Here is a 116575-nt window from a genome sequence, read left to right as displayed (position 1 = left end):
TTTATCGAAGCGGACTCTGTATTTTCACGTTTTCTCATCCTCATTTTGAGATGACGTATTGGGTTCCGGTAATATATTAGGAAAATCAGATGGAGCTCATAGACTGGGAAACATTTTAGCTGGGATTTAGAAAGATTTAAAGGAAATCGAGGGTTTTAGGATGTGCCGCAAAGTACCTTAGTAGAAACACGAGTGATTTGAGTAAATAAGCACCCTGAGTTCAAATCCCTGGGGTGAAAGTTTTCCTCGCTTGGCGACAACTCCTAAGGAAAGAAACAGACCCCGTAGGAGCCGTTTTGGAAGAAAAGTCAAAGCGTTTTCCACCCGCACATACATAGCTGTCTTTAAGCAGAAAAATAAGTTTCAAATCATTCGTACTGAACGTCCTCAGCATTTCCTTTTGGGAGCAGAGAGCAGGACATTGGGATTGGCAGGTGGAGCGGATCAGATTTTTCCAAGTTTCCACGCGAGTGTTGGGACCGGTTGGAAGAGCGTTCGCATCCGAACCCCGTTCAGTCCGATTCCGGCACCCTAATACTTTCAGGGACCAGCGATGTATCTTTCATAAATTCATGGGATTTAAGATGTTGGGAAATAGGTAGCTTTGAGATTACAAAACATAGTGCCTCCGTAGTCAAAGTCGTATGGGCCACAGCGGCGGAAAGCCAAAGTTTCTGTCGTTTTTCACGAGTAATAAAGTCGTGGTTTTGTTGTAATGTAAAGGTCAGTTCAAATAAAAGTTTTGAATAGCAATCGTGTGATATTTCTTGCAAAATGAGGTAAAGGAAACTATTGGGTTGTTCATTCAGTCAGTCGTACTTATTGAGCACCTACTGGGTGCAGGGCAATGTATTAAATGCTTGGGAGAGTACAATAATAATAATAATAATTGGCATTTGTTAAGCGCTTACTATGTGCAAAGCACTGTTCTGAATGCTGGGGAGGTAACAAGGTGATCAGGTTGTCCCACGGGGGGCTCGCAGTTTTAATCCCCATTATCCAGATGAGGTGACTGCGGCCCAGAGAAGTGAAGTGACTTGCCCAAAGTCACACAGCTGACAGTTGGAGGAGCCGGGATTTGAACCCATGACCTCTGACCCCAAAGCCCGGGCTCTTTCCTCTGAGCCACGCTGCTTCTACCTTATGTCCCTGACTTCCTACTACTAACCAGCCAGCACATTTCACTCTAATGCCAAGCTAGTGTCTATACCTCTAGCTCAGCTGAGTTTGAATCCAGTCATCAGAAGCAAGGACCAAGCTCGTAGTAATTTCTGACTGATAGGCAAAAAAGCATAAAATAAATGCATATCTATTTTAAAACGGAATGGTTTTATACTTTTTTGCATTTTTCCTTTTATATATAGGCACATAGAGCTATATACATAAAAGGAAAGATGCTACACTTTAACCTAAAGATGCCTTTTAAAATGAACCCAATTGCAGACATAATAATGGGGCATTTTTCAAGTTTTTGGAAGATGACTGACTTCTCTCAGACAAAGAAAACAATCAGAAAGTTCCTTATTTTGAAATGAAATCTTCAAGCGGTTTATCTTTCCTTTTAATAGCAATGTATTTTTTTTAACCAAGTCTTTAAACTAGCTCACATATCTCACTGCACACCCCTCACCCGCATTGTGTCTCTGGTCCGGAATACCCTTCCTCTTCATATCCAAAATATGCTCACTCTCCTCACCTGAAAAATCATTTTTAATGATATTTATTAAGCACTTATTATGTGCCACTCACTGTACTAATAAGCACTGTGGTAGAAACAAGTGAATCACGTAGAAACAACTGGGTAGAAACAACTGATCACCTTATAACCTCCCCAGCGCTTAGAACAATGCTTTGCACATAGTAAGCGCTTAATAAATGCCATCACTATTATTATTAAGAGGCAGAGCCGGGATTAAAATCATGGGACTTGTTAAGCGCTTACTATGTGTCAAGCGCTGTTCTAAGCACTGAGGTCAAAGCAAGGTAATCAGGTTGTCCCACGTGGGGCTCACAGTCTTCATCCCCATTTGGCGGATGAGGGAACTTAGGCCCAGAGAAGTTGAGTGACTTGCCCAAGGTCACACAGCTGACAAGAGAAGCAGCGTGGCTCAGTGGAAAGAGCCCGGGCTTTGGAGTCCGAGGTCGTGGGTTCAAATCCCGGCTCCACCAATTGTAAAACTGAGTGACTTTGGGCAAGTCAACTTCTTTGGGCCTCAGTTACCTCATCTGTCAAATGGGGATTAAGATTGTGAGCCCCCCGTGGGACAACCTGATCACTTTGTAACCTCCCCAGCGCTTAGAACAGTGCTTTGAACATAGTAAGCGCTTAATAAATGCCATTATTATTATTATTATTGTTAAGAGGCAGAGCCGGGATTAAAATCATGGCACTTGTTAAGCGCTTACTATGTGTCAAGCGCTGTTCTAAGCACTGAGGTCAAAGCAAGGTAATCAGGTTGTCCCACATGGGGCTCACAGTCTCCATCCCCATTTGACGGATGAGGGAACTGAGGCCCAGAGAAGTTGAGTGGCTTGCCCAAGGTCACACAGCTGACAAGAGAAGCAGCATGGCTCAGTGGAAAGAGCCCGGGCTTTGGAGTCAGAGGTCATGGGTTCAAATCCCGGCTCCGCCAACTGTAAAACTGGGTGACTTTGGGCAAGTCACTTAACTCCTCTGGGCCTCAGTCACCTCATCTGTAAAATGGGGATGAAAACTGTGAGCCCCCCGTGGGACAACCTGATCACCTTGTAACCTCCCCAGCACTTAGAACAATGCTTTGCACATAGTGAGCACTTAATAAATGCCGTCATTATTATTATTAAGAAGCAGAGCCGGGATTAAAATCATGGTACTTGTTAAGCGCTTACTATGTGTCAAGCGCTGTTCTAAGCACTGAGGTCAAAACAAGGTGTTGAGGTTGTCCCACATGGGGCTCACAGTCTTCATCCCCATTTGACGGATGGGGGAATTGAGGCCAAGAGAAGTTGAGTGGCTTGCCCAAGGTCACACAGCTGACAAGAGAAGCAGCGTGGCTCAGTGGAAAGGGCCCGGGATTTGGAGTCAGGGGTCATGGGTTCAAATCCCGGCTCCGCCAATTGTCAGCTGGGTGACTGTGGGCAAGTCACAGCTTCTTTGGGACTCAGTTACCTCATCTGTCAAATGGGGATGAAGACTGTGAGCCCCCCATGGGACAACCTGATCACCTTGTAACCTCCCCAGCGCTTAGAACAGTGCTTTGAACATAGTAAGTGCTTAATAAATGTCATTATTATTATTATTATTATTAAGAGGCAGAGCCGGGATTAAAATCATGGTACTTGTTAAGCGCTTACTATGTGTCAAGCGCTGTTCTAAGCACTGAGGTCAAAACAAGGTGTTGAGGTTGTCCCACATGGGGCTCACAGTCTTCATCCCCATTTGACGGATGGGGGAATTGAGGCCCAGAGAAGTTGAGTGGCTTGCCCAAGGTCACACAGCTGACAAGAGAAGCAGCGTGGCTCAGTGGAAAGGGCCCGGGATTTGGAGTCAGGGGTCATGGGTTCAAATCCCGGCTCCGCCAATTGTCAGCTGGGTGACTGTGGGCAAGTCACAGCTTCTTTGGGACTCAGTTACCTCATCTGTCAAATGGGGATGAAGACTGTGAGCCCCCCATGGGACAACCTGATCACCTTGTAACCTCCCCAGCGCTTAGAACAGTGCTTTGAACATAGTAAGTGCTTAATAAATGCCATTATTATTATTATTATTATTATTAAGAGGCAGAGCCGGGATTAAAATCATGGGACTTGTTAAGCGCTTACTATGTGTCAAGCACTGTTCTAAGCACTGAGGTCAAAACAAGGTAATCAGGTTGTCCCACGTGGGGCTCACAGTCTTCATCCCCATTTGACGGATGAGGGAACTTAGGCCCAGAGAAGTTGAGTGACTTGCCCAAGGTCACACAGCTGACAAGAGAAGCAGCGTGGCTCAGTGGAAAGAGCCCGGGCTTTGGAGTCAGAGGTCATGGATTCAAATCCAGGCTCCGCCAATTGTAAACTGGTTGACTTTGGGCAAGTCACTTCACTTCTCTGTGCCTCAGTTACCTCATCTGTAAAATGGGGATCAAGACTGTGAGCCCCCGTGGGACAACCTGATCACCTTGTATCCCCCCCAGCGCTTAGAACAGTGCTTTGCACATAGTAAGCGCTTAATAAATGCCATTATTATTATTGTTATTATTGAGGCAGAGCCGGGATTAGAACCCAGGACCTTCTGACTCCTAGATCCGGGCTTTTTCCACTAGGTCATGTGTAATCAGGTGCTCACACTTTTTCCCCTCCTCATCACTTCCCATCCTCCCACCCCCAAGCGCCGCTATCACTGCTTACAGTTATGTGGTGCAAAAAATATTGCGTTTCCTCCTCAGAAATTGGGGTGAGGCAATTACAGTGCTCTGCACATAGTAAGCGCTCAATAAATACGATTGATGGTGATGATGATGAAGTGAAGCTGATATTCATTCATTCATTCAATTGTATTTATTGAGCGCTTACTGTGAGCAAAGCATTGTACTAAGCACTTGGGAGGGGACAATACAGCCACCAACAGACACGAGCTCACAGTACGGAGTGAATTAGCACCATTTCACAACATATGAACACGGATATCTCATCACAATTGTGTTGTTTGCCAAGCACCAAACTTTGGTTTGGGTCATGATGGTGTTTTATTAAGCGCTTACTGTGTGCCAAGCGCCGTTCTAAGCGCTGGGGAGGTTACAAGGTGATCAGGTTGTCCCACGGGGGGCTCACACATTAATCCCCATTTTACAGATGAGGAAACTGAGGCCCAGAGAAGTGAAGCGACTTGCCCAAAGTCACCCAGCTGACAATTGGCGGAGCCGGGATTTGAACCCACGACCTCTGACTCCAAAGCCCGGGCTCTTTCCACTGAGCCACGCTGCTTCTCTGTTTGGGTAGATACAATGTAATCAGATGGGACACAGTCCCTGGCCCACATACTAATAATAATAATGGTATTTGTTAAATGCTTACTTAATAATGATAATAATAATAATTATGGTTTTTGTCACTTAAACTCTCTGTGCCTCAGTTACCTCATCTGTAAAATGGGGATTAGGACTGTGAAGCCCCATGTGGAACTACCTGATTACCTTGTATGCTCACGGTCTTCATCCCCATTTTACAGATGAGGGAACTGAGGCCCAGAGATGTTAAGCAGCCAAGGTCGCTCACAGTCTTCATCCCCATTTTACAGATGAGGGAACTGAGGCCCAGAGATGTCAAGCGGCCAAGATCGCACAGCAGACAAGTGGTGGAAACAGGATTAGAACCCACATCCTCTGACTCCCAATCCAGGCATTTTCCACTAAGCCACGCTGCTTCTTTATGGGGTTCATAGTCTCAGGGGAAGGGGAAAGTGGTATCGATCCCCATTTGACATAAAAGGGAGTTGAGGCTCAGAGAAGTGAAGGGGCTGGCCCAAGGTCACACAGCCCACAAGTGGCCGAGCCGGGATTAGAACCCAGGCCCCTAAATCCCAAGCCTGGGCTCTGTCCATTCGGCCAGGCTACTTCTCTACTTTAACCCATGGAACAAAAACAATCATTCATTCATTCAATTGTAATAATAATAATGATGGTATTTGTTAAGCGCTTACTATGTGCAAAGCGCTGTTCTAAGCGCTGGGGGGATACAAGGTGATGAGGTTGTCCCCCGTGGGGCTCCCAGGCTTCATCCCCATTTTCCAGATGAGGGAACTGAGGCCCAGAGAAGTGAAGTGACTTGCCCGAAGTCACCCAGCCGATAAGTGGCGGAGGTGGGATTTGAACCCACATCCTCTGACTCCCAACTCAGGCTTTTTCCGCTAAGCCACGCTGCTTCTCTATGGGGTTCATAGTCTAAGGGGAAGGGGAAAGCGGTATCAGATTCCCATTTGACATAAAAGGGAGTTGAGGCTCAGAGAAGTGAAGGGGCTGGCCCAAGGTCACACAGCCCACAAGTGGCCGAGCCGGGATTAGAACCCAGGCCCCTAAATCCCAGGCCTGGGCTCTGTCCATTCGGCCAGGCTACTTCTCTACTTTAACCCATGGAACAAAATCAATCATTCATTCATTCGTAATAATAATGACGGTATTTGTTAAGCGCTTACTATGTGCAAAGCACTGTTCTAAGCGCTGGGGGGATACAAGGTGATGAGGTTGTCCCCCGTGGGGCTCACAGGCTTCATCCCCATTTTCCAGATGAGGGAACTGAGGCCCAGGGAAGTGAAGTGACTTGCCCAAAGTCACCCAGCCGATAAGTGGCGGAGGCGGCATTAGAACCCATGACCTTTTAGACTGTGAGCCCACTATTGGGTAGGGACTGTCTCTAGGTGTTGCCAACAAGCGCTTAGTACAGTGCTCTGCACACAGTAAGCGCTCAATAAATACGATTGATGATGATGATGACCTCTGACTCCCAAGCCCGGGCTCTTTCCACTGAGCCACGCTGCTTCGCAATTGTACTTACTGAGCGCTTACTAGGTGCAAAGCACTGTACTAAGCACTTGGAAGGGTAGACTATAACAGCAGACAGACACATTCCTGCCCACAATGAGCTTACAGTCTAGAGGGGGAGACAGGCATTAATAGAAGTACAGAAATAAATGACAGATATATTCAGTTGTATATCAATCAATCAATCAATCGTATTTATTGAGCACTTACTGTGTGCACAGCACTGTACTAAGCGCTTGGGAAGTCCAAGTTGGCAACATATAGAGACAGTCCCGACCCAACAGCGGGCTCACAGTCTAAAAGTCCGGTCCAGTCCAGTGGTTAGAGCCTGGGCCCAAGAGTCAGAAGGTCATGAGTTCTAATCCCAGCTCTGCCACTTGTCTGCTCTGTGGCCTTGGGTAAGTCGCTTGACTTCTCTGGGCCTCAGTTCCCTCATCTGTAATCAATCAATCAATCAATCGTATTTATTGAGCGCTTACTATGTGGACTAAACGCTTGGGAAGCCCAAGTTGGCAACACCTAGAGACGGTCCTGACCCTACAGCGGGCTCACAGGCTAGAAGGGGGAGACGGATGACAAAACAAAGCATATTAACAAAATAAAATAAATAGAATAAATATCGATCAATCGATCGTATTTATTGAGCGCTTGCTGTGTGCAGAGCACTGGACTAAGCGCTTGGGAAGTCCAAGTCGGCAACACCTAGAGACGGTCCCGACCCGACAACGGGCTCACAGTCTAGAAGGGGGAGACGGATGACAAAACAAAGCATATTAACAAAATAAAATAAATAGAATAAATATCAATCAATCGATCGTATTTATTGAGCACTTGCTGTGTGCAGAGCACTGGACTAAGCGCTTGGGAAGTCCAAGTTGGCAACACCTAGAGACGGTCCCGACCCGACAGCGGGCTCACAGTCTAGAAGGGGGAGACGGGTGACAAAACAAAGCATATTAACAAAATAAAATAAATAGAATAAATGTCAATCAATCAATCAATCGTAAAATGGGGATGAAGACTGTGAGCCCCACGTGGGACAACCTGATCACCTTGTATCTCCCCCTGTGTTTAGAACAGTGCTCGGCACATAGTAAGCGCTTAACAAGTACCATCACCATCATTATTATTATTATTATTATCCGCCCCCGTGCTTCGAACAGTCCCTGGCACATAACACTTAGCAAATACCACTCTCATTATTATTATTATTATTATTAATAACCTCAAGCCTGCTATCCCTATCGCCATTATCATCATCATCGTCACTGTGACCATTTAATATCGATTGAGCTTCTCCGGGAGGAAGAGCACAGAACTTAAAGCTAGGCCAGAGTTCGGCTAAAATAACCCACTCCAGCGCCCACCCCTCACTTCATTCGTTCATTCATTCATTTAATCGTATTTATTGAGCGCTTACTGTGTGCAGAACACTATGCTAAGCGCTTGGAAAGTACAATTTGGCAACAGATAGAGACATTCCCTGCCCAACAATGGGCTCACAGCCCCCCTTTGCCACCCCACTGTTACATAATAATAATAATAATGGCATTTATTAAGCGCTTACTATGTGCAAAGCACTGTCTAGAAGGGGGAGACAGACGGCAAAACAGAACAAGTAGACAGGTGTCAATACCATCAGAATAAATAGAATTAGAGATGGTGTTAATAATAGCATTTATTAAGCGCTTACTATGTACAAAGTACTGTTCGAAGCACTGGGGGGGGGGGGGGTTACAAGGTGATCAGGTTGTCCCACGGGGGGGCTCACAGTCTTAATCCCCATTTTGCAGATGAGGGAACTGATGCCCAGAGAAGTGAAGTGACTTGCCCAAAATCACAGAGCTGACAAGTGGCGGAGCCAGGATTTGAACCCATGACCTCTGACTCCAAAGCCCGGGCTCTTTCCACTGAGCCACGCTGCTAGATTAGCTTGGATCTACCCCAGTGCTGAGGACAGTGTTTGACCCATAGTAAGCACTTAACAAATACCATTATTATTATTATTATTAGCCCGCTGTTGGGTAGGGACCGTCTCTGGTGCCGAATTGTACTTTCCAAGCGCTTAGTACAGTGCTATGCACACAGTAAGCGCTCAATAAATATGATTGAATGAATGATTGAATGTTCTAAGCGCTGGGGAGGTTACAAAGTGATCAGGTTGTCCCACGGGGGGGCTCACAGTCTTAATCCCCGTTTTACAGCTGAGGTAACTGAGGCCCAGAGAAGTTAAGTGACTTTCCCAAGGTCACACAGCTGACAATCGGCAGAGCCAGGATTTGAACCCCTGACCTCTGACTCCAAAGCCCGGGCTATTTCCACTGAGCCACGCTGTTACATGTGATGACTGAGCCCAGACTGAGCCCACCTTTTTCCTCTCCCCCTCTCCATCCCCCCACCCTACCTCCTTCCCCTCCCCACAGCACCTGTATATATTTTTGTACAGATTTATTACTCTATTTATTTTACTTGTACATATTTAGTATTCTATTTATTTTCTTAATGATGTGCATAGAGCTGTAATTCTATTTATTTTGACAGTTTTGACACCTGTCTTCATGTTTTGTTCTGTCGTCTGTCTCCCCCTTCTAGACTGTGAGCCCATCGTTGGGTAGGGACCATCTCTATATGTTGCCAACTTGTCCTTCCCAAGCGCTTAGTACAGTGCTCTGCACACAGTAAGCGCTCAATAAATGCGATTGAATGAGTGAATGTGGGGGTCAACTCTTCCATAGAACAAGAGTTCACTTTCAATCAGTCTCTCAGATTTATTGAGGGCTTCCTGTGTGCAGAGCACTGGATTAAGCGCTTGGGAGAGGACAATACTCATTCTTTCATTCATTTCTTCATTTAATCGTATTTATTAAGCGCTTAGTCCAGTGCTCTGCACAAAGTAAGCGCTTAATAAATACGATTGAATGAATGAATTGAGCGCTTTCTGTGTGTACTAAGCACTAGGAAAGTACCATTCGGCAACAGAGACAGTCCCTTCCTAACAATGGGCTCACAGGCTAGAAGGGGGAGACAGACAACAAAACAAAACAAGGAGACAGGCATCAATATCACACTTGGACAGTACCAGTCGGCAACAGATAGAGAAGACAATCCCTACCCAACAACAACAACAGTCTAGAAGGGGGAGACAGACAACAAAACAAAACAAGGAGACAGGCATCAGTGTCACATTTGGAAAGTACCAGTCGGCAACAGATAGAGAAGACAATCCCTACCCAACAACAACAACAGTCTAGAAGGGGGAGACAGACAACAAACAAAACAAGGAGACAGGCATCAATATCACACTCGGACAGTACCAGTTGGCAACAGATAGAGACAATCCCTACCCAACAACAACAGTCTAGAAGGGGGAGACAGACAACAAAACAAAACAAGTAGACAGGCATCAGTAGCACACTTGGACAGTACCAGTCGGCAACAGATAGAGACAATCCCTACCCAACAACAACAACAGTCTAGAAGGGGGAGACAGACAACAAAACAAAACAAGGAGACAGGCATCAATATCACACTTGGAAAGTACCATTCGGCAACAGATAGAGACAATCCCTACCCAACAACAACAACAGTCTAGAAGGGGGAGACAGACAACAAAACAAAACAAGTAGACAGGCATCAATATCACACTTGGAAAGTACCAGTCGGCAACAGATAGAGAAGACAATCCCTACCCAACAACAACAACAACAGTCTAGAAGGGGGAGACAGACAACAAAACAAAACAAGGAGACAGGCATCAGTGTCACACTTGGAAAGTACCAGTCGGCAACAGATAGAGAAGACAATCCCTACCCAACAACAACAACAGTCTAGAAGGGGGAGACAGACAACAAACAAAACAAGGAGACAGGCATCAATATCACACTCGGACAGTACCAGTTGGCAACAGATAGAGACAATCCCTACCCAACAACAACAGTATAGAAGGGGGAGACAGACAACAAAACAAAACAAGGAGACAGGCATCAATATCACACTCGGACAGTACCAGTCGGCAACAGATAGAGACAATCCCTACCCAACAACAACAGTCTAGAAGGGGGAGACAGACAACAAAACAAAACAAGGAGACAGGCATCAATATCACACTTGGAAAGTACCAGTCGGCAACAGATTCATTCATTCATTCATTCATTCATTCATTCATTCAATCGTATTTATTGAGCACTTACTGTGTGCAGAGCACTGTACTAAGCGCTTGGGAAGTACAAGTTGGCAACATCTAGAGACAGTCCCTACCCAACAGTGGGCTCACAGTCTAGAAGGGGGAGACAGAGAACAAAACAAAACATATTAACAAAATAAGATAAAATAAAATAAAGCAGAGACAATCCCTACCCAACAACAACAACAACGGTCTAGAAGGGGGAGACAGACAACAAAACAAAACAAGTAGACAGGCGTCAATATCATCAAAATAGATCAATAGAATTATAGCTCTATATACATCATGTATAGGTATATATATATATATACATATGTATAGATGTATGTTTGTACATATTTATTACTCTATTTATTTTACTTATACATAAGAAGCAGCGTGGCTCAGTGGAAAGAGCCTGGGCTTTGGAGTCAGAGGTCGTGGGTTCGAATCCCAGCTCTGCCACATGTCTGCTGTGTGACCTTGGGCAAGTCACTTAACTTCTCTGAGCCTCAGTTACCTCATCTGTAAAATGAGGATTAAGACTGTGAGCCCCACGGGGGACAACTTAATCGCATTGTATGCCCCCAGCGCTTAGAACGGTGCTTTGCACATAGTAAGTGCTTAACAAATGCCACCATTATCATTATTATTATTTATTTTATTTTGTTAATATGTTTGGTTTTGTTCTCTGTCTCCCCCTTCTAGACTGTGAGCCCGCTGTTGGGTAGGGACCGTCTCTATATGTTGCCAACCTGTACTTCCCAAGCACTTAGTCTAGTGCTCTGTACACAGTAAGCGCTCAATAAATACGATTGATTGATTGATTGATTGATTAAGGGCCCCCTTCCCCCTCAAAAAAGGGACTAAATCCCATCCCTTTGAACTTCCTAGGAGACGCTTTCTGGGGGACAGTGTTTTAAGGAACATCAAACCCGCAAAACCAGCTACTTCTTTTCCCCAGATGGCCAGGAACTTCAGGCTGGTGGCTAACTATCATTCATTCATTCTTTCATTCCTATTTACTGAGTGCTTACTGTGCGCAGAGCACTGTACTAAGCGGTTGGGAGAGGACAATGCCGCAATAAACTGACACATTCCCTTCCCACAGTGATCGTACAGTCCAGAGGCGGGGAAAAGCTGAGAGCCGGATTTCAACAAGGGGAATTAACTGAGGAAAACTGTAAGTTTGCCGTGGCTGTAGCACGTCTTCTGGAGGAGCAGCGTAGCATAGTGGCTAGAGCCCGGGCCGGGGATACATATATATGCATATATGTTTGTACATATTTATTACTCTATTTATTTATTTATTTATTTATTTTACTTGTACATAGCTATTCTGTTTATTTTATTTTGTTAGTATGTTTGGTTTTGTTCTCTGTCTCCCCCTTTTAGACTGTGAGCCCACTGTTGGGCAGGGACTGTCTCTAGATGTTGCCAATTTGTACTTCCCAAGCGCTTAGTACAGTGCTCTGCACATAGTAAGCGCTCAATAAATACGATTGATGATGATGATGATGATACAGTCTAGAGGCGGGGAAAAGCTGAGAGCCGGATTTCAACAAGGGGAATTAACTGAGGAAAACTGTGAGTTTGCCGTGGCTGTAGCATGTCTTCTGGAGGAGCAGCGTAGCATAGTGGCTACAGCCCGGGTCGGGGATACATATATATGTATATATGTTTGTACATATTTATTACTCTATTTATTTATTTATTTTACTTGTGCATAGCTACTCTATTTATTTTATTTTGTTAGTATGTTTGGTTTTGTTCCCTGCCTCCCCCTTTTAGACTGTGAGCCCACTGTTGGGCAGGGACTGTCTCTAGATGTTGCCAATTTGTACTTCCCGAGCGCTTAGTACAGTGCTCTGCACATAGTAAGCGCTCAATGAATACGATTGATGATGATGATGATGATACAGTCTAGAGGCGGGGAAAAGCTGAGAGCCGGATTTCAACAAGGGGAATTAACTGAGGAAAACTGTGAGTTTGCCGTGGCTGTAGCATGTCTTCTGGAGGAGCAGCGTAGCATAGTGGCTACAGCCCGGGTCGGGGATACATATATATGTATATATGTTTGTACATATTTATTACTCTATTTATTTATTTATTTTACTTGTGCATAGCTATTCTATTTATTTTATTTTGCTAGTATGTTTGGTTTTGTTCCCTGCCTCCCCCTTTTAGACTGTGAGCCCACTGTTGGGCAGGGACTGTCTCTAGATGTTGCCAATTTGTACTTCCCGAGCGCTTAGTACAGTGCTCTGCACATAGTAAGCGCTCAATGAATACGATTGATGATGATGATGATGATACAGTCTAGAGGCGGGGAAAAGCTGAGAGCCGGATTTCAACAAGGGGAATTAACTGAGGAAAACTGTGAGTTTGCCGTGGCTGTAGCATGTCTTCTGGAGGAGCAGCGTAGCATAGTGGCTAGAGCCCGGGCCGGGGATACATATATATGTATATATGTTTGTACATATTTATTACCCTATTTATTTATTTATTCATTTATTTTACTTGTGCATAGCTATTCTATTTATTTTATTTTGTTAGTATGTTTGGTTTTGTTCCCTGTCTCCCCCTTTTAGACTGTGAGCCCACTGTTGGGCAGGGACTGTCTCTATATGTTGCCAATTTGTACTTCCCGAGCGCTTAGTACAGTGCTCTGCACATAGTAAGCGCTTAATAAATACGATTGATGATGATGATGATGATACAGTCTAGAGGCGGGGAAAAGCTGAGAGCCGGATTTCAACAAGGGGAATTAACTGAGGAAAGCTGTGAGTTTGCCGTGGCTGCAGCATGTCTTCTGGAGGAGCAGCGTAGCATAGTGGCTAGAGCCCGGGCCGAGGATACGTATATATGTATATATGTTTGTACATATTTATCACTCTATTTATTTATTTATTTATTTATTTTACTTGTACATAGCTATTCTATTTATTTTATTTTGTTAGTATGTTTGGTTTTGTTCCCTGTCTCCCCCTTTTAGACTGTGAGCCCACTGTTGGGCAGGGACTGTCTCTAGATGTTGCCAATTTGTACTTCCCGAGCGCTTAGTACAGTGCTCTGCACATAGTAAGCGCTTAATAAATACGATTGATGATGATGATGATGATGATACAGTCTAGAGGCGGGGAAAAGCTGAGAGCCGGATTTCAACAAGGGGAATTAACTGAGGAAAACTGTGAGTTTGCCGTGGCTGTAGCATGTCTTCTGGAGGAGCAGCGTAGCATAGTGGCTAGAGCCCGGGCCGGGGATACATATATATGTTTGTACATATTTATTACTCTATTTATTTATTTATTTATTTATTTTACTTGTACATAGCTATTCTATTTATTTTATTTTGTTAGTATGTTTGGTTTTGTTCCCTGTCTCCCCCTTTTAGACTGTGAGCCCACTGTTGGGCAGGGACTGTCTCTAGATGTTGCCAATTTGTACTTCCCGAGCGCTTAGTACAGTGCTCTGCACATAGTAAGCGCTCAATAAATACGATTGATGATGATGATGATGATGATACAGTCTAGAGGCGGGGAAAAGCTGAGAGCCGGATTTCAACAAGGGGAATTAACTGAGGAAAACTGTGAGTTTGCCGTGGCTGTAGCATGTCTTCTGGAGGAGCAGCGTAGCATAGTGGCTAGAGCCCGGGCCGGGGATACATATATATGTTTGTACATATTTATTACTCTATTTATTTATTTATTTATTTATTTTACTTGTACATAGCTATTCTATTTATTTTATTTTGTTAGTATGTTTGGTTTTGTTCCCTGTCTCCCCCTTTTAGACTGTGAGCCCACTGTTGGGCAGGGACTGTCTCTAGATGTTGCCAATTTGTACTTCCCGAGCGCTTAGTACAGTGCTCTGCACATAGTAAGCGCTTAATAAATACGATTGATGATGATGATGATGATGATACAGTCTAGAGGCGGGGAAAAGCTGAGAGCCGGATTTCAACAAGGGGAATTAACTGAGGAAAACTGTGAGTTTGCCGTGGCTGTAGCATGTCTTCTGGAGGAGCAGCGTAGCATAGTGGCTAGAGCCCGGGCCGGGGATACATATATATGTTTGTACATATTTATTACTCTATTTATTTATTTATTTATTTATTTTACTTGTACATAGCTATTCTATTTATTTTATTTTGTTAGTATGTTTGGTTTTGTTCCCTGTCTCCCCCTTTTAGACTGTGAGCCCACTGTTGGGCAGGGACTGTCTCTAGATGTTGCCAATTTGTACTTCCCGAGCGCTTAGTACAGTGCTCTGCACATAGTAAGCGCTCAATAAATACGATTGATGATGATGATGATGATGATACAGTCTAGAGGCGGGGAAAAGCTGAGAGCCGGATTTCAACAAGGGGAATTAACTGAGGAAAACTGTGAGTTTGCCGTGGCTGTAGCATGTCTTCTGGAGGAGCAGCGTAGCATAGTGGCTAGAGCCCGGGCCGGGGATACATATATATGTTTGTACATATTTATTACTCTATTTATTTATTTATTTATTTATTTTACTTGTACATAGCTATTCTATTTATTTTATTTTGTTAGTATGTTTGGTTTTGTTCTCTGCCTCCCCCTTTTAGACTGTGAGCCCACTGTTGGGCGGGGACTGTCTCTATATGTTGTCAATTTGTACTTCCCGAGCGCTTAGTACAGTGCTCTGCACATAGTAAGCGCTCAATAAATACGATTGATGATGATGATGATGATACAGTCTAGAGGCGGGGAAAAGCTGAGAGCCGGATTTCAACAAGGGGAATTAACTGAGGAAAACTGTGAGTTTGCCGAGGCTGTAGCACGTCTTCTGGAGGAGCAGCGTAGCATAGTGGCTAGAGCCCGGGCCGGGGATACATATATATGTATATATGTTTGCACATATTTATTACCCTTTTTATTTATTTATTTATTTATTTATTTTACTTGTACATAGCTATTCTCTTTATTTTATTTTATTAGTATGTTTGGTTTTGTTCTCTGTCTCCCCCTTTCAGACTGTGAGCCCACTGTTGGGCAGGGACTGTCTCTAGATGTTGCCAATTTGTACTTCCCAAGCATTTAGTACAGTGCTCTGCACATAGTAAGCGCTCAGTAAATACGATTGATGATGATGATGATGATACAGTCTAGAGGTGGGGAAAAGCTGAGAGCCGGATTTCAACAAGGGGAATTAACTGAGGAAAACTGTGAGTTTGCCGTGGCTGTAGCATGTCTTCTGGAGGAGCAGCGTAGCATAATGGCTAGAGCCCGGGCCGGGGATACATATATATGTATATATGTTTGTACATATCTATTACTCTATTTATTTATTTATTTATTTATTTATTTTACTTGTACATAGCTATTCTATTTATTTTATTTTGTTAGTATGTTTGGTTTTGTTCTCTGTCTCCCCCTTTTAGACTGCGAGCCCACTGTTGGGTAGGGACTGTCTCTATATGTTGCCAATTTGTACTTCCCAAGCATTTAGTACAGTGCTCTGCACATAGTAAGCGCTCAATAAATACGATTGATGATGATGATGATGATGATGATTCAGAAGGTCAGGGGTTCTAATCCCGGCTCTGCCACTGGCCTGCTGGGTGACCTTGGGCCAGTCACTTCACTTCTCTGAGCCTCAGGTATCTCATCTGTAAAATGGGGATCGAGGCTGTGAGCTCCACGTGGGACAGGGGCTGCGTCCGGTCCGAGTTGCTTGTATCCACCCCATTGGAAGAGCTCAATAAATAATAATAATAGTAATTGTGATATTTACTATATGCAAGGCACTGTACTGAGCGCTGGGGTGGATATGGGCAAATCGGGTTGGACACAGTCCCTGTCCCACACAGGGCTCACGGTCATAATAATAATAATGTTGGCATTTGTTAAGCGCTTACTATGTGCCAAGCACTGTTCTAAGCGCTTGGGGGGATACAAAGTGATCAGGTTGTCCCACGTGGGGCTCACAGTCTTAATCCCCATTTTACAGATGAGGTAACTGAGGCTCAGAGAAGTTAAGTGACTTGCCCAAGGTCACACAGCAGACATGTGGCGGAGCCGGGATTCGAACCCATGACCTCTGACTCCAAAGCCCATGCTCTTTCCACTGAGCCACGCCGCTTCTCATTAATCCCCATTTACAGATTTTACAGATCCCCATTTTACAGTCACTAAGGCTGTGAGCCCGTTGTTGGGAAGGGACCGTCTCTATATGTTGCCAACTTGGACTTCCCAAGCGCTTAGTACAGTGCCTGGAAGAGAGTAAGTGCTTAACAAATACTATAAATTTTTTTTGACCCCTTCATTTCTCCTAACCGCCAAGCAATCAATCAGTCAACCGAAACAGCGTGACCTCATAGATCAGCGCTTAAAACAGTACTTTGCACATAGTAAGCGCTTAATAAATGCCATCATTTTATACAGCACGAGCCTGGAGGTCAGAAGGACCTGGGTTCTAATCCCGGCTCTGCCACTTGTCTGCCGTGTGACCTTTGGCAAGTCACTTCACTTCATTCATTCATTCATTCAATCATCTTTATCGAGCGCTTACTGTGTGCAGAGCACTGTACTAAGCGCTTGGGAAGTACAAGTCGGCAACAAAAAACGGGCTCACAGTCTCAGTGACTGTAAAATGGGGATCTGTAAAATCTGTAAATGGGGATTAAGACCCCATCCTTCCTTCCTCTCCCCCTCGTCCCCCTCTCCATCCCCCCATCTTACCTCCTTCCCTTCCCCACAGCACCTGTATAGATGTATATATGTTTGTACATATGTATTACTCTATTTATTTATTTTACTTGTACTTATCTATTCTATTTTATTTTGCTAGTATGTTTGGTTTTGTTCTCTGTCTCCCCCTTTCAGACTGTGAGCCCACTGTTGGGTAGGGACTGTCTCTCTATGTTGCCAATTTGTACTTCCCAAGCGCTTAGTACAGTGCCCTGCACATAGTAAGCACTCAATAATAGTACAGTGCCCTGCACATAGTAAGCACTCAATAAATACGATTGATGATGATTAAGACCGTGAGCCCTGTGTGGGATACGATTGATGATGGGACAGGGACTGTGTCCAACCCGATTTGCTCACATCCACCCCAGCGCTTAGTACAGTGCTTTGCATGTAGTAAATATCACAATTACTATTATTATTATTTATTGAGCTCTTCCAATGTGCAGAGCACTGTTCTAAGCACTTGGCAGAGTAGTTCCCTCCTCTGGAAAATGGGGATGAAGACTGTGAGCCCCACGTGGGACAACCTGATTACCTTGTATCTACCCCAGCACTTAGAACAGTGCTTGGCACATAGTAAGCGCTTAATAAATGCCAACATTATTATTCACATTCCCTGCCTATAAGAGTTTACAGTCTAGAAATGAGCTTACAGCCTAGACAGCTTGGAAGAAAAATGACAAATAGCTGCCTTTTCCATTGACTCAACGCAGATAAATAAGGGTTGTCTCTTCTAGAAATAAACTTAGAGTTGAGCTTACAGTCTAATCAGCTGGGAAGAAAAATGCCAAATAGCTGCCTATCCCATTGACTCGATGAAGATAAATCAGGGCTGTTTGGGGTTTTTTTAACGGTAAAATCAGCTATAAGTCACTGTGGTCATTTTTTTATGGTATTTGTGAAGCGCTTACTATGTGTCAAACACCGTTCCAAGGGCTGGGGTAATTACTTGAGCTAAAATCATGCCACCCAGGGGAAAGAGAGTCAAGATGCCGACCGTAAAGCCTCAAATAGAGGCCGCGGTGTTTTTCTTCATTCCTCTCTCATTTACGATGCCAGATGTAGTTCACCCCCAAAGCCAACTTCCTTTCTGGAAACGATTTTCGTCTCCAGACCCCGTGGAGAGCCTGTTTTCTCATTCCTTCACTCTGACGACCTCCTTTCTCGCTCTCTCTCCCTCTCTCTCCCTCTTTCCCCTCCTCCTGCTTGGCTTCTTTCTTCCTTGATGGTGGGAAACAGGGGAGGGGGGCGAGAGGGCCTGGGGAGAGGCAGGAGGAGAAATATCCGCTACCGTCCCCGAGCTGCTCGTAGAAGAACAGGTAATTACATCCGAGCTTCGGCCCGGCTTGCTTTCTTCTTCAGTTTTCCCCAACAACCTCCTCATCAAACAGCTGCCAGGGACAGACAAAAGCAGGCCTGGTGTCCCCTGGTAACTGACAGGATGGAGAGCGGAAAATCGACGTGGCCTGGAAAACTCTCCCAAACTTGTTACAGCTTTAGGGAATCGAGAGGAGATGAAGGGCCAGACCTCGACTTCCTACCTCCCACTTGAGCCTGGAGAGAAAATGTCTCAGGCTCCCAGTTTGGGACCCTGGAGTTTCCTCTCCGTGGACGTGCGGTGGGCAAGGAAGGACGGTGGGATGGTTAATTTTGCTTGCTTTCTCGTTGCAGCAGAGGCGGAGGCGATTCTCCCCTCTCCCCTTCCCTTGGATCTGATTCCTGTAAAACTCCGGCTATGGGTTGCGGTCTGAGGAAACTAGAAGACCTCGACGATAGCAGCCCCGGAAAAATCTTTTCTACTCTGAAGAGACCGCAAGTCGAAACAAAGACCGACTTCGCTTATGAATATGTATTGCTGGACTTCTCCCTGGAAGGTATTTGTTGTCTCCTATTGTATGTTGCAAAATGTTCCCGAGAGAGGAAAGGGCCCTGGTTTGGAAGGGTCGGTGTATGAATTTTGAAAGTGCCGTTCGATCCGGTGAATGCTTTTCTTCCCCCCGATACATTGCGTACTTTTTCCAGTTTCCTTTAAACAGAGCTCACTTGTAACGTGTGAAACTCAGAGGGGAACGGCTCTGAAAATTTTCCATGACTTACGGATCGGATAACTTCAGGAAATGATATGTGGAAAATCTTCATGCCCAGACCCCCAAAAATAGCCAGAGCTGACCGGGTAGCCTTGTTAAAGTTGAGGAAAACCGTTTGGAAAAATTTTCCCTGACTCGTGAGTCAAGGAACTTGAGGAAATGATACGTGGAAAATGTTCGTTTCCAAGGCACGAAATTTGCCAGAACTGTCCGTGACAGTCCAAAAGAAAAGGCTGTTAGAAACAGGAAAACGGAATGCAGTGTGTGTGCATGTGTGTGTGTGTGCCCAAGATGACTGCTATAATAATAATAATGATGGCATTTGTTAAGCGCTTACTAGGTGCCAAGCGCTGTTCTAAGCACTGGGGTAGATACAAGGTAATCAGGTTGTCCCACATGGGGCTCACAGTCTTCATCCCCATTTTACAGATGAGGCCACTGAGGCTGACTTGCCCAAGGTCACACAGCAGACAAGTGGCAGTGTCGGAATTAGAACCCACGGCCTCCAACTCCCAAGTCCATGCTCTTTCCACTAAGGCACACTACTTCTGCTATAGTCCAGTGCTCTGCACACAGTAAGCGCTCAATAAATATGATCGATTGATTGATTGTACTTCCCAAGCGCTTAGTGCAGTGCACTGCACACAGTAAGCGCTCAATAAATGCGATTGATTGATTGATTGATTGATTTACATCCCCCTCATCTTACCTCCTTCCCTTCCCCACAGCCCCTGTATATGTGTTTGTACAGATTTATTACTCTATTTATTTATTTTACTTGTACCTATCTATTCTATTTATTTTATTTCGTTAGTATGTTTGGTTCTGTTCTCCGTCTCCCCCTTCTAGACTGTGAGCCCACCGTTGGGTAGGGACCGTCTCTATATGTTGCCAACTTGGACTTCCCAAGCGCTTAGTCCAGTGCTCTGCACACAGTAAGCGCTCAATAAATATGGTTGATTGATTAATTGATTGATTGTAACCTCCCCAGCGCTTAGAACATTCATTCCTTCATTCAATCGGTAGCGTACTAAGCGCTGGGGCAGATACAAGATAATCAGGTTGGACCCAGTTCCCGTCCCACACGAGGCTCACGGTCTTCATCCCCAATTTCCCGATGAGGGGACTGAGGCCCAGAGAAGTGAAGAGATTTGCCCAAGGTCACACAACAGAAAAGTGGCGGGGGCGGAATTAGAACCCACATCCTCTGCCTCTTAGGTCCGGGCTCTAGCCAGTAGACCACACTGCCTCTTGTGCCTTTTAGACTGTGAGCCCACTGTTGGGTAGGGACCGTCTCTAGATGTTGCCAACTTGGACTTCCCAAGCGCTTAGTCCAGTGCTCTGCACACAGTAAGCGCTCGATAAATACGATTGATTGATTGTTGATTGATTGATTGATAACAACGTTAATGGGACGGAATTTGTTTTGTGCCCGCGTTCGCTGGTGTCTGAGTCACTTTTGTCGGTTTTAAAGTGACCTAAATCTTGCCATGTGTGTTGCGGGGGTGAGTGTTTGCATGTGTGCCCCTCTTGTACGTATTTATTACTCTGTTTATTTATTTATTTATTTATTTTACTTGTACATTTCTATCCTCCTTATTTTATTTTGTTAGTATGTTTGGTTCTGTTCTCTGTCTCCCCCTTTTAAACTGTGAGCCCACTGTTGGGTAGGGACTGTCTCTATGTGATGCCAATTTGTACTTCCCAAGCGCTTAGTCCAGTGCTCTGCACATAGTAAGCGCTCAATAAATACGATTGATTGATTGATTGATTGATTGTTGGCTGGGTTGCCCTGCCCCTAAACCAAAACTCCCTCTTCCAGAGAATGGAAAATACAAATAAACAATTCCAGATGGCAATCCTCTGAGGCTGTGGGGGCCTCACGTTTTTCCCGTTAACTCTTTCTGAGCGAGAGGTGAGACCTGAAAATACCACACCGGATCCAGCAGAACTTCCAGAAATCCAAAGTCAATCAATCAATCAATCAATCGTATTTATTGAGCGCTTACTATGTGCAGAGCACTGTACTAAGCGCTTGGGAAGTACAAATTGGCAACACATAGAGACAGTCCCTACCCAACAGTGGGCTCACAGTCTAAAAGTCCGCCACTGAAAATAAGATTCGCGGGTTGGGGCCTGTAGATTTTTCCGGTCGCTCCGTTTTCCCGTTCTCCTTCCCGTCGTCCGAGAGTTTTGCTTTTCCGTTCTAACTCCGCAGCCGATCGATGAGAAAAAACTGAACTAAATCAGAAAACTTACAAAATCCCGTTCTCCGCTCAGCTGTTTGTTGCTAAGGGAAACGATCTATCTCCGTGACGTGCTCTTTGTCAGAAACTAGGTTGTCTTTACAAAAGAGAGTGGGGTAGTGAAATGAATAATAATTAGGAGGACATTTATGCTATTATGTTTAATTACCGGCGCTTGAGTCCGTAATTCCTTTACCGCACCTCGCTTTATTTCGTTAGCGCTTAAAAAAGTTAAAAATGTATTCAAGATGGTGGTAATGGGAGCCACTATAAATTCATTCATTCGTGTGTTCAATCATATTGAGGCAGAGAGAAGCAGCAGGGAAGAGCGGAAAGAGCCCGGGCTTGGGAGTCAGAGGCCATGGGTTCAAATCCCGGCTCCGCCGCTTGTCAGCTGGGTGACTTTGGGCAAGTCACCTAACTCCTCTGTGCCTCAGTTACCTCATCTGTAAAATGGGGATGAAGACTGGGAGCCCCACGTGGGACAACCTCATCACCTTGTATCGTCCCCAGCGCTTCGAACAGTGCTTTGCATATAGTAAGCACTTAACAAATGCCACAATTATTATTGTTATCATTATTATTATTTTATATTATATTGATGGGAAGCAGCGTGGCTCAGTGGAAAGGGCACGGGCTTGGGAGTCAGAGGTCATGGGTTCTAATCCCAGCTCCGCCACACGTCTGTTGTGTGACCTTGGCAAGTCACTTAACTTCTCTGTGCCTCAGTTACCTCATCTGTAAAATGGGGATCATGACTATGAGTCCCACGTGGGACAACCTCATCGCCTTGTATCTTCCCCAGTGCTTCGAACAGTGCTTTGCATATAGTAAGCACTTAACAAATGCCATAATTATTATTATTATTATTTCATATTATATTGATGGGAAGCAGCGTGGCTCAGTGGAAAGAGCACGGGCTTGGGAGTCAGAGGTCATGGGTTCTAATCCCAGCTCCACCACACGTCTGCTGTGTGACCTTGGCAAGTCACTTAACTTCTCTGTGCCTCAGTTACCTCATCTGTAAAATGGGGATGATGACTGTGAGCCCCATGTGGGACAACCTCATCGCCTTGTATCGTCCCCAGCGCTTCGAACAGTGCTTTGCATATAGTAAGCACTTAACAAATGCCACAATTATTATTATTATTATTATTATTATTATTATTATTATTTTATATTATATTGATGGGAAGCAGCGTGGCTCAGTGGAAAGAGCACGGGCTTGGGAGTCAGAGGTCATGGGTTCTAATCCCAGCTCCGCCACACGTCTGCTGTGTGACCTTGGCAAGTCACTTAACTTCTCTGTGCCTCAGTGACCTCATCTGTAAAATGGGGATGATGACTATGAGTCCCACGTGGGACAACCTCATCGCCTTGTATCGTCCCCAGCGCTTCGAACAGTGCTTTGCATATAGTAAGCACTTAACAAATGCCATAATAATAATAATAATTATTATTATATATTATATTGATGGGAAACAGCGTAGCTCAGTGGAAAGAGCACGGGCTTGGGAGTCAGAGGTCATGGGTTCTAATCCCAGCTCCACCACACGTCTGCTGTGTGACCTTGGCAAGTCACTTAACTTCTCTGTGCCTCAGTTACCTCATCTGTAAAATGGGGGTGAAGACTGTGAGCCCCACGTGGGACAACCTCATCACCTTGTATCGTCCTCAGCGCTTCGAACAGTGCTTTGCATATAGTAAGCGCTTAACAAATGCCATAATTGTTATTATTATCATTATTATTATTATTTTATATTATATTGATGGGAAGCAGCGTGGCTCAGTGGAAAGAGCACGGGCTTGGGAGTCAGAGGTCATGGGTTCTAATCCCAGCTCCGCCACACGTCTGCTGTGTGACCTTGGCAAGTCACTTAACTTCTCTGTGCCTCAGTTACCTCATCTGTAAAATGGGAGTGAAGACTGTGAGCCCCACGTGGGACAACCTCATCACCTTGTATCGTCCCCAGCGCTTCGAACAGCGCTTTACATATAGTAAGCACTTAACAAATGCCATAATTATTATTATTATTATTATTATTTTATATTATATTGATGGGAAGCAGCGTGGCTCAGTGGAAAGATCACGGGCTTGGGAGTCAGAGGTCATGGGTTCTAATCCCAGCTCTGCCACATGTCTGCTGTGTGACCTTGGCAAGTCACTTAACTTCTCTGTGCCTCAGTTACCTCATCTGTAAAATGGGGATGATGACTGTGAGCCCCACGTGGGACAACCTCATCGCCTTGTATCGTCCCCAGTGCTTCGAACAGTGCTTTGCATATAGTAAGCGCTTAACAAATGCCATAATTATTATTATTATCATTATTACTATTATTTTATATTATATTAATGGGAAGCAGCGTGGCTCAGTGGAAAGATCACGGGCTTGGGAGTCAGAGGTCATGGGTTCTAATCCCAGCTCCGCCACGTCTGCTGTGTGACCTTGGCAAGTCACTTAACTTCTCTGTGCCTCAGTTGCCTCATCTGCAAAATGGGGAGGATGACTGTGAGCCCCATGTGGGGCAACCTCATCACCTTGTATCGTCCCCAGCACTTAGAACAGTGCTTTGCACATAGTAAGCGCTTAACAAATGCCATCATAATGATAAGCGATTGAGTCCTGTGTGCAAAGCACTGTACTAAGCGCTTGGGAAAGTACAGTGCAACAACAAACGGACACATTCCCTGCCCACAGCGAGCTCACAGTCTAGAGGGATTTGTAAGCATTATTTCTTTCATTCATTCTTTCAATCATCTTTATTGAGCACTTACTGTGTGCAGAGCACTGTACTAAGCGCTTGGGAAGTACAAGTCGGCAACTGTAGAGACGGTCCCTACCCAACAACGGGCTCACAGTCTAGAAGGGGGAGACGGACAACAAAACAAAACCTTGAAGATCAGGAAGCAACGTGACCTAGCAGATGGAGCCCGGGCCTGGGAGCCAGAGGACGTGGGTTCTAATCCCTGCTCTGCCACTTGTCTGCTGTGTGACCTTGGGCGAGTCAATTCACTTCTCTGGGCCTCAGTTCCCTCCACTGTAAAATGGGGATTAAGACTGTGAGCCCCTCATGGGACGGGGATTGGGGCCAACCCGATCAGTTTGAATCTACCCCAGTGCTTAGTGCAGTGCCTGGCACTTTGTAAGTGCTTAGCCCTCTCCTTCCTCTCCCCCTCGTCCCCCTCTCCATCCCCACCGTCTTACCTCCTTCCCTTCCCCACAGCACCTGCATAGATGTATATATGTTTGTACAGATTTATTACTCTATTTATTTATTTATTTTACTTGTACATATCTATTCTACTTATTTTATTTTGTTAATAGGTTTGGTTTTGTTCTCTGTCTCCCCCTTCTAGACTGTGAGCCCACTCTTGGGTAGGGACTGTCTCTAGATGTTGCCAACTTGTACTTCCCAAGCACTTAGTACAGTGCTCTGCACACAGTAAGCGCTCAATAAATATGATTGATTGATTGAACAGGGAATACATCTGCTAATTCTGTTGTACTCTCCCAAGTGCTTAATACAGTGCTCTGCACTTAGCAAGCACTCAATAAATATGTTATGTATGAGGCCTTCCCAGACTGAGCCCCCTTTTTCCTCTCCTCCCCCCCCATCCCTCCCTCCCCTTCCTCCTTCCCCTCCCCACAGCACTTGTCTATATTTGTACGGATTTATTACTCTATTTATTTTACTTGTACATAGTTACTATTCTATTTATTTTGTTAATGATGTGCATATATGTTGCCAACTTGTACTTCCCAAGCGCTTAGTACAGTGCTCTGCACACAGTAAGCGCTCAATAAATACGATTGATGATGATGATATAGCTATAATTCTAATTATTCTGATAGTGTTGATGCCCGTCTACTTGTTTCATTCTGTTGTCTTGTCTCCCCCTTCTAGACTGTTAGCCCGTTGTTGGGTAGGGACCGTCTCTATATGCTGCCGACTTGTACTTCCCAAGTGCTTAGTAAAGTGCTCTGCACACAGTAAGCACTCAATAAATACAATTGAATGAATGAGCGCTTAGTCCAGTGCTCAGCATACAGTAAGCACTCAATAAATACGATTGAATGATTGAATTTATATTTATGTCTATCTCCCCCACCGACTTCTAGACTGTAAGCTCATTATGGACAGGGAATGTGTCTATTGTAATATTGTACCATCCCAAGTGCTTAGTTCAGTAAGCACACAGTAAGCGCACAGTAAGCGCTCAATGAATACGATTGAATGAATGAAAGAACGAACAAATACCATAAAAAGACAATCATACTGATTGAACACTTACTGTGTGCAGAGCACTGTACTAAGCACTTGGAAGAGTCCAATACAACAGAGTCGGTAGATACGTTCCCTTCTCACAAGGAGATTACAGTCTAGAGGAAGATCATTTTTTTTCCAAAGCAGCTGTACCTCATAAGAGGAAGATATCTTTTCAGTTCGGTGTGAGAGCTGGAAGGATAAATACATAATAATAATAATAATAATAATAATAACAATAAGAAGAACAAGAATAGCGGTATTAGTAAGTGCTCACTTTGTACTAAGCACTAAGGTATACATATGTATATATATATATATATGTTGATACAGATTTATTACTCTATTTTACTTGTACATATTTACTATTCTATTTATTTTGTTAATGATGTGCATCTAGCTTTACTTTATTTATTTTACTTGTCCATATTTACTATTCTATTTATTTTGTTAATGATGTACATCTAGCTTTACTTTATTTATTTTACTTGTCCATATTTACTATTCTATTTATTTTGTTAATGCTGTGCATCTAGCTTTACTTCTATTTATTCTGATGACCTGACACCTGTCCACATGTTTTGTTTTGTTGTCTGTCTCCCCCTTCTAGACTGTGAGCCCATTGTTGGGTAGGGACCATTTCTATAGGTTGCCGACTTGTACTTCCCAAGCGCTTAGTACAGTGCTCTGCACACAGTAAGCGCTCAATAAATACGATTGATTGATTAGTACAGTGCTCTGCACACAGTAAGCGCTCAATAAATACGATTGATTGATTAGTCCGGTGCTCTGCACACAGTAAGCGCTCAATAAATACGATTGATTGATTAGTACAGTGCTCTGCACACAGTAAGCGCTCAATAAATACGATTGATTTATTAGTACAGTGCTCTGCACACAGTAAGCGCTCAATAAATACGATTGAATGAATGAATGAAACAAGCTAATTGGGTCCCATATGTGCCACGGTGTAAATCGAAAGGGAGAACAAGTATTGAATCCTCATTTTGCAGATGAGGGAACTGAGGCACAGAGAAGTGAAGTGTCTTGCCCAGGGTCACACAGCAGGTCCATGACAGAGTCTGAGTTAGAACCCAGGTCCTCTGAGTCCCGGGCCCAGGCTCTTTCCAGGAGGCCACACTGCTCCTCTGAGATAATAATAATAATAATAATGTTGGTATTTGTTAAGCACTTACTATGGGCCAAACACTGTTCTAAGCGCTGGGGTGGGATACAAGGTGATGAGGTTGTCCCACATGGGGCTCACAGTCTTCATCCCCATTTGCCAGATGAGGGAACTGAGGCTCAGAGAAGTGAAGTGACTCGTCCAAGGTCACACAGCAGACATGTGGCAGACATCTTGTAGACTGTGAGCCCACTGCTGGGTAGGGACTGTCTCTATATGTTGCCAACTTGTACTTCCCAAGCGCTTAGTACAGTGCTCTGCACACAGTAAGCGCTCAATAAACACGATTGATGATGATGATGTGGCGGAGCCGGGATTCGAACCCATGACCTCCGACTCCAAAGCCCGGGCTCTTTCCACTGAGCCACGCTGCTTCTCCCGCTGACTTTCCCATCGACCCTTAAGGGGTCGATGTGTAGCGGTCCTGCCTGCTGTTCCCAAAATTCCAACTGACGCTGGATTCTTTTCTTTTTTTCCCTGAGAATTCACCCGAGATTTCCAAGCTCAGTTCAGGGGCATGAATGGAAAAAACTTTGCCATGGCATCTGGAGAAGCAGCATGGCTCAGTGGAAAGCGCACGGGCTTGGGAGTCAGAGGTCGTGGGTTCAAATCCCGGCTCTGCCAATTGTCAGCTGTGTGACCTTGGGCAAGTCACGGCTTCTCTGTGCCTCAGTTACCTCATCTGTAAAGCGGGGATTAAGACTGTGAACCCCCCGTGGGACAACCTGATCACCTTGTGACCTCCTCAGCGCTTAGAACAGTGCTTTGCACATAGTAAGCACTTAACAAATGCCACCATTATTATTATTATTATTATCTGATGAGGTAAGCAGCATGACTTAGTGGCAAGAGCCCGAACTTGAAAGTCAAAGGTCGTGGGTTCTAATCCCAGCTCCTCCACTTATCAATCAATCAATCAGTGAGTGCTTACTGTGTACAAAGCACTGTACTAAGCGCTTGGGAAGTACAAGTTGGCAACATATAGAGACGGTCCCTACCCAACAGTGGGCTCAATCAATCAATCAATCAATCAATCAATCATATTTATTGAGCACTTACTGTGTGCAGAGCACTGTACTAAGCGCTTGGGAAGTACAAGTTGGGAACATATAGAGACAGTCCCTACCCAACAGTGGGCTCACAGTCCAAAAGCAGCTGTGTGAATGGGTGGGGGGGGGTGTCACTTACCTTCTCTGTGCCTCAGTTCCCTCATCTGGAAAATGGGGGTGAAGACGGTGAGCCCCACGTGGGACAACCTGATTGCCTTGTATCTACTCCAGCGCTTAGAACAGTGCTTGGTGCATAGTAAGCACTTAACAAATGTCATCATCATTATTGGTAGTAGCAGTAATAATAATAATAATAATAATAATAATAATAATAATAACCGTACCTCATTCTCGCCTGTCCCACCATCGACCCCCGGCCCCCATCCTCCCCCGGGCCCGGAATGCCCCCAATCCCTCTGCCCATCCACCAAGCTCGCTCTCTTCCTCCCTTCAAGGCCCTGCTGAGAGCTCACCTCCTCCAGGAGGCCTTCCCGCACTCAGCCCCTTCCTTCCTCTCCCCCTCCTCCCGCTCTCCATCCCCCCCACCTTACCTCCTTCCCTTCCCCACAGCACCTGTATAGATGTATATATGTTTGTACATATTTATTACTCTATTTATTTATTTATTTTACTTGTACATAGCTATTCTATTTATTTTATTTTGTTAGTATGTTTGGTTTTGTTCTCTGTCTCCCCCTTTTAGACTGTGAGCCCACTGTTGGGTAGGGACTGTCTCTAGATGTTGCCAATTTGTACTTCCCAAGTGCTTAGTCCAGTGCTCTGCACATAGTAAGCGCTCAATAAATACGATTGATGATGATGATGAGTAACACCCTCTCTCTGTTCACATTCTAGCTTCCTCGAATCCTGAGGTCACCCAGATCAGCTCGGTGACGGAGATAGCAGCCAAGGTGGAGGATTATTACGCCATGGGCTATGTGGTCAGCGCGGTTCACCCCGTGACGTTGTCTGCGGGGAAGGGGAGGCTTTCGCCGGCCGGCGGACGATACCGAGTGGTCCTCTCACGGCTGAAACCCAGGTAAACGAGCGGACTTCATGTCCGAGACAAGGCGGTCTTTGGGGCCTTGCTGATTTTCGCTTAACTTCCCCTCGATTTTTAAGATGGCTTTCATGGTACAGTGCTCTGCGCACAGGAAGCGCTCGATAAATACCGTTGATCGATTGGTTCTATTTATTTTATTTTGTTAGTATGTTTGGTTTTGTTCTCCGTCTCCCCCTTTTAGACTGTGAGCCCACTGTTGGGCAGGGACTGTCTCTAGATGTTGCCAACTTGGACTTCCCAAGCGCTTAGTACAGTGCTCTGCACACAGTAAGTGCTCAATAAATATGACTGATGATGATGATGATTGGTTGATGGGAACATAGTGGGCAAATCGACTTCTTCATAATATCAATTATCGAGGTGGTTGTTAAGCCCAGCTCTGTACTCAGCGCTGGGGTGGATACGAGACGATCAGGTTGGGATTAAGATACAAGAGCAGCAGCGTGGCTCAGTGGAAAGAGCATAGGTTCGGGAGTCAGAGGCCATGGGTTCTAATCTCGGCTCCGCCACTTGTCAGCGGTGTGACTTTGGGCAAGTCGCTTCACTTCTCTGTGCCTCAGTTACCTCATCTATAAAATGGGGATTAAGACTGTGAGCCCCATGTGGGACGACCTGATTACCTTGTATCCCCTCCAGCGCTTAGAACAGTGCTTGGCACCTAGTAAGCGCTTAACAAATGCCATCATTATTATTATTATTATTATAAGAGAAGCAGCGTGGCTCAGTGGAAAGAGCCAGGGCTTAGGAGTCAGAGGTCATGGGTTCTAATCCCAGTTCTGCCACGTGTCTGCTGTATTATTATTATTATAAGAGAAGCAGAGTGGCTCAGTGGAAAGAGCCCAGGCTTAGGAGTCAGAGGTCACGGATTCTAATCCCAGCTCTGCCACATGTCTGCTGTGTGACCTTGGGCAAGTCACTTAATTTCTCTGAGCCTCAGTGACCTCATCTGTAAAATGGGGATTAAGACTGTGAGCCCCACATGGGACAGACTGATCACCTTGTATCCCCTCAGTGCTTAGAACAGTGCTTGGCACACAGTAAGCGCTTAACAAATGCCATCGTTATTATTATTAAGATTATTATTATTATTAAGATTACTCTCTCAAGTGCTTCGGACAGTGTTCTGCACAGCGTAAACACTCTACACCTGCTGTCTCAAATTCCTCTCCTCCAGTCCTCTCCTTGATGGCCTCCAATCTGGCTTCCGTCCCCTTCACTCCACAGAAACCTCCCACTCAAAGGTCACCGACGATCTCCTTCTCGCCAAATCCAACGGCCTCTACTCCATCATCATCATCATCAATCGTATTTATTGAGTGCTTACTATGTGCAGAGCACTGTACTAAGCGCTTGGGAAGTACAAATTGGCAACATCTAGAGACAGTCCCTACCCAACAGTGGGCTCACAGTCTAAAAGGAGGGGACAGAGAACATCCTCATCCGCCTCTTTCTCTCGGCTGCCTTCTACACTGTGGGCCACCCCCTGCTCCTGGAAATGTTATCCAACCTTAGCTTCGCCGACTCTGTCCTCTCCTCATTCTCCTCTTATCTCTCTGGCCGCTCACTCTCAGTCTCCTTCGCGGCCTCCTCCTCTGCTTCTATTTATTTATTTATCTTACTTGCACATATCTATTTATTTTATTTTGTTAATATGTTTGGTTTTGTTCTCCGTCTCCCCCTTCTAGACTGTGAGCCCGCTGTTGGGTAGGGACTGTCTCTATGTGTTGCCGACTTGTACTTGCCAAGTGCTTAGCACAGTGCTCTGCAAACAGTAAGCGCTCAATAAATACGATTGATTGATTGATTCCCACCCCCTAACTGCGGGGATCACTCAGGGCTCAGTTCTGGGTCCCTTTCTCTTCTCCATCTACACCCACTCCTTTGGAGAACTCATTCGAAGAACTTCAAACTCGAATTTGAGTACTTCATTCAAATTCGAATGAAGTACAAATTCGAAGAATTTGAAGAACTTCCCCCTTTTAGACTGTGAGCCCACTGTTGGGTAGGGACTGTCTCTATATGTTGCCAATTTGTACTTCCCAAGCACTTAGTACAGTGCTCTGCACATAGTAAGCGCTCAATAAATGCGATTGATGATGATTCGCTCCTGTGGCTTCGACTCCCACCTCTATGCGGATGATCCCCAAATCTCCATCTCCCGCCCTGATCTCTCTCCCCCTCCGCAGTCTCGCATTTCCTCCTGCCTTCAAGACATCTCTACTTGGATGTCCTCCCAGCGCTTCAAGCTTAACGTGTCCAAAACAGAACTTCCATCTTCCCACCCAAACCCTGTCCTCCCCCTGACTTTCCCGTCACTGTAGACGGCACCGCCATCCTTCCCGTCTCACAAATCCATAAACTTAGCATTAATCTTTGACTCCCCTCTGTCATTCAATCCATATATTCAACCCGTCCCTAAATCCTGTCGGTCCCACCTTCACAGCATGGATAAAATCCGCTCTCTGCTCTCCCTCCAAACTGCTACCACGTTAATACACTCACTGATCCTCTCCCACCTGGATGACTGCATCAGCCTGGCTCGGTGGAAAGAGCACGGGCTTTGGAGTTGCCAACTTGTACTTCCCAAGCGCTTAGTACAGTGCTCTGCACACAGTAAGCGCTCAATAAATACGATTGATGATGATGATGATGAATCAGAGGTCGTGGGTTCAAATCCCGACTCCACCACTTGTCAGCTGTGTGACTTTGGGCAAGTCACTTAACTTCTCCGTGCCTCAGTTCCCTCATCTGTAAAATGGAGATTAAGACTGTGAGCCCCCAATGGGACAACCTCATCACCTTGTAACCTCCCCAGCGCTTAGAACAGTGCTTTGCACATAGTAAGTGCTTAATAAATGCTATTATTATTATCAGCCTCTTCGCTGACCTCCCTGCCTCCTGTCTCTCCTCACTCCGATCCATGCTTCACTCTGCTGGCCGGATCATTTTTCTACAAAGATGCTCCGAACGTGTTTCCGCACTCCTCAAGAAACTCCGATGGTTGCCCTCCCATCACCGCATCAAACAGAAGCTCCTCACCATTGTCTTTGAAGCCGTCCACCACCTTTTTGCCTCTTATCTCACCTCGCTTCTCTCCAAGTACAACTCATCCTGCACACTCCGCTCCTCTAATGCCAAACTTCTCACTGAGCCCCGATCTCGCCTGTCTCGCCGCCGACCCCCGTCTCACGTCCTGCCTCTGGCCTGGAATGCCCTCCCTCCTCAAATCCAACCGATGATGACTTCTGCCCTCTTCAAATCTTTACTGAGGGCCAATCCTCTCCTAGAAGCCTTCCCTGACTAAGCCCCCCTTCCTCTTCTCCCACTCATCATCATCATCATCATCAATCAATCAATCAATCAATCAATCGTATTCATTGAGCGCTTACTGTGTGCCGAGCACTGTACTAAGCGCTTGGGAAGTATAAGTTGGCAACATACACTCCCTGATGCATCCCCCTCACTTGCTCCCTTTCTTCATGTCTATATGTTTGTACATATTTATTACACTATTTATTTATTTTGCTTGTCCATATCTATTCTATTTATTTTATTTTGTGAGTATGTTTGGTTTTGTTCTCTGTCTTCCCCTTTTAGACTGTGAGCCCACTGTTGGGTAGGGACTGTCTCTACATGTTGCCAATTTGTACTTCCCAAGCGCTTAGTACAGTGCTCTGCACATAGTAAGCGCTCAATAAATACGATTGATGATGATGATGATTTATTACTCTATTTATTTTACTTGTACAGATGAACTATTCTATTTATTTTGTTAATATGATTTGTTTTGTTGTCTATCTCCCCCTCCTAGACTGTGATTGTATGGTTTTGTTCTCTGTCTCCCCCTTTTAGACTGTGAGCCCACTGTTGGGCAGGGACTGTCTCTAGATGTTGCCAATTTGGACTTCCCAAGCGCTTAGTACAGCCGGGATGGAGCCGGGATTTGGACCCAAGAGAGAAGTTCAGAAGGGTCGCGGGGTCGGGGGAAGGCCCCGGACTGCTGACAAAAACCATTTTTTTTCTGTTCCAGCCCCAAGCAGGGGGTCTTCCCGAGGGAGACGTACCCCCGGCTCGTGATCGAGGAGTGTCCCTTCATGCAGGAAGCGCCAACAAACCAAGTCATGGTTGGCCTCTTGGAGAAGGTACTGACCGTCGGGCACGCTGTCTTGGACTCTTTGGGGATTTTTTTGTTGTTGCTTTTGTTAAGCACTCACTAGGGGCCGGGCACTGTACTAAGCGCTGGGGTACACCCAAGAGAATCAGGTTGAACACAGTCCCACGTAGAGCTCACGGTCTTCATCCCCATTTTCCAGATGAGGGAACGGAGAGCCAGAAAAGTGCCGTGACCTACCCAGTGTCTCGCAGCTGACAAGCGGTGGAGCCAGGATTAGAACCCAGGTCCTCCTCTCGTCAATCAATCAGTCAATCAGTTGCATTTCTTGAGAGCTTACTGCGGGCAGAGCACTCTGCCAAACGCTCTGGAGAGTCCGATATAACAGAGTTGGTAGTCAATCAATCAATCGTATTTATTGAGCACTTCCTGTATCCAGAGCACTGTACTAAGTGCTTGGGAGAGGACAATAGACTGTGAGCCCACTGTTGGGTAGGGACTGTCTCTATATGTTGCCAATTTGTACTTCCCAAGCGCTTAGTACAGTGCTCTGCACATAGTAAGCGCTCAATAAATACAATTGATGATGATGATGACAATAGAACAATAAAAAGACACATTCCCTGCCCACAGAAAGCTTTAATCAATGATGATTATAGAGCACTTACTAAATGCAGAGCATTGGACTAAGTGCTTGGGAGAGGACAATAGAACAATAAAAAGACACATTCCCTGCCCACAGAGAGCTTCAATCAATGATGATTTATTGAGCACTTACTAAGTGCAGAGCATTGGACTAAGCGCTTGGGAGAGGACAATCCAAGGGAGTAAGATAATAATAATAATTATGGTATTTGTTCAATCGTATTTATTGAGCACTTACCGTGTGCAGAGCACTGTACTAAGCGCTTGGGAAGTACAAGTTGGCAACATATAGAGACGGTCCCTATCCGACAGCGGGCTCACAGTCTAGAAGGGGAAGACAGACAACAAAACAAAACATATTAACAAAATAAAATAAATAAATATGTACAAGTAAAATAAATAGAATAAATATGTACAAGTAAAATAAATAAATAGAGTAATAAATCTGTACGAACATATATACAGGTGCTGTGGGGAGGGGAAAGAGGTAAGGCGGGGGGATGGGGAAGGGGAGGAGGGGGAGAGGAAGGAGGGGGCTCAGTCTATTTGTTAGGTGCTTACTATGTGTCATGCACTGTTCTTTGCACTGGGGTGGATACAAGGTGATCAGGTTGTCCCACGTGGGGCTCAGAGTCTCCATCCCCATTTTCCAGATGAGGGAACTGAGGCACAGAGAAGTTAAATGACTTGCCCAAGGTCGCACAGCAGACAAGTGACTTGTTGTCACTTATGTTGCCAACTTGTACTGCCCAAGCGCTTAGTACAGTGCTCTGCACACAGTAAGCGCTCAATAAATACAATTGAATGAATGAATGAAAGTGACGGAGCCAGGATTAGAATCCACGACCTCAGACTCCCAAGCCCAGGCTCTTGCCACTAGGCCATTTCTGGGAGTAAAATCCCTAGCCCAAGCCCCCCTTTTCCTCTGCTCCTCCTCCACTCCCCATTGCCCCGATTTACTCCCTCTGCTCTACGCCCCTCCCCACCCCACAGCATTTGTTGATGTATGCACTTATCTATAATTCTGTTTATTTATATTAATGACGTGTATATATCTATAATTCTATTTTTTATGTTGATGCTATTGATGCCTGCTTACTTGTTTTGATGCTTGTCTCTCTCCTTCTAGACTGTGAGCCCGTTGTGGGCAGGGATTGTCTCTATTTGGTGCTGACCTGTACTTCCCAAGCGCTTAGTACAGTGCTGGCAACACAGTAAGCGCTCAATAAGTATGAATAAATGAATGAATGAATGAATGAATGAGTAGGTAGACACATTCCCTGCCCACAATGAGCATCCAGTCTGGAGTGACCTGGCCAAAATCACTGAGCTTGTTGTGGTCCTGGACTGTGTCTGTTTATTGTATCCTCACCCTGTATCCTCCCCAGCGCTTAGAACAGTGCTTTGCACATAGTAAGCGCTTAACAAATGTCAATTATTATTATTATTATTGTTCTATTGTACTCCCCCAAGCGCTTAGTACTGTGCTTTGCACACAGTAAGCGCTCAATAAATACCACTGGGTGAGTGAATGGCAGTGCTAGAAATCCTGAGGTTTCGAAGACACTGAGAGTCCTTAGCCCATCTGGAAAGGGCTGATTCCCCAGGGATGCTGGCACGTAGTGGAATCAATCAATCAATCAATCCGAATCTCCTCAAAAATCTCCAGTGGCTCCCAATCAACCTACGCATCAGGCAGAAACTCCTCACCCTGGGCTTCAAGGCTGTCCATCACCTCGCCCCCTCCTACCTCACCTCCCTTCTCTCCTTCTACTGCCCACCCTGCACCCTCCGCTCCTCCGCCACTAATCTCCTCCCCGTTAGGCCTCGCTCTCGCCTGTCCCGCCATCGACCCCCGGCCCCCGTCCTCCCCCGGGCCCGGAATGCCCCCAATCCCTCTGCCCATCCGCCAAGCTGGCTCTCTTCCTCCCTTCAAGGCCCTACTGAGAGCTCACCTCCTCCAGGAGGCCTTCCCACGCTCAGCCCCCTCCTTCCTCTCCCCCTCGTCCCCCTCTCCATCCACCCCGTCTTACCTCCTTCCCTTCCCCACAGCACCTGTATATATGGATATATGTTTGTACAGATTTATTACTCTATTTATTTATTTATTTTACTTGTACATATCTATGCATTTTATTTTGTTAATATGTTTTGTTTTGTTGTCTGTCTCCCCCTTCTAGACTGTGAGCCCACTGTTGGGTAGGGACTGTCTCTATATGTTGCCAACTTGTACTTCCCAAGCGCTTAGTACAGTGCTCTGCACACAGTAAGCGCTCAATAAATACAATTGATTGATTGATTGATTGATTGAAAAGCTGTAATAATCATGCAGTGTGGCTTAGTGGCTTAGTTTTCTAGACTGTGAGCCCACTGTTGGGTAGGGACTGTCTCTATATGTTGCCAACTTGGACTTCCCAAGCGCTTAGTACAGTGCTCTGCACACAGTAAGCACTCAATAAATACAACTGATGATGATGATGATCTACTGGATACTAAGCAGTATACTAAACGATTGAGGAAGTGTAAGCTCACCTCGAGACTGTAAGCTCATTGTGAGCAGGGAATGTGTCTATTTATTTTTGCACTGTACTCTCCCAAGCGCTTAGTACAGTGCTCTGCACACAATAAGCCCACCATACATCCGATCGAATGAGTGAAAAGAAGCATAAGAAACTGAAACGTGCTGAAGTAACAATTGCCACAAAGATAGAAATTTCCAACTCTGTGGTGTTTCCGGTGACAATGTCTGGATCCAAAAGCTGCACGGTGAAAAAACAGGATCGAAACAGCATCGCTTGTTGTGAAATGTGGTGTTGGAGAAGGTTTTTGCGAATACCATGGACTGCCTGAAAGACAAACAAACGGATTTTGGAGCAAATTAAACCAAAGCGGTCTTTGGAAGGCCAAGTGACTCGACTTAGATGAGTTTATTTTGGACACGTCATCGGGAGGACTCCGCACAGGACAGAAAAAGGAAAAGGAAAAGTCCGGGGAAAACGTGGCAGAGGCAGACCAGCACTGTAAATTAGACTGTAAGATCTTTGTGAGCAGGGAACGTGTCCCCCAACTGTTATATTGTACTCTCCCAAGCGCTTAGTACAGCGCTTAGAACAGTGCTTTGCACATAGTAAGCGCTTAATAAATGCCATTATTATTAGTACAGTGTTCTGAGCATTGTAATAATAATAATGATGGCATTTATTAAGCTCTCTATAAGTACCATTGATGGACTGATCATCCACATTCCCTGCCCACAAGGAACTTACACTCTAACAGGATAGACAGGCATAGAATTATTTGCAAATAGAAAAATCAGAATGAATAACTGAATAAGTGTCTATACAAGTGCTGGATCGTTTAAGAAAGCGCTGTGTCCGCAGCCCCCTGCTCTATTATTATCAAGTGTCGTCGAGTCGTTTCCAATTCCTAGCGACTCCGTGGATCTATCTTCTCCAGAACATCCCATCCTCGGCCATAATCCGCAAACTTTCCAACGGTTCTTCCCTTATCATCGTTACAGTCACTCTCCATCTAGCTGCCCGTCTGCCTCTGCCACGTTTTCCCCGGAATTTTCCTAGCGTTAGTGTCTTCTCCAGAGAATCAGTGCTTCTGACGATGTGTCCAAAATACGCTCATCTAAAATGAGGCATTTTTCGCCTTCCTAAGACCGCTTTGGCTTAATTTACTCCAAAATCCATTTGTTTGTCTTTCAGGCAGTCCATGGTATTCGCAAAAACCTTCTCCAACACCACATTTCAAAACCAGCGATGCTCTTTCTATCCTGTTTTTTCACTGTCCAGCTTTCGGATCCGGACATTGTCACCGGAAACACCGCAGAGTTGACAATTTGTATTTTTGTGGCAATTGTTACATCAGCACTTTTCATGACTCTTTTCCAGGCTCTTCATGGCAAGTCTTCCTAACACTAATCTTCGGCGTATTTCTCGACTATTAGTTCCCTTATTATTGATTAACGATCCCAGGAGAAAAAAACTGTCAGCTATTTAAATCTTCTCTCTGTCCGCTACAAATGTATTAAAACTTTCAGGTTGTCCATTTGCTCTACAGGACAAAATAATTAGCTGCTGCTGCGGCTGCTTATCGACAGAGATGTGACTTTTTTGTTGTTGTAGCTAGGCTTCCTGGAAAAATATATATCGCCTCCAATGAAAATTCAAGGTTTTCCCCAACAACAGTTAGTATCTCTCAATCACATCCTCCAGCTTGGCTGTATTGTACTCTCCCAAGTGGTTAGTACAGTGGTCTGCACATAATAAGGATCTGGGTTCTAATCTCGGTTCCGCCGATTGCTTGCTGGGTGCACCTGTCTACATGTTTTGTTTTGTTGTTGTCTGTCTCCCCCTTCTACACTGTAAGCCTGTTGTTGGGTAGGGACTGTCTCTATATGTTGCCAACTTGTACTTCCCAAGCATTTAGTACAGTGCTCTGCACACAGTAAGCGCTCAATAAATACGATTGAATGAATGAATGAATGACCTTGGGCAAGTCGCTTAATCTCACTGTGCCTCAGTTTCCTCAACTGTAAAATAGGGATACCTGTTCTCCCTCCTACACAGACTGTGAGCCCCATGTGGGACAGGGACTCTGTTGCCGAATTGTCCTCTCCCAAGCGCTTAGTACAGTGCTGTGCACACAGTAAGCACTCAATAAATACTATTGAATGAATGAATGAAAGGGACAGTGCCCAACATGATAACCTCTCATCGACCTCAGTGCTTAGAACAGTGATTGATACATAGTAAGTGCTCAACAAACACTATTTTTTTTTAATCTAAGTGGTTATTAAGTACTAACCCCTAAATCCCACCTGCGCCACTTGTCAGCTGCATGACTTTGGGCAAGTCACTTAACTTCTCTGGGCCTCAGTTACCTCATCTGTAAAATGGGGGTGAAGACTGTGAGCCCCACATGGGACAACCTGATTGCCTTGTATCTCCCCAGCGCTTAGAACAGTGCCTTGCACATAGTAAGTGCTTAATAAATGTCATTATTATTATTATTATTCCCTTCCTGGCCTGGAATTCCCTCCCACTTCATATCTGGCAGAACCCCGCCCGAGGGACATCTTCAAAACCCTCCAAAAATCACATTTCCTCCGAGAGGCCTTCCCAGACTAAATCCTCATTTTCCCAACTCACTTTCCCTTCTATGTTGTTTATACACTTGGCTCTGTACTCCTTGAACTCTTAAAAGTCACCCCCCTTGCCTTCCAGCAGTTACATCTCTCTGGTCTGTAACCTCCTTTTTTGTGGTATTTGTTAAGCGCTTACTACGTATCAAACACTGTTCTAAGCGTTAGGGTAAGCAGAAATGAATTAGAGGAGACACAGTCCCCATCTAAGTGGGAAGAGGTTTGGAATCCCCATTTTACAGTTGAGGAAACTGAGGAGGCACAGAGAAGCTCAGTGAGTTGCCCAAGGTCACACAGCAAGTAATTGGCAGAGTCTGGATTAGAACCCTGATCCTTCTGACTCCTAGGCCCGGGCTCCTCTAATAGTAATAAGAATAATAATTGTGGTATTTATTAAGCACTTACTATGTGCCAGGCACTGTTCTAAGCGCCGGGGTGGATACGAGCTAATGGGATTGGACAAATTTCCTGTCCCACGTGGGGCTCACAGTTTTAATCACAGAGAAGCAGCGTGGCTCAGTGGAAAGCCCTCGGGCTTTGGAGTCAGAGGTCATGGGTTCAAATCCCGGCTCTGCCACATGTCTGCTGTGTGACCTTGGGCAAGTCATTTAACTTTTCGGAGCCTCAGTTACCTCATCTGTAAAATGGGGATGAAGACTGTGAGCCCCCCGTGGGACAGCCTGATCACCTTGTAATCTTCCCCAGTGCTTTGAACAGTGTTTTGCACATAGTAAGCGCTTAATAAATGCCATTATTATTATTATTATTAAGTCACTTCACTTCTCTGGGCCTCAGTTCCCTCATCTGTAAAATGGGGATGAAGACTGTGAGCCCCCCATGGGACAACCTGATCACCTTGTAACCTCCCCGGTGCTTAGAACAGTGCTTTGCACATAGTAAGCGCTTAATAAATGCCATTATTATTATTATTATTATTATTATTATTATTATCCCCATTTTACAGATGAAGTAACTGAGGCCCAGAGAAGTGAAGTGACTTGCCGAAGTTCCCACAGCAGACAAGTGGCGAAGCCAGGATTAGAACCCCAGTCCTTCTGACTTCCAGGCTTAAGATCCCTCCACTAGGCCACACGACTTCTCCAACTATGTTGTATTGGACTCTCCCGAGTGCTTAGTACAGTGCCCTGCCCGAAGCAGTGTGGCTCAGTGGAAAGAGCCCGGGCTTTGGAGTCAGAGGTCATGAGTTCAAATCCCGACTCCGCCACTTGTCAGCTGGGTGACTTTGGGCAAGTCACTTCACTTCTCTGGGCCCCAGTTCCCTCATCTGCAAAATGGGAATTAAGACCGTGAGCCCCCCGTGGGACAGCCTGATCACCTTCTATCCTCCCCGGCGCTCAGAACAGCGCTGTGCACATAGTAAGCGCTTAACAAATACCTTCATCATTAGACTGTGAGCCCACTGTTGGGTAGGGACTGTCTCTATATGTTGCCAATTCGTACTTCCCAAGCGCTTCTTACAGTGCTCTGCACACAGTAAGCGCTCAATAAATACGATTGATGATGATGATGATGATACTGAGCGCCTGACAAATCCTTCCGATTGATGGACTGATCCTGTCCCGATGCCGCAGGTCAACGAGGCGGCTAAAAGAGGAATGAGGTTCGTGGGGTTTCTGCCTCAGCCAGGCCCGCCCCCGAAGTTCTGCAACGGTGTGGACGCCCTTGAGGAGACCGCCCCTGCCCCTCTTCTGGGCGGCAGGACCCCCAGCCCGGACGGAAACCGTGGAAGCCGGACCCAGGGGCCACCGGCCACGTGGCCGGAGGACAGAGGGATGGACAGGGAGCAGGAGAGGTCCGCTCAGCCACTCCATCCTGATGCCAGCCCGGATGGACCAGGAGGCCTCGGACCACCGAAGCCGAAGAGAGGGCCAGGTAACGGGTGCGGCCGGGAGGCCCCTGCTAAAACACTCGTCTTTCGGCGCCTGCCCCTCGACGCTAGCTTGCCTTTGACGGTACCTCTTCCTCCACCCCACCTCACCCACTCACCGACTTGGTCCTACCCTCGACCTCATCATCTCCTACCGCTGCACCGTGTCCACCCTCACCAACTCTGCAATCCCTCTCTCTGATCCCGCACCCACTCACCGACTTGGTCCTACCCTCGACCTCATCATCTCCTATCGCTGCACTGTGTCCACCCTCACCAACTCTGCCATCCCTCTCTCTGATCCCGCACCCACTCACCGACTTGGTCCTACCCTCGACCTCATCATCTCCTACCGCTGCACTGTGTCCACCCTCACCAACTCTGCAATCCCTCTCTCTGATCCCGCACCCACTCACCGACTTGGTCCTACCCTCGACCTCATCATCTCCTATCGCTGCACCGTGTCCACCCTCACCAACTCTGCAATCCCTCTCTCTGATCCCGCACCCACTCACCAACTTGGTCCTACCCTCAACCTCATCATCTCCTACCGCTGCACCGTGTCCACCCTCACCAACTCTGCAATCCCTCTCTCTGATCCCGCACCCACTCACCAACTTGGTCCTACCCTCGACCTCATCATCTCCTACCGCTGCACTGTGCCCACCCTCACCAACTCTGCAGTCCCTCTCTCTGATCCTAACCTTCTCACCTGCCTCCTCACTCACACTCCTTTCCCCTGTATTACTCCCTCACAGAGATCTCCACTCTCTTAACCCCATCCATCATCACCATCATCATCAATCGTATTTATTGAGCGCTCACTGTGGGCAGAGCACTGGACTAAGCGCTTGGGAAGTCCAAGTTGGTAACATCTAGAGACGGTCCCTACCCAGCGGCGGGCTCACAGTCTAAAAGGGGGAGACGGAGAACAAAACCAAACATACTAACAAAATAAAATAAATAGAATAGATAGGTACAAGTAAAATGAATACATAAATAAATAGAGTAATAAATATGTACAAACATATAGACATTTATACAGGTGCCGTGGGGAAGGGAAGGAGGTAAGATGGGGGGGGATGGAGAAGGGGACGAGGGGGAGAGGAAGGAAGGGGCTCGGTCTGGGAGGAAGGGGCTCTGTCTGGGACTCCATCTTTCTGAGCGCCTCACACCCCACCTCAATCAATCAATCAATCAATCATATTTATTGAGTGCTTACTATGTGCAGAGCACTGTACTAAGCGCTTGGGAAGTACAAATTGGCAACATATAGAGACAGTCCCTACCCAACATTGGGCTCACAGTCTAAATACCTCACCACCCTCTCCTCTCTACCCAGTCTTGATGATCAGATTACTGCTCTCAACTCTCCCCTTTCTACTCAGCTAGACTTACTCGCTCCCATTTCCCTTCGCCGCTCTCGTCCCACGAACCCACAGCCCTGTATCACTCCCACTGTCCGCCTCCTTCGCTCTTATGCTCGAGCTGCCGAACGCTGCTGGCGAAAGTCTTAAGCACTCCCTATAATAATAATAATAATAATAATAATGGCACTTATTAAGCGGGCCTGGAATGCCCCCAATCCCTCTGCCCATCCACTAAGCTCGCTCTCTTCCTCCCTTCAAGGCCCTGCTGAGAACTCACCTCCTCCAAGAGGCCTTCCCAGACTGAGCCCCTTCCTTCCTCTCCCCCTCGTCCCCCTCTCCATCCACCCCCTTACCTCCTTCCCTTCCCCACAGCACCTGTATATATGGATATATGTTTGTACATATTTATCACTCTATTTATTTATTTATTTATTTTACTTGTACATATCTATTCTATTTATTTTACTTTGTTAGTATGTTTGGTTTTGTTCTCTGTCTCCCCCTTTTAGACTGTGAGCCCACTGTTGGGTAGGGACTGTCTCTATGTGTTGCCAATTTGTACTTCCCAAGCGCTTAGTACAGTGCTCTGCACATAGTAAGCGCTCAATAAATACGATTGATTGATTGATTGATTAAGCACTTACTATGTGCAAAGCACCGTTCTAAGCGCTGGGGAGGTAACAAGGTGATTAAGTTGTCCCACATGGGGCTCACAGTCTTAATCCCCATTTTTACAGAGGAGGGAACTGAGGCTCAGAGAAGTTAAGTGACTTGCCCAAGGTCACACAGCAGACTTGTGGTTCGAACCCATGACCTCTGCCTCCAAAGCCCGGGCTCTTTCCACTGAGCCACGCTGCTTCTTCCTATGTGCCGGGCACTGGAAGAGATCCAAGCTGATCAGGTTGGATGCAATCGCTGTCCCTCATGGGGCTCGCAGACTTCATCCCCTTTTTCCAGATGAGGGAACTGAGGCGCAGAGAACTACGTTGTTGGTGTTTAGACTGTGAGCCCACTGTTGGGTAGGGACTGTCTCTATATGTTGCCAACTTGGACTTCCCAAGCGCTTAGTACAGTGCTCTGCACACAGTAAGTGCTCAATAAATACGATTGATTGATTGATTGTTGCTTAATAATAATAATATGATGGCATTTATTAAGCGCTTACTATGTGCAGAGCACCGTTCTAAGCGCTGGGGAAGATACAAGGCGATCAAGTTGTCCCACAGGGGGCCTCACAGTCTTCATCCCCATTTTACAGATGAGGGAACTGAGGCCCAGAGAAGTGAAGTGACTTGCCTAAAGTCACACAGCTGACAATTGGTGGAGCTGGGATTTGAACCCGTGACCCCTGACTCCAAAGCCCGGGCTCTTTCCACTGAGCCACGCGTACAGATCTCTCTGCAAGTCACTTCACTTCTCTGGGCCTCAGTTACCTCATCTGTAAAATGGGGATTAAGACTGCGAGCCTCCTGTGGGAATAACCTGATCACTTTTTATCTATTTGTATTAATGTCTGTCTCCCCCTCTAAACCGTGAGCTCGCTGTTGGGTAGGGACCGTCTCTATACGTTGCCAACTTGTACTTCCCAAGCGCTTAGTACAGTGCTCCGCACACAGTAAGCGCTCAATAAATACGATTGAATGAATGAATGAAAGCCCTTACTATGTGCCAGGCAGTGTACTAAGCGCTGGGGGAGATGCAAGATAATCAGGTTGGACACAGTCCCTGTCAATATCAATCGTATTTATTGAGCGCTTACTGTGTGCAGAGCACTGTACTAAGCGCTTGGGAAGTACAAGTTGGCAACAAATAGAGACAGTCCCAACCCAACAGTGGGCTCACAGTCTCAACCCCTTTTCATTCATTCATTCATTCAATCGTATTTATTGAGCGCTTACTGTGTGCGGAGCACTGGACTAAGCGCTTGGGAAGTACAAGTTGGCAACATTGTGAGATGCAGCCTGGCGGAGTGGCTAGAGCCCAATCTGGGAGTCAGAAGGTGATGGGTTCTAATCTCAGCTCCACCACTTGTCTGCCGTGTGACCTTGGGCAAGTCACTTCACTTGGCTGGTCCTCAGTTCCCTCATCTGGAAAATGGGGATAATAATAATGATGGCATTTATTAAGCGCTTACTATAGGCAAAGCACTGTTCTAAACCCTGGGGAGATTAGAAGGTGATCAGGTTGTCCCACGTGGGGCTCACGAATCTTAATCCCCATTTTCCAGATGAGGGAACTGAGGCCCAGAGTAGTGAAGCAACTTGCCCAAAGTCACCCAGCTGACAAGGGGCGGAGCCGGGATTTGAACTCATGACCTCTGACTCCAAAGCCCGGGCTCTTTCCACTGAGCTGTGCTGGGGATGGAGATCGAGAGCCCCCACATGGGACAGGGGCTGTGTTCAACTCAATTTGCTCGTATCCGCCCCAGCGCTCAGTACAGTGTCTGGCACATAGTGAGAGCTTAACAAATGCCATCATTATTAGAGAAGCAGCGTGGCTCAATGGAAAGAGCCCGGGCTTTGGAGTCAGAAGTCATGGGTTCAAATCCTGGCTCTGCCACTTGTCAGCTGGGTGACTTTGGACAAGTCACTTCAATCAATCATATTTATTGAGCGCTTACTGTGTGCAGAGCACTGTACTAAGCGCTTGGGAAGTACAAGTTGGCAACATACAGAGACAATCCCTACCCAACATTGGGCTCACAGTCTGGGCCTCAGTTATCTCATTTGCAAAATGGGGATTAAGATTGTGAGCCCCCCGTGGGACAACCTGATCACCTTGTAATCTCCTCAGCGCTTAGAACAGTGCTTTGCACATAGTAAGCGCTTAATAAATGCCATTGTTATTATTTTTTTCTTATTACCATGGATCGAAAGAGGTGATTCCCTCTCAGGATGGCACCTGGAGAGTTTCCAGTCCTCTACCAATCTGGACTACAGGAGGGAGAGTGAAGCAGAGGCCTGCCCATCCCATTCCTACAGCGTGGCTCAGTGGAAAGAGCCCGGGCTTTGGAGTCAGAGGTCATGGGTTCAAATCCCGGCTCCGCCACTTGTCAGCTGTGTGACCTTGGGCAAGTCACTTCACTTCTCTGGGCCTCAATTACCTCATCTGTAAAAGGGGGATGAAGACTGGGAGCCCCCTGCGGAACAACCTGATCACCTTGTAACCTCCCCAGCGCTTAGAACGGTGCTTTGCACATAGTAAGCACTTAATAAATGCCATTATTATTATTATTATTATTATTCCTAGCTTGGGAAGTGGCTAGCGAGTGGCAGGCCTCCTGCGACAAGTCAAAACTCCCCCGGGCTGGGCCGGAGCGGCACGGGAGAGAGTCAATCAATCAATCAATCGTATTTATTGAGCGCTTACTGTGTGCAGAGCACTGGACTAAGCGCTTGGGAAGTCCAAGTTGGCAACATCTAGGACGGTCCCTACCCAACAGTGGGCTTGCAGTCTATAAGAGAGTCGAGGGCGGAGACTCTATTTCACCGAGAGGAAGGAGGCGACGGTCAAACACTTGCGGATTTTTCCCGAGAAAACTCTGTGGATCCGCGACGGGAAAGATGGCAGATGGAGAGCGTCGCTCGGGGTCGGAGAGCAGGCGGGATTCGTCCTTGCTGACCCGTTTTTCCATCTTAGATCACCAGCTCTTCACGGTCTTCAACGTTTCCGACGCCGAATCGAACAGCTGGTCCTACCACGAAGGCCCGCTGACCGTCAGGGTCACCAGGAAGGGGCCCGTGGTCACCACGCTGGACGCCGACTGGCTGGAGCTAACCACGTTTTATTACAAACAGGGACTGGCCCTGATCGATTCCTTTGTGCCCTGGGAAGCCACCAAAGGTCAGTGCCAGATCACTCCATCAATCAATCGTATTTATTAATAATACTAAGAATAATTCGTTCATTCAATCGTATTTATTGAGCGCTTACTGTGTGCAGAGCACTGGACTAAGCGCTTGGGAGGTACAAGTCGGCAACAAGGAGGCTGATGCAGGAATCAAGGTGGGACAGGGGAAGTACTTGGATTAACGTGGAAGTAGTTCGGATGGATTTTAGTGATTTTAGGAGTTGGTGACACTGAATATGTGGGTCGAATGAGAGCGGAGTCAAGGAGAACGCCAAGGTTATGGGCTTAGAAAGGGAGGATGGTGGTGTTGACTACAGTGACGGGAAAGTCAGAGGTGGGCCGGGGTTTCGGCGGGAATCAATCAATCAATCAATCAATCAATCGTATTTATTGAGCGCTTACTATGTGCAGAGCACTGTACTAAGCGCTTGGGAAGTACAAATTGGCACCACATAGAGACAGTCCCTACCCAACAGTGGGCTCACAGTCTAAAAGGGGGAGACAGAGAACAGAACCAAACATACCAACAAAATAAAATAAATAGGATAGAAATGTACAAGTAAAATAAATAAATAGAGTAATAAATATGTACAACCATAGATGAAGAGTTCTGTTTTGGACATGTTACGTGTGAGATATCGGCGGGACAGCCAAGGAGAGGAAATACCAGACCGTAGAGAAGGACAGAGATCCGGGGCTGGATCTGAAGATTTGAGGATACTGAAAAGGAAAGGAAAAACTAAATGAATTGATGAGCATTAAGGGAAGAGCAACCAAGTGGCAAAACGGAAAATTAATCCACAAAACTCAGCCAGATGCTGTGAGGAATCTTTAGTTAGATGGGACTCTTAATACTGAATTGGATTCCTTTCATGGCATTACCGGGTCAGTCAGGCCCATAGTTCACTGAGGCTAACATTTTCTAATTCTGACAGTGCTTTGAGAGACTGCATGATATCTATGCCTCCTAGCTTTATTCCTACCATTCAGGAGCGCACCGCCAAACACCTCAAACTTTCAATCAATCAATCAATCAATCGTATTTATTGAGCACTTACTATGTGCAGATCACTGTACTGAGCGCTTGGGAAGTACAAATTGGCACCACATAGAGACAGTCCCTACCCAACAGTGGGCTCACAGTCTAAAAGGGGGAGACAGAGAACAGAACCAAACATACCAACAAAATAAAATAAATAGGATAGAAATGTACAGGTAAAATAAATAAATAAATAAATAAATAGAGTAATAAATATGTACAACCATAGGTGAAGAGTTCTGTTTCGGACACGTTACGTGTGAGATATCGGCGGGACAGCCAAGGAGAGGAAATACCAGACCGTAGAGAAGCACAGAGATCCGGGGCTGGATCTGAAGATTTGAGGATACTGAAAAGGAAAGGAAAAACTAAACGAATTGATGAGCGTTAAGGGAAGAGCAACCAAGTGGCAGAACGGAAAATTAATCCACAAAACTCAGCCAGATGCTGTGAGGGATCTTTAGTTAGTTAGATGGGACTCTTAATACTGAATTGGATTCCTTTCATGGCATTATCGGGTCAGTCAGGCCCATAGTTCACTGAGGCTAACATTTTCTAATTCTGACAGTGCTTTGAGAGACTGCATGATATCTATGCCTCCTAGCTTTATTCCTACCATTCAGGAGCGCACCGCCAAACACCTCAAACTTTCAATCAATCAATCAATCAATCAATCGTATTTATTGAGCGCTTACTGTGTGCAGAGCACTGTACTAAGCGCTTGGGAAGTACAAATTGGCAACACATAGAGACAGTCCCTACCCAACAGTGGGCTCACAGTCTAAAAGGGGGAGACAGAGAACAGAACCAAACATACCAACAAAATAAAATAAATAGGATAGAAATGTACAAGTAAAATAAATAAATAGAGTAATAAATATGTACAACCATAGATGAAGAGTTCTGTTTTGGACATGTTACGTGTGAGATATCGGCGGGACAGCCAAGGAGAGGAAATACCAGACCGTAGAGAAGCACAGAGATCCGGGGCTGGATCTGAAGATTTGAGGATACTGAAAAGGAAAGGAAAAACTAAACGAATTGATGAGCGTTAAGGGAAGAGCAACCAAGTGGCAGAACGGAAAATTAATCCACAAAACTCAGCCAGATGCTGTGAGGGATCTTTAGTTAGTTAGTTGGGACTCAATACTGAATTGGATTCCTTTCATGGCGTTACCGGGTCAGTCAGGCCCGTAGTTCACTGAGGCCAACATTTTCTAATTCCGACAGCGCTCTGAGAGACTGCATGATATCTATCCCTCCTAGCTTTATTCCTACCATTCAGGAGCGCACCGCCAAACACCTCAAACTTTCCCTCTACTTTCCACTACCACACCCACCGTAATAATGATGATGGCATTTGTTAAGCGCTTGCTATGTGCCCAGCACTGTTCTAAGCGCTGCGGGGGCGGGGGGGGGGGATACAAGGTGATCAGGTTGTCCCACGTGGGGCTCCCAGTCTTAATCAATCAATCAATCAATCAATCGTATTTATTGAGCGCTTACTATGTGCAGAGCACTGTACTAAGCGCTTGGGAAGTACAAATTGGCAACACATAGAGACAGTCCCTACCCAACAGTGGGCTCACAGTCTAAAAGGGGGAGACAGAGAACAGAACCAAACGTACCGACAAAATAAAATAAATAGGAAAGAAATGTACAAGCAAAATAAATAAATAAATAAATAAATAGAGTAATAAATATGTACAACCATATATCCATATATACAGGTGCTGTGGGGAAGGGAAGGAGGTAAGATGGGGGGATGGAGAGGGGGACGAGGGGGAGAGGAGGGAAGGGGCTCAGTCTGGGAAGGCCTCCTGGAGGAGGTGAGCTCTCAGCAGGGCCTTGAAGGGAGGAAGAGAGCGAGCTTGGTGGAGGGGCAGAGGGAGGGCATTCCAGGCCCGGAGGATGACGTGGGCCGATTTTACTTTTATTTTACTTTTATTGAGCGCTTAATCCCCATTTTACTTTTATTGAGCGCTTACTGGGTGCAGAGCACTGGACTAAGCGCTTGGGAAGGACAAGTTGGCAACATAGAGAGACGGTCCCTACCCAACAGCAGACTCACAGTCTAGGTTGAGTTTACACTCAACCACTGTCCGCTGATAACACCGCTAACGACGGTATTTGTTAAACGTCCACTATGTGCCAGGCCCTGGACTAAGCACTGGGGAGGGTAGAAGCAAATCGAGTTGGACACAGTCCCTGTCCCACATAAATCAATCGTATTTATTGAGCGCTTACTGTGTGCAGAGCACCGGACTAAGTGCTTGGGAAGTACAAGTCGGCAACACATAGAGACAGTCCCTACCCAACAGCGGGCTCACAGTCTAGAAGACATAAATAATAATGATGGCATTTGTACTTCCCAAGCGCTTAGTACAGTGCTCTGCACATAGTAAGCGCTCAATAAATATGATTGATTGATTGTTAAGCGCTTACTACATGCGAAGCACTGTTCTAAGCACTGGGGTGATACAAGGTGATCAGCTTGTCCCACGCGGAGCTCACAGTCTTCACCCCCATTTTACAGATGAGGTAACTGAGGCTCAGAGAAGTGAAGTGACTTGCCCAAGGTCACCCAGCAGACATGTGGCGGAGCCAGGATTGGAACCCATGACCTCTGACTCCCAAGTCCGGGGTCTTTCCACTGAGCCACGCCGCTTCTGCGCTGGGGGGATACAAGGTGATCAGGTTGTGCCACGTGGAGCTCACGGTCTCCATCCCCATTTCCCAGATGAGGGAACTGAGGCCCAGAGAAGTGAAGTGACTCGCCCAAGGTCACACAGCAGACAAGAGGTGGAGCCGGAATTAGAACCCCTGACCCTCTGATGCCCAGGCCTGTGCTCTAGCCATGCTGGTTCTCGCTGATTAGCTTAATACAGCTTTGCTTAGCAAGCGCTTAATACAGTGCTCTGCGCACAGTAAGCGCTCAATAAATACGATTGAATGAATAAATGAATGCATGATTTGGTTGTATCGGACTCTCCCAACTGCTCGCTACGGTGCCTTGCACAGAATGAGTGCTCAGTAAATAATAATAACGATGGCATTTGTTAAGCACTTACTTACAATATAATAATAATAATAATGATGATGATAGCATGTATTAAGCACTCACTATAATAATAATAAAATAATAATAATGGCATTTGTTAAGTGCTTACTATGTGCAAAACACTGTTCTAAGCGCTGGGGAGGATACAAGGTGATCAGGTTGTCCCATGGGGGGCTCACAGTCTTCATTCCCATTTTACAGATGAGGTAACTGAGGCCCGGAGAAGTGAAGTGACTTGCCCAAAGTCACACAGCTGACAATTGGCGGAGCCGGGATTTGAACCCATGACAATATGCCAAGCACTGTTCTAAGCGCTGGGGGGATACAAGGTGATCAGGTTGTCCCACATGGGGCTCACAGTCTTCATCCCCATTTTCCAGATGAGGGAACTGAAGCAGAGAAAAGTGAAGAGACTTGCCAAAAGTCACCCAGCTGACGAGTGGCGGAGGCGGGATTAGAACCCATGACCTCTGACTCCCAAGCCCGGGCTTCACTTCTCTGGGCCTCAGTTCCATCATCTGTAAAATGGGGATGAAGACTGTGAGCCCCACGTGGGACAACTTGTTTACCTTGTATCTACTCCAGCGCTTAGAACAGTGCTCAGCACATAGTAAGTACTTAAAAAATACCATAATCAATCAATCGTATTTATTGAGCGCTTACTGGGTGCAGAGCACTGTACTAAGCGCTTGGGAAGTACAAGTCGGCAACACATAGAGACAGTCCCTACCCAACAGCAGGCTCATTATTGTAAGCAATCAAACTATCTGTCAATTGCATTTATTGAGCACTTACTGTGTGCTTCTAGACTGTGAGCCCACTGTTGGGTAGGGACCGTCTCTCTATATGTTGCCAACTTGTACTTCCCAAGTGCTTATTACAGCGCTCTGCACACAGTAAGCGCTCAATAAATACGATCGATTGATTGACAGATTGATTGTTCCACTGAGCCACGCTGCTTCTCTTACGTACCATCGATTGATGGATTGATTGATGAGGTCGGGCTCAGCCCTGTCCCACATGGTGAGCGTGCCCACGGTCTAATGGGAGAGAGAATAGGCATTAACCTCCTTCCCTTCCCCACAGCACCTGTATATATGGATATATGTTTGTACATATTTATTACTCTATTTATTTATTTATTTATTTTACTTGTACATATCTATTCTATTTATTTTATTTTGTTAGTATGTTTGGTTTTGTTCTCCGTCTCCCCCTTTTAGACTGTGAGCCCACTGTTGGGCAGGGACTGTCTCTATATGTTGCCAACTTGGACTTCCCAAGCGCTTAGTCCAGTGCTCTGCACGCGGTAAGCGCTCGATAAATACGATTGATTGATTGATTTACCCTCCTCCTCCAGCCCAGCTGGCACCCTCCGCCCCTCTCCTCTAATGCCTCACTGGGCCTCCATCTCGCCTGCCTCGCCGCCGACCCCTGACCCACGTCCTGCCTCTGGCCTGGAATACCCTCATTCATTCATTCAATCGTATTTATTGAGCGCTTACTGCGAGCAGAGCACTGCACTAAGCGCTGGGGAATCAATCAATCAATCGCATTTATCGAGCGCTTACTGTGTGCAGAGCACTGTACTACACTGTACACTGTACTGTACTTGTCTGCTTCTCTTGTCTTCTCTTAAAGAAGACTGGATGAATGAATGAATGAATGAAAAGCTCAAATGTGGGTTTCCATCACTTCGAAAGCCCGAGGAAGCCGAAGGTGAACGCCGGTTAGAGAAGCAGCGTGGCTCAGTGGAAAGAGCCCGGGCTTTGGAGTCAGAGGTCATGGGTTCGAATCCCGGCTCCACCGCATGTCTGCTGTGTGACGTTGGGCAAGTCATTTACACGTACATATCTATTCTATTTATTTTATTTTGTTAGTATGTCTGCTTCTCTTCTCCCGGCGCCGCCCTCTCGACCCCCTTTTCCCGGGAAAGCCGGAGGGCCGAGCCCCAGGAGGAAGCAGGAGAGCGGTCCGAGCCTCCCGCCTCACACAATTTTGCTTCCCGAGACAGGCCCGGGCGGACATTACCGGAAGCTTGCTTCCTTCCTCACAGGACAATGACTTCTGTCCGGGCCCTTTCCTGTCACTATTTTGACCTTCTTGAGGGGAAAAATGCCGGCGAACGCGGCCGGGATGCTTGTGCCGGTGGGTTCTGGGCCGGAATCTCGTGGAGACCCCGCGAAATCCAGGTTTTCGCTGCTCGCTAGGCCCCGGGCCAAGGGAGGACAGTTGAGGGGTAGGGAATCAATCAATCAATCAATCAATCGCATTTATTGAGCGCTTACTGTGTGCAGAGCACTGGACTAAGCGCTTGGGAAGTACAAGTTGGCAACATATAGAGACAGTCCCTGCCCAACAGTGGGCTCAAGTCTAGAAGGTAATAATGGCATTTGTTAAGCGCTTACTATGTGCAAAGCACTGTTCTAAGCGCTGGGGGGGATGCAAGTTGATCAGGTTGTCCCGCGTGGGGCTCACAGTCATTCTCCCCATTTTACAGATGAGGTAACTGAGGCTCCAAGAAGTTAAATCAATCAATCAATCAATCAGTCGTATTTATTGAGCGCTTACTGTGTGCAGAGCACTGGACTAAGCGCTTGGGAAGTACAAGTTGGCAACATATAGAGACAGTCCCTACCCAACAGTCTAAAAGGGGGAGACAGAGAACAAAACCAAACATATTAACAAAATAAAATAAATAGAATAGATATGTACATGTAAATGACTTGCCCAACGTCACACAGCAGACATGTGGTGGAGCCGGAATTCGAACCCATGACCTCTGACTCCAAAGCCCAGGCTCTTTCCACTGAGCCACGCTGCTTCTCTAACCGGCGTTCACCTTCGGCTTCCTCTGGCTTTCAAAGTTACGGAAACCCACATTTGAGCTTTTCATTCATTCATTCATTCATCCGATCTTCTTTAAGCGAAGCAGTGTGGCTCAGTGGAAAGAGCCCAGGCTTTGGAGTCGGAGGTCATGGGTTCAAATCCCGGCTCCTCCAGTTGTCAGCTGGGTGACTTTGGGTAAGTCACTTCACTTCTCTGTGCCTCAGTGACCTCATCTGTAAAAATGGGGATGAAGAGAGTGAGCCCCCCGTGGGACAACCTGATCACCTTGTAACCTCCCCATCGCTTAGAACAGTGCTTGGCACATAGCAAGTGCTTAATAAATATTATTATTATTTATCCTTCAATCATTCATTCAATCGTATTTATTGAGCGCTTACTATGTGCAGAGCACTGTACTGAGAGTTTGGGAAGTACAAATCAGCAACGTATAGACACAGTCCCTACTCAACAACGGGCTCACAGTCTAGAAGAATAATAACGGTATTTGTTAAGCGTTTAATATAATAACAATAATAATGATGGTATTTGTTAAGTGCTTACTATGTGCCGAGCACTGTTCTAAGCACTGGGGTAATAATAATCATAATGATGATGGTGTTTGTTAAGCACTTTCTATGTGCCAAGCACTATTCTAAGCGCTGGGGTAGATACAGGGTGATCAGGTTGTCCCACTTGGGGCTCACAGTCTTAATCCCCATTTTACAGATGAGGTCACTGAGGTCCAGAGATGTTAAGTGACTTGCCCAAAGTCACACAGCTAATAAATGGCGGAATGGGATTAAACCCACAAGCTCTGACTCCCAAGCCTGGGCTCTTTCCACTAAGCCACACTGCTTTTCTGTGCAGAGCACTCTGCTAAGCACTTGGGGAGGACAATACGGCAATGCACAGTCACGTTCCCTGCCCACAACAAGCTTATAGTCTAGAGGGACGCTCTTACAATCTAGCCATTCTTCTGTCCTACTCTGTAGTCAGTCCATTGGTCAGTGGTATTTATTGAGCACTTACTGCATGCAGAGCACTGTACTGAGTACTTGGGAGAGGACACTAGAACAATACACGGACACATTCCCTGCCCACGACGAGCTGACAGTCTAGCTGTTCTTCTGTCCTGGTCTGTGGTCAACCAGACATAGCGCTTAGTACAGTGCTCTGCACACAGTAAGCGCTCAATAAATACGATTGAATGAATGAATGAATGAATGAATATTCCTTCTCCACAAGCTGACAGTCTAGAGGGGAGACAGACATGAATAGAAAGAAATAAATAAGGGATGTGGATGTAAACGGTGTGGAGCTGGGAGGGGAGGATTCATTCATTCAATCGTATTTGTTGAGCACTTACTGTGTGCAGAGCACTGGACTAAGCGCTTGGGAAGGACGAGTTGGCGACATATAGAGACGGTCCCTACCCAACAAAGGGCTCACAGTCTAGAAGGGGGAGACAGACAACAAAACAAAACATGTGGACAGGTGTCAAGTCATCAATCAATCAATCAATCAATCGTATTTATTGAGCGCTTACTGTGTGCAGAGCACTGGACTAAGCGCTTGGGAAGTACAAGTTGGCAACATCTAGAGACAGTCCCTACCCAACAGTGGGCTCACAGTCTAAAAGGGGGAGACAGAGAACAAAACCAAACATACTAACAAAATAAAATAAATAGAATAGATATGTACAAGTAAAATAAATAAATAAATAAATAAATAAATAGAAGTATAAATAGAAGTAAAGCTAGATGCGCATCATTAACAAAATAAATAGAGTAGTAAATATGTACAAGTAAAATAAATAGAGTAATAAATCTGTACAAACATATATGCAGGTGCTGTGGGGAGGGGAAGGAGGTAGGGCAGGGGGATGAGGGGGAGAGGAACTCTTTTAGACTGTGAGCCCACTGTTGGGTAGGGACTGTCTCTAGATGTTGCCAACTTGTACTTCCCAAGCGCTTAGTCCAGTGCTCTGCACACAGTAAGCGCTCAATAAATACGATTGATGATGAGGAAGGAGGGGGCTCAGTGTGGGAAGACTTCCTGGAGGAGGTGAGCTCTCAGTAGGGCCTTGAAGGGAGGAAGAGAGCGAGCTTGGCGGATGGGCAGAGGGATTGGGGGCATTCCGGGCCCGGGGGAGGACGGGGGCCGGGGGTCGACGGCGGGACAGGCGAGAAGGGAGCCAGTCTGGAGGACGCAGAAAAAGTGGGAACCCCCTTTTAGACTGTGAGCCCACTGTTGGGTAGGGACTGTCTCTACGTGTTGCCAATTTGTACATCCCAAGCGCTTAGTACAGTGCTCTGCACACAGTAAACGCTCAATAAATACGATTGATGATGGGAGATGAGGAAAAGTGGGGCTTAGTCAGGGAAGACCCCTTGGAGGAGATGGGCCTTCGGTAAGGCTTTAAAGGAGGTGGGGGAGTCATTGTCTGTCCGATCTGAAGAGGGAGGGTATTCCAGGCCATCTCCCTTCGCAACGTCGCGAAAATCTTGCCTTTCCTCTCCATCCAAACTGCAACCCCATCCCTCATCCTCTCAATCAATCAATCAATCAATCGTATTTATTGAGCGCTTACTATGTGCAGAGCACTGTACTAAGCGCTTGGGAAGTACAAATTGGCATCACATAGAGACAGTCCCTACCCTACAGTGGGCTCACGCCTGGGTGACTGGATCAGCCTCCTCGCTGACCTCCCGTCTCTCCCCACTCGGGTCCGTGTACTTCACTCTGCTGCCCGGATCAGTTTCAATCAATCAATCAATCAATCGTATTTATTGAGCGCTTACTATGTGCAGAGCACTGTACTAAGCGCTTGGGAAGTACAAATTGGCATCACATAGAGACAGTCCCTACCCGATAGTGGGCTCACAGTTTCCTACATAAACGTTCAGGACACGTCACCCCGCTCCTCAAAAAACTCCAGTGGTTGCCCATCCACCTCGGCCTCAAACAAAAACCCATCACCTTGGCCTCAAAGCCATCATCATTATTATTATTATTATTATTCTCTGTGCCTCAGTTCCCTCATCTGTAAAATGGGGGTGAAGACTGTGAGCCCCATGTGGGACAACCTGATCACCTGGTATCCCCCCCAGCGCTTAGAACAGTGCTCTGCACATAGTAAGCGCTTAACAAATGCCATCATCACTATCAAAGCCGCTCATCCCCTGGCCCCCTCCTACCTCACCTCGCTGCTCGCCCGGCCTGCACACTCCGCTCCTCCGATGCCAATCGAATGCTCCTCTAATGCTCCTTTAATAATAATAATAATAATGATGGCATTTATTAAGCGCTTACTATGTGCAAAGCACTGTTCTAAGCACTGGGGAGGTTACGAGTTGATCAGGTTGTCCCACGTGGGGCTCACAGTCTCAATCCCCATTTTACAGATGAGGTAACTGAGGCCTAGAGAAGTGAAGTGACTTGCCCAAAGTCACACAGCTGACAATTGGCGGAGCCGGGGCTTGAACCCATGACCTCTGACTCCAAAGCCCATGCTCTTCTCCACTGAGCCACACTGCTTCCCTAACACTGCTCCTTGAACACAGAGAAGCAGCGTGGCTCAGAGGAAAGAGCCCAGGCTTGGGAGTCGGAGGTCATGGGTTCTAATCCCGCTGTGCCACTTGCCTGCTGTGGGACTGTGGGCAACTCACTCACTTCTCTGGGCCTCAGTTACCTCATCTGTAAAATGGGGATTATGACTGTGAGCCCCACATGGGGCAACTTGATCACCTCGTAACCTCCCCAGCGCTTAGAACAGTGCTTTGCACGTAGTAAGCGCTTAATAAATGCCATTATTATTATTATTATTGTATCTCCCCAGTGCTTAGAACAGTGCTTGGCACATAGTAACTGCTTAATAAATGCCATCATCATCATCATTATTATTATTATTATTGTATCTCCCCAGCGCTTAGAACAGTGCTATGCACATAGTAAGCGCTTAATAAATGCCATCATTATTATTATTATTATTGTATCTCCCCAGCGCTTAGAACAGTGCTTGGCACATAGTAAGCGCTTAACAAATACCATCATCATCATGAACCTACTCCCCGCCCCTCCATCTCATCTATCTCACCACCAGCCTCTTGCTCTGGAATATAGTGCGTTCTGTTGCACTGCTCTCTCCCAGGCGCTTAGTACAGTGCTCTGCACACAGTAAGCGCTCAATAAAGATGACCGACTGACACTTTGTACAGTGCCTGGTACATAGCACTTAATTTTTTAATGGCATTTATTAAGCGCTTACTATGTGCAGAGCACTGTTCTAAGCGCTGGGGAATTTACAAGGTGATCAGTTTGTCCCACGTGGGGCTCACAGTCTTCATCCTCATTTTACAGATGAGGGAACTGAGGCCCAGAGAAGTTAAGTGACTTGCCCAAAGTCACACAGTTGACAAGTGGTGGAGCCGGGATTTGAACCCATGACCTCTGACTTCAAAGCCCGTGCTTTTTCCACTGATCCACGCTGCTTCTCTAGTACTTAACAAATGGTAACAATGGTACTTAACAAATACCATTAAAAAAAAAAGTACAACGTAACAGAGCGGATGGACACGTTCCCTGCCGACAACGAGCGGATAGCCTAGAGGATGGGTTAAATTGGATCTTTTGAACTCCCCTTCATCATCATCATCATCAAGCGTATTTATTGAGCGCTTACTGTGTACAGAGCACTGGACTAAGCGCTTGGGAAGTACAAATTGGCAACATCTAGAGACAGTCCCTACCCAACGGTGGGCTCACAGTCTAGAAGGGGGAGACAGAGAACAAAACCAAACATCCTAACAAAATAAAATAAATAGAATAGATATGTACAAGTAAAATAAATAAATAAATAAATGAGTAATAAATATGTACGAACATATATACATATAGCCCCTTCCTGGTTGTGGCTTTGTTCCTCTCTCCCAGGAGACCACATGCCCAAATCTTTGGAAGGGTTATTCATCTACGAGGAAGAGGGGGCAGGAGTCCCCGGCTCCGACAGGAAAGGATCCGACGTGATTGTCGTCGAGCAATGGACCGTCATTGAGGTAAGTAGCCCCCTGGCTCCGAAAAATCCCTCCCTTTTCATCTTTCCTTTCTTACCTTCTTCACTCTGAGCTGTGAGCTCCTTGTAGAAGGAAAATGGGTATGTTTGTTGTTGTCCTGTACTTTCCCAAGCGTTTAGTACAGTGCTCTTAGTACCGTGAATGAATGAATGCTGTTTCCTGTTCCCTCATAATAATAATAATAATGATGGCATTTGTTAAGCGCTTACTATGTGCCAAGCCCTGTTCTAAACACTCGGGTGAGGTGCAAGGTAATCGGGTTGTCCCCCGTGGGGCTCCCAGTCTTCATCCCCATTTTCCAGATGAGGACAATGAGGCCCAGAGAAGTGGTGACTTGCCCAAAGTCATCCAGCAGACAAGTGGTGGAGCCGGGATTTGAACCCACGACCTCTGACTCCTAAGCCCGGGCTCTTTCCACTGAGCCATGCAGCTTCGATCTGTCATCGGTCAAATGGGAATGAAGACCGTGAGCCCCAATCGGAAATGGACTGAGTCCAACCTGATTAACTTGTATCCACCCCAGCGCTTAGTACAGAACCTGCCACACAATAAGCGCTTAGCAAATAGCGCTTATGTCCACATATGTAATTTATTTATTTATTTCTATTTAGAACAGTGCCTTAGAACTCTATTTAGAACTTATGCCTCAGTTACCTCATCTGTGAGGTGGGGATTAAGACTTTGAGCCCCACAAGGGACAACTTGATCACCTTGTAACCTCCCCAGTGCTTAGAACAGTGCTTTGCACATAGTAAGCGCTTAATAAATGCCATTATTATTATTATTATTATTTATGTTTGGCTTCCCCTCCATTCATTCAATCGTATTTATTGAGCGCCGACTGTGTGCAGAGCACTGTACTGAGCGTTTGGGAAGTACAAGTCGGCAACGCATAGAGACGGTCCCTACCCTCTAATCAATCAATCAATCGTATTTATTGAGCGCTTACTGTGTGCAGAGCACTGGACTAAGTGCTTGGGAAGTCCAAGTTGGCAACATATAGAGACAGTCCCTAGTCTAGACTATAAGCTCGTTGTGGAAAGGGAATGTGTCTGTTTACTGGTAGAGTGCATGGCCTAATGGGTAGAGCCCAGGCCTCGGAGTCAAGTGGTCATGGGTTCTAATCCTGCCTCCACCACTGGTCTGCTGTGTGACCTCGGGCAAGTCACTTCACTTCTCTGGGGCCTCAGTTCCCCGGTTCCCCAATAAATCCGAGGGCATGAATGAATGAATGAAGAAAACCGCTGCTTCGGGCTGGTGGCGAAGAACACTCACTCACTCAACGCACATAGTAAGCGCTTAACACATGCCATCATCATTATTATTATTATTGTTTGTTGAGCGTGGCTTAGTGGAAAGAGCCCGGGCTTTGGAGTCAGAGGTCGTGGGTTCAAATCCCGGCTCCGCCGCATGTCTGCTGTGTGCAAAAAACGCTATTAAGCACTGAGGAGAGGACACTAGATGAATGGATACATTCCTGTCCAAGAGGAGTTTACAGTCTAGAGGATGCATCATGAGGGTGGGCTGAAGTCAATGAAGTTAATGATGTGCATAATAATGTTAATGATGTGCATAATAATCAATCAATCAATCAATCGTATTTATTGAGCGCTTACTGTGTGCAGAGCACTGGACTAAGTGCTTGGGAAGTACAAGTTGGAAGTACAAGTCCTCCCCCTCTCCATCCCCCCCGCCTCACCTCCTTCCCTTCCCCACAGCACCTGTATAAATGTACATATGTTTGTACATAATTATTACTCTATTTATTTATTTATTTTACTTGTACATACCTATTCTATTATTTTATTTTGTTAATATGTTTGGTTTTGTCCTCTGTCTCCCCCTTCTAGACTGTGAGCCCACTGTTGGGTAGGGACCGTCTCTCTATGTTGCCAACTTGGACTTCCCAAGCGCTTAGTACAGTGCTCTGCACCCAGTAAGCGCTCAATAAATACGATTGATTGATTGATTGATTGATTGAGACAGTCCCTACCCAACAGTGGGCTCACAGTCTAGAACATTAATAATGTTAATGTTATTAATTAATTAATTGATTAACTAATGTTAATTGGGAAGCAGCGTGGCTCAGTGGAAAGAGCCCGGGCTTTGGAGTCAGAGGTCGTGGGTTCAAATCCTGGCTCCGCCGCACGTCTGCTGTGTGACTTTGGGCATGTCACTTAACTTCTCTGTGCCTCAGTTCCCTCATCTGTAAAATGGGGATTAAAACTGTGAGCCCCCATGGGACAACCTGATCACCTTATAACCTCCCCAGCGCTTAGAACAGTGCTTTGCACATAGTAAGCGCTTAATAAATGCCGTCATTATTATTATTATTATATAGCTATAACTCTGTTTATTCTGATGATTTTGACACCTGTCTATGTGTTTTATTTTGTCGTCTATCTCCCCCTTCTAGACTGTGAGCCCACTGTTGGGTAGGGACCGTCTCTATCTGTTGCTCATTTGTCCTTGCCAAGCGCTTAGTCCAGTGCTCTGCACACAGTAAGCGCTCAATAAATATGATTGAATTAATTGATTAATGAAGGTCTCGTGGGCCAGGAAATGATTGAAAGTATTCCGAGTGTGAGTGTGGCCCGCTTTCTCTCCCGAGCTGCAGGGTTGCGAGGTGAAGACGGACTATGGGCCTCTATTGCACACGCTAGCCGAGTTTGGGTGGCTACTGACCTGCGTCCTGCCCACGCCGATCCTACGGCACGACAGGTAACGGGCGGCGAGGGAGGGAGGCGGGGAGGCCCTGACCTTGGCTGGTCATCCCACCCCCTACTCATCATCATCATCAATCGTATTTCTTGAGCGCTTACTGTGTGCAGAGCACTGGACTAAGCGCTTGGGAAGTCCAAGTTGGCAACATATAGAGACAGTCCCTACCCAGCAGTGGGCTCACCTCCTGGGTGAGCCCACTCTCACCCTCTCCCCCTCGTCCCCCTCTCCATCCCCCCGTCTTACCTCCTTCCCTTCCCCACAGCACCTGTATAGATGTATATATGGTTGTACATATTTATTACTCTATTTATTTATTCATTTATTTATTTTACTTGTACATTTCTATCCTACTTATTTTATTTTGTTGGTATGTTTGGTTCTGTTCTCTGTCTCCCCCTTTTAGACTGTGAGCCCACTGTTGGGTAGGGACTGTCTCTATGTGATGCCAATTTGTACTTCCCAAGCACTTAGTACAGTGCTCTGCACATAGTAAGCGCTCAATAAATACGATTGATTGATTGATTGATTGATTGGGTGACGGCTGGGACCGCAGAGCCGTCAGAAGGATTCAGCGTGGCTTAGTGGAAAGAGCTCAGGCCTAAGCGTCGGAGGACCTGGGTTCTAATCCTGGCTCGGCCACTGGTCCGCCGTGTGGGGCAGGGAGGGGCGGTGAATAAAGGGAGCAGTTCAGGGCGACGCAGAAGGGAGCGGGAAAAGAGGAAAGGAGGGCGCAGTCGGGGAAGGCCTCTTGGAGGAGATGATGGGCCTTCAGTAAGGGGAGAGTCGGGGGTCTCGCAAGTCTCCTTTCCGGTGTGGAGACTGTGGGGTGGGCAGCTGCATCGTCATCATCATCATCATCAATCGTATTTATTGAGCGCTTACTATGTGCAGAGCACTGGACTAAGTGCTTGGGAAGTACAAATTGGCAACATATAGAGACGGTCCTTACCCAACAGTGGGCTCACAGTCTAAAAGGGGGAGACAGAGAACAAAACCAAACATACCGACAAAATAAAATAAATAGAAGAGATATGTACAAGTCAAATAAATAAATAAATAGAGTAATAAATCTGTACAGACATATATACAGGTGCTGTGGGGAAGGGAAGGAGGTAAGATGGGGGGGATGGAGAGGGGGGCGAGGGGGAGAGGAAGGAAGGGGCTCAGTCTGGGAAGGCCTCCTGGAGGAGGTAGAGGGAAGACCCCACCCCCGTCCCCTGGGGAGCTGACCAGAAGCCCAACGGGCCTCACATTGTCCGCATCTTTGGAAATCCTGGGGAACAGCTGGTCGTGGCGGGTCTGAGGGGACGGAGCAGAGCTGGGCCGGAGGCTCTCTAGAAGATGCATTCATTCATTCAGTCGTATTTATTGAGCACTTTCTGGGTGCAGAGCACTAGACTAAGCGCTTGGGAGAGGACAATAGGACAATAAACAGACACATTTCCCACTCACAATGAACTGACAGTCTAGAGGCAGGGAGACAGACATTAAGAGAAAGAGGTAACTGAGAGATACTAAGAGGCAGGGAGACAGACCTTCATAGAAAGAGGTAACTGAGAGATAATAATAATAATGATGGCATTTATTAAGCGCTTACTATGTGCAAAGCACTGTTCTAAGCACTGGGGAGGTTACAAGGTGATCAGGTTGTCCCCTGTGGGGCTCACAGTCTTCATCCCCATTTGACAGATGAGGTCGCTGAGGCCCAGAGAAGTGAAGTGACTTGCCCAAAGTCACACAGCTAACAATTGGCGGAGGCGGGATTTGAACCCATGACCTCTGACTCCAAAGCCAGGGCTCTTTCCACTGAGCCACGCTGCTTCTTAAGCGGTGTGGGGCTGGGAGGGGGGATAATAATAACAATAATTTTGGTATTTGTTAAGCGCTTACTATGTGCCAAGCACTGTTCTAAGTGCGGGGGGAGATACAAAGTGATCAGGTTGTCCCACATGGGGCTCACTGTCTGATTCCCCATTTTCCAGATGAGGTAACTGAGGCCCAGAGAATCAACCAATAGTATTTATTGAGCGCTTACTGTGTGCAGAGCACTATACTAAGCGCTTGGGAAGTCCAAGTTGGCAACATATAGAGACAGTCCCTACCCAACAGTGGGCTCACAGTCTAAAAGGGGGAGACAGAGAAGTGAAGTGACTTGCCCAAGTGCTCTATTCACTTCACTTCTCTGTGCCTCAGTTCCCTCATCTGTCAAATGGGGATTAAAAGACGGTGAGGCCCCCGTGGGACAACCTGATCACCTTATAACCTCCCCAGCGCTTAGAACAGTGCTTGGCACATAGTAAGCGCTTAATAAATGCCATTATTATTATTATTATCATCATCAATCGTATTTATTGAGCACTTACTATGTGCAGAGCACTGTACTAAGCGCTTAGCACTGTACTAAGCGCTTAGTATATTATTATTATTATAAGAGGAGCAAATTGTGTGGGCTGGGTTGGAGTAGGAGAGTAGCGAGGCGAGGTAGGAGGGGACCAGGGGATGGACGGCTCTAAGGCCGATGGCGACCAGTTTCCATTTGATGCGGGGGTGGGTGGGCAGCCGGACCTTGAGGCCTGTCAGGCCTCAGAGAGGGGCAGGGGAGGATTCCGAGAGCCAAGCGGGATCCCCATTTTACAGATGAGGTAGCTGAGGCACAGAGAAGGAGAAGCAGTGTGGCTCAGTGGAAAGAGCCCGGGCTTTGGAGTCAGAGGTCATGGATTCAAATCCCGGCTCTGCCAATTGTCAGCTGGGTGACTTTGGGCAAGTCGCTTCCCTCATCTGTAAAATGGGGATGAAGACTGTGAGCCGCCCCTGGGACAACCTCATCACCTTGTAACCTCCCCAGCGCTTAGGACAGTGCTTTGCACATAGTAAGCGCTTAATAAATGCCATCATTATTATTATCCTGGGCTTCCCCTGGCTCAGGAAACACGGGGCCGCCCAGTTCCGAGGACGACGACGATGCTCTCCCCATCCTTTTAGAGTGGAGCCCACTGTTGGGTAGGGACTCTCTATATGTTGCCAACTTGGACTTCCCGAGCGCTTAGTCCAGTGCTCTGCACACAGGAAGCGCTCAATAAATACGATTGATTGATTGATTCAGAGCCTTACTGAAGGCCCACCTCCTCCAAGAGGCCTTCCCCGACTAAGCCCCACTTTTCCTCCTCTCCCCCTCCCTTCTGCATTGCCCTGACTGGCTCCCTTTCTTCATCCCCCCTTCCCAGCCCCACACCGCTTAGGTCCCGAACTGTCATTGGATTTATTCGTATTCATTCATTCAATCGTATTTATTGAGCGCTTACTGTGTGCAGAGCACTGGACTAAGCGCTTGGGAAGTACAAGTTGGCAACATATAGAGACGGTCCCGACTCAACAGTGGGTTCACAGTCTAGAAGGGGGAGACAGAGAACAAAACAAAACATATTAACAAAATAAAATAAATAGAATAAATATGTACAAATAAAACAAATAAATTCATTCATTCATTCAGTCGCATTTATTGAGCGCTTACTGTGTGCAGAGCACCGTACTAAGCGCTTGGGAAGTACAACTTGGCAACATATAGAGAAGTGGCTCAATGGAAAGAGCCCGGGCTTTGGAGTCAGAGGTCATGGGTTCAAATCCCGGCTCTGCCAATTGTCAGCTGTGTGACTTTGGGCAAGTCACTTCACTTCAGTTCCCTCATCTGTAAAATGGGGATTGACTGTGAGCCCCCGGTGGGACAACCTGATTACCTTGTAACCTCCCCAGCACTTAGAACAGTGCTTTGCACATAGTAAGCACTTAATAAATACCGTTATTATTATTATTATAGAGAGACAGTCCCTACCCAACAGTGGGTTCACAGTCTAGAAGGGGGAGACAGAGAACAAAACAAAACATATTAACAAAATAAAATAAATAGAATAAATAAGTACAAATAAAACAAATAAATAAATAGAGTAATAAATATGTGCAAACATATTAACAAAATAAAATAAATAGAATAAATATGTACAAATAAAACAAATAAATAAATAGATAGAGTAATAAATATGTACAAACATATTAACAAAATAAAATAAATAGAATAAATATGTACAAATAAAATTGAGTAATAAAAATGTACAAACGTATTAACAAAATAAAATAAATACAATAAATATGTACAAATAAAATAAATAAATAGAATAATAAATACGTACAAACGTATACACGTATATTCAGGTGCTGTGGGGAGGGGAAGGAGGTAAGGCGGAGGGGGATGAGGGGGAGAGGAAGGAGAGGGCTGACATAGAGAAGCAGTGTGGTTCAGTGGAAAGAGCCCGGGCTTTGGAGTCAGAGGTCATGGGTTTGAATCCTGGCTCCACCACATGTCTGCTGTGTGAGCTTGGGCAAGTCACTGAACTTCTCTGAGCCTCGGTTCCCTCATCTGTAAAAGAGGGGATTAAGACTGTGAGCCCCACATGGGACAACTTGATCACCTTGTATCCCCCCCAGTGCTTAGAACAGTGCTCTGCACATAGTGAGCACTTAACAAACGCCATTATTATTATTATTATTATTATTTGTATTGACTTGTATCCCCCCAGCCCTTAGAACAGTGCTCTGCACATAGTAAGCGCTTAACAAATGCCATTATTATTACTTGTATTGATAGCTGTCTCCCCTCTCTAAACTGTGAGCTCGTTGTGGGCAGGGATCGTCACTGTGTGTGGTCGCGTGGCACTTTCCCAACCGCTCAGTCCAGTGCTCCGCACAGAGTAAGCACTCAATAAGTATGATTAAGTGAATGAATGACTGGGGGGGGGGGGGTCGTCCCCTCTCAGCCAGGGAGGGCCCGAAGCCTCCTGAAGGCCAGCAGCTGCTGTCCCTCAGCGGGCGGGCCGGCCGGCCTGCCACCACCGAGCCAGAGATGCCAAGGCGTGTGGCATTCTGAGAATCCCCCTCCCCACCCTCATCCGGCCCTGGCAGCCGGCCTCGGTAATAATAATAATAATAATGTTGGTATTTGTTAAGCGCTTACTATGTGCAAAACACTGTTCTAAGCGCTGGGGAGGTTACAAGCTGATCAGGTTGTCCCACGGGGGAGCTCACAGTCTTAATCCCCATTTTACAGATGAGATAACTGAGGCCCGGAGAAGTGAAGTGACTTGGCCAAAGTCACACAGCTGACAGTTGGCGGAGCCGGGATTTGAACCCATGACCTCTGACTCCAAAGCTCAAACTCTTTCCACTGAGCCATGCTCGGTGAAACAACAGCATGCTCATTCCAGCTAGTCGATCTTCAGTCCTGAGCACTTGAGCACTGGACTGAGCGCTTGGGAGAGGATAAAAAGCAGACACATTCCCTGCCCACAGCGAGTTGACAGTCTAGAGGGGGAGATGGCTGTGAATAGAAATAACAATAATAATAATGGCATTTATTAAGCGCTTACTATGTGCAGAGCACTGTTCTAAGCACTGGGGAGGTTACAAGGTGATCAGGTTATCCCACGGGGGGCTCACAGTCTTAATCCCCATTTTACAGATGAGATGACTGAGGCCCGGAGAAGTGAAGTGACCTGCCCGAAGTCACACAGCTGACAAGTGGCGGAGCTGGGATTTGAACCCATGACCTCTGACTCCAAAGCTCGGGCTCTTTCCACTGAGCCACGCTCGGTGAAACCACAGCACGCTCACTCCAGGCAGTCAGCTAGTCGATCTTCAGTCCTGAGCACTTGAGCACTGGACTGTGCGCTTGGGAGAGGACAAAAAGCGGGCACTTTTCCTGCCCACAGCAAGCTGACAGTCTAGAGGGGGAGATGGACTTGAATAGAAATAACAATAATAATAATAATAATGACATTTATTAAGCACTTACTATGTGCAAAGCACTGTTCTAAGCACTGGGGAGGTTACAAGGTGATCAGGTTGTCCCACAGGGAGCTCACAGTCTTAATCCCCATTTTACAGATGAGATAACTGAGGCCCGGAGAAGTGAAGTGACTTGCCCAAAGTCACCCAGCTGACAAGTGGCGGAGCCGGGATTTGAACCCATGACCTCTGACCCCAAAGCTCGAACTCTTTCCACTGAGCCACGCTCGGTGAAACAACAGCACGCTCATTCCAGGCAGTCAGCTAGTCGATCTTCAGTCCTGAGCACTTGAGCACTGGACTGAGCGCTTGGGAGAGGACAAAAAGCAGGCACATTTCCTGCCCACAGCAAGCTGACAGTCTAGAGGGGGAGACGGATGTGAATAGAAATAACAATAATAATGGCATTTATTAAGCGCTTACTATGTGCAAAGCACTGTTCTAAGCGCTGGGGAGGTTACAAGGCGATCAGGTTGTCCCACGGGGGGCTCACAGTCTTAATCCCCATTTTACAGATGAGATAACTGAGGCCCGGAGAAGTGAAGTGACCTGCCCAAAGTCACACAGCTGACAGTTGGTGGAGCCAGGATTTGAACCCATGACCTCTGACTCCACAGCTCGAACTCTTTCCACTGAGCCACGCTTGGTGAAACAACAGTGCGCTCATTCCAGCCAGTCAGTTAGTCGATCTTCAGTCCTGTGCACTTGAGCACTGGACTGAGCGCTTAGGAGAGGACAATAAGCGAGCTGACAGTCTAGAGGGGGGAGATGGACGTGAATAGAAATAATAATAATAATAATGGCATTTATTAAGCACTTACTATGTGCAAAGCACTGTTCTAAGCACTAAGGAGGTTGCAAGGTGATCAGGTTGTCCCACGGGGGGCTCACAGTCTTAATCCCCATTTTACAGATGAGATAACTGAGGCCCGGAGAAGTGAAGTGACTTGCCCAAAGTCACCCAGCTGACAAGTGGCGGAGCCGGGATTTGAACCCATGACCTCTGACTGCAAAGCCCGGGCTCTTTCGACCGAGCCACACTCGGTGAAACAACAGTGCACTCATTCCAGGCAGTCAGCTAGTCGATCTTCAGTCCTGTGCACTTGAGCACTGGACTGAGCGCTTGGGAGAGGACAAAAAGCAGGCACATTTCCTGCCCACAGCGAGCTGACAGTCTAGAGGAGGAGGTGGATGTGAATAGAAATAACAATAATAATAATAATAATGGCATTTATTAAGCACTTACTACATGCAAAGCACTGTTCTAAGCGCTGGGGAGGTTACAAGCTGATCAGGTTGTCCCACGGGGGGCTCACAGTCTTAATCCCCATTTTACAGATGAGATAACTGAGGCCCGGAGAAGTGAAGTGACTTGGCCAAAGTCACACAGCTGACAGTTGGCGGAGCCGGGATTTGAACCCATGACCTCTGACTCCAAAGCTCGAACTCTTTCCACTGAGCCATGCTCGGTGAAACAACAGTGCGCTCATTCCAGCCAGTCAGTCAGTTAGCTGATCTTCAGTACTGAGCACTTACTTTGTGCAGAGCACTGGACTGAGCGCTTGGGAGAGGACAATAAGTGGACGCATTCCCTGCCCACAGCGAGCTGACAGTCTAGAGGGGGAGACGGACGTGAATAGAAATAATAATAATAATAATAATAATGGCATTTATTAAGCGTTTATTATGTGCAAAGCACTGTTCTAAGCACTGGGAAGGTTACAAGGTGATCAGGTTGGCTCACAGTCTTAATCCCCATTTTACAGGTGAGGTAACTGAGGCACAGAGAAGTTAAGTGACTTGCCGAATCAATAAATGAGGGATGTGGCCGTGAGCGGTGTGGGGCTGGGAGGGGGGATGAAGAAAGGGTGCAAGTTGGGGCGACGCAGAAGGGAACAGGAGAAGAGGAAAGGAGGGCGCAGTCAGGGAAGGCCTCTGGGAGGAGGTGGGCCTGCAATAAGGGTTTGAAGCGGGGGAGAGTCATTGTCTGCCGAATTTGAGGATCGCTACTACTTCTAGTAGTACTTCTACTCCTCCCCCTTCTAGACTGTGAGCCCGTTGTCGGGTAGGGACGGTCTCTAGATGTTGCCGACTTGTGCTTCCCAAGAGATTGGTACAGTGCTCTGCACACAGGAAGCGCTCAATAAATACGACTGAATGAATGAATGAACGAATGAATCCTCCAGGAGGCCTTCCCAGACTGAGCCCCTTCCTTCCTCTCCCCCTCGTCCCCCTCTCCGTCCCCCCATCTTACCTCCTTCCCTTCCCCACAGCACCTGTATATATGTATATATGTTTGTACAGATTTATTACTCTATTTATTTATTTATTTATTTATTTATTTTACTTGTACGTATCTATTCTATTTATTTTATTTTGTTAGTATGTTTGGTTTTTTTTTTGTCTCCCCCTTTTAGACTGTGAGCCCAATGTTGGGTAGGGACTGTCTCTATATGTTGCCAATTTGTACTTCCCAAGCGCTTAATACAGTGCTCTGCACATAGTAAGCGCTCAATAAATATGATTGATTGATTGAATGAATGAATGAATAAGACAACAATCACTACTGGTGCTGCTACTACTACTACTAATAATAATAATGCTGGTATTTGTTAAGCGCTTACTATGTGCAAAGCACTGTTCTAAGCGCTGGGGGGAACACAAGGAGATAAGGTTGTCCCATGTGGGGCTCACAGTCTTAATCCCCATTTTACAGATGACGGAACTGAGGCACAGAGAAGTGAAGTGACTTGCCCAAGGTCACACAGCAGACATGTGGGGGAGGCGGGATTTGAACCCATGACCACTGACTCCCAAGCCCGTGCTCTTTCCATTGAGCCACACTACTACTCCTGCAGCCACGGGGGAAGCAGCGTGGCTCAGTGGCAAGAGCCCAGGCTTTGGAGCCAGAGGTCATGGGTTCAAATCCCGGCTCCGCCCGTTGTCAGCTGTGTGACTTTGGACAAGTCACTTCACTTCTCTGGGCCTCAGTTCCCTCATCTGTCAAATGGGGATGAAGACTGGGAGCCCGCCGTGGGACAACCTGATCACCTTGTAACCTCCCCAGCGCTTAGAACAGTGCTTTGCAGATAGTAAGCGCTTAATAAATCCCATTATTATTATTATTACTATGCTGACAACTACTACAACTACAGCTACTATCACTCTTCCTCCTCCTCCTCCTGCTGCTGCTTCTACTACCTCTGTTTCCCCAACTTCTACTACTTGCACTATGGCCTAGTGGGTAGAGTCCAGGCCTGGGACTAAGAAGGTCACGAGTTCTAATTCCGGCTCCGCCACTTGTCTGCTGTGTGTGACCTTGGGCACGTTGCTTCTCTTCCCTGGGCCTCGGTTCCCTCATCTGGAAAATGGGGGGGGGGGGGGGAGGTGAGACCCACTTGGGACAGGAACTGTGTCCAACCCGATTTTCTTGGCTCCACCCCAGCGTTTAACAATAATTATTATTATTATGGTATATATTATAGGAGAATATATATATTCTATAGAATATATATATATATATTCTCCTATGTATCATCATCATCATCAATCGTATTTATTGAGCGCTTACTATGTGCAGAGCACTGTACTAAGCGCTTGGGAAGTACAAATTGGCAACATATAGAGACAGTCCCTACCCAACAGTGGGCTCACAGTCTAAAAGGGGGAGACAGAGAACAAAACCAAACATACTAACAAAATAAAATAAATAGAATAGCTATGTACAAGTAAAATAAATAAATACATAAATAGAGTAATAAATATGTACAAAGATATATGCATATATACAGGATACATATATACAGGATATATACATATATACATATATTATAGGAGAAGCAGTGTGGCTCAGTGGAAAGAGCCCAGGCTTTGGAGTCAGAGATCATGAATTCAAATTCCGGCTCCGCCACTTATCAGCTGTGTGACCTTGGGCAAGTCACTTCACTTCTCCTTGCCTCAGTTCCCTCATCTGTAAAATGGGGTTGAAGACTGTGAGCGCCCCGTGGGACAACCTGATCACCTTGTAACCTCCCCAGAGCTTAGAACAGTGCTTTGCACATAGTAAGCGCTTAATAAATGCCATTATTATTATTATTATTATTATTATTATTATATTAAGCGCCTACTATGTGCCAAGCACTATTCTAAGGGCCGGGGTACATACAAAGTCAGCCAGTTATCCCACGTGGGGCTCACATTCTCCATCCCCATTTTCCAAATGAGGTCACCGAGGCCCAAATCACACAGCAAACAGGTGGCGGAGCCGGGATTAGAACCCACAACCTCCGACCCCCAAGCCCGGGCTCTCGACACTAAGCCACGCTGCTTCTCTTAGAACAGCGCCCGGCACGTAGTAGGTGCTTAAGAAATGTGATTTTAAGAAAAAGTAGAATTTATTCTCAGGAAGCAGCTTCTGGGGAAGATTCTGGGGAGAGAGGGCTGGGGGAAACTTGCTGAAAGAGCTGTTTGCGCCGTTTTCTTGTTTTCTTTTTTTTCTTTCTAATTGAAATGCTAGAGAAAACCACCCTTGTGCCATTTCATTGTGAAGGGGGGCTCCGAGCCATCTGGCCCGGTAAACCAACTACTCCCATCCCCCCACTGCCGGGGCCCCTTCCTCACGGAAACCGTCTTCTATTCCTTTCACATGCCCGGAATAAAATCTGGGAAATCCCAAGGATGGCACAAACCCCGCCTCTGAAACAAACATCTCCAGGGCCTCCAAGGGGAAAGAAATTCAGTCGCGCCAAAACTTGGGCCTCGAATAAAACTGGCTTGGGAAAAGCTTCCGAGAATGGCCAGGCCCTTCAATCAATCAATCAATCAATCAATTGTACTTATTGAGCGCTTACTGTGTGCAGAGCACTGTACTAAGCGCTTGGGAAGTCCAAGTTGGCAACATCTAGAGACGGTCCCTACCCAACAGTGGGCTCACAGTCTAAAAGGGGGAGACAGAGAACAAAACCAAACATACTAACAAAATAAAATAAATAGAATAGATATGGACAAGTAAAATAAATAGAGTAATAAATATGTACAAACATATATACAGGTGCTGTGGGGAAACTTCCCAACGGGTCCGCCTGTTGCCCACTCGAAGGCTGCGCCGCGGAACGGGTCCGGGAGACTTTCAGCGTGGCTCAGTGGAAAGAGCCCGGGCTTTGGAGTCAGAGGTCATGGGTTCGAATCCCGACTCCGCCGCATGTCTGCTGTGTGATCTTGGGCAAGTCGCTTCACTTCTCTGGGCCTCAGTTCCCTCATCTGTAAAATGGGGATTAAGACTGCGAGCCCCAAGTGGGACAACCTGATCACCCTGTATCCTCCCCAGTGCTTAGAACAGTGCTTTGCACATAGTAAGTGCTTAACAAATGCCAATTATTATTATTATTATTAAGTGAAGACTTGGGATCCGTGTTGGAAAATGCCGTTTCCTTTCGCCCGCTGGGGGATGAACAGTGACACCGAGAAGCGGCGGGTAGAAAGAGCCCTGGCCTGGGAGTTGGGAAGTCATGGGTTCTAATCCCGGCTCCGCTGCTTGTCTGCTGGGCGACCGTGGGCGAGGCGCTTCATTTCTCTGGGCCTCAGTGACCTCATCTGGAAAATGGGGATGAGGACTGTGAGCCCCAGGTGGGACAGGGATTGGGTCCAACCTGATTAACTTGCATCTACCTCGGCGCTTATCAAGTGCTTAAAAATACCATTAAGATGATGATGATGATGATGATGATGGATGATGATTGGGGGAGTGGGATGGACACTGAAATAAATGACAGACAGGGGAAGCGGTGGAGTGGAAGGCCCAGGTGTGGACATAAGTGGCGGGGATGGGGATGGGGTGACCGTCAAGGGCAAGTGGCCCCGTGGCTTCTTTCTCCACTGCAGCTGGGGGGGCGGACCATGTCTGGGGGGAGCCCTCCTGGCTCTGCGTGCGTGTGTGTGTGTGTGTGTGTGTGTGTGAGAGAGAGAGAGAGAGAGAGAGAGAGAGAGAGAGAGAGAGAGAGAGAGAGAGAGAGAGAGAGAGAGACTGGCTCTGTGGTGGGGAGGGAGGAGTCTGGTCGTGTGTGTTTGTGTGTGTGTGTGTGTGTGTGTGTGTGAGACAGAGAGAGACAGAGAGAGAGAGAGAGAGAGACTGGCTCTGTGGGGGGAGGAGTCTGGTCGTGTGTATGTGTGTGTTTGTGTGTGTGTGTGTTTGTGTGTGTGTGTGAGAGAGACAGAGAGAGAGAGGGGGGGAGGGAGAGACTGGCTCTGTGGGGGGAGGGAGGAGTCTGGTCGTGTGTGTGTGTGTGTGTGTGTGTGTGTGAGAGAGAGAGAGAGAGAGACAGAGAGAGAGAGAGAGACTGGCTCTGTGGGGGGAGGGAGGAGTCTGGTCGAGTGTGTGTGTGTGTTTGTGTGTGTGTGTGAGAGAGAGAGAGAGAGAGAGAGAGGGAGGGAGAGACTGGCTCTGTGGGGGGAGGCAGGAGTCTGGTCGTGTGTGTTTGTGTGTGTGTGTGAGAGAGAGAGAGAGAGAGAGACTGGCTCTGTGGGGAGAGGGAGGAGTCTGGTCGTGTGTGTGTGTGTGTGTTTGTGTGTGTGTGTGTGTGAGAGAGAGAGAGAGAGACAGAGAGAGAGAGAGAGAGAGAGACTGTCTGGCTCTGTGGGGGGAGGGAGGGAGGGAGGAGTCTGGTCGTGAGTGTTTGTGTGTGTGTGTGAGTGTTTGTGTGTGTGACCAACTCTGTGTGGTGGGGGGGCATCTGGTCATATGGTGCGCATGTGTGTATATGTGCGTATGTGTGTGTCCTTGTCTGTGGAGCCATCTGACTCTGTGTGTGTCTGTCTGTCTGTCTGTCTGTCTGACTCTGTGTGGTGGGGGGGGGGATCTGGTTTTGTGTGTGTGTGTGTGTGTGTGTGTGCGCGTGTGTGCATGCACACGTGTGTGTGAGTGTTTGTGTCCTGGAGCCATCTGACTCTGTGTGTGTGTCTGTCTCTGTGTGGTGGGGGGGGGCTCTGGTCGTGTGGGGGGGTGTGTGTGTGTTTGTGTGTGTGTGTGTCTGACGGTGTGGTGGGGGGATCTGTCATGTGATGGGGGATCTGGTCATGTGGTGTGTGGGGGGGGGAGATCTGGTCATGTGGGGGGTGTGTGTGTGTGTGTGTGTGTGTGTGTGTGCACGCGCGCGTCCCTGTCTGTGGGGCTGGTTGGCTCTGTGTGTGTGTGTGTGTGTGTGTGTTGTATATGTATGTCCATGTCACTGTCGGTGGGGCTGGCTGGCTCTCCGTTTGTGCTTGTGTGTGTGTTTGTAGGTGTTTTCCTGTCTGCGTGTCTGCCGGGCAGTGTCTGGGTCTGGCTTTGTGTGTTAGGGAGATGTTGGGGGGGGGGCAGGGTCTGTCTAGCTCCGTGTGGGGGGTGTATGTCTGTGTGTGTGTGTGTGTGTGTGTGTGTGTCTCCATCTGTGGGTCTGTCTGGCTCTGTGTGTGTGTGTGTGTGTGTGTGTGTGTGAGTTCCTTTCCTGCTTTTGTGTCCCCGCTCCCTGTCCCACTTGGAGCTCTGGGAAACGGGGCCTTGGGGTCCCAGGGTTTTAACTGGGGGGGAGGGTTGGGAAGCGCCGGTGGTTGGGGGTCTGCGGCCTCCCCTCCTCTGCCCCCGCACCCAGCCTCCCACCCGCCCACCCCCAGCCCCTCCGAAACCCGAATCCACCCGGCCAGCTGCCTCCCAGCCGGCCCGTCCGACAGGAAGACTGGGAAAAGCAGCTGTCCTCCCACTGCCCGGCCCCCCTCTCCCCTCTGCGGCCCCGCCAGCCTCCCGTCCCACCCACCCAACCAGCCGTCCATCCCATCCATCCCATCCACCCATCCATCCATCCATCCATCGACCGATCGATCGTACTCGGACGCGCTGCGGCCGAGCTGGGAAGCGGGTGGACAAGAAGGCCCCGGTGGTCAGGCGGACCCCTTCAATCAATCAATCAATCAATCGTATTTATTGAGCGCTTACTGTGTGCAGAGCACTGTACTAAGCGCTTGGGAAATACAAGTTGGCAACATGTAGAGACAGTCCCCACCCAACAGTGGGCTCACAGTCTAAAAGACACAAAGAGGTCTCAGCCTCGGCTGGCGGGTCGGAGGGCCCAGGTCAAAGGTCGCAGTCGGCCCCGGAAGAGCCGGAGGAGGGTTAGGTTTTAACCACGGAGCCCCCTGACCTGAAGCGCTTAGTACAGTGCTCTGCACACAGTAAGCGCTCAATAAATACGATTGATTGATTGATTGATTGGAGGGTCTTCGGGGCGCTGATTCTAGGGAGGAATGTTGCCAACATGTTGCCAACTTGTCCTTCCCAAGTGCTTAGCACAGTGCTCTGCACCCAGTAAGCGCTCAATAAATACGATCAGTTGATTGATTGAGCCGGGCACGGTGACTGGGGGCCCAATTTGGGGTGGGGGCCGGGGGTCAGGGGGCAGGAGGGAGGGGCTGCAGGGAGCATCTCCACTTCTGCCGACACAGACCACCCCGGTCAGCCGGAAACCATGAGAAGCAGCGCGGTCTAGTGGGTAGAGCCCGGGCCTCGGAGCCGGTGGTCGTGGGTTCTACTTCACTTCTCTGGGCCTCGGTTCCCTCATCTGTAAAATGGGGATGAAGACTGTGAGCCTCATGTGGAAAACCTGATCACCTCATATCTACCCCAGTGCTTAGAACAGTGCTTGGCACATCGTAAGCGCTTAACAAATTCCATCATTATTATTATTATTATTATTATTTCACTTATCTAGGCCTCAGTTACCTCATCTGGAAAATGATCATGATGGTGGCATTTATTAAGCGCTTACTATGTGCAAAGCACTGTTCTAAGCGCTGGGGGGGGGAACAAGCTGATTAGGTTGTCCCACGTGGGGCTCACAGACTTAATCCCCATTTTACAGATGAGGTAACTGAGGCATAGAGAAGTTAAGTAATTTGCCCAAAGTCACACAGCTGACAATTGGCGGAGCCAGGATTTGAACCCATGACCTCTGACTCCAAAGCCCATGCTCTTTTCCAGTGAGCCATGCTGCTTCCCCAGCATAATAGTAATGTTGGCATTTGTTAAGCACTTACTATGTGCAAGGCACTTAACAAATACCAAGAGGAAGAGAAAGAGGAAGAAGGAGGAGGAGGAAAAGGAGAAGAAAAAGGAGAAGAAGAAGAAGAAGCCTAGCTGTGAGGCAGCGTGGCTCAGTGGAAAGAGCATGGGCTTTGGAGTCAGAGGTGATGGATTCAAATCTCAGCTCCGCCACTTGTCAGCTGTTTGACTTTGGGCAAGGCACTTCACTTCTCTGTGCCATAGTTCCCTCATCTGTACGATGGGGATTAAGACTGTGAGGCCCCTGTGGGACAACCTGATCACCTTGTAACCTCCCCAGCGCTTAGAACAATGCTTTGCCCATAGTAAGCGCTTAATAAAATGCCATCCTGAGGAAGAAGAGGTGACGGAGGAGGAGGAAAAGGAGAAGAAGAGGAAGAAGAAGAAGAAGGAAGAGGTGAAAGAGGAGGCAGAGGAGAAGAAGAAGGAGGAGAAGGAGGAGGAGGAGAAGCAGAAGAAAAAGGAAGAGGAGGAGGAGGAGAAGAAGGAAAAGAAGAAGAAGAAGAAGGAGGAGGAGGAGGAGGAGAAGGAGGAGGAGAAGGAGAAGGAGAAGGGGGAGAAGGAGAAGGAGGAGAAGGAGATGGAGAAGGAGAAGGAGGAGAAGGAGAAGGGGGAGAAGAAGAAGAAGAGAGGAGAAGGAGGAGGAGAAGGGGGGGAGGAGGAGGAGGGGGAGGAGGGGGGGAGGAGGAGGAGAAGATGAAGAAGAAGAAGAAGAAAAGAAGAGGAAGAGGAAGAAGAAGAAGGAGAAGGAGAAGGAGAAGAAGAAGAAGAAGAATGAGAAGGAGAAGAAGAAGAATGAGAAGGAGAAGGAGAAGAAGAAGAAGAAGAAGAAGAATAGAAAGAGGAGGAGGAGGATGGGGAGGAGGAGGAGAAGAAGAAAGAAAAAGGAGAAGGAGGAGAAGAAAAAGGAGGAGGAGGAGAAGAAAAAGGAGGAGGAGAAGGAGGAGGAGAAGAAGAACAACAGCAACAAGAACAAGAACAAGGAGGAGGAGAAGAAGAAAAAGATGGAGGAGAAGAAGAAGATGAAGGAAGAGGAGGAAGAGGAGGAGGAGGAGAAGAGCTCTCCCCGCACATGAAAGAGCCTCCAGTCCCTGGCAACCAGGCAGCAGGCGAGGCCCAGAGACGTCAGACCCGAGAATGGGGCTAGAGGAGGACTTGGTTCTAGAGCCAGTGGGTTTGTCCAGTGCCACCCCCGCCCCCCGCCCAACTACTTCCTCGCCCTCTTCCGCCCTGCCCGTCGTCTTCCATCCGAGGTTCGGGGAGCCGCGACAACCTGTAGGTGGGAAGAGGCATGGTGTGCGCCTATACATGAAATCCGTTGAGAATTTGACCTCTAAATAATGACTATTAATAGTAACTGCCGTATTTGCTAACCGCTTACTACGTGCCGAGAGCTGTACTATTCATTCATTCATTCAACTGCATTTATTGAGCGCTTACTGTGTGCAGAGCACTGTACTAAGCGCTTGGAAAGTACAAGTCGGCAACATATAGAGACGGTCCCTACCCAACAATGGGCTCACAGTCTAGAAGGGGGAGACAGACAACAAAACAAAGCATGTGGACGGGTGTCCCAACCCCTCGCCCACATCCTGCCTCTGGCTTGGAACGCCCTCCCTCCTCAAATCCTGCAGACAATGACTCTCCCCCCTTTCATCATCATCATCATCATCATCAATTGTATTTATTGAGCGCTTACTATGTGCAGAGCACTGTACTAAGCGCTTGGGAAGTACAAATTGAATAATAATAATGGCATTTAAGCACTTACTATGTGCAAAGCACTGTTCTAAGCGTTGTGGGAGATACAAGGTAATCAGTTTGTCCCACACGGGGCTCCCAGTCTTATTCCCCATTTGACAGATGAGGTAACTGAGGCTCAGAGAAGTGAAGTGACTTGCCCAAGGTCACACAGCAGACATGTGGGGGAGCTGGGATTCGAACCCGTGACCTCTGACTCCAAAGCCCGGGCTCTTTCCGTTGAGCCACGCTGCTTCTCTTTCAAAACCTTTTTGAAGGCCCTTCTCCTCCAAGAGGCTTTCCCTGATTTTAGACTGTGAGCCCACTGTTGGGTAGGGACTGTCTCTATAGGTTGCCAATTTGTACTTCCCAAGCGCTTAGTACAGTGCTCTGCACATAGTAAGCGCTCAATAAATATGATTGATGATGATGATGATGATTAAGCCCCCCTTTCCTCTTCTCCCACTCCCTTCTGCGTCGCCCTGACTTGCTCCCCGTATTCATCCCCCCAACTCCCAGCTCCACCCCACTTTCGTCCCCATCTGTCATCTTTTCATTTCTATCATGTCTGCCTCCCCCTCTAGACTGTAAGCTCGTTACGGGCAGGGAATGTGTCTGCTTATTGTTGCATTGCACTCACCGAAGCGCGTGGTACAGTGCTCTGCACACAGGAAGCGCTCAACAGATACCACTGACTGACTCGCCGACTGACACAAAACTCCCACGCTAAGAAGTCTAAGGGAGAGCGGGGATTGAATCCCCATTTTGCAGGTGAGGGGACTGAGGGCCAGAGAAGTGAAGCGGCTGGCCTGAGGTCACACAGCAGGCGGGGTCGGGATTGGAATTCAGGGCGTCAGGCCCGAGCTCTTTCCCCTAGGCCACGCTGCTTCTCACTTAGGGCCGAAGGGACCGCGGAAAAGCTGGGCTTCAGTTCTGGGGAACGTTTCGGTCGGGTTCGCAGAGCTAAATCGTCAGGACAGAGTGCTCGTTGTCCCCAACGCGCTAATACCATCTTTTTCCTTTGCAGCGAAGGAAACCTGGCCACCAAGCAGATTGTCTTCCTTCAGAGGTCGGCCATGTCGAATTCAACTGCCCGGGGGCCCGAGGTAATTAATTTGACCCCGTGGGTCGACCTTTCCGACGCCATCCGATCCTTCCGAAAGGCTCCTTGCCGGGGAAGGAGTCTCCCGAGTCACTGGCCGGAACCGGGAGCGATCTAGCCCGGAGCCGGGAATTGTGGGCAGATCCAGAGCCTGGGAATCCATGGGCCGTTCTCACTCCAGAGCTGTAGGGAAGGGGTCGGTGTGGTGACGGTGAGTGTGGTGAGGCCGGGGGGATGGTCATGGCGATCATTGGTGCGGGCGGTGATGATTTTGGTTGCCATAGCGATTGCACTGATGATGGTGATAATAATAATAATAAGGGTGGTATTTGTTAAGCGCTTACTATGTGCAAAGCGCTGTTCTAAGCGCTGGGGGGATACAAGGTGATTAGGCTGTCCCATGAGGGGCTCACAGTCTTCATCCCCATTTGACAGATGAGGTAACTGAGGCCCAGAGAAGTGAAGTGGCTCGCCCAAGGTCACACAGCAGACAAGTGGCGGAGCCGGGATTAGAAGCCATTCAACTGAATTTACTGAGCGGTTGCTGTGTGTGGAGCACTGCATTCGTTCATTCATTCATTCAACCATCTTTATTGAGCGCTTACTGTGTACAGAGCACTGGACTAAGCGCTTGGGAAGTACAAGAGAAGCAGCATGGCTCAGTGGAAAGAGCCCGGGCTTTGGAGTCAGAGGTCAGGGGTTCAAATCCCGGCTCCGCCAACTGTCAGCTGGGTGACTTTGGGCAAGTCACTTCACTTCTCTGGGCCTCAGTGACCTCATCTGGAAAATGGGGATGAAGACTGTGAGCCCCGCGTGGGACAACCTGATCTCCTTGTAACCTCCCCAGAGCTTAGAACGGTGCTTTGCACATAGTAAGCACTTAATAAATGCCATCGTTATTATTATTACAACCCGGCAACATATAGAGACGGTCCTAAGCGCTTGGGAAGTACAATGAAAGGAAATGATGATGTTTCATTCCATCAGCGTGGCTCAGTGGAAAGAGCCCGGGCTTTGGAGTCAGAGGTCATGGGTTCAAATCCCGGCTCCACCACGTCTGCTGTGTAACCTTGGACAAGTCACTTAACTTCTCCGAGCCTCAGTTACCTCATCTGTAAAATGGGGATTAAGACTGTGAGCCCCACGTGGGACAACCTGATCCCCTTATATCCTCCCCAGCGCTTAGTACAGTGCTTTGCACATAGTAAGCGCTTAACAAATGCCATCATTATTATTATTATCACTAAATCCCGTGGGTCCCACCTTCACAACATGGCTAAAATCCGCTCTTTCCTCTCCATCCGAACTGCTACCACTTTAATACAATCGTCATCATCATCATCATCAATCGTATTTATTGAGCGCTTACTATGTGCAGAGCACTGTACTAAGCGCTTGGGAAGTACAAATTGACAACATCTAGAGACGGTCCCTACCCGACAGCGGGCTCACAGTCTAAAAGGGGGAGACAGAGAACAAAACCAAACATACCAACAAAATAAAATAAATAGAATAGATATGTACAAGTAAAATAAATAGAGTAATAAATATGTACAAACATATATCCATATATACAGGTGCTGTGGGGAAGGGAAGGAGGTAAGATGGGGGGGATGGAGAGGGGGACGAGGGGGAGAGGAAGGAAGGGGCTCAGTCTGGGAAGGCCTCCTGGAGGAGGTGAGCTCTCAGTAGGGCTCTCCCACCTGGATGACTGCCTCAGCCTCCTGGCTGACCTCCCAGCTTCCTATCTCTCCTGACTCCAGTCCACACTTCTCTCTGCTGCCTGCATTATTTTTCTACAAAAACGTCCAGGACACATCACGCCAAGCCAGCTCTCTTCCTCCCTTCAAGGCCCTGCTGAGAGCTCACCTCCTCCAGGAGGCCTTCCCAGACTGAGCCCCTTCTTTCCTCTCCCCCTCGTCCCCCTCTCCATCCCCCCGTCTTACCTCCTTCCCTTCCCCACAGCACCTGTATATATGTATATATGGTTGTACATATTTATCACTCTATTTATTTATTTTACTTGTACATATCTATTCGATTTATTTTATTTTGTTAGTATGTTTGGTTCTGTTCTCTGTCTCCCCCCTTTTAGACTGTGAGCCCACTGTTGGGTAGGGACTGTCTCTATGTGATGCCAATTTGTACTTCCCAAGCGCTTAGTACAGTGCTCTGCACATAGTAAGCGCTCAATAAATACGATTGATTGATTGATTGATTGATTGATCACCCTCCTTCTCAAAAAACTAGAGCAGTTGCCCATCCACTTCCGTATAAAACAAAAATTCCGCACCACTGGCTTTAAAGCAGCCCTCCTACCTCCCCTCCCTTCTGTCCTTCTCCCTCCCAGCCCGCACCCTCCGCTCCTCGGCCGCCGCTCACCTCCTCACTTGGCCTCCATCTCGTCTCTCTCACCGCCGACCCCTGGTCTGCATCCTGCCCCTCAATCAATCAATCAATCAATCAATCAATCGTATTTATTGAGCGCTTACTATGTGCAGAGCACTGTACTAAGCGCTTGGGAAGTACAAATTGGCAACACACAGAGACAGTCCCTACCCAACAGTGGGCTCACAGTCTAAGAGGGGGAGACAGAGAACAGAACCAAACATACCAACAAAATAAAATAAATAATGGGATTTGAACCCATGACCTCTGACTCCAGTGCCCTCTTCAAATCCCACAGACGATGACTCTCCCCTCCTTTGAGGCCTTACTGAAGGCCCGTCTCCTCCAAGAAGCCTTCCCAGGCTAAGCCCCCGCCGGCCCCCGGCCCCCCGTAAAGTCCGCCCCCGGGCCTCCGATCCTTCATCCACATGGAGATCCTTCAAGGCCGCAGCCTCGGCCTCCTCCTCCCCCTTCGCGTGGCTCAGTGGAAAGAGCCCGGGCTTTGGAGTCCGAGGTCATGGGTTCAAATCCCGGCTCCGCCACTTGTCGGCCGGGTGACTTTGGGCAAGTCACTTAATAGCTCAGCTGGGAGACCGTTAGACTGAAGATCTAAAGGTCCCTGGTTCGATCCCAGGTTTCGGCAGATTATTAGAAGCAGCATGGCTCAATGGATAGAGCCTGGGCTTTGGAGTCAGAAGTCATGGGTTCAAATCCCGGATCTGCCAATTCATCATCATCATCAATCGTATTTATTGAGCGCTTACTATGTGCAAAGCACTGTACTAAGCGCTTGGGAAGTACAAATTGGCAACATATAGAGACAGTCCCTACCCAACAGTGGGCCAATTGTCAGCTGTGTGACTTTGGGCAAGTCACTTCACTTCTCTGGGCCTCAGTTCCCTCGTCTGTAAAATGGGGATTAAGAAAGACTGTGAGCCCCACATGGGACAACCTGATCACCTTGTATCCCCCCAGCGCTTAGAACAGTGCTTTGCACATAGTAAGTGCTTAACAAGTACCATCATTATTATTCTCTGGGCCTCAGTTCTCTCATCTGTCAAATGGGGATGAAGACTGGGAGCCCCACATGGGACAACCTGATCACCTTGTATCCCCCCAGGACTTAGAACAGTGCTTTGCACATAGTAAGCGCTTAACAAATACCATCATTATTATTATTAAGAAGACGCCACCACGGGCCCAGTTGACCTTCCTGAGCCAGTCGGCCGGCTGGATGGACGGACAGACGGACAGATGGACAGACCGGCCCCTTCCCCTTCCGTTTCATCCATGCTAGGCAGCGCCGGCTGAGGGTTCGGGGGGAGGCAGAAAGGTGTGCAGTCGAGGTCCGGATTTGTGGGTCGCTGCAAGTGTGGCTCAGTGGAAAGATCTCGGGCTTTGGAGTCCGAAGTCATGGGTTCAAATCCCGGCTCCGCCAATTGTCAGCTGTGTGACTTTGGGCAAGTCACTTCACTTCTCTGGGCCTCAGATCCCTCACCTGGAAAATGGGGATTAAGACTGGGAGCCCCACGTGGGACAACCCGATCACCTTGTATCCCCCCAGCGCTTAGAACAAATAGAACCAATCAATCTGCACGTAAGGCAGAAACTCCTCCCCCTGGGCTTCAAGGCTGTCCATCCATCCATCCATCCATCCATCCCCTGGCCCCCTCCTCCCTCCCCTCCCTTCTGTCCTTCTCCAGCCCAGCCCGCACCCTCCGCTCCTCTGCCGCTAATCTCCTCCCCGTTAGGCCTCGCTCTCGCCTGTCCCGCCATCGACCCCCAGCCCACATCCTCCCCCGCGCCCGGAATGCCCCCAATCCCTCTGCCCCTCCGCCAAGCTCGCTCTCTTCCTCCCTTCAAGGCCCTACTGAGAGCTCACCTCCTCCAGGAGGCCTTCCCACACTCAGCCCCTTCCTTCCTCTCCCCTTCGTCCCCCTCTCCATCCCCCCCATCTTACTTCCTTCCCTTCCCCACAGCACCTGTATATATGGATATATGTTTGTACATATTTATTACTCTATTTATTTATTTTACTTGGACATATCTATTCTATTTATTTTATTTTGTTAGTATGTTTGGTTTTGTTCTCTGTCTCCCCCTTTTAGACTGTAAGCCCACTGTTGGGTAGGGACTGTCTCTAGATGTTGCCAACTTGGACTTCCCAAGTGCTTAGTCCAGTGCTCTGCACACAGTAAGCGCTCAATAAATACGATTGATGATGGTGATGATGACTATCTCTATATGTTGCCAACTTGTACTTCCCAAGCGCTTAGTCCAGTGCTCTGCACACAGTAAGCGCTCAATAAATACGATTGGCTGATTGATTGAGCTGTGCTTTGCACATAGTAAGCGCTTAACAAATACCATCCTCCTCATCATCATCCCGTCTTCAGCGGCATCAGCAGAGCTGGCTCCTGGGCCGGGCTGGGCTGCAGTGACTCCTGGGGTCCGGCCTCCACCCCCAGTGCCTCCAGTCACCAGCCTCCAGCCCCATCCTCCATCTCCCAGCCTCCGGCCTCAACCTCCAGCCTCTACCCTCAGCCTCCAGCCCCAGCCTTGTCACCCAGCTCTAAAATTACCAACCGCTTTCACCCGTAATCCAGAACCAATGTCTCTCTGCTTCCCAGGATCTGGATTCAACCATCACTCTCTCCCAGAATTCAGAATTGATGATTTCCGTTCCCTCTGGGATCCGGAATGATCGATCCCTGCCCCACGGATTCCAGAATGAACAATCCCCGTCCTGATTTGGGAATCAATGATCCCCAGCCCCATAGGACCTGGGAGCTGGAATCAACACCTGCTGTCCTCTGGGATCAGATAGCATGGATTTCCATCCTTTAATCTATCCATGGTATTTATGGAGCACTTACTGTGTGCAGAGCACTGGACTAAGCGCTCGGGAGAGTCCTATGCAACAGAGTTGATAGACACATTCTCTGCCCACAGTGAGATTCCAGTCTAGAGGGGGACACAGAAAAGAATAGAAAGAAAGAACTGATGGTTATGTCATAATAATAATAATGATGATGATGGTAATTGTTAAGCAATCAATCAATCAATCGTATTTATTGAGCATTTACTGTGTGCAGAGCACTGTACTAAGCGCTTGGGAGAGTCCAATGTAACAGAGTTGATAGACACATTCTCTGCCCACAGTGAGATTCCAGTCTAGAGGGGGACACAGAAATGAATAGAAAGAACTGATGGATATGTCATAATAATAATAATGATGATGGTAATTGTTAATCAATCAATCAATCAATCGTATTTATTGAGTGCTTACTGTGTGCAGAGCACTGTACTAAGCGCTTGGGAGAGTCCAATGCAACAGAGTTGATAGACATATTCTCTGCCCACAGTGAGATCACAGTCTAGAGGGGGACACAGAAATGAATAGAAAGATAGAACTGATGGATATGTCATAATAATAATAATGATGATGGTATTTGTTAATCAATCAATCAATCAATCGTATTTATTGAGCGCTTACTGTGTGCAGAGCACTGTACTAAGCGCTTGGGAGAGTCCAATGTAACAGAGTTGATAGACACATGCTCTGCCCACAGTGAGATTCCAGTCTAGAGGGGGACACAGAAATGAATAGAAAGAAAGAACTGATAGATATGTCATAATAATAATAATGATGATGGTAATTGTTAATCAATCAATCAATCAATCAATCAATCGTATTTATTGAGCGCTTACTGTGTGCAGAGCACTGGACTAAGCGCTTGGGAGAGTCCAATGCAACAGAGTTGATAGACACATTCTCTGCCCACAGTGAGATTCCTTCCACTCTAGAGGGGGACACAGAAATGAATAGAAAGAAAGAACTGATGGATATGTCATAATAATAATAATAATAATAATGGTATTTGTTAATCAATCAATCAATCAATTGTATTTATTGAGCACTTACTGTGTGCAGAGCACTGTACTAAGCGCTTGGGAAGTACAAGTAGGCAACATATGGAGACAGTCCCTACCCAACAGTGGGCTCACAGTCTAAAAGCGCTTACTATGTGCCAAGCACTGTCATAACAGTGCTTACAGAAGCAGCATGGCTCAGTGGAAAGAGTCCGGGCTTTGGAGTCGGAGGTCGTGGGTTCAAATCCCACCTCTGCCACTTAGCTGTGTGATTTTGGGCAAGTCACTTCACTTCTCTGGACCTCAGTGACCTCATCTGGAAAATGGGGATGAAGACTGTGAGCCCCCCGTGGGACAACCTGATCACCTTGTAATCTCCCAGCGCTTAGAACAGTGCTTTACACATAGTAAGTGCTTAATAAATGCCATTATTATAATTATAACCTCTGAGGAGCCGAGGAAGGGGGAATAAATGAACAGTCCCTGCTACCAGGAACTGGAAAGTCCCTGAGAAATTTTAAAATCAGCCAGAATCCAAAGGCTGATTGTTGCCCAACTTCAGACCAGAGTGGCTCAGTGGCAAGAGCCCGGGCTTGGGAGTCAAAAGTCGTGGGTTCTAATCCCGACCCCACCACCTGTCTGCTGTGTGACCTTGGGCAAGGCACTTAACTTCTCTGGGCCTCAGTTCCCTCATCTGTAAAATGGGGATTAAGACTGTGAGCCCCACTTGGGACAACCTGATTACCCTGTATCTACCCCAACGTTTAGAACAGTGCTTGGCACATAGCAGGCACTTAACAAATACCATTATTATTATTATTCCTCTGCAAAGACAGGGACTGAACATAAAAATAACAAAAAGCCCCAATCCGTCTCTAGGGATTTTCTTTAAAGAGGAAGCACGACCTAATGGAAAGAGCACGGGCCTGGGTGTCGGACGACTTACCTATCGTGTGACCTTGGACGAGTCACTTCATTTGTTCAATCGAATTTATTGAGCGCTTACTGTGTGCGGAGCACTGTACTAAGCACTTGGGAGAGAACAATAGAACAATGCACCGAGGCATCCACTTTTCTGTGCCTGCAAATTCCTCAACTGTAAAACACGGATTTAATCCCTGTGCCCCTTCTTACTTTGATGGTAAGCCCTACGTGGGACAGGAACTGTGTCCAACCTGATTATTATTGTTAATAATAATAATAATGGCATTTATTAAGCGCTTACTATGCGCAAAGCACTGTTCTAAGCGCTGGGGAGGTTACAAGGTGATCAGGTTGTCCCACGGGGAGCTCACAGTCTTAGTCCCCATTTTACAGATGAGGTAACTGAGGCCCAGAGAAGTTAAGTGACTTCATTCATTCATTCAATCGTATGTATTGAGCGCTTACTGTGTGCAGAGCACTGTACTAAGCGCTTGGGAAGTACAAAGTCACTTGTCAGCTCAAAGTCACCCAGCTGACAATTGGCAGAGCCAGGATTTGAACTCATGACCTCTGACTCCAAAGCCCGGGCTCTTTCCACTGCGCCACGCTGCTTCTCAATTGGCTTGTACCCTGGTACTTATAATGCTTGGTACATAGTAAGCTCTGAATACATACCATCATCATCATCATCATCAAACAAACAAATAAACAGAATGGAACCGACAGACCCAATCCCACCCTGGACAGCCCAAAGGGGGCTTTGGGGTGGGATGGTGAGGAGGGGGTCCCCGTCTCAATCAATCAATCAATCAATCGTATTTATTGAGTGCTTACTGTGTGCAGAGCACTGTACTAAGCGTTTGGGAAGTACAAGTTGGCAACATCTAGAGACAGTCCCTACCCAGCAGTGGGCTCACAGTCTAAAAGGGGGAGACAGAGAACAAAACCAAACATACTAACAAAATAAAATAAATAGGATGGATATGTACAAGTAAAATAAATAAATAAATAGAGTAATAAATCTGTACAAACATCTATCCATATATACAGGTGCAGTGGGGAAGGGAAGGAGGTAAGATGGGGGGGATGGAGAGGGGGACGAGGGGGAGAGGAAGGAAGGGGCTCAGTCTGGGAAAGCCAGGAAAGCTGTGTGGCCTAATGGTTAGAGCCCGGGCCTGGGCGTCGGAAGATCCGGCTTCTCATCCCGTCTCTGCCAACTGCTTGTGTGTCTGGGACCTAATTATCTTGTATCTATCCCAGTGCCTAGCACAGTGCTGGGCACATAGTAAGCGCTTAATAGATAGCACAATTATTATTAAGGAAGAGGGAGTTCCGAGCACAAGGGAGGACATGAACAAGGAGTTGATAGTGAGAACGATGTGAGCGAGGCTCTGTAAGTCAATCAATCAATCAATCAATCGTATTTATTGAGCGCTTACCGTGTGCAGAGCACTGTACTAATCAATCAATCAAATTTATTGAGCGCTTACTGTGTGCAGAGCACTGTACTAAGCGCTTGGGAAGTCCAAGTTGGCAGGAGGCATAGGACAAGGGAGAGCAGGGGGGATAGCACTAGGGAGATCCGGGGGGGGATAATACTAGGCAGAGCTGGGGGGATCAATCAATCAATCAATCAATCAATCATATTTATTGAGCGCTTACTATGTGCAGAGCACTGTACTAAGCGCTTGGGAAGTACAAATTGGCAACATATAGAGACAGTCCCTACCCAACATTGGGCTCACAGTCTAAAAGGGGGCTCACAGTCTAAAATCAATCAATCAATCGTATTTATTGAGCGCTTAGTGTGTGCAGAGCACTGTACTAAGCGCTTGGGAAGTCCAAGTTGGCAACATCTGGAGACGGTCCCTACCCAACAGCGGGCTCACAGTCTAGAAGGGGGAGACAGACACCAAAACAGAACATATTAACAAAATAAAATAAATAGAATAGATATGTACAAGAAAACTCTGCGGCTCCACCACGGGAACCGAGGCAGATGGAGAGCGGGGCGCTCCGGGAGAGAGGCGTCCGTGGCGTCGCTCTGGGTCGGACACGACTCGACGACAGCGGACGAGACAAAAGCGATTGACAAGCGCCACAAAACCGCCCCCCGAAAGAGCTAACCCGGGCGCTCCTCGTGTCTTTTCCCCGGCAGAGACCGTGGGCGAGGCCGGCCCGAGGCGGCGACCCGAGGAGCGGGGCCCAGGGCCGGAGCGGCCAGTCCACTCCCGCCCCATCAAGCCCCCCGGCCACCGGGGACCGGCCCTGGGCCCAGGACGGGGGCCGCATGTTTTCGGGGTTCAGCAGCAGCGACAGCGTCTTAAGGGACCTGGACGAAGGGACCCTGGAGCAGGAGGATGGAGCCATGCAGGTCACGTGTATGTAACCGCCCAACTCCCGGGAGAGAGCGCGACCAGGACGGAGAAAGGGCGGGAAAGATTCATGGACGCTGCCTGGGTCTTCCCAGGCCCAGACGGGAGATTGAGGGGGGTCTATCCCAGCCACCCACCCCCAAAACCCCCCAAGAATCTGTACATAGTCGCTTCCCGCCAACCGAACTTGCCGTAACGATCATCTTTGCCGACATCCCTTCCGGGGGCCGAGGCTTGGTTTGGAAAAGAGGCCCTGAAACCCTTAACCGGCTTACGCTCCTAACAATCCGACCGATCGATCGATCCGTGGTATTTGCGGAGCGCCGACGGCGTGCGGAGCACTGGACCGAGCGCTCGGGAGAGGCCGGAACGGGTGGGTCGACGCGCTTCCTGCCCACAAAGGACTTGGGGGCTACGGATCCGATCGATCAATCGATCAGTGGGGTCTGTCGAGCGCTGACAGCGTGCAGAGCATCGGCCTAAGCGCTTGGGAGAGGACAACGCAACGCTATAACAGACACATTCCCTGCCCACAAAAACCTTACGGACTGCAGATCCGATTGTCCCTGCCCACAAAATACTTACAGACTACAGATGGATCGATCAGCCGTATGCGTTGAGCTCTTACTGTGTGCAGAGCACTGGACTGAGCGCTTGGGAGGGCGACACGACAGAGCCGGTAGACACGGATCCTTGCCCTCAGAGACAAAATCCTGGGAAAGTGCACGATTAATTTAGCCGATCTTGGGAAGGCCCGAAGTAAGAGAACAAACTGAGAGAGGGATGAATGTTATTTTTCTAAAAAAAAAAACAAAACCCACCACAAAATAGCAGACAATGGAGAGTGAAAAACTAAACGTCAGAACGAGAAATAAAGTCTCTTACCGTTAGCCGTGTCGGTGTGATTAAGGATATGCTCTTTATGCCCGCGGTCTAACCGTAGGCCTCATCCTCGTCCGGAATGATGAACGTGTGGTGTTCATTTAGCGCTTACTAGGTACAGAGCACTGTACTAAGCGCTTGGGACAGGACAATACGACAGACTTGGTGGACTCGTCGTTCCCTGTCCATAATTCATTCATTCATTCGGTCATATTTATTGTTGAGCGCTTACTGTGTGCAGAGCACTGTGCTAAATGTGCTTGGGAAGTAATAATAATGATGGCATTTATTAAGCGCTTACTATGTGCAAAACACTGTACTAAGTGCTTGGGAAGTAATAATAATAATGGCATTTATTAAGCGCTTACTATGTGCAAAGCACTGTACTAAGCGCTGGGGAGGTTACAAGGTGATCAGTTTGTCCCACGGGGGGGTCTCGCAGTCTTCATCCCCATTTTACAGATGAAGTCCAAGTTGGGAATGAGCTTCCAGTCCCAAGGAGGCCGCAAATGGGCAGGCAGATGGCTCCCATAATCTTCTCCTTTCCCCTGCCTTCGCGGGTCCCCGGGGGGGTTAATCAATCAATCAATCAATCAATCAATCAATCAATCAATCAATCAATCGTATTTATTGAGCACTTACTGTGTGCAGAGCACTGTACTAAGCGCTTGGGAAGTCCAAGTTGGCAACATATAGAGACAGTCCCTACCCAACAGCGGGCTCACAGTCTAGAAGGGGGAGACGGACAACAAAACCAAACATACTAACAAAATAAAATAAATAGAATAGATAGGTACAAGTAAAATAAATAAATAAATGAGTAATAAATATGTACAATTTTGGGAATTTCTGGGAAATCCATCTGGGTTTGGCCTCCAGCCAGAGGAGGGACTGAATTCTCAGAAGGACTAGGAATAGGAGTAGAAGAAGTAGTACTTATTAGTACTTATTACTTAGTACTTGTTAGTATACAGGAATAGTAGTAGCAGCAGTAGTAATAATAGTCGATAATGATAATAATAATGATGGTATTTGTTAAGCGCTTCCTATGGGTCAAGCACGGCCAGCGTGGCTCAGTGGAAAGAGCCTGGGCTTGGGAGCCAGGGGTCATGAGTTCAAATCCAGTCTCCACCACTTGTCAGCTGTGTGACTTTGGGCAAGTCGCTTCACTTCTCTGTGCCTCAGTTCCCTCATCTGGAAAATGGGGGTGAAGACTGTGAGCCCCCCGTGGGACAACCTTGATTACCTTGCATCCCCCCCAGCGCTTAGAACAGTGCTTGGCACATAGTAAGTGCTTAACAAATACCAACATTATTTATTATTATTATACATGCTATAATTATAGCTATAATTCTATTTATTCTGACGGTTTTGACACCTGTCCACATGTTTTGTTTTGTTCCCTGTCTCCCCCTTCTCGACTGTGAGCCCGTTGTTGGGTAGGGACCGTCTCTAGATGTTGCCGACTTGTACTTCCCCAGCGCTTAGAACAGTGCTTGGCACATAGTAAGTGCTTAACAAATACAAACATTATTTATTATTATTATACATGCTGTAATTATAGCTATAATTCTATTTATTCTGACGGTTTTGACACTTGTCCATATGTTCTGTTTTGTTCTCTGTCTCCCCCTTCTAGACTGTGAGCCCACTGTTGGGTAGGGACCGTCTCTAGATGTTGCCGACTTGTACTTCCCAAGCGCTTAGTCCAGTGCTCTGCACACAGTAAGCGCTCAATAAATACGATTGAATGAATGAACACAAGGTCATCAGGTTGTCCCCCGTGGGGCTCACATGCTTCATCCCCATTTGACAGATGAGGTCACTGAGGCCCAGAGAAGGGAAGTGGCTTGTCCAAGGTCACACAGCAGACAAGTGGCGGAGCCGGGATTAGAACCCACGTCCTCCGACTCCCAAGCCCGGGCTCTTCATCATCAATCGTATTTATTGAGCGCTTACTATGTGCAGAGCACTGTACTAAGCGCTTCTCTAGATATAGTAGAAGCAGCGTGGCCCAGTGGAAAGAGCCCGGGCTTTGGAGTCAGAGGTCGTGGGTTCGAATCCCGCCTCCACCACAAGTCTGCTGTGTTACCTTGGGCAAGTCATTTAACTTCTCTGAGCCTCAGTTCCCTCATCTGTAAAAATGGGGATTAAGACTGTGAGCCCCATGTGGGACAACTTGATCACATCGTATCCCCCCAGCGCTTAGAACAGTGCTTTGCACGTAGTAAGCGCTTAACAAATGCCATGATTATTATTATTATTATTATTATATAGTAGTCGTGGTAGTAATAATAATGATGGCATTTGTTAAGCGCTTACTATGTGCCAAGCACTGTTCTAAGCACTGGGGGAGATACAAGATCATCAGGTTGTCCCACGTGGGGCTCACAGTCTTAATATTAGTAATTAGCTGCAGTAATAGTTGTAGTAGTAGTAGTAGTTGTGGTAGTAATAGTAATAATAATGATGGTATTTGTTAAGCGCTTACTCTGTGCCAAGCACTGTTCTAAGCACTGGGGGGGATACAAGGCAATCAGGTTGTCCCATCTGGAGCTCGCAGTCTTCATCCCCATTTTAGAGATGAGGGAACTGAGGCCCGGAGAAGTGAAGTGCCTTGCCCAGGGTCACGCAGCGGACAAGTCCAGCGCTTAGAACAGTGCTCCAGCGCTTAGAACAGTGCTTTGCACATAGTAAGCGCTTAACAAATGCCATCATTATTGTTAAGTGGCAGAGCTGGGATTAGAACCCGGACCTTCTGACTCCCGAGCCCAGGCTCTCGCCACTAAGCTACACTACTTCTAGTAGTAGTTAGTAGTAGTAATAGTTGGAGTAGTAGACTGTGAGCCCACTGTTGGGTAGGGACTGTCTATATATGTTGCCAGCTTGTACTTCCCAAGCGCTTAGTCCAGTGCTCTGCACACAGTAAGCGCTCAATAAATACGATTGATTGATTGATTAGTAGTAGTTGTTAGCAGTAATAGTAGTAATAATAGTAGTAGGAGCAATCGTAGCATTCACTCATTCAATCGTATTTATTGAGCGCTTACTGTGTGCAGAGCACTGGACTAAGCGCTTCGGAAGTACAATTCGGCACCAAATAGAGACAATCCCTGCCCACAACGGGCTCACAGTCTAGAAGGGGGGAAACGAACATCAAAACAAGTAAACAGGCATCAGCAGCGTGGCTCAGTGGAAAGAGCCTGGGCTTTGGAGTCAGAGGGCGTGGGTTCAAATCCCGGCCCCGCCCATTGTCAGCTGTGTGACTTTGGGCAAGTCACTCCACTTCTCTGGGCCTCAGTGACCTCATCTGGAAAATGGGGATGACGACCTTGAGCCCCCCGGGAGACAACCTGATCACCTTGTATCACCCCAGCACTTGGAACAGAGCTTTGAACATAGTAAGGGCTTAACAAATACCATTATTATTATTATTACAAATTAAAAGAATTATAGATTATTTTTAATAAAAATAAATAGAATTATAATTATAAATATGTACGTATATAGTCAGCAGTAGTAGCAATAGTTGTACCAATAGTAGCAGTTATTAATAATAATAATTATATTTGTGGTATTTGTTAAGAGCTTACTATATGTGCCAGGCACTGCACTAAGCGCTGGGCTGGATACAAGGAAATGGATTGGACACAGTCCCTGACCCGTATGGAGCTCACGGTCTTAATTGGAGAAGCAGTGTGTCTCAGTGGAAAGAGCCCGGGCTTTGGAGTCAGAGGTCATGGGTTCAAATCCCAGCTCTGCCAATTGTCAGCTGTGTGACTTTGAGCAAGTCACTTAACTTCTCTGTGCCTCAGTTACCTCCTCTGTAAAATGGGGATTAAAACTGTGAGCCCTTCGGGGACAACCTGATCACCTTGTAACCTCCCCAGCGATTAGAACAGTGCTTTGCACATAGTAAGTGCTTAACAAATGCCATCATTATTATTATTAATTCCCCATTTTACGAGTGAGGTAACTGAAGCCAGAGAATTTCATTCTCATTCATTCATTCAGTCGTATTTATTGAGCGCTTACTGTGTGCAGAGCACTGTACTAAGCGCTTCGGAAGTCCAAGTGGGCAATATCTAGAGACGGTCCCTACCCAACAACGGGCTCACAGGCTAGAAGGGGGAGACAGACAACAGAACAAAATAAGTAGACAGGTGACAATTGCCCAAGGCCACAGAGCAGACAACTGGTGGAGCCAGGATTAGAACCCATGACCTTCTGACTCCAAGGCCCGGGTTCTACCCACTAGGTCTGGGCCTCAGTTCCCTCACTGTAAAATGGGGATGAAGACTGTGATCCCCACGTGGGACAAGGACTGTGTCCAACCCCATTAACTTCTATCTACTCCAGCACTTAATATAGTGCCTTAACAAATACCAAAATAAATAATTCTAGACTGTGAGCCCACTGTTGGGTAGGGACCGTCTCTATATGTTGCCAACTTGTACTTCCCAAGCGCTTAGTACAGTGCTCTGCACACAGGAAGCGCTCAATAAATACGATTGATTGATTGATTGATTGCACATACCATTAAAAAAAAAAATATATATATATATATCCAGCGCTTAGAACAGTGCTTTGCACATAGTAAGCGCTTAATAAATGCCATCATCATCATCATATACACATAAATAATACTAAGCTGTAATAAATATATAATACTATATATAATGAGAAGCAGCGTGGCTCAGTGGAAAGAGCACAGGCTTTGGAGTTGGAGGTCATGGGTTCAAATCCTAGCTCCGCCAATTGTCAGATGTGAGTCTTTGACTTGCCCAAGTCACTTCACTTCTCTGGTCCTCAGTTCCCTCATCTGGAAAATGGAGAGGAAGACTGGGAGCCCCCCGTGGGACAACCTGATCACCTTGTAGCCTCTCCAGTGCTTAGAACAGTGCTTTGCACATAGTAAGTGCTTAATAAATGCCATTATTATTATTATTTATTATTATTATTATTATGTGGGACAAGGACTGTGTCCAACCCGTTTAACTTCTATCTACTTCAGGGCTTAATATAGTGCCTGGTACATACCATTAAAAAATATATATATATATCTTTATATATCTAGGATATAGTATATATACTACATATATATAGTATTATATATATCTAGTATATAGTATATATACTATATATAGTATTTATATATATGTATGTATGTAGTATATATACTATATCCTAGATATATAAAGGTATATATATATTTTACTATATATATATATTTTGTATATATAAATACATACATATATATATAATGCTAAGCAGTTGGGAGAATACAAAAGAACAAGAATTGGTAGATATATATAGTATATAGCATATAGTATATATAGTATATAGTATATATAGTATTTATATATATATAATGCTAAGCAGTTGGGAGAATACAAAAGAACAAGAATTGGTAGATATGTTCCCTGCCCACAAGGAGTTTACAGTCTAGAGGGGGAGACAGGCGTTAAAATAATTTAGGGATCTGGACATTAGTGCTAGGGGGCTGAGAATAAAGAGAAACAGCGTGGCTTAGCGGAAAGAGCCCAGGCTTGGGAGTCAGAGGTCATGGGTTCTAATCCTGACCCTGCCACCTGTCTGCTGTGTGACTTTGGACAAGTCGCTTCACTTCTCTGTGCCTCAGTGACCTCATCTGTAAAAGGGGGATGAAGACCGCGAGCCCCACGGGGGACAACCTGATCACCTTGTATCTCCCCCGGCGCTTAGAACGGTGCTCGGCACATAGTAAGCGCTTAACAAATACCTTTGTTATTATTTATTTATGATTAAAGGGTGCAAGTGCGATGCAGAAGGGAGAGAGAGAGAAGGGGAAATGAGGGCTCTATCAGGGAAGGCCTCTTGGAGGGGTGTGACCTTAAAAGTAAGGCTTTGGAAGTGAGAAGAGGGGTGGGGTGGGGTGGCGTCTATGGAGGGGGAAGGAGATCCAGGACAGAAAGAGGATCATCATCATCAATCGTATTTATTGAGCGCTTACTATGTGCAGAGCACTGTACTAAGCGCTTGGGAAGTACAAATTGGCAACATATAGAGACAGTCCCTACCCAACAGTGGGCTCACAGTCTAAAAGAGGATGGGGGGAAAGGGGTCGGCGGCGGGACAGGCGAGAAGGAGGCCCAGGGAGGAGGTGAGCGGTGGCAGAGGAGCGGAGGGTGCGGGCTGAGCTGGAGAATCAATCAATCAATCAATCAATCGTATTTATTGAGCGCTTACTGTGTGCAGAGCACTGTACTAAGCACTTGGGAAGTCCAAGTTGGCAACATATAGAGACGGTCCCTACCCAACAGTGGGCTCACAGTCTAAAAAGAAGGGAGGGGAGGGAGGAGGGGGCGAGGGCATGGAGAGTTTTGAAATCAAGAGTGAGGAGTTTTTGCTTGATGCGTAGGTTGACAGGCAGCCGCTGGAGATTTTTGAGGAGGGGAGTGACATGCCCACAGCGTCTCTGCACAAAGGCGATCCGGGCAGCGGCGTGAAGTATGGACTGAAGCGGGGAGAGACGGGAGGATGGGAGATCAGAGAGGAGGCTGAAGCGGTCATCCAGTCGGGATAGGACGAGAGATTGAACCGGGAAGGGAGCGGTTTGGATGGAGAGGAAAGGGCAGATCTTGGAGATGTTGTGGAGGTGAGACCATCAGGTTTTGGTGACGGATTAGATAAGAATAATAATAATAATAATGATAGTGGCATTTATTAAGCGCTTACTATGTGCAAAGCAATCAATCAATCAATCGTATTTATTGAGCGCTTACTGTGTGCAGAGCACTGTACTAAGCGCTTGGGAAGTACAAGTTGGCAACATCTAGAGACAGTCCCTACCCAACAGTGGGCTCACAGTCTAGAAGGGGGAGACAGAGAACGAAACCAAACATACTAACAAAATAAAATAAATAGAATAGATATGTACAAGTAAAATAGAGTAATAAATATGTACAAACATATATACATCAATCAATCAATCATATTTATTGAGTGCTTACTGTGTGCAGAGCACTGTACTAAGAGCTTGGGAAGTCCAAGTTGGCAACATCTAGAGACGGTCCCTACCCAACAGCGGGCTCACAGTCTAAAAGGGGGAGACAGAGAACAAAACCAAGAATCCTAACAAAATAAAATAAATAGAATAGATATGTACAAGTAAAATAAATAAATAGAGTAATAAATATGTACAAACATATATCCATATATACAGGTGCTGTGGAAAAGGGAAGGAGGTAAGGCCAGGGGGGATGGAGAGGGGGATGAGGGGGAGAGGAAGGAAGGGGCTGAGTGTGGGAAGGCCTCCTGGAGGAGGTGAGCTCTCAGTAGGGCCTTGAAGGGAGGAAGAGAGCGAGCTTGGCAGATGGGCAGGGGGATTGGGGGCATTCCAGGCCCGGGGGAGGACGGGGGCCGGGGGTTGATGGCGGGACAGGCGAGAGCGAGGCCTAATGGGGAGGAGATTAGCGGTGGCGGAGGAGCGGAGGGTGCGGGCTGGGATGGAGAAGGACAGAAGGGAGGTGAGGTAGGAGGGGGCCAGGGGATGGATGGATGGATGGATGGATGGATGGACAGCCTGGAAGCCCAGGGGGAGGAGTTTCTGCCTGATGCGCAGGTTGATTGGGAGCCACTGGAGAGTTTTGAGGAGGGGAGTGACATGTCCAGAGCGTTTCTGGACGAAGATAATCCGGGCAGCGGCGTGAAGTATGGATTGAAGTGGGGAGAGACACGAGGATGGGAGATCAGAGAGAAGGCTGGTGCAGTAGTCCAGACGGGATAGGAGGAGAGCTTGAACGAGCAGGGGAGCCGTTTGGATGGAGAGGAAAGGGCGGATCTTGGCAATGTTGCGGAGCTGACAGATGAGGTAACTGAGGTCCAGAGAAGTGAAGTGACTTGCCCAAGGTCACACAGCTGACAATTAGTGGAGCCGGGATACGAACCCATGACCTCAGACTCCAAAGCCCAGGCTCAGTCCACTGAGCCACGCCGCTTCTCTGTGAGGGGTGAATGAGAGAGATGAGCCCCATGTGGACAACAAGCTCTCTAGGCTGCGAGCTCGTTGTGGGCAGGGAATGCGTCTCCGCCACTTGTCGGTTGGTGTGACTTTGGGCAAGTCATTTCACTTCCCTGGGCCTCAGTTAGCTCATCTGTAAAATGGGGATGAAGACTGTGAGCCCCATGTGGGACAACCTGATCACCTCGTATCTACCCCAGCACTTAGAACAGTGCTTGGCACATAGTAAGTGCTTAACAAATGCCATAATCATCATCATATTGGACTCTCCCAAGCGCTTAGTACAGTTCTCTGGGCACAGTTAGCACTCAATAAACACAATGGAACAAATGAATGAAAGGACCTGTGTCCAACCTGAGTATCCAGGGCTTAGCACAGTGCTACAGTGCTTGGCACATAGTAAGCACTAAACAAATGCCATAATTACTATTGCTATTAGTGCTTAGTACAGTACCTGGCACATAGTAAGTGCTTAGCAAATCCCATAATGATTATTATTATTATTAGACCTTACTGCAGTGCCTGGCACATAGTAAATGCTGAATACCATTATTATTAGTATTATTAGCACTTACTACAGTGCCTAGCACATAGTAAGCACTTAACAAATACCATAGTTATTATTATTAGTGCTTAGTACAGTGCCTGGCATATAGTAAGTGCTTAGCAAATCCTATAATGATTATTATTATTATTATTATTAGAGCTTACTAAAGTGCCTGGCACATAGTAAATGCTGAATACCATTATTATTAGTATTATTAGCACTTACTACAGTGCCTAGCACATAGTAAGCACTTAACAAATACCATAGTTATTATTATTAGTGCTTAGTACAGTGCCTGGCATATAGTAAGTGCTTAGCAAATCCTATAATGATTATTATTATTATTATTAGAGCTTACTAAAGTGCCTGGCACATAGTAAATGCTGAATACCATTATTATTAGTATTATTAGCACTTACTACAGTGCCTAGCACATAGTAAGTGCTTAACAAATACCATTGTTATTATTATTAGCGCTTAGTACAGTGCCTGGCACATAGTAAGTGCTTAGCAAATCCTATAATGATTATTATTATTATTAGAGCTTACTACAGTGCCTGGCACACAGTAAATGCTGAATACCATTATTATTATTATTATTATTATTATTATTAGCACATATTACAGTGCCTAGCACATAGTAAGCACTTAACAAATACCATATTTATTATTATTAGCGCTAAGTACAGTGCCTGGCACATAGTAAATGCTTAGCAAATCCCATAATGATTATTATTATTATTATTAGAGCTTACTGCAGTGCCTGGCACACAGTAAATGCTGAATACCATTATTATTATCATTATTATTATTAGCATGTACTACAGTACCTAGCACTAGTAAGCATTTAACAAATACCATATTTATTATTTTTAGCACTTAGTACAGTGCCTGGCACACATAGTAACTGCTTAACAAATACCATAATTATTATTATCATTAGCACTTAGTACAGTGCCTGGCACGCATAGTAAGTGCTTAACAAATACCATAATTATTATGATTATTAGCACTTAGTACAGTGCCTGGCACGCATAGTAAGTGCTTAACAAATACCATAATTATTATTATCTTTAGCACTTAATACAGTGCCTGGCCCACATAGTAAGTGCTTAACAAATACCATAATTATTATGATTATTAGCACTTAGTACAGTGCCTGGCCCACATAGTAAGTGCTTAACAAATACGATAATTATTATGATTATTAGCACTTAGTACAGTGCCTGACACACGTAGTAAGTGCTTAACAAATACCATAATTATTATGATTATTAGCACATAGTACAGTGCCTGGCACACATAGTAAGTGCTTAACAAATACCATAATTATTATGATTATTAGCACTTAGTACAGTGCCTGGCCCACATAGTAAGTGCTTAACAAATACCATAATTATTATGATTATTAGCACTTAGTACAGTGTCTGGCACACATAGTAATTGCTTAACAAATACCATAATTATTATGATTATTAGCACTTAGTACAGTGCCTAGCCCACATAGTAAGTGCTTAACGAATACCATAATTATTATGATTATTAGCACTTAGTACAGTGTCTGGCACACATAGTAATTGCTTAACAAATACCATAATTATTATGATTATTAGCACTTAGTACAGTGCCTAGCCCACATAGTAAGTGCTTAACGAATACCATAATTATTATGATTATTAGCACTTAGTACAGTGCCTGGCACACATAGTAAGTGCTTAACAAATACCATAATTATTATGATTATTAGCACTTAGTACAGTGCCCGGCCCACATAGTAAGTGCTTAACAAATACCATAATTATTATTATCATTAGCACTTAGTACAGTGCCTGGCACACATAGTAAGTGCTTAACGAATACCATAATTATTATGATTATTAGCACTTTGTACAGTGCCTGGCCCACATAGTAAGTGTTTAACGAATACCATAATTATTATGATTATTAGCACTTAGTACAGTGCCTGGCCCACATAGTAAGTGCTTAACAAATACCGTAATTATTATGATTATTAGCACTTAGTACAGTGCCTGGCCCACATAGTAAGTGCTTAACAAATACCATAATTATTATGATTATTAGCACTTAGTACAGTGCCTGGCCCACATAGTAAGTGCTTAACAAATACCATATACCATAAAAATTATTATTAGTGCTTAGTAAAGTGTCTGGCACATAGTAAGCGCTTAACAAATACCGTCATTATTATCGTTATTATTACTTTAGATTAAACTGGCCTTTGAATTACTATAAGGTCATTCTGGGGTTACAATACCAGCCTTAACCCCGGGGGAGATGGGGGTGTCTATCAGTGCCCCCAGCCCCAGTTTGTGCTTAGACGCCCCCAAATCCCCTGTTGAAATCTGGCCCAGAAATGCCCTCTCTCCAACCCCCTCCCAAAATAACACCTTCCAATTTGCCCTCTGGGAGAGAGAAGGAAAAAAGGTGCAAATTCCATGGTAATAATACTATTATTGTTATATATACAATATATACATAATAATATATATAATAATATAATATAATATAATATAATATAACAATATAATATTATTGTATAATAATAATATAATATATTAATATTATATAATATTATAAAAATAATATTTATATAATATATAATAATACTATTATTGTTATATATACAATATATAATAATATATGTGCGTATATATAATAATATAATATAATATAATATAATAATATAATACAATATAATTAATATAATATAATATAATATGATATGATATAATGTAATATTTTATAGTATATATGTGTGTATATATATATATATATATTGTTATATATTGTCTCCTCCTTTTAGACTGTGAGCCCACTGTTGGGTAGGGACTGTCTCTAGATGTTGCCAATTTGTACTTCCCAAGCGCTTAGTACAGTGCTCTGCACATAGTAAGCGCTCAATAAATACGATTGATGATGATGAATATGCTTACTAATTATATATATAATAGAATTATGGTGCTTGTTAGGCACTATGTGCCGAGCACTGTTCTAAGCGCTGGGGGAGATACAAGGGAATCGGGTTGTCCCAGGTGGGGCTCCCAGTCTTCATCCCCGTTTTACGGATGAGGGAACTGAGGCCCAGAGAAGTAAAGTGGCTTGCCCAAAGTCCCAGGGCAGACAAGTGGCAGAGTCAGGATTAGAACCCACATCTTCTGCCTCCCAAGCCCAGGCTCTTACCATTATTATTATTATTATTATTATTATTATTATTATTATTATTATTATTATTAATGGTATTTGTTAATAATAATAATAATGGCATTTATTAAGCGCTTACTATGTGCAGAGCACTGTTCTAAGCGCTGGGGAGGTTACAAGGTGATCAGGCTGTCCCACATGGGGCTCACAGTCTTAATCCCCATTTTACAGATGAGACAACTGAGGCCCAGAGAATGATGATGATAATAATAAATAATAATGATGATGATGGCATTTATTAAGCGCTTACTATGTGCAAAGCACTGTTCTAAGCGCTGGGGAGGTTACAAGGTGATCAGGTTGTCCCAGGTGGGGCTCCCAGTCTTCATCCCCGTTTTACAGATGAGGGAACTGAGGCCCAGAAAAGTAAAGTGGCTTGCCCAAGGTCACAGGGCAGACAAGTGGCAGAGTCAGGATTAGAACCCACATCTTCTGCCTCCCAAGCCCAGGCTCTTACCATTAATAATAATAATAATAATAATAATGGTATTTGTTAATAATAATAATGGCATTTATTAAGCGCTTACTAAGCACTGTTCTAAGCGCTGGGAGGTTACAAGGTGATCAGGCTGTCCCACATGGGGATCACAGTCTTAATCCCCATTTTACAGATGAGATAACTGAGGCCCAGAGAATAATGATGATAATAATAAATAATAATGATGATGGCATTTATTAAGCGCTTACTATGTGCAAAGCACTGTTCTAAGTGCTGGGGAGGTTACAAGGTGATCAGGTTGTCCCACGGGGGGCTCACAGTCTTAATCCCCATTTTCCAGATGAGGGAACTGTGGCCCAGAGAAGTGAAGTGACTTGCCCAAAGTCACCCAGCTGACAAGTGGCGGAGCAGGGATTTGAACCCATGACCTTGGACTCCAAAGCCCGGGCTCTTTCCACTGGGCCCCGCTGCTTCCCAGCGCTTGTTAAGCGCTCACTATGTGCAAAGCACTTGTTCTAAGGGCTGGAAGCCACACAGCTTGAAAGAAATGTGGGCAGGGAAAAGGTCTACCAATTCCACTGCATTGCCCTTTCCCAAGCGCTTACTACAGTGTCCTGCACACAATAAGCGTTCAATAAATTCCACCGACGATGATACCCGTAATTTATTTCTTTATATTAATGTCCGTCTCCCCTGCTCTAGACTGGAAGCTCATGGCAGGCAGGGAACGTGTCTGTTTACTGTTCTACCGTCCTCTTCCAAGCGCTTAGTACAGTGTCCTGCACCCAATAAGCGTTCAATAAATTCCACCGACGATGATACCCGTAATTTATTTCTTTATATTAATGTCCGTCTCCCCTGCTCTAGACTGGAAACTCACTGTAGGCAGGGAACGTGTCTGTTTACTGTTCTGCCGTCCTCTCCCAAGCGCTTAGTACAGTGTCCTGCACACAATAAGCGTTCAATAAATTCCACTGACGATGATACCTGCAATTTATTTCTTTATATTAATATCTGTCTCCCCTGCTCTAGACTGGAAGCTCATTGCAGGCAGGGAACATGTCTGTTTACTGTTCTACCATCCTCTCCCAAGCGCTTAGTACAGTGTCCTGCACACAATAAGCGTTCAATAAATTCCACCGACGATGATACCCGTAATTTATTTCTTTATATTAATGTCTGTCTCCCCTGCTCTAGACTGGAAGCTCATGGCAGGCAGGGAACGCGTCCGTTTACTGTTCTACCGTCCTCTCCCAAGCGCTTAGTACAGTGTCCTGCACACAATGAGCGTTCAATAAATTCCACTGACGCTGATACCCGTAATTTACTTCCTTATATTAATGTCTGCCTCCCCTGCTCTAGACTGGAAACTCATGGCAGGCAGGGAACGTGTCTGTTTACTGTTCTACCGTCCTCTCCCAAGCGCTTAGTACAGTGTCCTGCACACAATAAGCGTTCAATAAATTCCACCGACGATGATACCCGTAATTTCTTTCTTTATATTAACGTCTGTCTCCCCTGCTCTAGACTGGAAGCTCATGGCAGGCAGGGAACGTGTCTGTTTACTGTTCTACCGTCCTCTCCCAAGCGCTTAGTACAGTGTCCCGCACACAATGAGCATTCAATAAATTCCACCGACGATGATACCCGTAATTTATTTCTTTATATTAATGTCTGTCTCCCCTGCTCTAGACTGGAAGCTCATGGCAGGCAGGGAACGTGTCTGTTTACTGTTCTACCGTCCTCTCCCAAGCGCTTAGTACAGTGTCCTGCACACAATGAGCGTTCAATAAATTCCACTGACGATGATACCCGTAATTTATTTCTTTATATTAATGTCTGTCTCCCCTGCACTAGACTGGAAGCTCATGGCAGGCAGGGAACGTGTCTGTTTACTGTTCTACCGTCCTCTCCCAAGCGCTTAGTACAGTGTCCTGCACACAATGAGCGTTCAATAAATTCCACTGACGATGATACCCGTAATTTCTTTCTTTATATTAATGTCTGTCTCCCCTGCACTAGACTGGAAGCTCATGGCAGGCAGGGAACGTGTCTGTTTACTGTTCTACCGTCCTCTCCCAAGCGCTTAGTACAGTGTCCTGCACACAATGAGCGTTCAATAAATTCCACCGACGATGATACCCGTAATTTACTTCTTTATATTAATGTCTGTCTCCCCTGCTCTAGACTGGAAACTCACTGTAGGCAGGGAACGTGTCTGTTTACTGTTTACCGTCCTCTCCCAAGCGCTTAGTACAGTGTCCCGCACACAATAAGCATTCAATAAATTCCACCGACGATGATACTCGCAATTTATTTCTTTATATTAATGTCTGTCTCCCCTGCTCTAGACGGGAAGCTCATGGCAGGCAGGGAACGTGTCTGTTTACTGTTCTACCGTCCTCTCCCAAGCGCTTAGTACAGTGTCCTGCACACAATGAGCGTTCAATAAATTCCACCGACGATGATACCCGTAATTTATTTCTTTATATTAATGTCCGTCTCCCCTGCTCTAGACTGGAAGCTCATGGCAGGCAGGGAACGTGTCTGTTTACTGTTCTACCGTCCTCTCCCAAGCGCTTAGTACAGTGTCCTGCACACAAAAAGCGTTCAATAAATTCCACCGACGATGATACCCGTAATTTATTTCTTTATATTAATGTCTGTCTCCCCTGCTCTAGACTGGAAGCTCACGGCAGGCAGGGAACGTGTCTGTTTACTGTTCTACCGTCCTCTCCCAAGCGCTTAGTACAGTGTCCTGCACACAATAAGCATTCAATAAATTCCACCGACGATGATACCCGTAATTTATTTCTTTATATTAATGTCTGTCTCCCCTGCTCTAGACTGGAAGCTCATGGCAGGCAGGGAACGCGTCCGTTTACTGTTCTACCGTCCTCTCCCAAGCGCTTAGTACAGTGTCCTGCACCCAATGAGCGTTCAATAAATTCCACTGACGCTGATACCCGTAATTTACTTCCTTATATTAATGTCTGCCTCCCCTGCTCTAGACTGGAAACTCATGGCAGGCAGGGAACGTGTCTGTTTACTGTTCTACCGTCCTCTCCCAAGCGCTTAGTACAGTGTCCTGCACACAATAAGCGTTCAATAAATTCCACCGACGATGATACCCGTAATTTCTTTCTTTATATTAACGTCTGTCTCCCCTGCTCTAGACTGGAAGCTCATGGCAGGCAGGGAACGTGTCTGTTTACTGTTCTACCGTCCTCTCCCAAGCGCTTAGTACAGTGTCCTGCACACAATAAGCGTTCAATAAATTCCACCGACGATGATACCCGTAATTTACTTCTTTATATTAATGTCTGTCTCCCCTGCTCTAGACTGGAAACTCACTGTAGGCAGGGAACGTGTCTGTTTACTGTTTACCGTCCTCTCCCAAGCGCTTAGTACAGTGTCCTGCACACAATAAGCGTTCAATAAATTCCACCGACGATGATACCCGTAATTTATTTCTTTATATTAATGTCTGTCTCCCCTGCTCTAGACTGGAAGCTCATGGCAGGCAGGGAACGTGTCTGTTTACTGTTCTACCGTCCTCTCCCAAGCGCTTAGTACAGTGTCCTGCACACAATAAGCGTTCAGTAAATTCCACCGACGATGATACCCGTAATTTATTTCTTTATATTAATGTCCGTCTCCCCTGCTCTAGACGGGAAGCTCATGGCAGGCAGGGAACGTGTCTGTTTACTGTTCTACCGTCCTCTCCCAAGCGCTTAGTACAGTGTCCTGCACACAATAAGCATTCAATAAATTCCACCGACGATGATACCCGTAATTTATTTCTTTATATTAATGTCTGTCTCCCCTGCTCTAGACGGGAAGCTCATGGCAGGCAGGGAACGTGTCTGTTTACTGTTCTACCATCCTCTCCCAAGCGCTTAGTACAGTGTCCTGCGCACAATGAGCGTTCAATAAATTCCACCGACGCTGATACCCGTAATTTATTTCTTTATATTAATGTCTGTCTCCCCTGCTCTAGACTGGAAGCTCATGGCAGGCAGGGAATGTGTCTGTTTACTGTTCTACCGCCCTCTCCCAAGCGCTTAGTACAGTGCCCTGCACCCAATAAATGCATGGTCTAGTGGAAAGAGTCCGGGAATCATCATCAATCGTATTTATTGAGCGCTTACTATGTGCAGAGCACTGTACTAAGCGCTTGGGAAGTACAAATTGGCAACATATATGTTCCATATATGTCCCATTCCATATATGGAATGGGAGTCAGGGGTCATGGGTTCTAATCCTAACCCCGCCACAGGTCTGCTGCATGGCCTTGGGCAAGCCACTTCTCTGGGCCTCAGTCACCTCATCTGTGCAATGGGGTCGAGACTATGAGCCCCAAGTGGGACAGGGACGGTGTCCAACCCGATGGGCTTGTATCCCCCCCACGGCGCTTTATACAGTGCCTGGAACATAGTAAGCGCCTAACAGATCCCACAATTATTATTACAATTATCATTATTATTAAATAATAAATAAATTGTAAATAATAAGTAAATAAATTGATAGATTGATTGAAATCAGTCCCCCTCAGAGCAGTAAAACGCGTACTTACCCAAAAGCCATGGCCCTTTCTGTCGATTGAAGGCTCTGTACTGGACTGGAAATAAAACCGGAGGAGCGGGATGGCTTGATTGATAGAGCCCGGGTCTGGGAATCAGGTCATGAGTTCTAATCCCGCTCTGCCACATGTCTACTGTGTGACCTTGGGGAAGTCACTTCTCCAGGCCTCAGTTCCCTCCTCTGTAAAATGGGGGTGGAGACTGTGAGCCCCACGGGTGACAGGGACTGTAATAGTAATAATAATAATAATGTTGGTATTTGTTAAGCGCTTACTATGTGCCAAGCACTGTTCTAAGCGCTGGGGGGGGGGGGGGATACAAGGTCATCAAGGGGAAGCAGCGCGGCTCAGTGGAAAGAGTGAGGGCTTGGGAGTCAGAGGTCCTGGGTTCGAATCCCGGCTCCGCCACTTAGCTGTGTGACCGTGGGCAAGCCACTTCACTTCTCTGTGCCTCAGTTACCTCATCTGTAAAATGGGGATTAAGACTGTGAGCCCCAAGTGGGACAACCTGATCACCTTGTAGCCAGCGCTGAGAACGGTGCCTTGCGCATAGTAAGCGCTTAACAAATACCACCATTATTATTATTATTATTAAGTTTGTCCCACGTGGAGCTCACAGTCTTCATCCCCATTTTACAGATGAGGGTACTGAGGCACAGAGACGTTAGAGAAGCAGTGTGGCTCAGTGGAAAGAGCCCGGCCTTTGGAGTCAGAGGTCATGAATTCGAACCCCAGCTCTGCCAGTTGTCAGCGGTGTGACTTTGGGCAAGTCATTTAACTTCTCTGGGCCTCAGTGACCTCATCTGTAAAATGGGGATGAAGACGGTGAGCCCCCCGTGGGACAACCTGATCACCCTGTAATAATAATAATAATAATAATGATGGCATTTGTTAAGCGCTTACTATGTGCAAAGCACTGTTCTAAGCGCTGGGGGGGGATACAAGGTGATCAAGTTGCCCCACGTGGGGCTCACCGTCTGTAACCTCCCCAGCGCTTAGAACAGTGCTTTGCACGTAGTAAGCGCTTAATAAATGCCATCATTATTATTACTAATAATAATATATGTCAATCAATCAATCAATCAATCGTATTTATTGAGCGCTTACTATGTGCAGAGCACTGTACTAAGCGCTTGGGAAGTACAAATTGGCATCACATAGAGACAGTCCCTACCCAACAGTGGGCTCACAGTCTAAAAGTCATCATTATTACTATTATTAAGTGGCTTGCCCAAGGTCACACAGCTGACAAGAGGCAGAGCCAGGATTAGAACCCATGGCCTCTGACTCCAAAGCCCGGGTTCTTTCCACTGAGCCATGCTGCTTCTCAACCCAGCAGTTAGTACAGTGCCTGGCACATAGTAAGCGCTTAACAAATACCAAAGTGCTACTAATAATTACAATATAGTAGGGAAGACTTTATAAGAAAGTCCAGATAGGTGAACACCCCACCTCTGGCCCGAGTCCCCTCCCTCTTTTGTTAATATGTTTTGTTCTGTCTCTGTCTCCCCCTTCTAGACTGTTGGGTAGGGACCGTCTCTTTATGTTGCCAACTTGTCCTTCCCAAGCGCTTAGTACAGTGCTCTGCACACAGTAAGCGCTCAATAAATACGATTGAATGAATGAATGAATATAACAGAGAGATTCCCTGCTCACAGCGAGCTGACGGTCTAAAGCAGAGGAGACAGACGTGAATTAGACTGTGAGCCCACTGTTGGGTAGGGACTGTCTCTATACGTTGCCAACTTGGACTTCCCAAGCGCTTAGTACAGTGCTCTGCACACAGTAAGCGCTCAATAAATACGACTGATTGATCGATTGATTGATTGATTGACCCCTGGCCCACGTCCGGCCTCAGGCCTGGGACGCCCTCCCGCCTCAAATCCCACAGACGATGACTCTCCCTCCCTTCAAAGCCTTATCGAAGGCCCGTCTCCTCCCGGAAGCCTTCCCTGATTGCACCCTCCTTTCCTCTTTTCTTCATCCCCCCTCCCCGCTTACGTCCACACCCCTCATTTACTGATTTCCATTCGTGTCCATCTCCCCCGCTCTAGACTGTCAGCTCGCTGTGGGCAGGGAATGCATCGTCTTCTCCTATCGTCCTCTCCCAAGCGCTTCGTACAGCGCTCCGCCCACAGTAGGTGCTCAATAAATACGACTGAATGACCGAACGAATGCATTTGGTCCCCACCTACTAAAGTAGCGTATGGAGACGGAGGCTATTGATACCCCAAGAAATAAAACAGGAGCAGCAGGGTGGCTTAATTGATAGAACTCGGGTCCGGAAATCGGGTCATGGGTTCTAATCCCGGCTCTGCCCCGTCTACCGTGTGACCTTGGGGAAGTCACTTCTCTAGGCCTCAGTTCCTTCCTCTGTAAAATAGGGAGGGAGCGCGGCTCGGCGGAAAGAGCCCGGGCTTTGGAATCAGAGGTCATCATCAATCGTATTTACTGAGCGCTTACTATGTGCAGACTTTGGAGTCAGAGGTCATGGGTTCGAATCCCGGCTCTGCCACGTCTACTGTGTGACCTTGGGGAAGTCACTTCTCTAGACCTCAGTTCCCTCCTCTGTAAAATAGGGATGGAGCGTGGCTCAGTGGAAAGAGCCCGGGCTTTGGAGTCAGAGGTCATGGGTTCGAATCCCAGCTCCGCCACATGTCTGCTGTGTGACCTTGGGGAAGTCACTTCACTTCTCTAGGCCTCAGTTCCCTTCTCTGTAAAATAGGGATGGAGCGTGGCTCAGTGGAAAGAGCCCGGGCTTTGGAGTCAGAGGTCATGGGTTCGAATCCCCGCCACGCCACACGTCTGCTGTGTGACCTTGGGCGAGTCACTTCACTTCTCTAGGCCTCAGTTCCCTCCTCTGTAAAATAGGGATGGAGCGTGGCTCGGCGGAAAGAGCCCGGGCTTTGGAGTCAGAGGTCATGGGTTCGAATCCCAGCTCCGCCACATGTCTGCTGTGTGACCTTGGGCAAGTCACTTCAGTTCTCTAGGCCTCAGTTCCCTCCTCTGTAAAAGAGGGATGGAGCGTGGCTCTGCGGAAAGAGCCCGGGCTTTGGAGTCAGAGGTCATGGGTTCAAATCCCAGCTCTGCCACATCTACCGTGTGACCTTGGGGAAGTCACTTCACTTCTCTAGGCCTCAGTTCCCTCCTCTGTAAAATAGGGATGGAGCGTGGCTCAGTGGAACGAGCCCGGGCTTTGGAGTCAGAGGTCATGGGTTCGAATCCCAGCTCTGCCACGTCTACCGTGTGACCTTGGGGAAGTCACTTCACTTCTCTAGGCCTCAGTTCCCTCCTCTGTAAAATAGGGATGGAGTGTGGCTAAGTGGAAAGAGCCCAGGCTTTGGAGTCAGAGGTCATGGGTTCGAATCCCCGCCACGCCACACGTCTGCTGTGTGACCTTGGGCAAGTCTGTTCACTTCTCTAGGCCTCAGTTCCCTCCTCTGTAAAAGAGGGATGGAGCGTGGCTCAGCGGAAAGAGCCCGGGCTTTGGAGTCAGAGGTCATGGGTTCGAATCCCGGCCCCGACACACGTCTGCTGTGTGACCTTGGGCAAGTCACTTCACTTCTCTAGGCCTCAGTTCCCTCCTCTGTAAAATAGGGATGGAGCGTGGCTCAGCAGAAAGAGCCCGGGCTTTGGAGTCAGAGGTCATGGGTTCGAATCCTGGCCCCGCCACACATCTGCTGTGTGACCTTGGGCAAGCCACTTCACTTCTCTGAGCCTCACCTGTAAAATGGGGATTAAGACTGTGAGCCCCACGTGGGACAACCTGATCGCTTTGCACCCCCCTCCAGCACTTAGAACAGTGCTTTGCACATAGTAAGCGCTTAACAAATGCCAACATTATTATTATTATTACCCCGTGTCGTGTGGGGAAACGTGCTCCGCGACACACGGTGGCGGAGAACCGCTCCGGGAGTCGGAGGACGTGGGTTCCAATCCCGATTCCTCCACTCGTCCGCTGCGTGACCCTGGACGGGCCACCTCACTTCTCCGGGCCTCAGTCCCCTCATCTGGAAAACGGGGGTGGAGACGGTGAGCCCCTCGTGGGGACCGCGTCCGACCTGATTAATAATAATGATGGCATTTGTTAAGCGCTTACTATGTGCAGAGCACTGTTCTAAGCGCTGATTAGACTTCTAGACTGTGAGCCCACTGTTGGGTAGGGACTGTCTCTATGTGATGCCAATTTGTACTTCCCAAGCGCTTAGGACAGTGCTCTGCACATAGTAAGCGCTCAATAAATACGATTGATTGATTGATTGATTGATTGATTAACTTGTAGCTTTCCCCAGGGCGTCTCTCCCACCAGTCGAGGCGTTACACGGTGGCGGGAGAGTTCGCGTCCGCTGATGAAACTCCGAGCTCCGTCGCGACCCGGAATGAAAAAGTCTAGGCCGAAGCGTCCAAATCGATTCCCCCGTGCCGGGCGGATGATTGAGCGATGATAATGATGGTATTTATTACGCACTTATTATGGGCCAAGCACTGATTTGAGCCCCTTGCCGGGTAGGGACCATCTCTATACGTTGCCAACTTCTACTTCCCAAGCACTTAGTACAGTGCTCTGCACACAGTAAGCGCTCAATAAATACAACTGAATGAATGAATGGGGGGATACAAGGTCATCCCCTAGTATTTCATCAATCGTATTTATTGAGCGCTTACTTACAAGGTCATCCCATGCCCCTAAGTATTTCATCAATCACATTTATTGAGCGCTTACGTACTTATTTGAGACGGAAAAGAATAACCGGAGCCTTGGACATAGTACTGTGAAGGAATAAATGAAAGACTTCCCCAAGCACAAAAAAGCCAAGATTAAAACCTGTACCTTTTGCATAATGGTTTAGCCAGAAAACCTGTATACAAAGACTTGTAATATATAACCCCGAAACTAAATGAGCTACTACAGAGCAATTTATCAGAATGCATCCATGTTGCAAAATAGTGGGACGATTCTATAGTAGAGGTGAAAAATCAACCGGACTTGGTGATAGGTGGTTAACCGAAAAATGAATTTAAGTTCAACGGTAAGTTTATTTCCCTAGTATATAGTACTAGGGAAATAAACTAACCGTTGAACTTAAATTCATTTTTCGGTACTATATACTACTCATAAGGAAACACTATTAAGGTAAGGAAACAACCTCTAATAGAGGGGAATTCTTATTATGCACACTGTAGGCTTAAAAGCAGTCACCCATTAAGAAAGCATTAAAGCTCGAACCTTATCTTTTTCCCTGATTCCCTAATATTTTAGCTACCCCTAAATTAATATTGGTTTATTCTATACTCTTATAGAAGAAATAACGCTAAAACAAGTAACCAGAATATATTCTCCCTGCACCAGCTTGTTGGAACGGAACAACCACTCACAATTAACAGCTAAATAATTAGCTATATCAACAAGAATTATTATTTTTTTAACTGTTAACCCAACACAGGTGTGTTGATGATGAGCGATGATGATGATGGTATTTATTAAGCACTTATTATGGGCCAAGCACTGATTTGAGCCCGCTGCCGGGTAGGGACCATCTCTATACGTTGCCAACTTCTACTTCCCAAGCGCTTAGTACAGTGCTCTGCACACAGTAAGCACTCAATAAATATGACAATGAATGAATGGGGGGGATACAAGGTCATCCCATGCCCCTAGTATTTCATCAATCGTATTTATTGAGCGCTTACTTATTTGAAATGGAAAAGAAAAACCAGAGCCTTAGACATAGTACGGTGAAGGACTAAATGAAAGACTTCCCCAAGCACAAAAAAACCAAGATTAAAACCTGTACCTTTTGCATAATGGTTTAGCCAGAAAACCTGTATACAAAGACTTGTAATATACACCCCGAAACTAAATGAGCTACTATAGATCAATTGATCAGAATGCACCCATTTCGCAAAATAGTGGGACGATTCTATAGTAGAGGTGAAAAATCAACCGGACTTGGTGATAGGTGGTTAACCGAAAAATGAATTTAAGTTCAACAGTTAGTTTATTTCCCTAGTACTATATACTAGGGAAATAAACTTACCGTTGAACGTAAATTCATTTTTCGGTACTATATACTACTCATAAGGAAACACTATTAAGGTAAGAAAACAACCTGTAATAGAGGGGAATTCTTATTATGCACACTGTAGGCTTAAAAGCAGTCACCCATTAAGAAAGCATTAAAGCTAGAACCTTATCTTTTCCCTAATTCCCTAATATTTTAACTACCCCTAAATTAATATTGGTTTATTCTATGCTCTTATAGAAGAAATAACGCTAAAATAAGTAACCAGAATATATTCTCCCTGCACCAGCTTGTTAGAACGGAACAACCACTCACAATTAACAGCTAAATAATTAGCTATATCAACAAGAATTATTATTTTTTTAACTGTTAACCCAACACAGGTGTGTTGATGATGAGCGATGATGATGATGGTATTTATTAAGCACTTATTACGGGCCAAGCACTGATTTGAGCCCGCTGCCGGGTAGGGACCGTCTCTATACGTTGCCAACTTCTACTTCCCAAGCGCTTAGTACAGTGCTCTGCACACAGTAAGCGCTCAATAAATACGACTGAATGAATGAATGGGGGGGATACAAGGTCATCCCATGCCCCTAGTATTTCATCAATCGTATTTATTGAGCGCTTACTTATTTGAAACGGAAAAGAATAACCAGAGCCTTAGACATAGTACGGTGAAGGAATAAATGAAAGACTTCCCCAAGCACAAAAAAGGCAAGATTAAAACCTGTACCTTTTGCATAATGGTTTAGCCAGAAAACCTGTATACGAAGACTTGTAATATATAACCCCGAAACTAAATGAGCTACTATAGAGCAATTTATCAGAATGCACCCATGTCGCAAAATAGTGGGACGATTCTATAGTAGAGGTGAAAAATCAACCGGACTTGGTGATAGCTGGTTAACCGAAAAATGAATTTAAGTTCAACGGTAAGTTTATTTCCCTAGTATATAGTACTAGGGAAATAAACTTACCGTTGAACTTAAATTCATTTTTCGGTACTATATACTACTCATAAGGAAACACTATTAAGGTAAGGAAACAACCTCTAATTGAGGTGAATTCTTATTATGCACATTGTAGGCTTAAAAGCAGTCACCCATTAAGAAAGCGTTAAAGCTCGAACCTTATCTTTTTCCCTAATTCCCTAATATTTTAGCTACCCCTAAATTAATATTGGTTTATTCTATACTCTTATAGAAGAAATAACGCTAAAATAAGTAACCAGAATATATTCTCCCTGCACCAGCTTGTTAGAACGGAACAACCACTCACAATTAACAGCTAAATAATTAGCTATATCAACAAGAATTATTATTTTTTTAACTGTTAACCCAACACAGGTGTGTTGATGATGAGCGATGATGATGATGGTATTTATTAAGCACTTATTATGGGCCAAGCACTGATTTGAGCCCGCTGCCGGGTAGGGACCATCTCTATACGTTGCCAACTTCTACTTCCCAAGCGCTTAGTACAGTGCTCTGCACACAGTAAGCACTCAATAAATATGACAATGAATGAATGGGGGGGATACAAGGTCATCCCATGCCCCTAGTATTTCATCAATCGTATTTATTGAGCGCTTACTTATTTGAAATGGAAAAGAAAAACCAGAGCCTTAGACATAGTACGGTGAAGGACTAAATGAAAGACTTCCCCAAGCACAAAAAAACCAAGATTAAAACCTGTACCTTTTGCATAATGGTTTAGCCAGAAAACCTGTATACAAAGACTTGTAATATACACCCCGAAACTAAATGAGCTACTATAGATCAATTGATCAGAATGCACCCATTTCGCAAAATAGTGGGACGATTCTATAGTAGAGGTGAAAAATCAACCGGACTTGGTGATAGGTGGTTAACCGAAAAATGAATTTAAGTTCAACGGTAAGTTTATTTCCCTAGTATATAGTACTAGGGAAATAAACCTACCGTTGAACTTAAATTCATTTTTCGGTACTATATACTACTCATAAGGAAACACTATTGAGGTAAGGAAACAACCTCTAATAGAGGGGAATTCTTATTATGCACATTGTAGGCTTAAAAGCAGTCACCCATTAAGAAAGCGTTAAAGCTCGAACCTTATCTTTTTCCCTAATTCCCTAATATTTTAGCTACCCCTAAATTAATATTGGTTTATTCTATGCTCTTATAGAAGAAATAACGCTAAAATAAGTAACCAGAATATATTCTCCCTGCACCAGCTTAAGTTAGAACGGAACAACCACTCACAATTAACAGCTAAATAATAAGCTATATCAACAAGAATTATTATTTTTTTAACTGTTAACCCAACACAGGTGTGCATCATCCTCATCAATCGTATTTATTGAGCGCTTACTATGTGCAGAGCACTGGACTAAGCGCTTGGGAAGTCCAAATTGGCAACATATAGAGACAGTCCCTACCCAACAGTGGGCTCACAGTCTAAAAGACTGTGCACTAAAGATTAAAAAGAGTAAAAGGAACTCGGCAAACCAGGATTTCGCCGGTTTACCAGCGTCTAAGCAGCGTGGCTTAGCGGACGGGGCCCAGGTTTGGGAGTCGGAGGTCGTGGGTTCTAATCCCGGCTCCGCCATTTGTCAGCTGCGTGACCTTGGACAAGTCACTTCACTTCTCTGGGCCTCAGTGACCGCATCTGTCAAATGGGGATGAAGACTGTGAGCCCCATGGGGGCCAACCTGATTACCTCGTATGCCCCCGCGAGCTCAGAACAGTGCTTGGCGCAGAGTGAGCCCTTAACAAATGCCATCAGTATTATTATTATTAGCCACCCCGGTGCTTAGTACAGTGCCCGGCACGTAGTAAGCGCTTAACAAATGCCACATTTGTCGTTATCCGGCAGCCCACAAAACAGGAATCGGGAATCGTTCTCAACGTCCTCTTTACTCAGGTTACACGGCCTGGCTCGGCCTTACAGCGCGATGGAGCGGGAGGGAGAGGCCGGCCGGGAAACCGAGGCCGCGAGACAGAGTCCCGGGAAGTTTTTCCGCCCAGCCTCGTCTGGGTTCTGGATCCGCTCGGGAGCAAGGAGCGGTCCGGCCACCCGGCCGGTCTCAGTCCGACTCGTCCCGAGCCCGGCGTGGGTCCCTCGGCCTCTGGATGTGTCCCCTCCTGGAGCCGAAGGTCCCCTTCTCTCTCCCAGTCGCCCGCTTTGTTCTCGACGACGACCACGGCGAGGGTAATCGATCCGTCGGGGGAACGTACTGAGCGATCACCGGGCACCAGGCGCTGTCCCGAGCGCTCGGAAGAGTCCGACCCGATCCCGGGCAGGCCCGCTGGCGGCCCGGAACGAGCTCACGGACGGTCCCCGGGAGAACCGGCGGGAATTCCCGCCGACGCGGAAGGCCCGGAGGGGCACGTGGGGAAGAAGCCCACCTCCCGCCCAAAAGACGGCATCCGCACCGCATCCCGGGCACGCGGCGCCCACCGGCTGGGCCGCTTCAAATCGCGGACCCCCGAACCCGGCCGAGGCTTTTAGACTGTGAGCCCGCTGTTGGGTAGGGACTGTCTCTAGGTGTTGCCAACTTGGACTTCCCAAGCGCTTAGTCCAGTGCTCTGCACATAGTAAGCGCTCGATAAATACGATTGACGATGAGGCCTGTGGCCGCATCTTCCCCTCCCTCCCGCCACCTTGCAAATAGGTTTGTGAACACCCACACCCACACACACACACACGCAAATATCTCCAAGAAGCGGGAAGGGTGGGAACAGAATGCGTTTTATCCCCCTTCCTCTACTCTACATCGATGAGCGGATGAAGAGAGCGGTCCTACTGGAAGCCGGCTGGATTTTCCCCCTCAACGGAGTCGCCATCCTGCCCTGGGATGCCTCTCCCGTCCGTCTTTCCCGGGACACGAGGTAGAATCTCCCCGGAGGCGTCTGACACAGTCGGGATCGGCCGAAGCTATTTCGGGGGGGGGGAGAGGGGACGCCCCGGCCTTCCTCTGCCCAAACATCACCTCCACGATAGGCGCGGGACACTCCCCACCCACTGAGGGAGAAGCGGCATCGGTTAGTGGCAAGAGCCCGGGCTTCGGAGTCCGAGGTCGCGGGTTCTAATCCCGCCTCCGCCACGCGTCAGCTGTGTGGCCCTGGGCAAGCCGCTTACCTTCTGTGGGCCTCAGTGGCCTCATCTGTCAAATGAGGATAACAATAATAATAATAATGGCATTTGTTAAGCGCTTACTGTGTGCAAAGCGCTGTCCTAAGCGCTGGGGGGGATACAAGGTGATCAGTTTGTCCCACGTGGGGCTCACAGTCTTCATCCCCATTTCACAGATGAGGGAACTGAGGCTCAGAGAAGTGAAGTGACTTGCCCAAGGTCACACAGCAGACACGTGGGGGAGCCGGGCTTCGAACCTGTGACCTCTGCCTCCAAAGCCCGGGCTCTTTCCACCGAGCCACGCTGCTTCTCTAATAATGACGATGGCGTTTATTAAGCGCTTACTCTGTGCAAAGCACTGTTCTGAGTGCTGGGGGGAGACAAGGCGATCGGGTTGTCCCACGGGGGGCTCGCAGTC

The 116575-nt window shown here is 46.7% G+C and overlaps 1 protein-coding gene and 1 non-coding gene across 2 annotated transcripts; both read left to right on the top strand.

Annotated features, from left to right (window-relative positions):
- The first annotated feature begins 18572 nt into the window (after positions 1 to 18572).
- On the top strand, positions 18573 to 89152 carry RFTN2 (raftlin family member 2). Its single transcript, XM_038749342.1, has 10 exons — positions 18573 to 18697; positions 19050 to 19252; positions 29068 to 29251; positions 33306 to 33417; positions 40776 to 41076; positions 46081 to 46284; positions 58153 to 58274; positions 60910 to 61013; positions 78707 to 78785; positions 88125 to 89152. Exons 2-10 carry the CDS (start codon positions 19114 to 19116, stop codon positions 88353 to 88355), a joined length of 1476 nt encoding a protein of 491 aa, XP_038605270.1. The 5' UTR covers positions 18573 to 18697; positions 19050 to 19113; the 3' UTR covers positions 88356 to 89152.
- TRNAF-GAA lies at positions 81738 to 81812 on the top strand. The gene has a single exon. It is a non-coding gene; the product is annotated as a tRNA-Phe (tRNA).
- Positions 89153 to 116575: the final 27423 nt, after the last annotated feature.

This window comes from Tachyglossus aculeatus, chromosome 7 (assembly GCF_015852505.1).
Source record: "Tachyglossus aculeatus isolate mTacAcu1 chromosome 7, mTacAcu1.pri, whole genome shotgun sequence".
NCBI lineage: Eukaryota > Metazoa > Chordata > Mammalia > Monotremata > Tachyglossidae > Tachyglossus > Tachyglossus aculeatus.
Note: the sequence above shows the minus strand (reverse complement) of the source record. Positions and strands in the feature narration are given on the sequence as shown.

Excerpts from the sequence above, each read along its gene's own strand:
- RFTN2 (XM_038749342.1), top strand. The coding sequence starts at position 19,114 with ATGGGTTGCGGTCTGAGGAAACTAGAAGACCTCGACGATAGCAGCCCC. Across the intron at positions 46,285-58,152 it reads GCCCTGGGAAGCCACCAAAG|GAGACCACATGCCCAAATCT; the intron begins GTCAGTGCCAGA and ends CCTCTCTCCCAG. Across the intron at positions 78,786-88,124 it reads CAACTGCCCGGGGGCCCGAG|AGACCGTGGGCGAGGCCGGC; the intron begins GTAATTAATTTG and ends TTTCCCCGGCAG.